This window comes from Saccoglossus kowalevskii, chromosome 5, assembly GCF_978046115.1.
Source record: "Saccoglossus kowalevskii chromosome 5, keSacKowa6.1, whole genome shotgun sequence".
NCBI lineage: Eukaryota > Metazoa > Hemichordata > Enteropneusta > Harrimaniidae > Saccoglossus > Saccoglossus kowalevskii.
This window is the reverse complement of record NC_140645.1, coordinates 36,245,513-36,389,691: the sequence shown is the minus strand read 5'-3', so window position 1 is coordinate 36,389,691 and position 144,179 is coordinate 36,245,513. Positions and strand designations below refer to the sequence as shown.

Genomic DNA, 144,179 nt, shown 5'->3' with positions numbered 1-144,179 from the left:
CATCATTTTTCATTTTTAAGATTTGGTTCTATAAATGACTATAATTATAGTTATGTAATACATGGGATCCATAATTACAACCATAATTACCTACAGGGTTCTTCCCAGTGCATTATAGTGTAGAACTGTTAAATTTTGGATAAAAAACAACCAATTTAACATAACAATGAATACAATGGAAGTAATATTGGATTACCCATGGCTGTTGTTACTGACCAATTGAAAGGTGCTATGGTCATTCTGTATTATTCACTCATGTTAATGACATAAAATAACAGTTGTTGTGATTGGTCAGTTTTAGGTATTTGTGTTTAAATGTTGCGTAAATATTTATAAATCAACTGTAAACCACATCCATGGGCAATTCAGAGAGTGTAGTAGCATTATGAATTAAAAGTATTAAATTGTAACTTTTTTTTAATGTCAATGGATATTATTACAAATCTTTCAGAGTTTACAATGTAGAACCCCCCCCCCCCTGCTTTTGTAGCTTGACGTATTATCTCTCGTGTCTATCAGCATTTTTTATCAAAAGATCTGTTGCCATTTTATCTTATTAGTCATGCACATTCATTGGCCAGTTTGAATAATGCATGTGGGGAAACTTTACATTCATCAATCAATTTAAAATGCTGTTGCAAACAGTGAACTCTCCATCCATTGGTATGTTGAAATGATACAGGGGAGGGAACTCCTCATTCCTTGGCGGGTTGAAATGATGCAAGGGGAAGGGACTCCTCATCCATTGGTCTGTTGAAATGATGCAGGGGGAGGAGACGAGTCATTCCTTTGCCAGTTGAAATGATGTATTTTCCAAATGATTGTCACCGCTTACATCAACAAATCAGATTTACTGTCAATAACTAATTTGGTTTATTGCTGATCGTTGCGTTGGTTATCAGAAATCTCTGAATGATAAGCTTGTTAAGAATGCTTAAATACACCGGTTTATTTGAGTTTTTTCAATACATGTATTTATATTGCCTAATTCAATTTTCATTTACATGAATTACCATTAGTTTTTAGCAAGAATATTTTATCTTTTCTTTGAATTATTATCATCTTTGCTTTATTTGTTTATGTTTATGTTGTGAACATAGACTGGATTGTCATTTGTCTTCACGCTTAGCTTGCATTATCATTTCAATATTGTTGATATCTACAACAATCTGAATTGTTTACTTCTGGAAACAAAAAATTTGAATAAAAATATTTTACTTTCATATGGTGTAAATCTTTTGAATAGTGTGTCCCAATTATGAAAGCAATGTTTGGATACACCATTGTGCTACAGTAGTAAGTTGCAAAAACATTAAATGCACCATATTAGTGTCAATACATGTACATTGAATGACCACCTGCGATTTCCATCTTGCATTATTATACCATGAACATGAAGTGATTCACTGTCAAGTCAGGTAGCTACACGCATGGAGCTCCATGCTGCACACAACCCCCAAAATAACTCAATCAACCAACCAACATCATTCTGTACACATGCAGTAGTTGGGAATATGTTCACTTATTTCTACATTAGAAAATGTTCACATTATAGCGTTCATAATATAGCAAATAGCATAGTAAAAAAATGATCCAAAACTTCATGGATATTCTCTATTTTAGTGTACAAACTCGAAATGAAAATAAAGTCTCATTCTGTTGACCATTCAAAGGCATTGCATACTGTCATTCGCTTTGTAAAATGCTATAGTTATAGTTTGGGTGCTATTTGAAGACTGAATTTTAGTTTTTTGTCACAATGGGAATTTAGTTTATGTTTGAGTTAAAACTCGTGCCCAAAGACAGGCAGAGATGCAACAAAATCCACATTTTGCTATTTTTGGAGTAACTTCCTGTTTGATGTGACTTAATCAGTTTGGCCGTATATGTACATGTCAGTTGAACATTTGGGGGGTGGGGTGCTTTGATCGAAAGCTTAGAAGTGAATGGCTTGTTTGTTCATGGTATTATAAAGCTACACATTGCCCCTAATCTAAACTGTGCAAGGTAAAGCCATGAATCTCCATGGGTAAAACAAACAATTCATTTCTGGTGTTGATGCAACTTGGAAGAAATTTAATGTTCAATCAATGTTTTAGCAAACATATCACGTTGGATAGAATACGCTTATGTTGTCCCAAGCACAAAGTATTATTCATGGTGTCGACCTCCAATTAATTCACTTCTCTGTTCGACGGTTGCCAGTTCTGGCTTGTAGTGTTATTTTTAAAGTGCCCCTTCTATCTCGGACAACTAAAATAATTCTAAAGGTTGTTTGATATTATATTCAGGGTATAATATGACGATGTCCCGGGATATTTGCAATGACCACCAGTTAATACTTCCAATCAAGAGAGCAGCATCCAATATTATTTGATTTGAGAATTTTCCAATATGTTGGACGTGTACCAGGCTCTAATTGTGTTTTATCACTGTGTTAAGAAAACGCTCCAATGTCGATTGAACAAAACAAATAATCGTATTATGGGATGTCCGAATTTCTCAGTCCCTCTAGCACGGGACTGTGATTGAATGTAGGGTTTTTAACGTTGATTTGGCTATTTCGAAATAGAAATATAAGATCGACACACAGAGTAACGGAGTCTCAACAGACATGCGCACACATTGACTTGAAAAAAGGTTTAAAACAATGTGTGCGAAATAAAGAAAGTCAGATGTCTAATGAGGAAATTAGAATAATGTTTAACATTTTAGGCATCGGGTGGCCATTAATTGGGAGACAAGTTGTATTAAAAATGGATTGTTGGAAGAGTGAGGCTTTGGTATTAGTTAACAAACTGCAGAATAGGAATTAAAGCAAGTCTCTAAAATTAAGCTAGGTTTGTTGGACAATAGACACTCAGAAGGTTTTGCTAGTCTTTGGAAATCAGTTACATTGTATGTAGTTAAGTTTGTCTCTGTCGCATACAAATTATTTACCACTTCCGTGTCACTGAGAATGTTCTAGAACCGTACTGTGTCTGGGTGGAATATTCTAGATTTTTTTAGAAACTGGTTGAATAGGTAATAGAACACTGTAGGAGGCAATAGAAGGTAATGGAACATTCTAGAAATTTGTAGTAAGTTCCAGACTCATTATGTATGCTGATGTAATGGTCTATTTATAGACAGTGGGGGTATATATAGGGGAGTTGTTCAGCACTGAGTTCAGATCGGAGATCTTGTTGAATTGTATTGGAGTTTAAGTATCTAGTTATTGGAGTAGTTGAGTTTTACCACGTTATTGTACTTGATGTTTGCAGAGTATAATAATACCAGTACCAGTTGAATCCTCATCTGTTGGCTCCGTGTTCGCATGTTATCATCGCCGCCAGGGAAGTTACTGTTGCCATTTTGGTATTTGAACCATCACACCTGTACTATACCAATTACGGTAATATTACGTTGCGTGTGACATCTGAGGGCTCGTCCGGGAACAGTGAAGACATATAGAAGACAACATGGCCAGCGAGATAAAAGATATGTCGAAACAAGCGTTGATGGAATGGGTGGATGAACTGGAAATGACTGGAGAAGACAAAAGGAAATTTATTTTGGAGCAACTGAGTTCTCATCGGGCTGACAGACAAGTGGCGAGGGAAGAGAGAAAGGCAAAAATGGAAATAGAAGTAGAGGTGAGGTGAGGAAAATGGAGATTGAGGAAAGAAAGGAAAAGTTACGGCTGGAAGCGAAAGCAGAACAGCGGGAAAAGGAAAGGGAAGCAGAGGTAAGGAAAATGGAGATTGAGGAAAGAAAGGAAAAGTTACGTATGGAAGCGGAAGCAGGCGAAAGAGAGAAATTGCAAATGGAAGCAGAACAGCGAGAAAAGGAAAGAGAATTTGAGTTGAGGAAATTAGAGCTGCAAGCTGCAATGCCGGGGCTCCAACAGGCTGTTGGCAGTCAACGAAATGTGGTCAGTGATGCAAAGTCGCCAAAGTTGCCTGCATTTGTTGATGGTAAGGATGAACTTGATAGTTATTTATTGCAGTTTGAGAGGTTTGTAACGAATGCGAGTTGGCATAGAGATGGATGGGCCACAAAATTGAGTGTGCTGTTGACTGGTAGAGCACTGGAAGTATATTCTAGAATGTCCGACACTGATGCAGTTGACTATGATCGTGTGAAGGTGGCGCTGTTGACAAGATGCGATTTCACAGGGGATGGGTACAGGAAGCGATTTCGTGAAATTAAACCTGAAAGTTCTGAGAGTCCTGACCAGTTAATTGTGCGGCTTAAGAATTATTTTGCTAAATGGGTTGAGTTGTCAGGCACTGCAGCAACATATGATGGTGTTACCGACTTGATGGTGAAGGAGCAGTTTATTGGTGCCTGTACAAGAGATCTTGCAGTTTATCTTAGAGAAAGAGCACCCAAAGATTTAGATGAGTTGGCAGTAATAGCAATGCATTACCTAGTGGCACATGGTTGACAGTTATCCACGAAGGACCAGGTGAGGCGTAATGATAATAAGACTGCCATTAGAAATACTGATGTGGGACAGGGCAGTAGTATCCGGTGTTTTGTATGTCAGGGTGTTGGTCATCGAGCAGCACAATGTTCATCCCGCGTTACTGATGTCAACCATGACAAAGGTAAACAGTGCCTTCAGTGTGGTGCCATAGGACATGTGGATAAGTTCTGTCGTAGTGGACAACACAGGGGTCAAGAAAGAAAGAGTGTCAAACCCAACACTACTACTGGTGCAGCTGCAGTGGTTAAAGAGGAGTCTAATATCAGTGCTAGCTGTGCTGTTCAAATTAACAGTGATGTGCCTAAAATGATTGAGAAGGACCATTTGTTGTTAGCATCGGGGGAGCAGTTAAAGGTTGTGAATGGTGCATGTATGGAACGGAGTGGCGTTGTGGAGGACAGGACTTTGCCTGTGGGTCAAGGGAAGGTTGGTGACACAGCTGTGACCATGTTGAGAGACACTGGGTGTAATGGCATTATAGTCAAGAAGAGCTTGGTACCAGATGACCAGTATACAAAAAAGATGGGTCATATATTGATGGTTGATCGTACTGTAAGAAGGGTTCCAGTCGGCATGGTGGAAATTGATACGCCATATTTGAGAGGCACGGTTGAAGCATTATGTGTGCAGGACCCAATCTATGAGTTAATTGTTGGGAATGTGCCCAGAGCAAGACCACCAGATGACCCGGATCCAGTGTGGAATGTGAGTGGAGCAGTAACAACCAGAGCGCAAGCGAAGATATCTGGTAAGGTGAAGCCACTCAAAGTGTGTGATGTAAAGACTGGAGCACAAGTAACAAAAGACAAATTAATCGAGATGCAGCAAGCAGACACATCGTTGAAAAAGTATTATACTAAGAGAGAACCAGAAGTGAGAGGGCACCATACAACCGAGTTCCAGGTATATGGAGGCTTGCTATATCGTGTGTATCGGGATCGTTCAGTTCCAGGAGGCAAGACGGTACGTCAAGTGGTTGTGCCGAAACTGTTGAGGACTCGTGTTATGGAGATTGCCCATGATTCAATATTTGGTGGACACATGGGGATAAAGAAGACAGAAGACCGGATTAGCTTTTATTGGCCTGGGCTATATCAAGATGTTACCAGTTTTTGTAGGTCGTGTGATGTGTGCCAGAAGACTGTTTCAAAGGGATCAGTTGTGAAGGCCCCATTAGGTAAGATGCCTTTAATTGATATGCCATTCAAGCGTGTGGCGATAGATTTGGTTGGACCAATTACGCCAGCCAGTGACGGGGGTCATCGATACATCTTAACTATGGTGGACTATGCTACACGGTATCCAGAGGCGGTTCCACTTAAAAATATAGATACAGAGACTGTAGCCGAGGCGTTGATTGACTTTTATAGCCGATTGGGGGTTTCAGAAGAAGTACTAAGTGACATGGGGACTCAGTTTGTGTCAGAATGCATGCAAGAAGTATCCAGATTGCTCAGCATTAAGAGACTGATGTCTACGCCCTATCACCCCATTTGTAATGGACTGATACTCCTGAGATAGTTAATAGTTACCAGTATGTGTTTGAGTTTAGAGATCGGTTAGAACAGACTTTAGAGATTGTTCGAGAGGAATTACAGAAGGCACAGAACCGATACAAGTGTTACTATGATCGTAAAACGAAGAAGCGAGTGCTTAAGGAAGGAGATAAGGTGTTAATTTTGCTGCCAACTGACAACAACAAGCTGTTGATGCAGTGGAAGGGTCCTTATGTGGTGGAGCAGGTAATAGGCGAAAACGATTATCGAGTGAGGGTAGGTGACAAAGTGAAGACGTATCATGAGAATATGTTAAAGTTGTATGTTGAGCAGGAGATGTCACCTCAACCAGATGTAAGTGAGACAAGTTACTCACCAAACACGGCCATAGACCTGATGAATGCTGTGTGCGCAGCTACAGCGGGGTGCAACAAGTCAGATGAAGAGAATGTTGTAGACGAAGATGATCTTCTAGAGTTAGCAACTTGTAAACCCAAGGAGTCAGGTAAAATGTTCAAATTGGTACAGACCTGACAGAACACCAGAGAAAAGAACTGGTGGGTTTAGTCAATACTTATGATGAGGTGTTTACTGACTTGCCAGGAAAGACCAAGATAATCAGTCATAAGATTGACCTGACAAATGATACACCAATACGATCTAAGCCATACTCACTACCGTATGCAATAAGGGAGAACCTTAGGCAAGATATTGAAGATATGTTAAAAATGGGAGTAATCAGGAAGTCCACATCACCCTATGCGTCACCGGTGGTGATTGTAAAGAAAAAGGATCGATCGAATCGCATATGTGTAGATTATAGGAAATTAAATAAGGTCACTGTAACCGACCCTGAGCCAATGGTAACAACAGGGGACATATTTCAGAGGCTACATAATAGTAAGTTCCTGTCAAAAATTGATTTAAGTAAGGGTTATTGGCAGATACCAGTAGCTGAAGAAGATATACCAAAGACAGCATTTGTTACTCCCGATGGAACTTATGAATTTTTAAGAATACCATTTGGAATGAAGAATTCGGGAGCTACTCTGGTGCGGGGAATCAGGAAATTATTGTCAGGTATGGAGGGGGTTGGAAGCTATATAGATGACCTGATAGTTTATTCAAGCTGCTGGGATGAACATGTTCAAGTATTATCTGAGTTGTTACAAAGACTGAGGGCAGCGGACATAACAGCTAGACCATCCAAGTGTGTTCTGGGTGCAACATCAGTAGAATTCCTGGGTCATGAAATTGGACACAATTGGGTGAGTCCAAGTCATGACAACATAGAGAAAATTCGAGAAGCCCAAAGACCAGCGACCAAGAAAGGTGTCCGATCATTCTTTGGGCTGGTCAATTACTACAGAGACCACATTCCCTTATTCGCAACTATTGCAGCACCCTTGAGTGACCTACTAAGGAAAGGACAACCTAACAAAGTTGTATGGGGAGAGGCCCAGGAGAAAGCATATAACACTTTGCTGGAATACTTATTGGGCAAACCAATTTTGAAATTGCCAGACCCACAGAAACCATTTGTGTTGCGAACGACGGACGTGTCTCAGGTAGGAATTGGAGCAGTACTTATGCAGAATCATGGTGAGAAGCTTCATCCAGTTGCTTATGCAAGTAAGAAGTTATCCGATGCAGAAAAGAAATATTCAACTGTAGAAAGGGAATGTTTGGCCATTGTATGGGGCGTGAATAAATTTCGCCTATATTTAGCCGGTGTGGAGTTCATTTTGCAGACCATTGTTTTACCTGGATAAAGCCAAGTTTGCAAATGACCGGGTGATGAGATGGGCGATGACTCTGCAAGGATATAATTATCGTGTTGAGGATATTCCTGGACGGGACAATGTGGTAGCGGACTACCTGAGTAGATTGATGGACTGAGGAACTTTTGAACAGTATAGTAGAATGTTATTCGTTTATGACTATATTTCATATTTTATTATATTCTACTGTATGTGATTTTCGAATTTATGTACTCAGAGCTTTATTCAGTTCGATTTGATATATTGTATTGTTGTTTTATTTGAAATTGTTATCGTATTCGTATTAGTGACGTCGTTGCTAGTCATGTAATATTATATGTTATAATATTCTTGAGAGGGGAGGCATGTCGCATACGACTTGTTTACCACTTCTGTGTCACTGATAATGTTCTAGAACCGTACTGTGTCTGGGTGGAATATTCTAGATTTTTTTAGAAACTGGTTGAATAGGTAATAGAACACTGTAGGAGGCAATAGAAGGTAATAGAACATTCTAGAAATGTGTAGTAAGTTCCAGACTCATTATGTATGCTGATGTAATGGTCTATTTATAGACAGTGGGGGTATATATAGGGGAGTTGTTCAGCACTGAGTTCAGATCGGAGATCTCGTTGAATTGTATTGGAGTTTAAGTATCTAGTTATTGGAGTAGTGGAGTTTTACCGCGTTATTGTACTGGATGTTTGCAGAGTATAATAATACCAGTACCAGCTGAAACCTCACCTGTTGGATCCGTGTTCGTATGTTATCATCGCCGCCAGGGAACTCTTTCTGTTACTGTTGCCATTTTGGTATTTGAACCATCACACCTGTACTATACCAATTACGGTAATATTACGTTGCGTGTGACAGTCTCGAGGATAGATCATCCGGTATTCTCAAAATTAAATGAGCATAAATGTAAGGCCAGGATAACAAAAAAACAGAACCATTGTAACACATTTTATGTTTTTAGCTTGATCATGGAGTGGTGTTTCACAGATTCGAAAATTGGGGATGCGTTTGTAATTTTAATTCGTCAAATAGAATTGTATGGTCTATGGTATTTAATGTCTTTTGCAGGTCTAAAATGACCTTGCTTTTTGAAGACTAAGATGTAATATTCGTTGCATATATAAGACACGTTTCGGATGAATATCCACCACGGAATAAAAGGTGTTCTGTTGTATTACTATCGATACACATAATATAATTGTTCGTAGCCCTGCGTACAGTGCTGTGTGTACGGGGACGCGTTCGGTTGATGGATGTCCCCACCACAGCCCTGCGTACCTCCATAGACAAAATCCGGGAGCGCACTGTAATTGGTGCGCAAGTTAAAAATAAGTAGTTTCTCAGCCGAAATCGGTTGAAATTACGATAGTTATCCGTAACAACCATTACAGAGTTATCTGAAACTGAAATGTCTTAAAAAAACGACTAGCAAAGACGGACAAATTGTAAACGCGCAAGTACCGGAGGAATTATCCACCAAACGCCGCCATTTCATTCACGCGAGAGAATGCGTTAATTTTAGGGCAAAGGAGCCGATTTCATCCACAATTGGACTCCGAACTGGGAGTTCTGGATTTATCTGGTAATCAATCATCATTTTTGGCACCTAAGCATGTTATTTCATTAAAAAAGTAATATTCTTCAAAGTCCCGGACTTTGTCTATGGAAGTTCACAGGGCTATGGTGGGGACATCTATCAACCGAACGCGTCCCCGTACACACAGTGCTGTACGCAGGGCTAAATTGTTGGTAATTGGTGAAGATTAAACACAAATATTGTTAGTTTATTATCAAAACCTGTTCTGTGGATTCACCTTATTTAAAGCAGGAGGGTTGTCACCTGTGCACATGCGCAGGTGACAACTTTCCCGCTTTAATAATTTTAATATGTCATATGTTGAAATTATCAGTATCCACGGGAGCGGAGCTACGTCACGGACGTTCTACGTTGCTAAGACGCGCACCACTGTACCACGTATTTCTATGGGCTCTGTGCGCGCTGTTGTGGAACGCCGGTGGAGCCGGTGAAAACTCGAGAAAACAACACAAACTCAACTTTGAAGTAATCATGAACAACCAAATTCATATATGTTAAACACGTAGGGCTAATCTTGTTACGCTATTCAGGGGACTCTCAACAACCATCGCAAAGTACCGTTTTCTGCGAGTTTTTGGTCTTTGTTTTCACCCCGAGGATAAAGATATCGGGTCATGTTGTAAAACTAAATAAAACTAAACTAATAAGCTGACTATGTAGGTAAAAATGTTGTGAAACATTATCACTTATTCATCTTCAATTTCTGGAACTATTTTATTTTCAGTTTTCAAAATCTCTCGAAAAGTGTTCTATTGTGAATAATGTATGTATGTATTAATTTTTTTTTAGGAACTAAATTTACACATCGAATTTTGTTAAACTTTACTAGTAATTTGAATTGTCACATTTTGATGATTATTTCAAAAAAATGGAGATTGCAAAATTGGTCAACGAGTACAAACTGAGACGTTACTAAGCTTTAATTAGGTATTTTTAGGTGATTGGAAAGTATCGAAGGAGTCACCGGCGGTAATTAGTGCAAGTCTGGCCCAGGTAATACCTCATACTTGTGATTTCCTTTAGAAGAGCGCATTGTATTGTGGGAAATCAATGTTTAACAACACAAATATCGCACATGCACTGCGTGACGACTACCTCCCTTTACATCATATTTCCTGTAACGTTAATCAATAAAATTTATATTAAATCCCAGACAACCAACTGAGATTAAATACAGTAAACTGCAGGATGCACACAATTGTCAAATTATCTATCCCAGAGTCCTTCGCGCACATGCTGAAACTTCAAGAAGCGCCATCATGCGTGAAAAAAAGAAACGTTGGTGGCGCGTTTTATAACAAAACAAAATGGAGAACATTTGGGATGAAAAGTTATCGTCTTATGAAATCTTAGGTCTTTCGCCCAACGCATCGGAAGGTTGGTTCACAATTTATTAATCATATTATTAGGTTCCGATTCTATGTATGTTGTGGTCGTGATATTTGTGTGTTGACTTACGAAAGCACAAAGCCAACACGACAGCGTGGCCTTTTTCCCGTGTAGAGGGTCGCCGTCTCCTGCGACGTGATACAGTACAATATGTTCGGGGCTGTGATATGGCGCTACTACGTCATTGCCAATAACTGTAGTGTTTCTGTATGTTATAGACTCCTGGTATTTGGAAAATCTCGTTTTAAACCAAATGAGAACGACATTCTTATAGATGGGGTTACACACAACATCCTAAATAGTTTGTGAGAGTGGCTAAATACACGCATGTAAAGAAAATGGAAAGAGAGGTGAATTCGGCTCAGATGAGGGAGTTATATTTTGGGTCAATACGGATTACTACGCTGTGTTACAAGTAATGGGGTGTGTTTATTATGTTCATTTCAATGTACACCCTATTACTAAGCTGATGAATGATACAAAAAAATGTTCTTGAAATTAAAAACTATGTGTCCCACTACCGTCACATCAAAATGAGCCTCTACTAAGGGGAAATTGTTGTCAAAAGTATCCTGATTTCATAGGATATGACGTCAATTTTGAAAGTTCTTTTTAGTAAATACACACTGAGTTAGTGAGCTTACTTTCCAGGAATGGTTATAACGATAGCCATGGTTTCACAGCGTTTTGTGTCCGGGAAGGTATTTTGCTTCAATTGTCAATTATATACACACCATCGGTATACAGTTGAACCCTAACCACGGCTAGTTATAACGACAAATCAGTCAACATGAACAGGGATTATTTACTGAGTACCTCAAGGTTTGCATTGTTATAACCATAACGCATATGTTTTTTAAATCAAGTTATTAAGCATTTTTTTGACATTGCAACCTTCCAAAACATACATACACAAAATGTTCGATTACATAGTGGTTGTTCCCGCTGTTGTGCCTACTCCCTGACTTTGAATCACTTAGTTGCAATATCTCGCAAGATTTCAAGTGACCGTGATTGGAATATTGTTCAGAGGTCAGTTGCATTGCATGACCATCATGTATTATATCATATCTAGTTGGATTTTTAACATCAATAAAGTTCCTGCTTCTTTATATGGGGAGGACTGACCCAGTTCTAAACAGCCTCAAAAGTTGTTGACCAATCATATCAATCATATTGATCCACCTATTTTGTAATTCCTTGTTGGGGCGCATTTTGATATTGTACAATGATGTTAGAAACACATCATCAATAGTAGTGTACATAATGCATAAACTGTATTCACTATACAGATACACTTGTCCGTTATGTCTTCACAACAATAAATTCTTTATGTATTACTGTTTTTAATTGTACTTGGATGCTAAACATAACTGCTAAACATGAATGCTGTAGTTTGCTCTAATACTGTAGCAATATGAGTAGAAGAGACGTACTGTGTCAATTCTGAAAAGTTGTACAAACTGTGTTCCACTAAGCAACCTTTGCACTGAGAAATACTGTGATTTTATTAAAAAACACTTTGAATCAGGTGTATTTAAATATAAAATACTTGAAATTAAAATTAATGTTTTTCAGCTTGTTTAGTTTCACTGAGAAACTCCTGACAGATAATTTGTATAAGGCTTAGAGGGAAAAAGAAACAAATTTGTTGTACAGCGTAGCCACTAGACAGGATATGAACTCTGTAAATACAACACTGGGCAGGATATGAACTCTGTATATACAACACTAGGCAGGATATGAACTGTATACACAACACTGGACAGGATATGAACTCTATATACAACACTGGGCAGGATATGAACTCTGTATATACAACACTGGGCAGGATATGAACTCTATATACAACACTGAACAGGATATGAACTCTGTATATACAACACTGGACAGGATATGAACTGTATATACAACACTGGACAGGATATGAACTCTATATACAACACTGAACAGGATATGAACTCTGTATATACAACACTGGACAGGATATGAACTCTGTATATACAACACTGGGCAGGATATGAACTCTATATACAACACTGGGCAGGATATGAACTGTATATACAACACTGGACAGGATATGAACTCTATATACAACACTGGACAGGATATGAACTCTGTATATGCAACACTGGGCAGGATATGAACTCTATATACAACACTGGGCAGGATATGAACTGTATATACAACACTGGACAGGATATGAACTCTATATACAACACTGAACAGAATATGAACTCTATATACAACACTGGACATGATATGAACTCTATATACAACACTGGACAGGATATGAACTCTATATACAACACTGGACAGGATATGAACTCTATATATACAACACTGAACAGGATATGAACTCTATATACAACACTGGACAGGATATGAACTCTATATATACAACACTGAACGGGATATGAACTCTATATACAACACTGGACAGGATATGAACTCTGTATATGCAACACTGGGCAGGATATGAACTGTATATACAACACTGGGCAGGATATGAACTCTGTATATACAACACTGGGCAGGATATGAACTGTATATACAACACTGGGCAGGATATGAACTCTATATACAACACTGAACAGGATATGAACTCTGTATATACAACACTGGACAGGATATGAACTCTGTATATACAACACTGGGCAGGATATGAACTGTATATACAACACTGGACAGGATATGAACTCTATATACAACACTGGACAGGATATGAACTCTGTATATACAACACTGGGCAGGATATGAACTCTGTATATACAACACTGGGCAGGATATGAACTCTATATACAACACTGGGCAGGATATGAACTCTATATACAACACTGGACAGGATATGAACTGTATATACAACACTGGGCAGGATATGAACTCTGTATATACAACACTGGACAGGATATGAACTCTATATACACAACACTGGATAGAATATGAACTCTATATACAACACTGGACAGGATATGAACTCTGTATATACAACACTGGGCAGGATATGAACTGTATATGCAACACTGGACAGGATATTAACTCTATATACAACACTGGACAGACTATGAACTCTATATACAACACTGGACAGGATATGAACTGTATATGCAACACTGGACAGGATATGAACTGTATATACAACACTGGACAGCATATGAACTCTATATACAACACTGGACAGGATATGAACTGTATATACAACACTGGGCAGGATATGAACTCTGTATATACAACACTGGACAGGATATGAACTCTATATACACAACACTGGACAGGATATGAACTCTATATACAACACTGGACAGGATATGAACTCTGTATACACAACACTGGACAGGATATGAACTCTATATACAACACTGGGCAGGATATGAACTCTATATACAACACTGGGCAGGATATGAACTCTATATACAACACTGGGCAGGATATGAACTCTATATACAACACTGGACAGGATATGAACTCTATATACAACACTGGGCAGGATATGAACTCTATATACAACACTGGGCAGGATATGAACTCTATATACAACACTGGACAGCATATGAACTCTATATACAACACTGGACAGGATATGAACTGTATATACAACACTGGGCAGGATATGAACTCTATACAACACTGGACAGGATATGAACTCTGTATATACAACACTGGGCAGGATATGAACTCTGTATATACAACACTGGACAGGATATGAACTCTATATACACAACACTGGACAGGATATGAACTCTATATACAACACTGGACAGGATATGAACTCTGTATACACAACACTGGACAGGATATGAACTCTATATACAACACTGGGCAGGATATGAACTCTATATACAACACTGGGCAGGATATGAACTCTATATACAACACTGGGCAGGATATGAACTCTATATACAACACTGGACAGGATATGAACTGTATATGCAACACTGGGCAGGATATGAACTCTATATACAACACTGGGCAGGATATGAACTCTATATACAACACTGGGCAGGATATGAACTCTATATACAACACTGGGCAGGATATGAACTCTGTATATACAACACTGGACAGAATATGAACTCTATATACAACACTGGACAGGATATGAACTCTGTATATACAACACTGGACAGGATATGAACTCTGTATACACAACACTGGACAGGATATGAACTCTGTATATACAACACTGGACAGGATATGAACTGTATATGCAACACTGGACAGGATATTAACTCTATATACAACACTGGACAGACTATGAACTCTATATACAACACTGGACAGGATATGAACTGTATATGCAACACTGGACAGGATATGAACTGTATATACAACACTGGACAGCATATGAACTCTATATACAACACTGGACAGGATATGAACTGTATATACAACACTGGACAGGATATGAACTCTATATGCAACACTGGACAGGATATGAACTGTATATACAACACTGGATAGAATATGAACTCTATATACAACACTGGACAGAATATGAACTGTATATACAGCACTGGAAGGATATGAACTGTATATACAACACTGGACAGAATATGAACTCTATATACAACACTGGACAGGATATGAACTGTATATACAACACTGGACAGGATATGAACTCTATATACAACACTGGATAGAATATGAACTCTATATACAACACTGGACAGCATATGAACTCTATATACAACACTGGGCAGGATATGAACTCTATATACAACACTGGACAGGATATGAACTCTATATACAACACTGGGCAGGATATGAACTCTATATACAACACTGGGCAGGATATGAACTCTATATACAACACTGGACAGGACATGAACTCTATATACAACACTGGACAGGATATGAACTCTATATATACAACACTGAACAGGATATGAACTCTATATACAACACTGGACAGGATATGAACTCTATATACAACACTGGACAGGATGTGAACTCTATATACAACACTGGACAGGATATGAACTCTATATACAACACTGGACAGGATGTGAACTCTATATATACAACACTGAACAGGATATGAACTCTATATACAACACTGGACAGGATATGAACTCTATATACAACACTGGACAGGATATGAACTCTATATATACAACACTGAACGGGATATGAACTCTATATACAACACTGAACAAGATATGAACTCTATATACAACACTGGACAGGATATGAACTCTATATACAACACTGGACAGGATATGAACTCTATATACAACACTGAACAAGATATGAACTCTATATACAACACTGGACAGGATATGAACTCTATATACAACACTGGACAGGATATGAACTCTATATATACAACACTGAACGGGATATGAACTCTATATACAACACTGAACAAGATATGAACTCTATATACAACACTGGGCAGGATATGAACTCTATATACAACACTGGACAGGATATGAACTCTATATACAACACTGAACAGGATATGAACTCTATATACAACACTGGACAGGATATGAACTCTATATACAACACTGGACATGATATGAACTCTATATACAACACTGGACAGGATATGAACTCTATATACAACACTGGACAGGATATGAACTCTATATATACAACACTGAACAGGATATGAACTCTATATACAACACTGGACAGGATATGAACTCTATATATACAACACTGAACGGGATATGAACTCTATATACAACACTGAACAAGATATGAACTCTATATACAACACTGGACAGGATATGAACTCTATATACAACACTGGACAGGATATGAACTCTATATATACAACACTGGGCAGGATATGAACTGTATATGCAACACTGAACAGGATATGAACACTGTATATACAACACTGGGCAGGATATGAACTGTATATATACAACACTGGGCAGGATATGAACTGTATATGCAACACTGAACAGGATATGAACACTGTATATACAACACTGGGCAGGATATGAACTGTATATATACAACACTGGGCAGGATATGAACTCTATATATACAACACTGGACAGGATATGAACTCTATATATACAACACTGGGCAGGATATGAACTGTATATGCAACACTGAACAGGATATGAACACTGTATATACAACACTGGGCAGGATATGAACTGTATATACAACACTGGGCAGGATATGAACTCTGTATATACAACACTGAACAGGATATGAACTCTATATACAACACTGAACAAGATATGAACTCTATATACAACACTGGGCAGGATATGAACTCTGTATATACAACACTGAACAGGATATGAACTCTGTATATACAACACTGGACAGAATATGAACTCTATATACAACACTGGGCAGGATATGAACTGTATACACAACACTGAACAGGATATGAACTCTATATACAACACTGGGCAGGATATGAACTGTATATGCAACACTGAACAGGATATGAACTCTATATACAACACTGGACAGAATATGAACTCTATATACAACACTGGGCAGGATATGAACTCTATATACAACACTGGACAGGATATGAACTGTATACACAACACTGAACAGGATATGAACTGTATATACAACACTGGGCAGGATATGAACTCTATATACAACACTGAACAGAATATGAACTCTATATACAACACTGGGCAGGATATGAACTCTATATACAACACTGAACAGAATATGAACTCTGTATATACAACACTGGGCAGGATATGAACTCTGTATATACAACACTGGGCAGGATATGAACTGTATATACAACACTGGGCAGGATATGAACTCTATATACAACACTGGGCAGGATATGAACTCTGTATACAACACTGAACAGGATATGAACTCTGTATATACAACACTGGGCAGGATATGAACTCTGTATATACAACACTGGGCAGGATATGAACTGTATATACAACACTGGGCAGGATATGAACTCTATATACAACACTGAACAGAATATGAACTCTGTATATACAACACTGAACAGAATATGAACTCTGTATATACAACACTGGGCAGGATATGAACTCTGTATACAACACTGGGCAGGATATGAACTGTATATACAACACTGGGCAGGATATGAACTGTATATACAACACTGGACAGAATATGAACTGTATATACAACACTGGGCAGGATATGAACTGTATATACAACACTGGACAGAATATGAACTCTGTATACAACACTGGACAGGATATGAACTCTATATACAACACTGGGCAGGATATGAACTGTATATACAACACTGGACAGGATATGAACTGTATATACAACACTGGGCAGAATATGAACTCTGTATATACAACACTGGGCAGGATATGAACTGTATATACAACACTGGGCAGGATATGAACTCTATATACAACACTGGACAGGATATGAACTCTATATACAACACTGGGCAGGATATGAACTCTATATACAACACTGGGCAGGATATGAACTCTATATACAACACTGGGCAGGATATGAACTCTGTATATACAACACTGGACAGGATATGAACTCTATATACAACACTGAACAGAATATGAACTCTATATACAACACTGGGCAGGATATGAACTCTATATACAACACTGAACAGAATATGAACTCTGTATATACAACACTGGGCAGGATATGAACTCTGTATATACAACACTGGGCAGGATATGAACTCTATATACAACACTGAACAGAATATGAACTCTGTATATACAACACTGAACAGAATATGAACTCTGTATATACAACACTGGGCAGGATATGAACTGTATATGCAACACTGGGCAGGATATGAACTGTATATACAACACTGGACAGAATATGAACTGTATATACAACACTGGGCAGGATATGAACTGTATATACAACACTGGACAGAATATGAACTCTGTATACAACACTGGACAGGATATGAACTCTATATACAACACTGGGCAGGATATGAACTGTATATACAACACTGGACAGGATATGAACTGTATATACAACACTGGGCAGGATATGAACTCTATATACAACACTGGACAGGATATGAACTGTGTATATACAACACTGGGCAGGATATGAACTCTATATACAACACTGGACAGGATATGAACTCTATATACAACACTGGGCAGGATATGAACTCTGTATATACAACACTGGGCAGGATATGAACTGTATATACAACACTGGGCAGGATATGAACTCTATATACAACACTGGACAGGATATGAACTCTATATACAACACTGGGCAGGATATGAACTGTATATACAACACTGGACAGGATATGAACTCTATATATACAACACTGGGCAGGATATGAACTCTATATACAACACTGGACAGGATATGAACTCTGTATATACAACACTGGGCAGGATATGAACTCTGTATATACAACACTGGACAGGATATGAACTGTATATACAACACTGGGCAGGATATGAACTCTATATACAACACTGGACAGGATATGAACTCTGTATATACAACACTGGGCAGGATATGAACTCTGTATATACAACACTGGACAGGATATGAACTCTATATACAACACTGGACAGGATATGAACTGTATATACAACACTGGGCAGGATATGAACTCTATATACAACACTGGACAGGATATGAACTCTATATACAACACTGAACAAGATATGAACTCTATATACAACACTGGACAGAATATGAACTCTATATACAACACTGGGCAGGATATGAACTGTATATACAACACTGGACAGAATATGAACTGTATATACAACACTGGGCAGGATATGAACTGTATATACAACACTGGACAGAATATGAACTGTATATACAACACTGGGCAGGATATGAACTGTATATACAACACTGGACAGAATATGAACTCTATATACAACACTGGGCAGGATATGAACTGTATATACAACACTGGACAGGATATGAACTCTGTATATACAACACTGGGCAGGATATGAACTCTGTATATACAACACTGGACAGAATATGAACTCTATATACAACACTGGGCAGGATATGAACTCTATATACAACACTGGGCAGGATATGAACTGTATATACAACACTGGGCAGGATATGAACTCTATATACAACACTGAACAGAATATGAACTCTGTATATACAACACTGGGCAGGATATGAACTCTATATACAACACTGAACAGGATATGAACTCTGTATATACAACACTGGACAGGATATGAACTCTATATACAACACTGGACAGGATATGAACTGTATACACAACACTGGACAGGATATGAACTCTGTAAATACAACACTGGGCAGGATATGAACTCTATATACAACACTGGGCAGGATATGAACTGTATATACAACACTGGGCAGGATATGAACTCTACAACACGGGACAGAATATGAACTCCATAAATATTTTGTCATTTTATATATGATAGGTACCTTGAAGGCATCTATCTCAGATTTGTTCATTCCTAGTGAAATGTTATTTTGTCCTAATATTTTTGGCATATATGTGATTTAAAAAAATGCAATCAACCTATTTGGTTGCAGCAACTGGAAGTCCTCATTGATGACATTAAATAAAATACACACATGATAGACTGCATTATAGTAAAAAGATTGTGCATATATGACGAGGAAGTCTTACTAGAAAGAACTATGATATATAATTATAAGTGATTTGTGTAGTAGTAATATTTACCGAATAAATAAAGTTTTTTAGCTCTGCTGTCATCAGTGGAGCTGTTCATATTACATTTTCAAATTCTTGAAAACTACAAGCCCTCACCAGATTTGTTCATTTCGTGGCGATATCTTTAATTCTTAGCTGTGCTGTCATCAAAGATGACAGATCCTATACATTTAGCTGTTCGTATAGATGATTGTCAGCGGCTATTATGACTCTTTGGTTGCTGGCAAAATTATTAATTTACTGGATATGCAAAATCATCCTTTCTGGCGTTCATTTCTATTTTGTTTATAGCATTTTATATTATCTTTTATAGATGAAGTAAGAAAAGCCTATAAATTAAAAGCATTAGAAGTACATCCTGATAAAAATCTAGGAGACGATGAAGCAACAAAACGATTCCAGGAACTTAGTTTTGCTTACAACACAATTATTGATGGTAAGTAGATTTCAGGAACTTAGTTTTGCTTACAATACAATTATTGATAGTAAGTAGATTTCAGGAACCGAGTCTTGCTTACAATACAATTAGTAATGGTAAGTAGATTTCAGGAACTTAGTTTTGCTTACAATACAATTATTGATAGTAAGTAGATTTCAGGAACTTAGTCTTGCTTACAATACAATTATTGATGGTAAGTAGATTTCAGGAACTTAGTCTTGCTTACAATACAATTATTGATGGTAAGTAGATTTCAGGAACTTAGTCTTGCTTACAATACAATTATTGATAGTAAGTAGATTTCGGGAACTTAGTAGTGCTTACAATACAATTATTGCTGGTAAGTAGATTTCAGAAACTTAGTCTTGCTTACAATACAATTACTGAAGATAAGTAGATTTCAGGAACTTAGTCTTGCTTACAATACAATTATTGATGGTAAGTAGATTTCAGGAACTTAGTCTTGCTTACAATACAATTATTGATGGTAAGTAGATTTCAGGAACTTAGTTTTGCTTACAATACAATTGTTGATAGTAAGTAGATTTCAGGAACTTAGTCTTGCTTACAATACAATTATTGATGGTAAGTAGATTTCAGGAACTTAGTCTTGCTTACAATACAATTATTGATAGTAAGTAGATTTCAGGAACTTAGTCGTGCTTACAATACAATTACTGAAGATAAGTAGATTTCAGGAACTTAATCTTGCTTACAATACAATTCTTGATGGTAAGTAGATTTCAGGAACTTAGTTTTGCTTACAATACAATTATTGATGGTAAGTAGATTTCAGGAACTTAGTCTTGCTTACAATACAATTATTGATAGTAAGTAGATTTCAGGAACTTAGTCTTGCTTACAATACAATTATTGATGGTAAATAGATTTCAGGAACTTAGTCTTGCTTACAATACGATTATTGATGGTAAGTAGATTTTAGGAACTTAGTTTGCTTACAATACAATTATTGATAGTAAGTAGATTTCAGGAACCGAGTCTTGCTTACAATACAATTAGTAATGGTAAGTAGATTTCAGGAACTTAGTCTTGCTTACAATACAATTATTGATGGTAAGTAGATTCCAGGAACTTAGTTTGCTTACAATACAATTATTGATGGTAAGTAGATTCCAGGAACTTAGTTTGCTTACAATACAATTATTGATGGTAAGTAGATTTCAGGAACTTAGTCGTGCTTACAATACAATTATTGATGGTAAGTAGATTCCAGAAACTTAGTCTTGCTTACAATACAATTATTGATGGTAAGTAGATTCCAGAAACTTAGTTTTGCTTACAATACAATTATTGATGGTAAGTAGATTCCAGAAACTTAGTCTTGCTTACAATACAATTATTGATGGTAAGTAGATTTCAGGAACTTAGTCTTGCTTACAATTCAATTATTGATGGTAAGTAGATTTCAGGAACTTAGTCTTGCTTACAATACAATTATTAATGGTAAGTAGATTCCAGAAACTTAGTCTTGCTTACAATACAATTATTGATGGTAAGTAGATTCCAGAAACTTAGTCTTGCTTACAATACAATTATTGATGGTAAGTAGATTCCAGGAACTTAGTCTTGCTTACAATACAATTATTGATAGTAAGTAGATTTCAGGAACTTAGTCTTGCTTACAATACAATTATTGATGGTAAGGAGATTCCAGAAACTTAATCTTGCTTACATTACAATTATTGATGGTAAGGAGATTTCAGGAACTTAGTCTTGCTTACAATACAATTATTGATGGTAAGTAGATTCCAGGAACTTAGTTTGCTTACAATACAATTATTGATGGTAGATTCCAGGAACTTAGTCTTGCTTACAATTCAATTATTGATGGTAAGTAGATTCCAGAAACTTAGTCTTGCTTACAATACAATTATTGATGGTAAGTAGATTCCAGAAACTTAGTCTTGCTTACAATACAATTATTGATGGTAAGTAGATTCCAGAAGCTTAGTCTTGCTTACAATACAATTATTGATGGTAAGTAGATTCCAGAAACTTAGTCTTGCTTACAATACAATTCTTGATGGTAAGTAGATTCCAGGAACTTAGTCTTGCTTACAATACAGTAATTGATTAAAGGGCAGATGAAATGCAGTGGCTGAAAATTGAATATTTTTCAATAAATATTTTTACAGATTTTAGACAGTCATATGAGGACTGTCAGAACCCTTTAGGTGTATACATGTATATATTTATCACCTTCATACTGTATATGCTTTCCAGGTTTATAGTTAGATGATGCTGTTTACAGTAGTTGTGATTACAAAGGTATAATTTCATTCTCATTTTATTATACAGATGTTGAAGACAATATAGATGAATATTTTGACAATGACATTAATGATTTGACAGACGATGAATTCTGTGAAATCGTAAGTACAATCAAAGAACCATTCCTGATCCATAGAATATAGTTTTTATGATCGCTGATGCAATTAATTATGCTACCTAATACTGTAGAATAATTAATTTTCGCTTAGAATTGATTTTCGGTATTTTCGCTGAAGGAATGATTCAGTAAAAATAAATCCAGCAAATATACCTTTTTTCCTATATATTACATTTAACTCATCAAAAATTGGTGAAAATAAATTCCAAACAAAACGCCCAAAAAATATATTTTAAAGTATTTTACAGTATAGTATTTAAACTACATGTCAAGTAGATAAACATTTCATCTAATTGGTCCTGTATATATTCATCACACGATTACTAAACATCACAAGTTTTTAGTACAAGTTGAACCCCGAAACGAGAATTTATGTGTTTATCTGCTGTCATTGCTCAAACATACCTTGACTGATTTTGTTAGTATAAAGACAAGTCATAATTGTATACACTTTGAATTATTTCTCATTTCTTTGACATTTTAATGAGTGGTGGACATTTTGCCAATATTATTGATTTTTTTAATATTGTAGCTGTTTTATTTCGTGCTTCATGAAGAACTTTTGAGAAATGGTAAGTATAATTATTTAGAGTTCCAACTAGCAATATTTCAATTAAACCTGGTTCATAGTTGCCAGGGACAATGCTCAGAGCTATTTAGTTTTTGGTTTTAAACTGTGCTGAACAATTGTCTAATTAGTCCTCGTTTGTATTTACACATACATCACACATCATATTGTACATAAATAAAGTGGCCGAAAAGTAGCCATTTTAGTATTAAGAATACATCAAAGCTTTCCTGCCATTCTGAAACTAGATCTTTGTCGTGTATGGATATATTTCATTCAAACTTGGTGTGTCTGTTATGGGTCCTTGAGGCACATAATTTTTCCCCCAGATTCGAAACAAAATACCTAACTAATGATGGCCATTTTGTGTTCAACGAATGCTGTTTTTGGAGGCTAACATGGCTGGGCTGATCATGTTCAAACTTCCCAATTACATCATGTAAAATATTTGCACATGCATCTGTTTCAGAATTCGAGACGACTGCTAGTCATTTCTGTGATAGAAATTATGAATGTAATCAGCAGAATAATGGAAAGAATAACACAAATAAACTGGCTCCATTTGTATCATGTCTGTCACATAAGTGTAAATAACTATTTGGCACAAACAGAAAGTGGACTTGTTATTGTCTTGTTTGTATTTACAAATTCGCCTTTATTTATTTGTTCCATAGATATCTCAAAAACAAAAACACTCGTCAGATTTCAATGAAACTTGTTACTCAGATGAATGGGCAGGGCAATACATTAAAAGAGATTGTGAATTGAGTATGAAGTTCATAAAAGTAGACAGTAGCCATTATTATTAAAGGATCATGTCACCTCAATAATTGTAAACATGATTCTGAGCACACAGCATTTAATGGTATGAGAGACACATTCACCATATGAACAAGTGATAATAAGATTCCAAGGTTGTCCCAAATGCACACAAGGGCCTTTTTGTTTTAATTTTTTTTTTACATGAATTCTGGGTATTTTTATATGTTATTGTCAAAAAGAAAGAAGTTTTTAGATCTTGTTTTTGACCTGAATATATTGACCATTGTTTTTGATATAACCGTGGGATATTTCACTTTATAGGTGATGACACATTCATTAATCCAGGTTTTAATATTGATCTAGAGAAAGAAGAATTCTACAGACAACTTTTACAGGTATGTTTGTAATTCTATGACACTAAGTGTTTAGGGTAAGTGATACTGAAAGTGCTGAGGGTAAGTCATGTGACACTTTGTTTAGGGTAAGTGATACTGAAAGTGCTGAGGGTAAGTCATGTGATACTGAGTGTTTAGGGTAAGTGATACTGAGAGTGCTGAGGGTAAGTCGTGATACTGAGTGTTTAGGGTAAGTGATACTGAAAGTGCTGAGGGTAAGTCATGTGATACTGAGGGTAAGTCATGTGATACTGAGTGTTTAGGGTAAGTGATACTGAAAGTGCTGAGGGTAAGTCATGTGATACTGAGTGTTTAGGGTAAGTGATACTGAAAGTGCTGAGGGTAAGTCATGTGATACTGAGTGTTTAGGGTAAGTGATACTGAAAGTGCTGAGGGTAAGTCGTGATACTGAGTGTTTAGGGTAAGTGATACTGAAAGTGCTGAGGGTAAGTCGTGTGATACTGAGTGTTTAGGGTAAGTGATACTGAAAGTGCTGAGGGTAAGTCGTGATACTGAGTGTTTAGGGTAAGTGATACTGAAAGTGCTGAGGGTAAGTCGTGTGATACTGAGTGTTTAGGGTAAGTGATACTGAAAGTGCCGAGGGTAAGTCGTGATACTGAGTGTTTAGGGTAAGTGATACTGAAAGTGCAGAGGGTAAGTCATGTGATACTGAGTGTTTAGGGTAAGTGATACTGAAAGTGCTGAGGGTAAGTCGTGATACTGAGTGTTTAGGGTAAGTGATACTGAAAGTGCTGAGGGTAAGTCGTGATACTGAGTGTTTAGGGTAAGTGATACTGAAAGTGCTGAGGGTAAGTTGTGATACTGAGTGTTTAGGGTAAGTGATACTGAAAGTGCTGAGGGTAAGTCATGTGATACAGTGTTTAGGGTAAGTGATACTGAAAGTGCTGAGGGTAAGTCATGTGATACTGAGTGTTTAGGGTAAGTGATACTGAAAGTGCTGAGGGTAAGTCGTGATACTGAGTGTTTAGGGTAAGTGATACTGAAAGTGCTGAGGTTAAGTCATGTGATACTGAGTGTTTAGGGTAAGTGATACTGAAAGTGCTGAGGGTAAGTCATGTGATACCGAGTGTTTAGGGTAAGTGATACTGAAAGTGCTGAGGGTAAGTCGTGATACTGAGTGTTTAGGGTAAGTGATACTGAAAGTGCTGAGGTTAAGTCATGTGATACTGAGTGTTTAGGGTAAGTGATACTGAAAGTGCTGAGGGTAAGTCGTGTGATACTGAGTGTTTTGGGTAAGTGATACTGAAAGTGCTGAGGGTAAGTCGTGTGATACTGAGTGTTTAGGGTAAGTGATACTGAAAGTGCTGAGGGTAAGTCGTGATACTGAGATGAGATCAGATTATACCATGGTTAATGAAAGAATAAAAAAGGGGGCCAATTAGAAATTTTGAGGAACAGTAATTTTTGGAGGAATGATCAAGATACTACAAGGAACAAATAAATATAAATTGAGCAATAATTCTTATAATAAATATTTTTATAATTCTCATGCTTTCACTTACTGATTTTGCAACCTAGTCTTGGATTAGTAAGTCAATATTCACAGTCTGTTCAGTCACCATAATGTCAAAAAAAGTATGTTATTATTGTTATACAACTTACAGGTTGAGGGCACTCTGTATATGTTGTTCTACTCATGGATTGAGGGCTCCCTGTATCTGTTATTTAACTTGAGCTATTTTTTAATTCTATGGTGTATCATTCTTTATTTTCTTGATTCGAAGTAGAGGAGTTTCACCTGTTCATGCGACAGACATCCATAGTGTTTCATTGTTTTCAAACAAGCTTCTAGCCATGAGCTTTTGTGTTTTTAGCATGCAATGTTACCTTGCTTAAAATTTAATTCCCCCACATGTGCAGGGGACAGCCCCTTCACTTTAAAAGAAAATACATTTCTCTGTGACATCGGCTGCATGGATGAGGTTACTTTCTCAGCTATCAGTCAGTGAGCTCTGCATTTTAACGTATTGTACTTCGAACATAATTTGTTGGTTTTCATACTCAGAAAAGAAAAAAAAATGAAAGACGTGAAGAACCAGATTTCACCGAAGAAGAGGTTAGTAATTGAAAATGCCATTTGATATGTAACACTTGCTTTATCCTTTTAACAACTAACTTTCTTTTTGTAGTAGTAGTTATCACAACTAATCTTTATTGCTATCAACTGATAGGAACATTGTATTTCTAAGGATGCAATAAAGTTATTATTATTATTATTATTATTAAGCTTGTCACAAGGTTCCAAAATACATGTGTAATTTCAGATCATAGTAATGTAATTATTATAAAATTAATTCCATGAAGCATGCAAATTTGCAATGATAAATATAACCTGGGCAGAATAATCCCAGCAACGAATTGTGTTGAGTATGTGGGACGTCGATTCCCCACTCAAGGTGAAATGCACGTACGTCTGCTAATTTTAAGTGGAGTAATAAAGACGCCACCAATGTCAACGAACCAACTAATTGCTTACTGAAGAGGATCTACATGCTAATTGCCCGTTATGCTAATTCATGCATGGTATTTAATGAATGGAAAATCTATTGTCAACGTCTTTGCTGCCACGCAGTTGCTGAGTGTGCACATCATTTGTGCGTCGGAAGGCCCGGCTCATTTATCCTTTGTCAAGAAATCGCCATGGATGCAGTTTTCTAGTGGATGTACTAAGTTTAATGTACTTTTTAGCGACATATTGTGGAAAGTCAACAATAATTTGGGGAATATTGTATCCAAGGAAGTTAGAGTATTTATTACTCAATTGTATAAGTATAGAAAAGAAAGTTTGAATTTAATGTGATTTTTCTTCTTTCCTTTTTCAAATATGTATGATTTGGTTGTTTTCTTCTTTGTTTAAAATATTATTATTATTATTATGGTTTTGCGAGCTGAGTAAATTTCCTCGGAACAATAATCTAAACCACCTTGCCAAGAAGCCTTTGGTTCGTCGAGTGTAACAGGTTCAATGCTCCGTTGCCAGCTGGAATAGGGCATGTCCATCTCCACTTCGACAGCGTGCCCAGCAGGTCTACGCTTCCACATGAACTGTACTGCCGACATGGTATGCATAATTATTTAAGAATTATTTTAGAGTCGTAGTGTGTTATTTTGTTCAATGCTTTGTTGGGTTTCATACTTTTGCCAACTCTGGTATGAACGGTTCACTTAGTTGAAACACCAAATAGTTTTGTTAAATTTTACATATTTTTCTTACTTTTGACTCCACATACTCCAGTCACTTGTCACTTGTGACTGGAGCTTGAAGCCGTGTGTATATATCAGTTGTTCCGTATATGCCCGCTTTGTATTATTCCCCCCTTTATTTATAGTTGTGTTATTAAATATTGAGTTGAAAGTTTATACATCTTTGTGTTGTCATTGCAAGCGTGTGTGTCCAATTCGTGTACATTTCCAAACCTGGTCACCCCAATAATGGGTAAAGAAACCACAACACAAGGCAAGGTCTTTTGGTCCACATTTGGCTACCATTATTAATTAACTGAAAACAAGCCTTGTGACAAAGCTGAACTTAGATACTATGTGATACAACCTAGATACTATGCGATACAGCCTAGATACTATATGATACAACCTAGATACTATGTGATACAAACTAGATACTATGTGATATGACATAGATACCATGTGATACAACCTAGATACTATGATACAACCTAGATACTATGTGATATGACATAGATACCATTTGATACAATCTAGATACTATGTGATATGACATGGATACCATGTGATGCAACCTAGATACTGTGTGATACAAACTAGATACTATGTGATACAAACTAGATACTATGTGATACAACCTAGATACCATGTGATACAACCTAGATACTATGTGATATGACATAGATACCATGTGATACAATCTAGATACTATGTGATATGACATAGATACCATATGATACAACCTAGATACTCTGTGATACAACCTAGATACTATGTGATACAAACTAGATACTATATGATACAAACTAGATACTATATGATACAACATATATACCATGTGATACAACCTAGATACTATATGATACAACCTAGATACTATGTGATACAACCTGGATATTATGTGATACAACCTAGATACTATATGATACAACATAGATACCATGTGATACAACCTAGATATTATGTGATACAACCTAGATATTATGTGATACAAACTAGATACTATATGATACAACATAGATACCATGTGATACAACCTAGATACCATGTGATATGGCATAGATACCATGTGGCACAACCTAGATATTATGTGGCACAACCTAGATATTATGTGGCACAACCTAGATACTATGTGATACAAACTAGATACCGTGTGATACAACATGGATACCATGTGGCACAACCTAGATATTATGTGGTGCAACCTAATTATTATGTGGCACAACCTAGATACTATGTGGCACAACCTAGATACTATGTGATACAAACTAGATACCATGTGATATGACATAGATACCATGTGATACAACCTAGATACTATGTGATATGACATAGATACCATGTGATACAACCTAGATACTATGTGATACAAACTAGATATGATACAACCTAGATATTATGTGATACTATATGATACATAGATACCATGTGATACAACCTAAATACTATGTGATATGGCATAGATACCATGTGGCACAACCTATATATTATGTGGCACAACCTAGATATTATGTGGCACAACCTAGATACTGTGTGATACAATCTTGATACTATGTTGTAAAATCTAGATACTATGTGATGCAACCAAGATACTATATGATACAACCTAGAATGCAATTATATTCATTGTTTTGTAGCTGCTTAAGTTACATGGTCACAGTGTTGGTGATGATAAGAAAAACACCAAGTCAAGGAAACGTGTAAGTAATTACCATGTTTCTCTCATTGTCTCTCTTAAATGCATATGAACAGTTTAGATACACTTCAGTCTGGAATAGTCATACATGTAACAATGAAACAATATAATTTGTTTAAAAGTAGTAGTATCCGTAGATCCATACAACTACTGTGTCTATGGTTTCATACATTCATTTTAATCATTCCCAGTTTGAAAAGAATTAATTACATAGTCATCTGTGTACATGCCATTTAATTTTCTTTCAGAAATCCAAGAAAAAACAACCAGTTCCAGTAACCAAGGTAATTTATATATATATATATATTAAAATATATATTTGTTAATAATATTGTGTGATATACACCTCAGATACAGAGTGCAGCAACTGGATATTCTTTATGTATCCAGACTACAGTTGGATACACTCTCAGTACTTTCATACTTTATAGTTCACCTACCAGTAAAAATGTTGTTTTCATGCAACAAATATCAAATATCATTAATTGTATCTCATATTGTTAAAAATCACCTGACAATATTTATGTTAATGTAACAAAGCATTGTCGTCTTTCATCTTCTTATTGTCCACATAACAATGTATTGTTGTCTTTCATCTTGTTATTGTTCATGTAACAATGTATTGTTGTCTTTCATATTGTTATTGTCGACATAACAATGTATTGTTGTCTTTCATATTGTTATTGTTCGCATAACAATGTATTGTTGTCTTTCATATTGTTATTGTTCGCATAGCAATGTATTGTTGTCTTTCATCTTGTTATTGTTCATGTAACAATGTATTGTAGTCTTTCGTATTGTTATTGTCCACATAACAATGTATTGTTGTCTTTCATCTTGTTATTGTTCGCATAGCAATGTATTGTTGTCTTTCATCTTGTTATTGTTCAAGTAACAATGTATTGTTGTCTCTCATATTGTGATTGTTCGCATAGCAATGTATTGTTGTCTTTCATATTGTTATTGTTCATGTAACAATGCATTGTTGTCTTTCATCTTGTTATTGTCCACATAACAATGTATTGTCTTTCATCTTGTTATTGTTCATGTAACAATGTATTGTTGTCTTTCATATTGTTATTGTTCACATAGCAATGTATTGTTGTCTTTCATATTGTTATTGTTTGCATAGCAATGTATTGTTGTCTTTCATATTGTTATTGTTCATATAGCAATGTATTGTTGTCTTTCATATTGTTATTGTTCACATAGCAATGTATTGTTGTCTTTCATATTGTTATTGCTCACATAGCAATGTATTGTTGTCTTTCATATTGTTATTGCTCACATAGCAATGTATTGTATTCTTTTATATTGTTATTGTTTATGTAACAATCAATGTATTGTTGTCTTTCATATTGTTATTGTTTATGTAACAATCAATGTATTGTTGTCTTTCATACGTCTTCACATTGTTATAGTTCAAGATTTGATCAAATTAGTTTGTTTTTTTCAGCCAAAATCACTTAGTAAAAAGCAACTGTTGAAAGAACAAAGAAGACGTGAAAAAGAAATTAATGAGATTAGCAAGGAGTTGAACACTAGAGATGGTTCAGAACTTGAACCAAAGGAAAACTGCAGGATGCGCATTGATAAGCTTGTATTCAGAAGGTACAGTATAAATATATTAGCTATAGTGACTATAGGAAGACCTATACCACTGGCCGAGATTCATTCACTATCGAATGCAACCTGTACAAACATGGCTGCCACCAGGGTTTGACTCCACACAAAGAAGTTCGCTGATTCTGTTGTAAACCTTTTGAATTTTGGCATTCCCATGATGTATCCTTGGAAGGAAAAGAAGTATAATAATAAGGTTATTACAAGAATACCCCAAAGTATGAACATATGCAGCGTATCGACCTTCACTGCACGTCAGTCGATACTCTAGCTGTACTGTTTTTGTGCATACTTTGAGGTATTCTCCTAATAACCTCATAATATATTACAATTCATTTGATTTCAAATTGAGATTACCACATAGGTCCCATAGCCTTGATGCAGATTATCGTACAACACTTTTTATTGCAACTTTATGTAGTTTGGGACGTACCGATGAAGATGAAATTAAAAGACAAAAGCAGGAAAAAGAAAGAGAAGAAGAACGTTTAAACAAGTTGTTACTGGAAAATGAAAAACGACAAGGAAAAAAACGCAAGAAATCAAAAGAAAAAGTAAGTATATGAAAAGTTTTTACTGAACTGATTGGTTTGAGATGACTGCTTTGAACTGATCGGTTTGAATTAATTGGGCTGATCTGATTGATTTGGACTAACAGGTTTTAATTGACCAGTTTGAACTGACTGGTTTTAATTGACCAGTTTGAACTAACTGGTTTTAATTGACCAGTTTGAGCAGCCACTTTAGTGCAGTCATTCGTAGCAACGTTGACAACAATATCAGTTCTACAGCTCCAAACGATGAGATATCAAGGAATGCAAACTACACGACACTGTCCGTAACGCGACTTCCATACCCGCCTGTGCAAAGAAAGGACCAAGATCAGCAATCCACGCTTCTTAGCCAAACGCAGGTCTTTGAATAATGTTCACAGCGCAGAACCACAGCAGGCTGTCTTGCATCTTTCAGTCCCACATGCCGAATTGGACAGGCATTATCTTGAGACATACGTTGGCTGCCCGGTCGACACTGCACCGGAGCTGAACTGAACTGAACTGAACTGAACTGAACTGAACTGGTCGGGAGCTGGATGACAACTGAGTAACTCGTGTTCACGTTCTTCTTACACAAGCACGAACAAAAGAATATTAATTAGCAATGACAATACATGCTGTCTAATCTAATCCGCAGCTGGCTAACTAGGCATTATCAAAATACATTTATTTTACAGCAAAAATAGAATATCATAACAATATGACTGCTATTTAAAGAATCAGTTATACGCTAAAAACTATAATCAGAGAGGCATTAACTTAGATAAGCAACCATCACTTTGTTCTTTGTTTAAAAACAAACGTATGAATCAAAGCAATGCAATGTAGTCTTGGGAAACAATATTATGTCCGATCCAGTTCTTGCCCTTTTCAGATTATAACATTATTTTTTATTTTCCAGAAAAAACTACCACTATTTGATGATGAAGAGCCAGATACAGTACCTGTTAATTCTTTGTTTAAGCCAATCATTGACCAGGATGAGCAGCCAATCATTAAACATGATAAGCAGACAAGGTTAGTAAGTCAATCATTAAACATGATGAGCAGACAAGCAGCCCTGAAGGTGTTCTTGAAATGTCAATGCTCACCATTTATTTCATGCAGTTTATGCATCAGCTACATATATTGAAACATCTGTTGCCTAGCTACAAATCCCCATATTTTACCATGTTGTTGCCTAGCTACAAACCCCCATATATTACCATGTTTGTTGCCTAGCTACAAACCCCTAAATTTTACCATGTTGTTGTCAAACTACAAACCCACATATATAACATTGTTGTTGCCTAGCTACCAATCCACATATATTACCAGTGATGAATTGAGAAGAAAAGCAAATAAATCTGCTGAAGAATTAAAAGAGTCAAGAGAAACAGATCTTGAGAAGTTTCTATCCAAGGTGAAGTCAGTGAAATCAAAAAAGCACCAGAAACCTGAGAGAGAAACCCAGAAGAATAAGGTATGTTTTGTTGTATTAATACTCCTGTTTAATCAGACAATGCTGCTATACTGGACTTCCCATATTTTTTCAACAAATATAAGGTCTCTGGAAAATACTAAGTATGATCAGAATGACCGACTCAGTTACGATTGAGTTCGGGAACAATTCAGTCCACTTGCAGTGACAAACCCGTTTAGTAATCAAAACTACAGGCACATATTTGAATATATAAACAAGAAATAAGTGATTCCAACTCTCAACTTTGCAAATACTTTCTACCACTGAAAGCATCGTTACGCTATTGATTCACTGTTGATTGAAATAGTGTTTAATTTGTGCATAAATGCCATCACCTGGCTAATTAGTACATTATTAAATGTACATATTGAAAGTAAGTTCAGTTGCATGGAGCATATTAATTTCAGGTGTATGATTTCAGCACTGAGTGTATTGATGTGGTATATTACCAAATCTATGTTCCCATTGCGATGACCAGAATGTCGCATTGTAATCAGTTTGCTGCCACCATTGAACATGTTAAGTTGGTTGCATTTTAGTTGTCACACATACTGAAATGTCACACTAGAGATCAACAAGCACTTCTGTAATCATTAATAATATTCACCAACATATATTATATAACTATGACATAAATGCCTCTGAAATAACATAATTAAAGACTCTGTGACACCTACGCTCAATTGTTAACTCAACATATCACCTGCATGACATTACACAGGTAGACATGTAAAATCCAAATTATTTTAAATTAAAACTTGATTAATTATTATATGACAATATTTAACTTCGTTTTCAGAAGGGAAAAGTTACAGAAAGTGGGAGAGATGCAGCTCTACTACAAAAACATCTGTTTCAATTTGAAGAATTAATGAAAGTTCAACCAAAAAGACACACAGAGAAGCAAATCAAAGAGATGAAAGAAAAGAAAACACTAAATGAGATGAAGAAGTATGATGATGACTTGATGAGAATGAGACATCTGGGGCAGGTGAGAGAAATTAAAAAAGGTCTTTATAACACATTTTGGTCCCAAATGCAAAATAGTTATTTCAACATGACGTTAGACTATCTGAGAGATTTCTAGATGCCATTGGGGCAGGGTAAGTTTGTTGCTCTCAGGGATAACTGAGTAAAACACATTCTGACTTGTTTAGTTTGAGGTTAAATATATTTTGCCCAATAGTCTATTTTTAGCTTTTCTATATATATATATATATCTCAATTCAATAAAAGTTAGTGCATAGATGCATGTGTGATATGCACAGACACGATTAGTTTTGGATGAAATTCATGCATACTAATTACCTAATTTGCATAATATTTAGAAAACTTCACCTTTTGCATTGATATCTGAAGCAACTATATCATTACATATATTTGCTGTGGAAATACATAAATCTGCATAATAAAAGCATTGGATAAGAGATGTGACTAATATATCTGATGATAATTTTATGTTATTAATATGTATAACTATATCCCATGCATTGTTGCTGTATTGAAGGCATCAAATAAGGAGCATGACTAACCTTTCAGATGACCATATATGGTCATGTTACCTTGCCAGCATCTCATATTAACAGAAATCAACTGTATACATGCATGTGAAACAAACCATGTGTACCCATGTAACTCTATCTCAGACATTCATGGACTTCACACCTAAGTAGTAGATCAGACTTGTTTCCAAGATCATCAACTGCTAGCCTTTTTATTTCGTTTATTTTATTTGTAGGTATTTAATGAAGACCTAAGAAATGCTAAAATAAAGGAATTACAGGAGAAAGAAAGGGAGAGAAATCAAAAAGAATGGAATGATATCATACAATTATCAAAACGAGCAAAAAAAGAAACTACATGCTGTGATAATATCGAAAGTATTTGGGACATCCCATCACATATGAAAACACAAGAGTCAAACAAGTCCCAGAAAATGAATCAAGCGCAAAAAACATCCACAAGAAAAAAGAAAGCCAAATCTTCGAGAAAACAATCTGTTATGAATGGACCATCTTTTTTCACTTCATCATGTGATAATACAAAAATTACACCTCCTTGTATATCTAAACCTTATGCAGAGATTGCTAAGCCACCAAAGTACAATGCATGGAATCAAAGGCAAATGATACGTAAACTGCAACCAAGTACAGCAGCTGAAGAACAACACATGTTACAGAAAGCTTTAGAACTGAGTAGACAAGACAATTTTTCTGCCAGTCACATCGAGTAAGTATCATAAGTGGAAATTATTACCACCATTCATGTGAATCACCTTCAGTATTTATCTCGATATACACCTGTTCAACACCATTGATTATATCATAATTCTGTTCATTACCATTAATATGTGTCACATAAAGTCTTTATAGTGATATTTATTTATCTATGTTCGTCATCATGTTTAATTTATTGACCTTTAATTCTAAAATGGGGATTCATAATTTTACCTATTTGTATATATCTTGGTCATTCCTGGAAAGTTCATTTTTTCATGATCTGAATCTCAATAGACAAATTTCAGAGCCAAATATTCATCAAATAAATCAAATTTGTCATTCCAGAACAAGCTCTCTGTCATGTATAGACTGAATTTGTTCAAACATGGTACATACATGCACGTCACTTTCTTTTGCAGAAATATTTCAAAAATTGCGACTGGTGGCCCTTTTTATTTTTAATGGATACTTTTCTGGGGCAATATCACAGTCATGTCTGGACTGATCATCTTCAAACTTCAAACATATATTCATTTCATGATACTATTTAAAAATTGTTGGCATTAAAATGTCCAATATTTGGCCATTTAATGCTAAAAATTCATCAAAATCAAACATTTGTGTCATTCCAGAACCAGTTCTTCATATATATATATGATTGGTGTATGGTTTGATTATATTCAAACTTGGTATATCGAGTGTTTATATTGGACCTTCAGATTAGATTCAAAATGGCTGACCATTTCATTTCATTGTATACATATATCTAACATGCTTTGATCAAACTTTACACATGCATTATATATAATATTGCGAAATTATGAAATTATTTTACGAATCAATTTAAGATGACCATTATGGTGTTAATTTTAAAGCAAAAAAATATTGAAATCAAGCGATTCTGGAACCAGATCTTAGACATGCATTGACAATTTTTTTTACGTTTGGTTACACATGTTGAACATAATAATAATATTTAAATCAGATACAAAATGGCCAACTAATTTCAATGAATACTGTTCCAGAGACATGTATCTTTATATATGTACACACACGTACATATGTACTATTACACTCATATCATGAATTCAATCCATTTGTGGATTGCATATTTGCTGAGTAATGTTCAAAGCATTATTTCAATGGATTTGTTGGTCAAATTATAGCAGAATGTTCACATTCTCTGATTCAGGTTTGTCTATTTCGGAAGCAAAACTAATGTACTTTAGTTTAAATTAATTATGCATTTCAAAAAAAGAAATTTTAACAAACTTTACATAATATCTTCTGGTCAGTGTATAACATTACATGCATTATGTTTTAATTCAGGGATGATAACCTACTTCAAGAAGCCTTAGCTGAAAGTCGCAAGTCTATCTCAAGGAGTGTTAGATGTAACGAACCTTGCAGGTCAAACATTGATCCGATATCTGTCTATGATAACAGTGATGTAAATAAACTATATGGACAAAGTGCAAACGGAATGTTGGATGACAGGAATAATAGCAATATAAATATTGATGATCTGATTTATTGGGATATAGAAAATGAGGAGATAAGCTCTAGGTCTGAAACATTGGTCTTGGATTGCTGTGACAATGCAGAGACATATAACAAACAACGTAATATGGATTTAACATCTGAGCAGCAGATATTGGGTGGTGCAATATCCTCCAAGTGTAGTAGTGATGTACCAGTATCAACACATACCACTTTGGCATCTTCACTTAGCGCTCAAGAGGTGGAAAAACCACTAATAAGTAATATCAACCCTACAAGAAGGCATATACAAGCTGAAGAAGAAACAATGTGCGATGAATCGGTGAAGAAGTTTGTTTCATGTTTCAATAAACTTGATCTGTCATCCAGGAAGTGTAACAGCGAACAGAACAATGACTTAATATCTGGCAGAAATGCCGGTAGTATTAATAATATTCCCATTAAATCAAGTGGTAATGGTAAAATATTTGGCAATAACGACCTATTGAGAAATATTGCCATGACTACGAATGACAGTGAAAAGATGAATGAAACTAAACAAACAAAGATATATGATGATAAAGTTGATAGAGTAAATACAGCTTGTATTTCTTCTGATTTGAGACGCCTTCAACATTTTGGTCTGAAAAATACTATTAATGGAGAAACACTCTACAATGAAACATCTACTTTGGCAGACACCAATGATAGATCTATTGGTATGGCAGTCACAACTAATTCATCATCAAATAATATTGGGAAAAACACTGATGTTTTTGCCTCGCCTGAAATTGAAAATGGTGCAGGATTCTCTGTTAATACTCAGAATGCATTAGTTTCCTCTTCAACAAGAAGAGCTGACCTGAATTTCACAACCGAAAAATCAGATAGTAAAACTTCTAGCAATAACAATTTGATTGGTCTTGCAACAAATGGAATTAATGATTCTATTCGCCAATTTGGAGATGAGTTGCACTTTCCAGTTACTAATGAGTGGGCAAACTCGCATCTACCAAACTGGTGGAATTTGCCAATGTTTCCCCCAATTACTGGAACGGTGCCATTGATTCCATACACGCCTTTCAACTATCCACCAAACCCAACAGTCTTTAGCGACATAGTAGAAACACGTGCTACTGAAGCTGAAAGTAATGGAGTACAGAAGAAGAATGTCAGTGATATCGGTTTTACTGAAGTTCCAAAATCGCATTATGATGAGTCTGGGCAACAAAGGCTGCAAAATAAATCTACACACTCCCTGACAATTGACAAACCTGTGCTTCAGCCTATAAAACAGCCAACTTGCAGCATTTCAATTGACGAATCAGTTTCACCGATGGTAGTTTTGAAAGCGCAACACAATAATCCAGCCATAGATACTGGAAAACATCTAGAAGACAAGTCAAACCAGACAACTTACTCTGTAACAGACCTGCCAACATCCGACACCAGTCCCATAGAAGAAATCAAGTCAGAGGTTGCTACTAAAAATCCTGTTTTTGCATATTCCTTGAAACAAAAGTTGAAAACTGTGCCTGATAAACAGCTTAATAAAGATTTGGGTTCTAATGTGGTTTACAGGCGACTGCCAAAACTTTATAAAGATGCCTGTCACCAAGAACAAATAAATCGTGCTAAGGACATAAAGTCTATAGATGTAACATCTTCAAACAGTCCAAGCAAATCTAGCAATAGTTGTAATGATAATAGAATGAAATATGAATGTCCCAAGAGTGAAGAGACAACATTACATCATCAAATATTCAAAGATAAAAGATTTGAATATGAGAACTTGCACATGCGGGGTGGAGACGGTGATGCTACAGAACAAACTCCACCCAAAATATTTGAGAATTTGAAAAATAGTAGAATAGGATACGAGGAGAGACTTGCCAATGGTCGAGATACCAATGTGCAAAATTCTTTTAATGAATTGAAGAGCAGCAGTGAGGTTTTAGTAGAACATCAGAAGAAGCACAATCCTGGGAGCGATGATGACGACGATGACGACGACTTGTATCATGCACATTATGCCCACAGACCAGTAATAACTAGGACGTATACCAGAAGAGGAAGGGTAAGTATCATTGGCGTGCAATTATTGTATATGACTTTTCCAGACAAGGTCCCACTGTATATGTGTGCGCATAAGTGTGTACATATGTGTGTATATATATATATATATGTGTGTGTGTGCGCGTGTACTTGGATTGCTATATGTTGCGAGGACAAAAATACAGATATATAGCTACTTCCGAAGACATACACACCTTCCGAGGACCTTTTTCATAGTCCTCGGAAAACATAATTTATATTAATAGTTAATTCGATTATTAATACGTTTTGCGTAGCTTAGGTTTAGTATCGGGGGAAGGTATGGTTCACGTTATATTAATATTAATATAATTATACCATACCTTACCCCGATACTAAACCTAAGCTTCGCAAACATTTCTATGTTCAGTCACGGGATATTCAACTCTTGTTTAATTAAACTTAATTAAAATGCAATTCTCCATTGTATTGCATTGTAATTGAGTTTAATTAAACTCCAATTAAAACGCAACCCTATATAGGAACGCGTTTTAATAGAGTTCATATCGCAACTATATTAAAAGTTAATTCAACTATATTAAAAGTTAATCCAATGGAGTCCTCGGAACATATTGCAATACAAGTATGTGTGTGTGCGCGTGCGCGTGTGCCTGTCTGTCTTTTATATCTCAAGAATCATTCAATGAAACTTGGAGCTTAGGTGCTCTGGGGTAATCCACATAATGTGAGCATTCATGCATATTCATTTACATAACTTGGTGGTTTAACAGCTATCAGATTGCGATGATATTTGGTGCAATGATGCTCTGGGGTAATCATCCTCAGACTTGATAAGTGTATGGTTAAACTGCATGTTAATACCATTTACATATTAGTCTGTTTGTACCATAAACAATCTTAATTTGCATAAATTAGGCTGTTTTCGAATATCTCAATAACCGCTTTCATATTTTTTAAATTAAACTTGGTGCACATTTCAAGATTAAACCACAGATTTACAACCGATTTTATTATTTAAGTGTTTTCTGTTTAATAAACTGAAATACTGTGGTTTAAATTTAAACTTCATTGTGCATCTCAACGAGCAGAGTTGTATTAGCCAACATGATTCTTGTTCGAATGTCTAATCTTGTATTTGTTATTCTCTAATTCTACTTATTATGTAATAGAACACATTGATGTGTACTTCATTGTCTGATAACTGATGTTTTAGTTTCGTCTATTTCATCATCACCGGCCAGACAACTCTTGTTTATTACTAATATTCTCTCAGATTCATTAGGTTGAATATCATAATCACATATCAATTATCAATTTATTTATTAATTCCATCATACTATACAGTGTTTGATTATTATTTTTTTTGGAAATGTGTGCAAAATGGGTTTGTTTCGATTATATCTCAAAAATCAGTTATTGAGATTTGTTATGTTTAAGTGTAAATTAAATATTTCATTTCATTCAATGTCTGCTGACTATTTAGCAAGGTATGATTGAACCTAAAACGATATTCCGCAGTGTCCTTTTTTCAATGTTGAATAATTTTAATTATTTTTAAATATGTCCTTTCTTTGATTGACATGTACATTGTTGAATATTATTTACCAAAGCATTGCTCAATGTATCTAATCTTTCAGATTACCTGATCTGTACAATCAGAGTAATACTAATCTCATTTTATTTACAGTACAAACCTACACCTCTTACAAGATTAAGACAGTTGTCATTGGAGAAGAGCAGAGACACACACTGAGATCCCATGTCTAGTGTTTCTTCAGCTTATAGTTTATTCTTGCATTCTTTCAAAGAACTTTTGAAACCTTGTGATATTGTCATGTTATTATTTTGATTTAAATTTCTCTGCAATATTCATACAACTATATACACTTTTTTTAAAGAAGCATCTTCATTGCGCACATATGCAATTTGATATTTAGTTTGGGAAAACAAATCTATTATACTTTTAAATATATTATTCTAATTATAGGTTCTATGATTGTAGTGTCGAAGTTTGAAAATGTAGTTGCATAATGACACTGAACATTCAATCTTTGCGTATAATTACAATTTCTCTGCAATATGCATACAACTATATACACTTTTGTTTAAAGAAACATCTTCATTACGCACATCTTGGCGTATAAATATTATCTTACCTTTATCTTAGCATAACCAGCTCTAAAAATTGATGTATTTCTTTACTCTTTCATATGTTATTCTATCAGTTGTTTATATCTGTATGTAATGTTTCCACATGCACATCCTCCCCCCTTTTATTTCCATGATGCAGAATGAACATTCCCTTGCCAACTGTCAGGATCATATAGTGATTTAATCGTTGATGTGTTTTGTTAAATAAGGTTTACTCATTGCACAAGACAGCATCTTAGTATTATACTGCAAAATTATCGATTTTTAACAGGTTATTGTGTTCAAGAACAAGGTTGTACAATATGTTGACAATGAAACTGAATTCGTATCTATGAGTCAAACTATACTAAACATTGTTCAACAGTTTCCTGCATGGGATTGTTGGTGAAAATGTCTCATCTATGGAAATATCTATTGTTCAAGGCATATTTTACATTAAAATAACTACCAACACCACTCTGTATATTCACCTGGCCTAAAGTTCGCCATGTTTGAAAAATTGTTTGTACAGAGATGTAAAACTTGAACACAAATACATCAACACTCAAGCCTGACATTTCAGTGCCTCGACACTAAATATTTTCGGAAATTTACATAAACTGAATCCAGCCTTATCAAGGTTGGGGGATATCTGTTATTGTCGCATAATCAAAATTACACAGAGTGAACTGCATGTGTTTGGTCTGGTCACACTAAGTTATTTATAGTTATTGCGCTAGGATATCATCTTGATTCGCATACTACAATAAAAGGAAGAGTATGTTGGACCGGTTCAGACCAAACGTCCATTATAAGTCATGTACTCTATCCGAGGAGTGGAAACGCGCACGTCACTTTTTTCTAATGTTTCCTTCATAGATAATGCCGGGTTAGGAGTGTAGAATGATTATAGTGGTCGGACAATAACAATATAATTTTTCATTTAAATGAATGACCTTGTAGCGAGCATACATCATCAAACATAACGTCGACTACTACCTGTTATTTCAAAAATTGGATAGAACTGATAACTCTATTTGGAGTACAAAGTAAAGAGACATTCCTGAACAGTTTATTCACAATATTTGTTATACTCGAATATGGTAAAATATATGATTATAATGGTAATAAAAACTACTTTAAAACAAAACAAAAAACGAGAACGCAATGAGTAAATATCTTGTTAAAGTAAACTGCATTGTCATATTGCAAATCATTTTTATACATGTTCGCATAGTTTGACTCACAACAACGCTAATTTGCTTTAATTATAGACGTCCCATCAAAATCTTAATGACTCTTTACAGGTTGTTAGGTGGTTTAAATCTCATAATAATTCTAGATACTAAGCAATGGTCATTAGCACGTAAAATACGAAACTAATTCAGTTTAACGTGTACTTGCCATACGAGAAACTTCGATAATATATTTGTGTTTCGTGAAAATAATTAACAGAGCTTGTTTTCATATCGTTAGTTGCTTGAATGTTGGCAGTTGACCTTGTACTTTTATCGTATTTTGTTTTTACCTGCAACTTTTGTATACTCTCCTATACTATACGTTTCTATTTTGCTTCAAAAATAGTATTTCCGACATTTTCAAACTTTGTGAATTTGTCAGAATAGCAACACACTGTCTTAGTGATTGAATGTTTCGAATATCACTAGTTTCAAATAAAGTAAATTAAAAACTTGTTACTCGTGTGTTTTCTTTAGACGTGTTATGTATAAACAATAGGGAAATCCTATAGAATTTGTCATGTTACAGGTCCTAGGTTTCAGTAATTATACAAATTATGTTCATCTTTGCAATATTCTATTTGTATGCAACATTTATGGCAACAAATACAGCTGCAAATAAATTCATATAACTTCTTTTGAAAGCCTTTGTTTTTAATACTGTGAAAATCAGATTAGTGTGCTTGACATTTGAGCTGGCTTATTTGACCAAATGTTCCATTTACTTCAGGTTGTTCAAAATAAATCTTTGCATAGTAACACTGCCTAAATATATTAGTGTCTTATGAACAAATTGGATCTATCCGTCGGAGCTACCATTGTTAACGCCGATAGTAAAAAAGTGCCGACAACAGATTCTGTGATGTCAGCCGAGTAGGCAATTAGTTGGCTTATCGCCTGAAACAGAGTTATGAAACGAACTCTGAACCGCCACATAAAATTCAGTTTTAATTTCTCTGAGCTTTATCAGTTTATGCTTACTGGTGTTTCCTAAAGTTGTTACTCGAAGCTAACTTTTGTGTTACTGATTACTGAGAGATTATATTAAGGTAATAACTTTATTCACAGGGCACTACAGGCCTCCAGCCCTTCATGCTAATGGCAATAAATTTACACACATCGGTAGTATCGGTACAACATTAAAACATAATTACACAGTACGTATTCTTATATCTGGAATTGGCAGTATAAAATACCAATTTGCTTACACGCCTTAGCAGATATTAATTGGATAAAAGTTTATTTACATCACGATGTGTCTAATAATATTCTATAATATCATGTTAAAATAACATTGCAAAAGGAAATTAGTTTTTAATGACACCATTGCTACATATTCAGAGTCAGGTTACGGAAGGGAGGTCAATATATAGCCGGGATATATATCAATATATACCCGGTATATACCATTAGTCCTGGAAAAACAAGATCAAGAATGAACTTCAAGCAGTAAGATCAAGATCGAAAGTTATGGATATCATCGAAAAGATTAAGAGCATGAAGGGGCAATGGGCAGGGCATGTTGTAAGAATGAAACGACAAATGGGCCACGAAAACGACAGAATGGCGACCGAGAGAGGGAATCAGAAAGAAAGGAAGACCTAAAAGAAGATGGAGAGATGAAGTTGAAGAGAGGGTTGGTATTTTGTGGCACAGGATCGCCAAGCGTGGAAGCTCTTGTGGAGGCCACCTGCCAGCAGTGACGTGACAGGCTGAGATGATGATGATACCAATATTTAGTGAATGGCTGCAGTTATGCGAAAACTGGCCATAGCCCGTTTGAAGCATAGTTTCATCGCAATATAAGGTTACATAGCGTGTAACTAGATAGACAGCCTCAGGCCATTTGCCAGAAAAATTGGGCCTTTTTTCCTGTCAAAGTTTTCTCTTCGGTTTTTATGCCAGGAAGCATGTTAGAATATATTAAGACCTGAGGCATGTTGAAAATTGTCCAAAAATTCAAGATGGCGATCCAGTTTAAAAATGGCGGACTTTTTAATATATTTTTGCTATAATGGTGGAGATATTATCATTTGAATTATACAATTTTTTTTGTATCAAAGTTTTTTATCAGATTTTATGCCAGGAGGCTTGGGGCATGTTTAAAACTGTCCAAAAATTCAAGATGGCGGACCAGTTTAAAAATGGCGGACTTTTTAATATATTTTCGCTATAATTGTGGAGATATTATCATTTGAATTACACTATTTTTTTTCTATCAAAGTTTTCTTATCAGATTTTATGCCAAGAAGCTTGGGGCATGTTTAAAATTGACCAAAAATTCAAGATGGCGGACCAGTTTTAAAATGGCGGACTTGTTAATATATTTTCGCTATTATTGTGGAGATATTATCATTATAATTATATTATTCTTTTTTCTATCAAAGTTTTCTCTTCGGATTTTATGCCAGGAAACATGTTAGAATATATTGCGACTTGGGGCATGTTGCAAATTGTCAAAAGATCCAAGATGGCGGACCAGTTTCAAAATGGCGGTCTTTTTAATATATTTTCGCTATTCTGTTTTTATATTATCATTATATTTATACTATTCTTTTTTTCTATCAAAGTTTTCTATTTATATTTTAGGCCAGATAGCATGTAAAACTATATTAACACTCGAGGAATGTTGAATTCCCCAAAAATTCAAAATGGCGACCTTTTTAATACATATTCACTATACTGTAGAGATATTGTCATTATAATTGTGCTATTTGGGAGGGGGGGGGTCATAGTTTTCTTTTCAGATTTATGCAAGGAAGCATGTTAGAATATATTGAGACTTGGGGCATGTTGAAAAATTATACCAACAAATCAAGATGGACCAGTTTCAAAATGGCGGACCTTTTTAATATATATTCGCTATACTGTAGAGATATTATCATTATTATTTTTCTATAAAAGTTCTTTCTTCAAGTTACAATATGTTATGACTTGTGGAAATGGCCAAACAATGTAAGATAGTTGAATAATTTAAAGATGATGGACTTTCAACTTTTAAATGCAATTTTGGTATACTAGAAAGATATTACCATCACACCAATGTTATATGAAATACATGTTTTTCAGAATGTTGATGCTCAACATAGAAAATCAAAGTTCTCACAATTACCGGTAGTTCAATAGCAAATCTCCCTGAAAAGAAATTTAAGATTCTCACACACACACGCACACCCACACATACTCACACACACACACCCACACACACATATATATATATATATATATCTAAATAACCAGAATTAAACATTTTCATCAGCGTCATAATCATAATCATAATCATAATCATAGTCAATGATATCTGTGTTATCATCTTCCTCATTATCTTCAATGCTTGAAAATACTTCACCATTATCACTGTTGTCAGGCTGACTGTCACAAGGTGGTAATTGGTTACATGTGTACCATACCGGAACTATGCTGTCTTTTTCTTCTTTCCTTCCTCTTGTTTCATTGGGTGGTGGATAATAATCATCTGCTCTGTGCACTGATGCCAAATATATGCCTGGAAGCAACTTCGCTTTAAATGTTGGATTGCACTATTTTCATCTGGGATTATTCTTGAACTTGACTTTCCTTTTTGTTTTTCATACATCCAAACTCTTGTGTCAACATAATATTCATCTGTTTTGCCTGCGTACATTACAGTTCGAAAGAATTCCTTGGCTTGTGATAATTATTTTACTGAGGCTAAAGTGGAACCAATGTTGTTCAGCAGGCTGTAACAATTCAATTGTTCATCTTTTTCTAGGCTTTAATCTCCCAATTCCAAATGGAAAGAAAGGTGGTATTACAGCCAATGATGCTGAGATATGCTTGTAAAATGACACAAGCCCCAGAGCCGAGCAGAGCAATTTATGTCCACAAATTGACTCAATATCCACGAATCTTTGGTCACCAACATTCATTTGCCATTTCCGATTGAAAAGACGAGTTGGGAATTTATGAACCAGCAACACTAAGACATCAGTGTCTGTTGCATGAACAATCACGGGTGCATCAGACTTATTAGCCTCTAGTATCAAGCGAGTATCAGCTTCACAATGGTTACACTCTTCAAGGTCCGTTATATTTTCATTGGCGATCAGCCAGGTCTTTTCATTTTTTGAAATGCAGAGTGGTATTTTGAACATGTCTTTGTGGTCTTTGGCATAATTTACCAGGAAACTGTTCTGTTTTATTCTCTGAGTTATGAAGGAAAATGTCCCAACCCTTTCGCTGTGGCATACTTTGCTCATGACTTGTAATTAAAACTCTCTTACCAGGGTTCCCTCTGCGACGCTGTGTAAGTTGTTTTGTATAATCTCCTGTGTGTAGTTGCCAAAATATCACAGCAAGTGAGTATGCTCGACCCGCGGGTGCAGGTGTGCAGAATCTGAAGTATGCCTTTGCATACTCTCCCCATGTGGCTTGGTTTTAATTGATCTAACTGCAGCCATGCCATCAATTAACCATGCTGCCTCTGACAAAGGGGTTTGCACCTCAGCATTCGATTCGTCTATCAGGTAATTTCGTAGAGCTGATTTGCAACCTTGTCTGAGATTTCTATCAGGTGAGGCTAATGCGAGTGGAGCACTAGTTAGAGGGTAGGAGTGTGCTTCCCTTGGACTTTACCAACTTTACCAACTTTACCAATTTTACCAACAAGAATACCAAATGCTTGTCTGTCTTCTTTGAGAACACTCACTGCTTTTGGAACTTTTTTTGTTCGCTCCATACCAGTTTTGATTTTAGGGTTCTTTATTGGTGCAAAAATGCTGACCCTGTTGTCTGTGGTTTTGATTCGTTCATCAACAAACTCAATATACATGTCTTCTCCCATCACAGAAGAATTCAATAGACCTTTGACTATAGCTGGCTCTATTTGTGCTCCAGTTTTGAAATGTCTCGCAGAATCCTGAAGAAATGGGTCAAAATATTTGTCCAGCTGCAGTACTAGACTTTCAATCATAATCTTGTGCTTCTTAATTGCTCCAACAGTTGTTTCCTTGTGAAGGCTTAGTTTAAAGCGTAGTTGCTTCCAGGCATATATTTGGCATCAGTGCACAGAGCAGATGATTAATTATCCACCCCCCAATGAAACATGGGGATGGAAAGAAGAAGAAGACAGCATAGTTCCAGTATAGTACACATGTAACCAATTTCCACCTTGTGACAGTCAGCCTGACAACAGTGATAATGATGAAGTATTTTCAAGCAATGACGATAATGAGGAAGAAGATAGCACAGATATCAGTGACTATGATTTTGATTATGACTCCGATGAAAGTTTTTAATTTTGGTTATTCAGAGTTATATATGTATATAAATATATATATGTGTGAGAATCTTAAATTTCTTTTCAGGGAGGTTTGCTATTGAAGTACAGGTAATTGTGAGAACTTTGATTTTCTATATTTCATATAAAATTGGTGTGATGGTAATATCTCTCTAGTATAACAAAATTACATTTAAAAGTTGTCCATCATCTTTAAATTATTCAAGCATCTTAAATTGTTTGGCCATTTCCACAAGTCATAACATATTGTATCTTGAAGAGAGAACTTTGATAGAAAAAAAAATTATAATAATGATAATATCTCTACAGTATAGCGAATATATATTAAAGAGGTCCGCCATTTTGAAACTGGTCCATCTTGATTTTTTGGTATAATTTTTCAACATGCCCCAATTCTCAATATATTCTAACATGCTTCCTTGCATAAATCTGAAAAGAAAACTATGCCCCCCCAATAGCACAATTATAATGACCATATCTCAACAGTATAGTGAATATGTATTAAAAAGGCCGCCATTTGGATTTTTTTTTGGGGGGGGGAATTTTCAACATTCCTCAAGTGTTAATATAGTTTTACATGCTTTCTGGCATAAAATATAAATAGAAAACTTTGATAGAAAAAAAGAATAGTATAATTATAATGATAATATCTCCACAATTATAGCGAAAATATATTAAAAAGTCCGCCATTTTGAAACTGGTCCGCCATCTTGAATTTTTGGACAATTTTGAACATGCCCCAAGCCTCCTGGCATAAAATCTGATAAAAAAACTTTTATACAAAAAAATAGTATAATTCAAATGATAATATCTCCACAATTATAGCGAAAATATATTAAAAAGTCCGCCATTTTGAAACTGGTCCGCCATCTTGAATTTTTGGACAATTTTAAACATGCCTCAAGCTTCCTGGCATAAAATCTGATAAGAAAACTTTGATAGAAAAAAAATAGTATAATTCAAATGATAATATCTCCACAATTATAGCGAAAATATATTAAAAAGTCCGCCATTTTTAAACTGGTCCGCCATCTTGATTTTTTGGACAATTTTAAACATGCCCCAAGCCTCCTGGCATAAAATCTGATAAAAAAACTTTGATACAAAAAAATAGTATAATTCAAATGATAATATCTCCATTATAGCAAATATATATTAAAAAGTCCGCCATTTTTAAACTGGACCGCCATCTTGTATTTTTGGACAATTTTCAACATGCCCCAAGTTTTAATATATTCTAACATGCTTCCTGGCATAAAATCCGAAGCGAAAACTTTGACAGGAAAAAAGGCCCAATTTTTTTGGCAAATGGCCTGTCTATAAGTCAAACTGACAAAAACTGTGATAGCTAATTAAGTTTCAATCTCTCCGACCAACCAGAAAACACGAACGGTGATAAAGCCCGTATTATGAAAGTTTATCGTTCACGTGACTATCGCTTCACGACTACATGCCAAAATCCACCATACACCGACGCTTACTGATGTTCTATCGTCACATAAAAAATAAATTCGAGGTAACAATGGATAACGTAAAATCTCTCTTTGACAGTTTGGCTCACAATTTGCAATAATGCGTGACTTTGTCTGACGATACTTGAGAGTTGAAATTGGCTGTCAGGTTGATTGTGGTGAGAGCGACGCTGTCATGATAATAAACTGATAGGCAGACTGAACAGTGGCAAGTATGTTAATCTGTAGCAGTTAATTAAATAAATGTAATGATTACACTGGAGTACTAAATGTACATTGTGACAAATATTGTACAAGGCAGTTGTTTTAGGCATGGTCAAATCTGAGGCTTTTATTTACGCCACTTTGCGCAATGAAAAATAATCTCTCAAATTGTTAAACCAAATTATAACGAATATTGTGAACTTTTAATTTTTGGTCATAGCCTATTGAAACGTGCTATCAAAACAAATAGTTGCATTAAACGAAAACTGTGAATTCCCCGGAAATGGGTTCTTGAGGCATGGGTTCCAAAATATTCTTGTGTGGTTCCTGGTTACAGTTTGAGCAAACAAATAACACATTTTAAATACATTCATAGGTGACTCACTATGAGAGATTGTCACATAGAACAGTTCATACACAGATACAATGGACGCTAAATCATATTAGTATAAAGTATATTAAGGAGTGCATATTATATGCACGTGAAGTTTTTCCGAATAAATCCGCTTACATTGAATTTTGATATAATAACAGAATTAATCGAGCAACAACAAAAATGAATGTATATATGATATATAATCAGGTATAAATAGGGTATACCCCGGTAACATCGAACAACTTTTTTACTGTTTTGATATGGAGTGCATTCCAGTTTTTATACCATTCTTGGCGATTTGACCAATCCCCTTGGCCGCGTGTTTACCAATGTATTATGTGGTGTGAAAGAACTTAATAATAATAAGGCAACCACGAATAAGTGTGAGAGATGACGACAAATAATGTCGGCACCACTCCTAGAACGATTCCAAGATACTTTACGCTTGTCACTTTGAAATAAAATTGGTGTATTTTCTAAAATCGTAACTGACTATTTCATAGTCTGAAATTCAAAGTAAGGGGTGGTTGGCGTACCGTATATCACATGTATGATTACGCTACGGGTGAGCTTAACTAAGTGTTCCTATATAATAAATACATGTAAACTAAGTGTTCCTATCAAATAAATACAAGTAAACTAAGTGTTCCTATCAAATAAATACAAGTAAACTAAGTCTTCATATCGGATAAATACAAGTAAACTAAGTGTTCCTATCAAATAAATACAGGTAAACTAAGTGTTCATATCAAATAAATACAAGTAAACTAAGTGTTCCTATCAAATAAATACAAGTAAACTAAGTGTTCATATCAGATAAATACAAGTAAACTAAGTGTTCCTATCAAATAAATACAAGTAAACTAAGTGTTCCTCTCAGATAAATACAAGTAAACTAAGTCTTCATATCAGATAAATGAAGTAAACTAAGTGTTCCTATCACATAAATACAATTAAACCAAGTGTTCCTATCAGATAAATGAAGTAAACTAAGTGTTTCTATCAGATAAATACAAGTAAACTAAGTGTTCCTATCAGATAAATGAAATAAACTAAGTGTTCCTATCAGATAAATATCAGATAAACTAAGTGTTTCTATCAGATAAATGAAGTAAACTAAGTGTTCCTATCAGATAAATACAAGTAAACTAAGTGTTCCTATCAGATAAATGAAGTAAACTAAGTGTTCCTATCAGATATTAATACAATTAAACTAAGTGTTCCTATCAGATAAATACAATTAAACTAAGGGAACCTATCAGATAAATATAAGTAAACTAAGTGTTCCTATCAGATAAACACAATTAAACTAAGTGTTCCTATCAGATAAATACAAGTAAACTAAGTGTTCCTATCAGATAAATACAATTAAACTAAATGTTCCTATCAGATAAATGAAGTAAACTAAGTGTTCTTATCAGATAAATACAAGTAAACTATAAGTCTTCCTATCAGATAAATTAAATTAAATAATTGAATATCGGATTAGAATTCCTGTAGTCGACGCCGGGCGTTGCTTTTGTCTTTGAATATTTCTTTGCCTCTTACGAATTTTACAATTATTGGAGTAGGGTGAGTGTCATTTATTTTTCTTGATAATCGTTGTGATGTATCAATATCTTGTAGAGTGATTGTCACGACTTCTGTGACTTTAATGACTATTGTATATGGTCGGTAAACAAGATTTTTTGCTGCAAAAACGATGTGCACCGCGCTATTCCGAAAACTTTCATGTATATGTCAATACCGCAAATATCAATAAGGTACGGTTAATTTACATTATATGTCCGAGAATTGTTAACTGTATAAATAAGTGTAATGTTATAACGTATCTTGCGTATGTAATATTGTCGATGTTTATCATGGAGCCACCGTAGTTATATTATGTTGATAAAATGGCCGACACTTTACCATGGAATGTCAGACCCATCACTGCATTAAATGGCATAAACAATCATGGTTGACTACTTTCGCCTAAAACGTGCAGGATTGTCTAACTTATCAGTCACCCCGTAAAGTTGTTGTAAAATACATAATTGTGAAATTAATTAATACCCAATACCAATCTGAATTGGGGCTTAAAAAAGCGCAGGCCATCAACATTATTCGTTAACGAAACTATTGTCTGCCCTCGGGATGGTGTTCATAACCACAATATTGATGATGCCGAAGTCCTTGGGTAGACAGCAAATCGTGATCTTGCCCTCACAAACATGTGTTATTACTTAATTATCACATCTCACTGCTGTTACGCATGCTGTGATTGGTTGAGACTCGGTCACATGACATGGAATAAAAATGGATATTACATGGTATATTGCCCGCCAAGTGGATATTACATGGGTATATCACATGGATGACGTCACTGAAACTACTGCGCAACGATACTGCGCACAACAAATTGTCGTTCGCTGCACTGGGGGTGCTCTGGCTGCTGTTGCTTTCAGGGTTTTGAAGGAACTTTAGCCATCCGAAATAGACAGTGAACGTGCCAGAATGGATATTAAGTAAGATACTCTGTTTTGATGTATAGGGTATTTTTTATATGGAGCAAAAATGTACGGCAAAGCCGCCACTGAAACGTCGCTGTAGCGCGTTCTACCACAGGGAGCCCAGGAACCACATCGAGGTCACGACTCGGTTAACCTTACTCAACTGTTCGTAACCGGTCTTGTGATTGGTTGTTAACAAATGCTGAACAGGCCACGCCCCCAACTGTGCCGTGCGTTCGGGCAAATCGTTAGGAATTCCTGGAGTCAATTCGCCTTCGGCTCTGGCATCATCAATATCATGGTCATGACCACCATCCCTTGGGCAGGCAACAAATCGTGATATTACCCTCACAAGCATGTGTTATTATTTAAATATGTAATATATTATGTTACCCTGAGCTATAATCCATAATGCCATGAGGTTCTGTGGTACCGTGCGTCGCCACTTCAAAAGAAGCTGTACAAAACATTCCGCAATGGCGGCGTTCCACGCATGGACACGGTAAAACGAAATTACATTAACGGATGTAACTGATAACTTTTCCAATGAAATCCTTAGCACCCCGTTGGCAGGCCAGTCACACTGGTTCTCACTACAAGAGGTTACGATCCCCCCTGCCAAATGCTAAGTACAACTGAAACTAATATTTACATGAACAATTGTCCACCTGTGCGGATCTGTTTGTGCATGAGTTTTACGACCGTATGCCCTTACTGACGTCAACCGAACTTGTTATGTGGGAAGCTGGCACCCAAGGCTCACAGGTGCTCCACCTTGCCCAAGGGTGACCTGGAGGTAGTTGTGGCAAAGGGTAACCTCATTATCCCACGTCCATAGACTCCACAACCGGATGTAGTTTAAAATCTTGCCCAGGACGCATATATACATATTTAAATAAACGTAAACGCCGCCTTTAATAGGTAATACCTCAAACGTGAGGCTGAGTTGGTACAAGGCTTTTATGACCGTATGCCCTTACTGACGTCAACCAAACATTTTATGTGGGAAGTTGGCACCCAAGGCTGACAGGTACTACACCTTGCCCAAGGGTGACCTGGAGGTAGTTGCGGCAAAAGGTACCCTCATTCTCCCGAGTACAAAAACTCCGCAACCGGATGCAATTTTAACATCGTACCCAGGACATAAAAATATGTTTTAAAGCTGAAAACCGACACTACTAAGTCGTGAGGCCAAACCTGTAATAATCCGGGGAGCGCTGAAAAGCACCGCGTTCACCCGCGCGTTCAGTGTGTTGAGGAAAATGACAAGCCAAGAGGGTGGCAATTCAGTGTTTGTGTGTGTAGACTGATATCCACCATGAGAACAAAATCCTCTGACACGACTAATGTCACGAAACCAGAGATTACCACAACAATTACCAAAGCGGATAAAAGAAGACCAGATATGACTCAATAGGGCAAAAGCCCTAAACAGCGAAGTAAAACCTAGGTTTACAGATGAATTTGAAGTGCATCATTCTGAATGTCACATAACACACCGTCCTCTGCCCAAAATGTTTCGAATTTAGGTGGCTGAATTTTAAAACGGTGGTATTCATATTCTGTTTTGATCCTCAAATATAGTCTCGTTTTGAAAATTTCTAGAGAATCACTGACACCTTTTTGTTGCCTCGTGTTTCGACGACTGGTGTGAATTGCAGCTTTCACCATGCTTGTTAATAGGCAAAACATTTATTGTGCCTGTCGGGAAAGAAAACCCTTAGAACGACGCGGTGGCAGAATTAAAAACCACCAGATTGGCATACGAAAGCCTGTTTGAAGCAGACCAGACGTGATTATTTTAAATGTATGTAATAGCTCGTTATTAGATGGGCATTCTATAAAGATGTGTTCAAGTGTATCCACCTCGCCATAGAAGATACACTTATCCGAGCTTGATAGCCGAGCTTTGAAAAGGAAACTACCAGTTGCAAAGGCGCCATGGGGTATGCGCCACTGCCTACAAATGTATCTCCGTCATACGTCGTAATTGGTGTTGCATAAGAATCCTGAAAGTTGGGTTTAGTTGTTTCAGGCAGACTAAGTATGTCACACCATACATTTCTTGGTTGTTGTTGACGACCACTAGTACTGGGAACTTCAATTAAATATTTATATATTGCGCCTTTTTCAAGTTTATATAGCGCTAGATTCAGCTCATCAGAAAAGTGTAGCTGAAAACTGAGATAAGAGAGAGCATAAACACGATTGTTTTTTCGTTTGAAATAATTGTTCACAGTATCCTTCCATTTGGTAGGCATGGAATCATGAATAACCTTGAGACTGAGCTGCAGAATGCGTTCAGAATGTATATTTACTCGATCTGAGATGTTTGAAGCTTCCAACCACGTTTGATTTGTTTCATGGACCAGATCACAGACTTTGGTTATACCCGCGTCCACAAAGTGACGGAGTGCAAAAGGTTCCTTTCTAATAGGATGATTAATAAATGCATTGTGAAAAAATGGTTCATTAAAAATATCAATCGGATTATTGTCATTAAATTTACGCACCTTATCTACAGACTTCCAGCATTGAAGGAGTTCACGATAGAATGGTGGTATGCTCTTCAGTTTTAAAGGAAGGCTATTCGTGGTGCACAACAGCTGCCTAGTATAAGACATTTTGCTTGCTTGGATGAAGAAGTAGTCAGTGAACTTAAAGCAAAAATGATCAGTATTGCCATAAAGATATCTTTGAATATAATTAAGTCGCGTGGCGCTGATACGTGTGGGGGAGATGGGTAACATTTTGTCCTCGCTTTTCCAGAGGAAGATAAAGTGTTTTAGCAGAAACCCAATGGCGACCTTGCCAAAAGAAGTCAAGCAACGACCTTTGTATATTCAAAACAACATCAGTGGGTGGCACTAGGCTAGTAAAGCGGTATAGTAGTTGGGATGACATAATGTTGTTAATTACCATAGAGCGCCCCCTATAAGACATACTGTGAACAAAGTGGTTCCAGAATTCAATTTTTCTATTTATCTTTGAAACCAACTCAGTCCAGTTCTGTTTGGTATACATTTTATCATTTCCGAGAAAAGCGCCCAACAATTTTAACCCGGTGTTGTTCCACTTAATATTGAGAGGAGAAAACGTCTTGTTGCGCCAGCTACCAACCCATAAACCTTCCGACTTTTCGAGGTTGATTTTTGCATTTGACGCGCGTTCATAAATACGCAACCATGCAGCAAGTGATGCGAATCCTTGTTTATGTGTGATAAAAAATTCTATATCATCAGCATAAGCTGTAAGTTTGCAGTGTTCATTATTGAGATGCGGTATTGTTTAACCTTTAATATTTCCATCATTTCTGATTTTATGGCGCAGTGGCTCAATGGCAATAACATAAAGGGCTGTGGACAATGAGCAACCTTGCCTAATACCACGTGACAGCATGACGGGAGGGTTGAGGGCACTATTTATACGGATAAGGGACTGAGCATTTGAATATATAAGATGAATGTAAGAAATAAACTTGTCACCAAACCCAAAAGCATGAAGTGTGTTGAATAGATAAGCATGATTTACTCTGTCAAATGCTTTTTCTTGATCCAGAGCCACGATGCCGAGGGGAGATTTAATCATATTAGCATAGTCAATGCTGTCACGTAATAGACTGATGTTGTCATGGATATGCCTGTTTGGAATACTACAAGTTTGATCTGGGTGAATTATGGAACCAATGATCCCGCGCAGACGTATTGCTAGTGTTTTAGTGAAGATCTTATAATCACTGCAAAAAAGACTCACTGGTCGCCAGTGTTTTAGTTGTGTAATATCACCTTTCTTTGGGAGTAGGGTAACAACTGCTCTAGAGCAAGAAAGTGGAAACACATTTTCTTCAGTGGCTTTACTGAACACGTCACAGAGGTCTTTCCCAATAAGATTCCAAAATGTTTGATAAAACTCGTTCGGAATCCAGTCAATGCCGGGAGTTCGCCCATGCGCAAGTTGCTTTACGGTGTTAGTAAGCTCGTCATACGTAATAGGCTCATCAAGGTCATCAAGGTTGGTATTACTCAGCGTTGGTCGTCCCTCAAGTATGGTATTCTGTGCATCTATATCAGTATTATCTGTTGTATACAACTTAGTGTAAAAGTTGCGTACTATTTTGAGGATTTCAGCTTGATTTTGTGTGAGACTGTTGTCATGACGCCTGAGCTGAAAAATAGCTTTTTTGTTTCCATTCTTTTTCTCTATTTGGAAAAAGAAAGTATTACACACATCATTTTCATTTAGAAAATGGTGCCGCGCTCGTGTGATGAGACCTTTATTGTCATGTTGAACCATGTTTGAGAGAAGTCTCTTTTTTTCGATGTATGATTTTGTGGGCGGCGAATTCTGGGTGATATCGCGCTCAATAGCTCGGATGTCCCTTTCAAATGTTTGTTTTGCTTGTTTGTGTTTATATTGCTTGAATGCGCAATGCTGTTGAGTATTTTTTTTTTATTCTTTCCCACGTCCCACCAAGTTTGTATATGTGAATAGTTCCAGCCAGAAATCCGTAATTTCATTAACATATTCATCATCCTGTAAAATTTGTGTGTTCATACACCATACAGGACTTTTATTTTTACCATTGTTAATTGTTATAGATATACTAACAAGAGAGTGATCAGAAAAAGCCAACACCCCGTTACTAATTTCAACAGACTTGATTTCCCCACGCATACACTTGCTAATGTACATTCTGTCCAGGGGAACAAGTGTACCACTACACCCCCAAGTAAATGTCATGAATTTGTTTTTGCGTATCTGTTAATCGACTTAATTAGTTGATTATTAGCTGAATTGCTGTGTTATGTCTGTCATCGTTTAGGCCTATTTGAAGTTTTGGACGGAACTTGGCTCAGTGATTTGGAACTAATTACCAGATAACCGTCGCGATTCTGACAGTTTATATTCATAGTTATTAATGTAGTGAACGATTAATCAAAAGATATGACGTATTCAGTACTTAGTGTGATTGGCTTTATGATTGAAGGTTACGCCCTAGAGTCTTTTTACTGCTTTGTAATTGGTTAGAGTTTTGAAAATGAATAAAGAGAGTTTTGAGTTGGTCTTGGGGAGCAGAGCACGATAGACGCAGTGGAGAGAGTGCAGTCCTGGAGAGTCGAGTCGAGTCCTGGAGAGACTTTGGGCGAGTGTTGACGCAGTCTAAGAGAGTCTTGGGTCAGCCTTGCGAGATTCTTGGGACTTTTCCCCAGGGCGCTGTGTCTTATAGAGTGCTCCAAACGATCGACTAAGACGAGAGTTGGAACGTATTTCGTTGTGTGTGCCTTATTTGACTGTAAAGTTAAAGTGACTTTCCCGATCCCGTACCTCAAGGGGACACGATATAGAGACGAGACGAGATTCCCCCCTGACAGTGTGGAGAACCCCGAGAGAAAGAGATTTTACCCCTGATATAAAATTAACAGCATTCCCATGGTGGTGACGCCACGTATCAATTAGTTTGTGACGACGAATAACTTAAGTAAGGAGGTTAGCAGTACGCATGTCAGGCTCCCGTTCCCTATTGCGATCCATGTCAGGATCAGTTGTACAATTAAAATCCCCTCCCATAATCAGTGGGTCGTTATTTAAAGTAGGGATATAAATTGTTTTATTTTATTAAAGCATTCCATTCGTTCCGCGCCATTTATGGCATATACATTTATAATGTGAACAGGATTATTGTTTAATTCTACGTGTGTGTGCAGGACATAGCTTGGCATGATTTCACATTGTGATAAAATGTGTACAACTGTTGTTGGAGGAAACAATATAGCCACACCCGCGCGGTTAGCAGTGCAATGAGAAAAAATGTCCGTGCCGCGCCATACTAGCTTCCATATATTTTCGTCAGACGCAAGAGTATGCGTTTCTTGTAATACGTACAAATTGCAGGGGTGATCACGCTTAATATAGTTGAAAACACTGAATCTTTTAAGTGCACCACACAAAAACAAAAGCATGGAAATTTGACTTGTACATGTATTAATAATTCATACCAGCTGAACGACGATAATATTTATGAATAATATATAAATATATAATCATTTAATCTGTTTAAACGTACTTCAGTACGTAACATATTAAGTGTCAATGAAGTACTAATTAATTCAGCTTTATGTTAATGTTGAGGTCAAAGTTTGCAACACATATCAATCAATGAAAATACTCAAACAGTATGTTCCAACATTTGTTATTATGTGTACAGAAATAGACAGTCATCCATTAAGGCTGACAGGTAAATACGACACGCGTCTCATCAATTAGAATTATACATGGATTTAGCACATGCGCAAGTACAATGTTTCTTTTCTGTTTAACATGAATTGGCAAATATAAATGATGAAATAATACATTACTAAATTGTTAAACTCGTATTACTCCTTTGTGAACAATTTAGTTTTATAATAATGATAATATGAGGTTATTACATTAATATGCAACGAATTAAATATATCCAAGTATTGTTCCCATTTGACACACCCATTTGTATATAATGGTTTGTCCCAAACAATGTTATACTTAAGCAAATAAAGTGTCATCCATAACAGGTCGATATGTGACAACCACACGTGTACCACGTTCAATCTATACTTTACCGGTGTACTATTATGCGTGATAATGAAACTTTTAAGGCGTTCTGCGATAACAGTTTTTATTCTGACTATATCTATGACGCTAGTGAAACATACACGGTATGGACCGAATATTAACGTCAAATTGGACGTGCCGGTGACGACGGAATATCCGCAATCAACTCAAGACAGTCAGTATCTACCTGTGAGTAATTGTTTCTGTTAACGTTATTCTAAGCGCGTGCACTGTAAGTGTTTATCGGATTGCTGTAGATCCACACGATAGTCGGTTCGTTCGCTGACAAATATTATATCTGAGTAAAATTACTGCAATAAGATAACACACACAGTATATTAGATATTAGTATTACCCCAGTAATAGCGCAACACTCCCATCTAAATTGTTTGAACGTCTTGTGTATGTATACCGACGGAATTTTCGATACAGATTTCAACCAACGGAACAAGATACTCACTTGAAGGGAGTACTAGTAAACAACTGTATCAAATAATGGAATTATATGACAAACATAGCACTGGACATGCCCTAACATTAAACAACTTCCGTAATTTGCGTCTCAAAATTATTTTTTGCTTTTGATATTTAGTTTATTTATCTTGTGGCTTCACTCTGTTAACATTACGGAGCTCTACCACAAGGGGACACATTTAAACAAAGGATAGAAAATATTCAAACACTATTTTACACATGTATTATTCGATCCATGTGATGTGACTGTATGGGTGGTGGGTTTATCTTATCAAGAATATCCATGTGATTATTTATATAAAAGTTTAATACTTATTTGATGTATCAACGTTTCCCTAAGATTAGGATTTCTACAGGACTGTGGGATGCATAATGGTGCAAAATAGCATGTGATTATTTAGTTTGTTCCTCGATAAGTGTTGAATACAGGAGTAGGCTTAATTATGTGGGAAATACCATATTTAATACATTGTTACAGGAGGAAAAAGACACTAAAGGAAAACGCTCATCTAACGTTTGAATAAGTTGTGAGAATGACTAATTTATATAATAATTCACCCAGCGCAAATGTTACAAACGCGTATAAGTAGCTATAACTCTCACATAAAAACACAGATGTTATGTATTATAGTAAATCATACAGAGATTCCACCATGTTTTTTATACTTTTCTTCATTTATGTATAGCCTTACAAATTATGCTGTACTTACCAGAATTACCCGGTAATTTGTTATGGAGCAAATCGTACATAACAATTCTTCATGGGTGGTAATTCGTATTTTTACCTTTGAGCATATTTAAAGTGTGTTCATTGGTTCATTTATCTAGATAGGAACAATAGAGATGAATTTATCTTAAAATAAAAAAAAAGTCGAATTGACAGCAAGGTAATATTCGTTCGATAAATTAAGGACAAATCCAATGCACGTACGCGTCAAATTACCTGCACGTGCTGGTAATTCCAACTGACTCCGATGTTATTCCATCGGATAAATAATATGTTTGTTGACTAATCATACTTCACTGTTTTTCTCAATAAAGAATAATCTATTCACATTGTATATTAAAGCAGGGGAGTCGTCACCTGCGCATGCCATGAGCTTTTGCGTTCCTAGCGTGTGTTGTTATCATCGCTTGGGACTCAATTCCCGCGCGTGCGCAGATGACGACCCTCTTTCAACGTGTAAAAAAAGTTTTTTTTTGTAAAACATTAAATAATAAACTTGCATTATTTTTTTCCAAACATTGTTGATCAAAATATGTAAACAATAGAGTTCATCTGGTCTAAAATTTTAAGAAAAATCCGAAAAATGTGGCACTAACATTTTGGCAGAGAAAAATTAAATTAAGTAAATAGGATTTTACGTTTCACTGTTATCAAATAACAACTGCAAATACAACTTGTTACTTTAATTCTGTGAAGCCTAATCTGGTAAATATATCAATAAACGATACTGAATAAAAATATTATAAATACCCATTCATAACATAAATGATACATATCCGAACTTAATAGATTGGTGTCCGGTGCATCTGACACAAAGTCATTATGTTTTTTCTCAATTGGTCTACTCCTATATAATATCATGATTTACAACGAGATTAATACAATATCAATGGCTGTTGTTAGGGTAAAATTCCATTCTACAATGAGCACTATGTACTTCGTTGTCGATTTAAAAAAAACACATTATTTCACCCCGTTTCATTTCATATTGTTATTATCCGCTTATAGTGAAGTTATGGAGTCAAATATTATCCCTTTCAAATAAAGTGTCATGACTAATTTCCAAATTGAGCAAATATCGGGTCAAAATGTCATTGTCATGTACCATATGTTACCATTCGTCGTATTTATTGGCTTCCTCTGTGGAGAGAGATGTATTCAATGTTATTTACGGAATCGACAGGTATCTCAGATTCGACATGTGAGCCTTTTCTTCTCTGGCAATAAATAAACATACGCTGGTTATTCAGGTGAACTGTTTTTAGTCGCATTCCGAACATATTCTGAGTAATATGAGGTTATTACGAGGATACCTCAACGTATGTACGAAGACAATACAGCGGGAGTGCACGTCGGTCGATGTGACGGCATACTGTCTGAGTGCATACTTTGAGATATCCTCGTAATCACCTTATTATTATGTATCTTTTCCTTTCAAGGATACATCATGGAAATGCCGAAATCCAAAAAGTTTAGAACAGAATCAGCGAACTTCTTTGTGTGGAGTCCGGTTAAACCCTGGTGGCAGCCATGTTTGTTTTTAATATTAGATTTGTTCATTTCGTGATGATATCTTCAATTCTCGAATTTTGGTGAATATTTTGTCATTTTTGGTAAAAAGTGATATTTTCGAAATCTTCTTGAAAAACTTAAGTCCGTTTGCTTTGATATATATATATATATATATATATAGGTACTGCATGTGAACCTCTCTCATATTTGTTCATTTTGTGATGATATCTTTAATTCTCTGATTTTGGTAAATATTTTTGATAGAAAGTGATATTTTCGATTTCTTGTTGAAAACCGCAAGTCCTATTGCTTTGCTATGATATATATATTATATTATATTATATTATATTATATTATATTATATATATTATATATATATATATATATATATATATATATATATATATATATATATATATATATATATTACATATGGATCTCTCTCAGATTTGTTCATTTTGTGATGATATCTTTAATTCTTTAATTTTGGTGAAATTTTTTTTTGTAATTTTTGGTAAAAAGTATTATTTTCGACTTCTGTTAAAAACCGTAAGTCTGATTGCTTTGATATTATACATATAGGTACCTCGGATAAACCTTTCTCAGATTTGTTCATTTCGTGATGTTATCTTCGATTGCTTTGATACTATACATATTGTTCATTTTCTAATGATATCTTCAGTTCTTTATTGAAATGTGCCTTGCTAACAGCGGAGCTATCTCAGCCGATGAGGCTGCTTGTTATTATTAGAGGACACTTATTAGAGGCGCGTAATCATTCCATATTTGGAATTCGCATTTCCTTATATGGTAGGATGAAAATACCTGTTAAATACCACAAAATCACGCTGTAACTTATGACGTTACGGTGACAGATGTATAATAATGTTCATTATATTGACCCGAAATATAATCCAGGGCATATGTTTAATAAGAATGCTCTAACCATGCATATATGTTTTGCCAACAGACATTCATTCCAAACATCACTGATTCATCACGTCGTCTTTATTTATTTCCTGTTACATTCTGGGAAGGAGGACCTAACTGGAATTATAAAAGTTTCCGTTTATTGTTAATTTATGCTATACATCACAACAGAACTATAGTGACCATCCCATTCCATAACCACCATATTCAAGGTTGGTATCTGGGATGGAGATCATTTCAAGAAACATTTGATCTGGGATCATTGAGGAAAATCGTCTCAATTGTCACACCTGAAGAATATGGACGTCAATGTAATAATACCATTGATTTATTATTACAATTTCCATTTTCAACAATGAAACAAAAATATAATTTTTATAGATCGCAGTATGAGAGAACGAGAAACGATTTCATGGACTTATGGAATATAAGTCTCCCTAGTTTGAGGAATAATCCACACACTGTAGAAGAAAGCACAAGTAGGATCCAATCAGCGAATGATACAGTGTGCCTGGGAATACATGACCCCTTAGAGATACCGCAAATAAGAAGTATAGAAGACGTAACCAATGAGGCTTCATTGTCTGTAGACAAGCATTTAAAAAGAGCTCCCGATATCAGAAACCTAGGAACACAAATTAAGAACGTTCTGTTTGGAAATAAAACCTACGCAGCTTTACATTGGAGAAACAAAACAGGGGAGATGTGAGTGGTCTAATAATATTTTGGCATATATCTATAATTTATTTATCAGTTCATTCAATAAAAGTGAAGTAAGTTTCTTTACGTTGTTCATTCATTCATGCATTCATTCATTCATTCATTCACATGTTCCTTACTGGTTTTCCCTACTAGATGTGAATTTAATATGTCATTGCCTCATATAACTGACTGTTCAGAAAGACTGTTTCTGTTATCCAAATTATCAGATAAAATAGATAACAATATAAAGAAATACATGATGAAACACAGAATAGAATGTATATATATAGCAACACCTCCACGTGATCAGGTAAGATTTATTGATATTTTTGTTTTCAATATTACCGCAAACGTTAATTTGAGGATTACAGTTATGTTAATTCTTTTTAGGCTATTTGCATATGACATTATAATGATCGTCAATGATTGGTGGAAGCATTATTGTAGCGTCTTCTCTTGCAGTATGCAAACTATCAATACGAGAACTACTTTTATTTTATTGAAACGGGATAATACATATAGTATAGTCAGGTGATATTTTTGATATATTTTTCATATAACTGTAGTCAGGTCATAATGTATTTATTCTGAAAGTGGGCATTATCTGTTGCTGAGATGAATTTACATCATATTCATATTTATTGTCTTTCGATAGTTGACTCATGTGCATGTATTGCTCCGCCGAATTTCTGTGATGTAAAAACACGTGTATAGTGTCGGTATATCTTTGTTCTAAGATGTGTTGTGTGATGTAAAAACACGTGTATAGTGTCGGTATATCTTTGTTCTAAGATGTGTTGTGTGATGTAAAAACACATGTATAGTGTCGGTATATCTTTGTTCTAAGATGTGTTGTGTGGTGTAAAAACACGTGTATAGTGTCGGTATATCTTTGTTTTAAGATGTGTTGTGTGATGTAAAAACACGTGTATAGTGTCGGTATATCTTTGTTCTAAGATGTGTTGTGTGATGTAAAAACACGTGTATAGTGTCGGTATATCTTTGTTCTAAGATGTGTTGTGTGATGTAAAAACACGTGTATAGTGTCGGTATATCTTTGTTCTAAGATGTGTTGTGTGATGTAAAAACAGTGTATAGTGTCGGTATATCTTTGTTCTAAGATGTGTTGTGTGATGTAAAAACACGTGTATAGTGTCGGTATATCTTTGTTCTAAGATGTGTTGTGTGATGTAAAAACACATGTATAGTGTCGGTATATCTTTGTTCTAAGATGTGTTGTGTGATGTAAAAACACGTGTATAGTGTCGGTATATCTTTGTTCTAAGATGTGTTGTGTGATGTAAAAACACGTGTATAGTGTCGGTATATCTTTGTTCTAAGATGTGTTGTGTGATGTAAAAACACATGTATAGTGTCGGTATATCTTTGTTTTAAGATGTGTTGTGTGATGTAAAAACACGTGTATAGTGTCGGTATATCTTTGTTCTAAGATGTGTTGTGTGATGTAAAAACACATGTATAGTGTCGGTATATCTTTGTTCTAAGATGTGTTGTGTGATGTAAAAACACGTGTATAGTGTCGGTATATCTTTGTTCTAAGATGTGTTGTGTGATGTAAAAACACGTGTATAGTGTCGGTATATCTTTGTTCTAAGATGTGTTGTGTGATGTAAAAACACGTGTATAGTGTCGGTATATTTTTGTTCTAAGATGTGTTGTGTGATGTAATATCCTAGGAGTATTACTATCTGATTGATATTGTTTTACAACAAAATAGTGCTGTGTTTGTAGCTAGGGTGCAACTTGGCGACCAATTCTTTTTACATAATATCAACTTTCTAGCGATAAAAACAGTTTCCGTTTTGCAGGTTTTGATACACAAGTTGAAAAAACGGATTTCATGTCTTGCTACTGCAAAGGATATATATAGAATCAATAATGGTGAATATGAAAAAATGGAAACTGATAACTATAGGTTATCATTGGTTGAGCAGGAAATATGTGAAGGTGGGTAATATGTCATGTGACTTAATTATAGGTTATCATTGGTTGAGCAGGAAATATGTGAAGGTGGGTAATATGTCATGTGACTTAATTATAGGTTATCATTGGTTGAGCAGGAAATATGTGAAGGTGAGTAATACGTCATGTGACTTAATTATAGGTTATCATTGGTTGAGCAGGAAATATGTGAAGGTGGGTAATATGTCATGTGACATAAGTATAGGTTATCATTGGTTGAGCAGGAAATATGTGAAGGTGAGTAATTTGTAGATTAAGTAAGGAGAGTCATTGTTTATGTTTGTATGCGAGTTATCGATTACTTAAAATAATACCTAAATTACTGTCAACATTTCATTTAATTTTGCAGGTTCCGATTTATTTCTTGCTTGTAGTAGATCTAATTGGTCTGATATGGTGAGATACAGTCGAGATGTTCTCCATAAATTGACTATTGAACTACGGCAATTGGTGCCAGATTTACCTAAAACAATATATGGAGTTATATAATTATTAGTGTGGAATAATGCGATATGACAAATCTCAGTAGCTGGAATTAAAAGCACCACAGCCATTGGATGATTGGTCAACTGGACGATTTGAGAAATAAATGAATTATATATGAGACAGAATGACAATTAAATTTCGTCATTATTGATTTCCAAAACGAGATGGTTGGGTGTGGGTAGAATTTGTAAAAGCAAACCAAAAGTACGAATTAGGCCCTTACATTGGGAAACTTCATTGGGCTGACTGGTACAATCATTTCACCAATCAGAGGACGCTGTCACAAGACTTCGATAACACTTCACATTGTGAAATTCTTTCGTTTTCTAGAAGGAAAAAAACACGAAAAACTGATTTTGAAAAGATAATTCAGAAATATATTAAGAATAATTCATAACAAAATGTATTCCCTATGCACCCATAAATAATTGTCATAATTACTGATTACACAAGAATATTACAGACGAAAATTGCTATATTCTCTATATTTTTCCTTGAATTATGACTGAATGAAATTATAAATTATGTAGTGTGTTCAACAACTCATGTATGAACAATATGTTTAATAAATATGATTTTACTTGCTAAAATACTGTATTTGTCTGTATAAAAACGAAAGAATTTCACAATGTCGAAAACGCAATGTCTTTATCGCAGTGTTCCATGTCTTTCTGTTCCCCAAAATGCTGAATCTGTGTATTTTTTATGTGATTGATAAAGGTGTAATTTTATATACAAGTGATTGCAACGCACAACTGTCATTATTTGCTTGCACATGTAATCCTCTAAACTGTTATTTCTACTTAAAACGTAAATGTGAAACTTTAACTGATATGGCAATAAACACCAGTCGAACGTGTTGAGAGTATTACTACGCGTGTGGACATTAAATTTGTAGGAATAGTTATCATATGAATGTACTGACACCTTGCAATATGGTCTGAAGCATGTATAAAAAAGCAATTTAATTAGCCGCCCAACATATAATAAATAATAAACGTAAAAGGACAACACAACAGCAGCACTAAAAGACAATAAATGTGAATATTTTAATGATTAATGACAACCAATCAAACACAATCGTAAGAATTGCTTCTAATACATATTCATTGTTGGCATTATTGGAATTCCTTTATATCAACTGATGGGTAAGCAGTGAAGCGGAGAAAACAGATGGAGGCAGCTGGGGTAACGAAAACCTCTGAAAAGCCTTGCTGGAGTATAATTGCCTGATTAACATGTTTACTCAGAGATGGTCAAACTAATGTGTCGAATAAATCAAGGTAGAAATTATCTTCTGTTTTTTGATATTTCATATTTGAACGCTTTGTTTATTTTAACTGGCGTCCTCTACGACCAATATTGCAAACTAACAACTCACCCTTCATTAACTTATATGTTATGAAAATATTGAACTCGGGTAACTAATTAACACACTGTTTATTCATTCATTCATTCATCATTATTATACATCTGTCATCGTAACGCCATAAGTTACAGTTAGCCGTAATTTTCCGGTAGTTTACGGGGTATTTTCATCCGACCATATTAGGAAATGCGAATTCCAAATATGGAATGATTACGCGCGTAAGCGTCCTCTAATAATAAAAACAAACATGGTTGCAACCAGAGTTTGACCGGACTCTATACAAAGAAGTTCGCTGATTCTGTTCTGCGCGTCGGCTGATACTTCAGCTGTACTGTCTTCGTTTGAGGTATTCTCGTAATAACCACATATTATTGCAATGTTAATACAATATTAATATATTGAAATATATTATTTTGATTTCACAATCATTGTTTTATGTTGGTAGTAAATCCAAATGGGATACATCGATGTAAACTTTTCCCCAAGCAATATGATGGATTTATTTTTATTGACAACATATTTCTTGATTTTGGATGAATAGTTTTCAACAAATTATCGGTATCCCCATGGCAACAAAATGTGCCCCTTGCTAATCGATTTATTTATTAATTGAAATACAGGGCACTAAAAGGTACATTGTTTAATTTCACTTTCATAAAATAATGATATACTATCAATATCAATCAACAATCGTAAAATTAGTGATTAATAGTATATTCAATAATATCTAGCTGAAGTAGCAATTTAATTACTTACTTAATTAATTAATTTATTTATCAAATAGTAATGTCTATATAATATCTGTCACAAATGTTAAAACTGTTTTCCATTTTAAAAGAAAATTAACAAATTGACGTTTAACAAATTACAGTGACTTATTCTCTAGAAATTGAAATGAAATTAATGAGACTGCAGAACCTGCTTGTAATGCATTATACCTAGATGGTGCCGATGTCACATTGTGATGCAAATACCAGGTTTTATATGAAGTAGGTTGTGTTCACTTTTCTCGAACCTCCTGTCATCACCTCGTGTATACCATGTATCTTTTCTTACTGATTTGATTTTGCAGTGAGGAGTTAGTTGTTTTGTCTTTGGGTTTTGTTTTTTGTCAGTTGTTAAGAAGTTTGTTATATTGGGCTAGAAAATATCCCTATGCAACTTTTATGCAACACTATAGTTATTTCTACTTCTATATAATTAATATTTAAAGCCCGGCAGTCGTCGCGCTGCGCATGTGCGACATTTGTGTTGATAAACATTGAGTTTACCACAATCCAATGCGCTCTTTTTAATGGAAATCACAAGTATGAGATTTACCTGGGCGCAACTTGCAATAATTACTGCCGGTGACTTCTTCGATACCTTCCAACCACCTACAAATACCTAATTAAACGTCTCAATTTGTACTCGTTGATCTGCGCAACAGTCAAAGTCGCCATCTTTGTTTATATGAGACCCATATATCTCGCGCAATCGTGGCGCGACGACTACCGCCCTTCAAGCAGTAACCCATTGCCTGACAGGGTACACCGCATGAGTTTACACGGCGTTAGCGTTTCGGTACTGTGTAAAGAGAATAATAATTCAAACGGCCAAATTCGAGAGACAATATCAAACTGTAATGAATTAACATAAAAAACCCGAAATATTGATGACATGTGTCCAAATCGATAATTACGTGACATTTAATTTATTCAGACCTGAAATGAGAGTGCTATGTCACGAATATATAGTTAACATAACATAATTACAACGAATATTTTCATATAAAATGTTGATATGCTAGTATAATATAATGAAAACGAACTTGAAATAAAAAAATTGGTTTACTTGATATGAAAGAACCTAAGACCAATGTATGTATGTACGGTAAGATAGCAAGATAAGTCTGCGATCTTTTTAACAGTTACAGTTTTGACACAATGCAGGACGAAAATGCATGCATTGTCTCACGTTCGCTACAATGGTGTGTTTTTGTAATTGTGTATTTCAAAATGGGTAATTATTCAACCATTTGCATTGAGTTATGCGCATGTCCCTTGTGTGTTTTTGTATTGCATTGTGCGCATGTGTCAGTTTTGTTAATTGCCTCCTTTGTTTCTAGCAAGTCAGTCGTGTAAATTTGTTTTGAATTTTCCCCATCCTCCCGCCCAATTTAGTTCATGTATTTTGTCATTTCGCGTATTCTTTGTGTGAAATCGCTTTGCTCGTTTTTTTTTCGAATTTATCACTTGAGTCTGTTCATTGTAAATGTATCGTACTTGGCAACTAAGTTTTATTCATGATGATAGTGTTTGTGTTTGTGCTTGTACTTGGCTTCATTCGTGTTCTTGCGTTTGAACGTTTATTTTACTGTAGTTTTGCCTTGATATTATTGTCTCTCTAGTCTGCATTTTGCAGGTTTTTTAATTTACCTTGATACAACTAATATTTTTTTACGCCAAAACTCTGGTTTCGGCTGTTGTTGTAGGAGGAATAATTTACAGGATTAAATCAAATCTCGGTAAATAGCTGGTAAAAATGAATTCTTCCAATTTATAAACTACAACAGTGTTAGACCGCGGATAACATGCAGAAGTATAAGGTGAATATATAAACCTGGGGGCGCTGTATGGAAATTGACAATATCTGTTCACATAGGGAGTCATTTCAACTTTGGTTCAAAGAAAGAATTAGTTGGCGAATATGGCATATGATGTTACACGTGACTGTGGACGTCCACAACACACATTACTTTGTATAATTTGCTATTAAGTTATTTGATATTGATCGTACAACATGACAATACCATCAATTGTCTACTTTATTACAGCTACTCACAACAAGCTGTGACATGGCCAGGATTTGCATATTTAATCTTAGACAAAAGTCGCATGTGCGTCAGCTTGCGTTGGTACAGTAGTCAAATATAACAACACCTCAATACAATGACGGGTGTTTGCTTTATTTTCTCGTCTGTTTTACTCCTCATATCTGTATGTATTATGCAGCATAGCGATCGCTGTTAGCTTCGGCATCGCCATATAACCAATAGTAGCTGACAATGCACGTATTAATGCGAATAGTACACGTTGTGGGTGTCGTTTCAGCCAGTGTCACATTTTTCATCGCTTATTATGCTTTAGTTGAATTGCCTGCTAAAGAACCGCGATATGGTCCACCGGATGAACTACTCATGGAGCAATTGGAGCCGATATCAAACGAAGTTAACATAGCAGATACCATGTTTAAAAAGATACAAACCACGGTGAGTACAATACGTGTTATATTCAGTTGGATGTCCATTAGATGTCTGGGGTTGGATGTCCATTAGATGTCTGGGGTTGGATGTCCATTAGATGTCTGAGGTTGGATGTCCATTAGATGTCTGAGGTTGGATGTCCATTAGATGTCTGAGGTTGGATGTCCATTAGATGTCTGAGGTTGGATGTCCATTAGTAGCAACCATAATGATCGTGGCGGCAGAATGAAAGCTATAATACCACTGAATCAGCCCATCATAATCATGTAAATATTAAGGTCACCTACAAATCTGACTCCACAATCATACATACATAATGCTGATTTATTGTGTTCAGCCATCTGCGACACCGATCAAAACTAATTAGATTTCATAGTATCGACTTGAAAAGATATTTATGTGTGTGTTTTTTTCGAAGAGTTGGTGCATTCGTGTACGTACTTTTGTCATACCGAGTAATGGACTGTTTATTTGTTGCGTTAGGTTACCAACCGTGGGTTACCCCTCCCCCTCATAACCGGCACCACCCACAAATCACTGGTGGTATGACAAATACAGCTGTAATTGATTCGTTCGTGTACTTTCAGGATTTCATGAGTCTCATTTGGTTTGATCACTAAGTACTTCTCATACCAAAAACGATATGCAATGAAATTATTACGGACTAAAATTAAAAGTTATTATATTCTTTTGTATGTAGCTTGTTTGGAATTATTTTTCTTGTATTATCTTTATTATGTAAAACTAATTTAATTCTTTCCGAGTAAAGTTGGCGTTTTGCAATAAACTAAACTAGGATTTTTTTGATTATAATACATGGTGTTTTTATAATTAAATATTGCTGAACCGCTGTGCTCAGTGTTTTTTTTATTCGTAAATGTCCGATCAACCGACGTCGAAACATAGAATGTTCTGTAATAGTGTAAAGATCTAAAGGTGGTACGCTGGTATCAGATTTCTATTCGGGTGATGTCGAATTTCACTTATGACAGTTGGACATTCTCATTGACTAATGGTCAATTCCGAAATTCTCTCTCGATTGCGATGAATCATAAAGTATGCGAGCTTCATGAATTTATGTTTATGTGCCACATGTAATTACGAGTGTGACGCCTGTGTCAATACCTTCCCTGTAGGAGCACATATTAAAGACAAGTGTTATTATGGCTTGAAATATCATAAATGTTATTAAGATAAGAGCCTACTCATATTTTTGAGAAAGTCGGTCCTAAATTGCGTGACAATTTTACTATCTTTTCCCGTCATTCTTTGAACGATAATGTTTATGTAAATATATTGCTACACTACAGTATGTTATTATCAGCATGGCTAGTAAATGTACAGCGATTACTTAATTAAGTACAGTCAGGGAATAAACACTTTTCTTTTATTACAGTACCTTTTGAGAAATCGACCAAATATTCCTAAAAATCGTTGTCCATAAAACACAGTCTAAAAGCCAGGTAGCTTTTTTTCTCCTTTTGAAAGCCAGATTTTTTAAAGAAAAGGGTAAGAAAAACTGACTTTGTCGTTACCATTGGTAAAAGTGTTCTATCAGTGACAATATTTACAATATATGCAACGATCATATTTTCAACAAATAATCTGGTGACGACAAACGTTTTAAAGCGAGAGGGCCGTCACCTGCGCACGCACGGGAATTGAGTCCCAAGCAACGATCACAACACATGCTGAAAATGCAAAGGCTCGTGGGCAGACGCTTGTTTGTAAACAATGACACGCTATGGCCATATGACGCATGCGTAGGTGACGACTCCCCCGCTTTAAGTCAATATTCTTAGATTGAGTGAAATTATAATTTACACCAATCCTGGGTATTTTCATTCATGAATCAACTTTCTCAATCTGTTTAAATTTTAGAAGCAGTCGGAAGATTTTCCCAATCAAGATGTCACCCACACTTTACCACCATACGATGTAGCCATTACAAATAAACAAATCGTACACAACCCTGGATATGTTACTAAGACAACAGTTAAAACGTTGTCACAGAAACAATATTTATTTCCGGTACAAATGTGGGAAGGAGGACCGAATTGGAATTATAAGAATTACCGTATTGCCATGTTAATTGCATTGTATGGTAAACGTTCTGTGGTTACAATACCGTTTCATATCCACCACACACAACCAGATGGCTGGCTTACACATGGCTGGAGACAGTTTAACTTCACCTATGATGAAAATAAGTTAAAACAAATCATTACGCTTGTTACTCCAGAAGACTTCAAACGTGAATGTGATGGGAAAATTGATTTTATTTTACACAATCCTTTTGCTACAAAACGAGACATAAACGAATTCGTCGCCGATTATAAAAGAACAAAGGCGAGTTTCAGTGAATTGTGGGATATTCAACTTCCGGGAGAAGAAACCATACCACGTGATATTGCTGAGGTGAATCGGAGTTTCAAGGCGTTTGAAGGAGCTAGGTGCGCAGGAGTGTATCGAGCAATGGATTTCTTAGATATACTTCAAATTCCAGATAAAAGTGATATTTTAACTTTGATAGACACCTACACAGACAGAGTGCCATATATTCAACAGTTAGCTGGCCACGTGATGCCACACATTTGTGACAGAAAAGCTTTTATGGTTTTACAGTGGAGGAACAAAACTGGGGAAATGTAAGTCACGTGTTCTTGAATGACATCATAGCAAAACTATTGTGGGAGAGGGGGTACTGTTCAGTATACCGACAGTGGGTCCAGAATGAAGCTTTAGACGAGAAACTTCAAACTACCACATTTGCTTTAGGAGTGTTGAATTACCACTTGGCCCACAGGAATGTCGAGCTGCCAGACTAATCCTAGCTACTATTATAGGTAATTTTTAGACAATGGCAGATGCATTCAACAAATTCTAGATATAGCAAAATGCGAAAGTGTACGTTCACATTCAACAGTGAACCGACAGGACGTACCTATGACAGAACAGAATTGTACCACTGACAGGACATAACCGTACCATCGATAGGACATGTGCAGGCGACAGAACAGAACTATGTCATAGGCAGGACAGAACTATGTCATTGGCAGGACAGAACTATGCCATTGGCAGGACAGAACTATGCCATTGGCAGGACAGAACTATACCATTGGCAGAACAGAACTATGCCATTGGCAGGACAGAACTATGCCATTGGCAGGACAGAACTATGCCATTGGCAGGACAGAACTATACCATTGGCAGAACAGAACTATGCCATTGGCAGGACAGAACTATGCCATTGGCAGGACAGAACTATGCCATTGGCAGGACAGAACTATGCCATTGGCAGGACGGAACTATACCATTGGCAGGACAGAACTATGCCATTGGCAGGACAGAACTATGCCATTGGCAAGACAGAACTATACCATTGGCAGGACAGAACTATGCCATTGGCAGGACAGAACTATGCCATTGGTAGGACAGAACTATGCCATTGGTAGGACAGAACTATGCCATTGGCATGACAGAAATATGCCATTGGCAGAACAAAACTATGCCATTGACAGAACAGAACTATACAATTGGCAGGACAGAACTATGCCATTGACAGGACAGAACTATGCCATTGGCAGGACAGAACTATGTCATTGGCAGGACAGAACTATGCCATTGGCAGGACAGAACTATGCCATTGGCAGGACAGAACTATGCCATTGGCAGGACAGAACTATGTCATTGGCAGGACAGAACTATGCCATTGGTAGGACAGAACTATGCCATTGGCATGACAGAAATATGCCATTGGCAGAACAAAACTATGCCATTGACAGAACAGAACTATACAATTGGCAGGACAGAACTATGCCATTGACAGGACAGAACTATGCCATTGGCAGGACAGAACTATGTCATTGGCAGGACAGAACTATGCCATTGGCAGGACAGAACTATGCCATTGGCAGGACAGAACTATGCCATTGGCAGGACAGAACTATGTCATTGGCAGGACAGAACTATGCCATTGGCAGGACAGAACTATGCCATTGGCAGGACAGAACTATGCCATTGGCAGGACAGAACTATGTCATTGGCAGGACAGAACTATGCCATTGGCAGGACAGAACTATGCCATTGGCAGGACAGAACTATGCAATTGGCAGGACAGAACTATGCAATTGGCAGGACAGAACTATGCCATTGGCAGGACAGAACTATACCATTGACGGAACAGAACTATGCCATTGGCAGGACAGAACCATTTCATTGACAGGGCAGAACTATGCAATTGGAAGGACAGAACTATGCCATTGACAGGACAGAACTATGTCATTGGCATGACAGAACTATGTCATTGGCAGGACAGATCCATGTCATTGGCAGGGCAGAACTATGCCATTGGCAGGACAGAACTATGCCATTGGCAGGACAGAACCATTTCATTGACAGGGCAGAACTGTGCCATTAACAGAACAGAACTATGTCATTGGCATGACAGAACTATGCCATTGGCAGGACAGAACTATGCCATTGGCAGGACAGAACTATGTCATTGGCAGGACAGATCCATGTCATTGGCAGGGCAGAACTATACCATTGACGGAACAGAACTATGCCATTGGCAGGACAGAACCATTTCATTGATAGGGCAGAACTGTGCCATTAACAGAACAGAACTATGTCATTGGCAGAACAGAACTATGCCATTAGCAGGAAAGAACTATGCCAATAACAGAACAGAACTGTGCCATTAGCAGGACAGAACTATGCCATTGACAGGGCAGAACTATGCCATTGACAGGACAGAACTATGCCATTGGCAGGACAGAACTATGCCATTGGCAGGACAGAACTATGCAATTGGCAGGACAGAACTATGCAATTGGCAGGACAGAACTATGCCATTGGCAGGACAGAACTATACCATTGACGGAACAGAACTATGCCATTGGCAGGACAGAACCATTTCATTGACAGGGCAGAACTATGCAATTGGAAGGACAGAACTATGCCATTGACAGGACAGAACTATGTCATTGGCAGGACAGAACTATGCCATTGGCAGGACAGAACTATGCCATTGGCAGGACAGAACTATGCCATTGGCAGGACAGAACTATGCCATTGGCAGGACAGAACTATGCCATTGGCAGGACAGAACTATGCCATTGGCAGGACAGAACTATGCCATTGGCAGGACAGAACTATGCCATTGGCAGGACAGAACTATACCATTGACGGAACAGAACTATGCCATTGGCAGGACAGAACCATTTCATTGACAGGGCAGAACTATGCAATTGGAAGGACAGAACTATGCCATTGACAGGACAGAACTATGTCATTGGAAGGACAGAACTATGCCATTGGCAGGACAGAACTATGCCATTGGCAGGACAGAACTATGCCATTGGCAGGACAGAACTATGCCATTGGCAGGACGGAACTATACCATTGGCAGGACAGAACTATGCCATTGGCAGGACAGATCCATGTCATTGGCAGGGCAGAACTATGCCATTGGCAGGACAGAACTATGCCATTGGCAGGACAGAACCATTTCATTGACAGGGCAGAACTGTGCCATTAACAGAACAGAACTATGTCATTGGCATGACAGAACTATGCCATTGGCAGGACAGAACTATGCCATTGGCAGGACAGAACTATGCCATTGGCAGGACAGAACTATGTCATTGGCAGGACAGATCCATGTCATTGGCAGGGCAGAACTATACCATTGACGGAACAGAACTATGCCATTGGCAGGACAGAACCATTTCATTGACAGGGCAGAACTGTGCCATTAACAGAACAGAACTATGTCATTGGCAGAACAGAACTATGCCATTAGCAGGAAAGAACTATGCCAATAACAGAACAGAACTGTGCCATTAGCAGGACAGAACTATGCCATTGACAGGGCAGAACTATGTCATTGGCATGACAGAACTATGCCATTGGCAGGACAGAACTATGCCATTGGCAGGACAGAACTATGCCATTGACAGGGCAGAACTATGTCATTGGCAGGACAGAACCATTTCATTGACAGGGCAGAACTGTGCCATTAACAGAACAGAACTATGTCATTGGCAGAACAGAACTATGCCATTAGCAGGAAAGAACTATGCCAATAACAGAACAGAACTGTGCCATTAGCAGGACAGAACTATGCCATTGACAGGGCAGAACTATGTCATTGGCATGACAGAACTATGCCATTGGCAGGACAGAACTATGCCATTGGCAGGACAGAACTATACCTTTGGCAGGACAGAACTATGCCATTGGCAGAACAGAACTATGCCATTGGCAGGACAGAACTGTACCATTGACGGAACAGAACTATGCCATTGACAGAATAGATGTATGCCATTGATAGGACAGAACTATGCCATTGGCAGGACAGAACTATGCCATTGGCAGAACAGAACTATACAATTGGCAGAACAGAACTATGCCATTGGCAGGACAGAACTATACCATTGGCAGGACAGAACTATGCCATTGACAGGACAGAACTATACCATTGACAGAACAGAACTATGCCATTGACAGGACAGAACTATGCCATTGGCAGGACAGATCTATGTCATTGACGGAACAGAACTATGCCATTGGCAGGACAGAACCATTTCATTGATAGGGCAGAACTATGCCATTAACAGAACAGAACTATGTCATTGGCAGGACAGAACTATGCCATTGGCAGGACAGAACTATGCCATTGGCAGAACAGAACTATACAATTGGCAGGACAGAACTATGCCATTGGCAGGACAGAACTATACCATTGGCAGGACAGAACTATGTCATTGGCAGAACAGAACTATACAATTGGCAGGACAGAACTATGCCATTGGCAGGACAGAACTATACCATTGACGGAACAGAACTATGCCATTGGCAGGACAGAACCATTTCATTGATAGGGCAGAACTATGCCATTAACAGAACAGAACTATGTCATTGGCAGGACAGAACTATGCAATTGGAAGGACAGAACTATGCAATTGGAAGGACAGAACTATGCCATTGACAGGACAGAACTATGCCATTGACAGGACAGAACTATGCCATTGGCAGGACAGAACTATGCCATTGACAGAATAGAACTATGCCACTGATGCGACAGAACTATGCAATTGGCAGGACAGAACTATGCCATTGACAGGACAGAACTATGCCATTGACAGAACAGAACTATGCAATTGGCAGGACAGAACTATGCAATTGGAAGGACAGAACTGTGCCATTAGCAGGACAGAACTATGCCATTGACAGGGCAGAACTATGTCATTGGCATGAAAGAACTATGCCATTGGCAGGACAGAACTATGCCATTGGCAGGACAGAACTATGCCATTGGCAGGACAGAACTATGTCATTGGCAGGACAGATCCATGTCATTGACAGCACAGAACTATTCCATTGGCAGGACAGAACTATGCCATTGGCAGGACAGAGCTATGCCATTGACAGAATAGATGTATGCCATTGATAGGACAGAACTATGCAATTGGCAGGACAGAACTATGCCATTGACAGGACAGAACTATGCAATTGGCAGGACAGAACTATGCCATTGACAGGACAGAACTATGCCATTGACAGGACAGAACTATGCAATTGGAAGGACAGAACTATGCAATTGGAAGGACAGAACTATGCCATTGACAGGACAGAACTATGCCATTGACAGGACAGAACTATGCCATTGGCAGGACAGAACTATGCCATTGACAGAATAGAACTATGCCATTGGTAGGACAGAACTATGCCATTGGCAGAACAGAACTATGCCATTGACAGGACAGAACTATGCCATTGGAAGGACAGAACTATGCCATTGTCAGGACAGAACTATGCAATTGGTAGGACAGAACTATGCCATTGACAGGACAGAACTATGCCATTGGAAGGACAGAACTATGCAATTGTCAGGACAGAACTATGCAATTGGTAGGACAGAACTATGCAATTGGTAGGACAGAACTATGCCATTGACAGGACAGAACTATGCAATTGGTAGGACAGAACTATGCCATTGACAGGACAGAACTATGCCATTGGAAGGACAGAACTATGCCATTGTCAGGACAGAACTATGCCATTGACAGGACAGAACTATGCAATTGGCAGGACAGAACTATGCAATTGGAAGGACAGAACTATGCCATTGACAGGACAGAACTATGCCATTGGCAGGACAGAACTATGTCATTGGCAGGACAGATCCATGTCATTGGCAGGGCAGAACTATGCCATTGGCAGGACAGAACTATACCATTGACGGAACAGAACTATGCCATTGGCAGGACAGAACCATTTCATTGACAGGGCAGAACTGTGCCATTAACAGAACAGAACTATGTCATTGGCAGAACAGAACTATGCCATTAGCAGGAAAGAACTATGCCAATAACAGAACAGAACTGTGCCATTAGCAGGACAGAACTATGCCATTGACAGGGCAGAACTATGTCATTGGCATGACAGAACTATGCCATTGGCAGGACAGAACTATGCCATTGGCAGGACAGAACTATACCATTGGCAGGACAGAACTATGTCATTGGCAGGACAGAACTATGCCATTGGCAGGACAGAACTATGCCATTGGCAGGACAGAACTATACCATTGATAGGACAGAACTATGCCATTGGCAGGACAGAACTATGCCATTGGCAGAACAGAACTATACAATTGGCAGAACAGAACTATGCCATTGGCAGGACAGAACTATACCATTGACGGAACAGAACTATGCCATTGGCAGGACAGAACCATTTCATTGATAGGGCAGAACTATGCCATTAACAGAACAGAACTATGTCATTGGCAGGACAGAACTATGCCATTGGCAGGACAGAACTATGCCATTGGCAGAACAGAACTATACAATTGGCAGGACAGAACTATGCCATTGGCAGGACAGAACTATACCATTGGCAGGACAGAACTATGTCATTGGCAGAACAGAACTATACAATTGGCAGGACAGAACTATGCCATTGGCAGGACAGAACTATACCATTGACGGAACAGAACTATGCCATTGGCAGGACAGAACCATTTCATTGATAGGGCAGAACTATGCCATTAACAGAACAGAACTATGTCATTGGCAGGACAGAACTATGCAATTGGAAGGACAGAACTATGCAATTGGAAGGACAGAACTATGCCATTGACAGGACAGAACTATGCCATTGACAGGACAGAACTATGCCATTGGCAGGACAGAACTATGCCATTGACAGAATAGAACTATGCCACTGATGCGACAGAACTATGCAATTGGCAGGACAGAACTATGCCATTGACAGGACAGAACTATGCAATTGGAAGGACAGAACTGTGCCATTAGCAGGACAGAACTATGCCATTGACAGGGCAGAACTATGTCATTGGCATGAAAGAACTATGCCATTGGCAGGACAGAACTATGCCATTGGCAGGACAGAACTATGCAATTGGCAGGACAGAACTATGCAATTGGAAGGACAGAACTGTGCCATTAGCAGGACAGAACTATGCCATTGACAGGGCAGAACTATGTCATTGGCATGAAAGAACTATGCCATTGGCAGGACAGAACTATGCCATTGGCAGGACAGAACTATGCCATTGGCAGGACAGAACTATGTCATTGGCAGGACAGATCCATGTCATTGACAGCACAGAACTATTCCATTGGCAGGACAGAACTATGCCATTGGCAGGACAGAGCTATGCCATTGACAGAATAGATGTATGCCATTGATAGGACAGAACTATGCAATTGGCAGGACAGAACTATGCAATTGGCAGGACAGAACTATGCCATTGACAGGACAGAACTATGCCATTGACAGAATAGAACTATGCCATTGATGCGACAGAACTATGCAATTGGCAGGACAGAACTATGCCATTGACAGGACAGAACTATGCCATTGACAGGACAGAACTATGCAATTGGAAGGACAGAACTATGCAATTGGAAGGACAGAACTATGCCATTGACAGGACAGAACTATGCCATTGACAGGACAGAACTATGCCATTGGCAGGACAGAACTATGCCATTGACAGAATAGAACTATGCCATTGGTAGGACAGAACTATGCCATTGACAGGACAGAACTATGCAATTGGCAGGACAGAACTATGCAATTGGTAGGACAGAACTATGCCATTGACAGGACAGAACTATGCAATTGGAAGGACAGAACTATGCCATTGTCAGGACAGAACTATGCCATTGACAGGACAGAACTATGCAATTGGCAGGACAGAACTATGCAATTGGAAGGACAGAACTATGCCATTGACAGGACAGAACTATGCCATTGGCAGGACAGAACTATGCCATTGACAGAATAGAACTATGCCATTGATGCGACAGAACTATGCAATTGGCAGGACAGAACTATGCCATTGACAGGACAGAACTATGCCATTGACAGAACAGAACTATGCAATTGGCAGGACAGAACTATGCAATTGGAAGGACAGAACTGTGCCATTAGCAGGACAGAACTATGCCATTGACAGGGCAGAACTATGTCATTGGCATGAAAGAACTATGCCATTGGCAGGACAGAACTATGCCATTGACAGGACAGAACTATGCCATTGACAGGACAGAACTATGCCATTGGCAGGACAGAACTATGCCATTGACAGGACAGAACTATGCCATTGACAGGACAGAACTATGCCATTGGCAGGACAGAACTATGCCATTGACAGAATAGAACTATGCCATTGATGCGACAGAACTATGCAATTGGCAGGACAGAACTATGCCATTGACAGGAAAGAACTATGCCATTGACAGAACAGAACTATGCAATTGGCAGGACAGAACTATGCAATTGGAAGGACAGAACTGTGCCATTAGCAGGACAGAACTATGCCATTGACAGGGCAGAACTATGTCATTGGCATGAAAGAACTATGCCATTGGCAGGACAGAACTATGCCATTGGCAGGACAGAACTATGCCATTGGCAGGACAGAACTATGTCATTGGCAGGACAGATCCATGTCATTGACAGCACAGAACTATTCCATTGGCAGGACAGAACTATGCCATTGGCAGGACAGAGCTATGCCATTGACAGAATAGAAGTATGCCATTGATAGGACAGAACTATGCAATTGGCAGGACAGAACTATGCAATTGGCAGGACAGAACTATGCCATTGACAGGACAGAACTATGCCATTGACAGAATAGAACTATGCCATTGGCAGGACAGAACTATGCAATTGACAGGACAGAACTATGCCATTGACAGGACAGAACTATGCAATTGGAAGGACAGAACTATGCCATTGACAGGACAGAACTATGCAATTGGAAGGACAGAACTATGCAATTGGAAGGACAGAACTATGCCATTGACAGGACAGAACTATGCCATTGACAGGACAGAACTATGCAATTGGCAGGACAGAACTATGCCATTGGCAGGACAGAACTATGCCATTGACAGAATAGAACTATGCCATTGGCAGGACAGAACTATGCAATTGACAGGACAGAACTATGCCATTGACAGGACAGAACTATGCAATTGGAAGGACAGAACTATGCCATTGACAGGACAGAACTATGCAATTGGAAGGACAGAACTATGCAATTGGAAGGACAGAACTATGCCATTGACAGGACAGAACTATGCCATTGACAGGACAGAACTATGCAATTGGCAGGACAGAACTATGCCATTGACAGGACAGAACTATGCCATTGACAGGACAGAACTATGCAATTGGAAGGACAGAACTATGCAATTGGAAGGACAGAACTATGCCATTGACAGGACAGAACTATGCCATTGACAGGACAGAACTATGCAATTGACAGAATAGAACTATGCCATTGATGCGACAGAACTATGCAATTGGCAGGACAGAACTATGCCATTGACAGGACAGAACTATGCCATTGACAGGACAGAACTATGCAATTGGAAGGACAGAACTATGCAATTGGAAGGACAGAACTATGCCATTGACAGGACAGAACTATGCCATTGACAGGACAGAACTATGCCATTGGCAGGACAGAACTATGCCATTGGCAGGACAGAACTATGCCATTGATGCGACAGAACTATGCAATTGGCAGGACAGAACTATGCCATTGACAGGACAGAACTATGCCATTGACAGGACAGAACTATGCAATTGGAAGGACAGAACTATGCAATTGGAAGGACAGAACTATGCCATTGACAGGACAGAACTATGCCATTGACAGGACAGAACTATGCCATTGGCAGGACAGAACTATGCCATTGACAGAATAGAACTATGCCATTGATGCGACAGAACTATGCAATTGGCAGGACAGAACTATGCCATTGACAGGACAGAACTATGCCATTGACAGAACAGGACTATGCAATTGGCAGGACAGAACTATGCCATTGACAGTACAGAACTATGCCATTGACAGAACAGAACTATGCAATTGGCAGGACAGAACTATGCAATTGGAAGGACAGAACTATGCCATTGACAGGACAGAACTATGCCATTGGCAGGACAGAACCATTTCATTGACAGGGCAGAACTATACCATTAACAGAACAGAACTATGTCATTGGCAGAACAGAACTATGCCATTGGCAGGTCGGAAATATGCCATTGGCAGGTCGGAAATATGCCATTGGCAGGAAAGAACTATGCCATTAACAGAACAGAACTATGCCATTGACAGAACAGAACTATGCCATTGACAGAACAGAACTGTGCCATTAGCAGGAAAGAACTATGCCATTGACAGGACTGAACTATGTCATTGGCATGACAGAACTATGCCATTGTCAGGACAGAACTATGCCATTGGCAGGACAGAACTATGCCATTGGCAGGACAGAACTATGCCATTGGCAGGACAGAACTATGTCATTGGCAGGACAGATCTATGTCATTGACAGGGCAGAACTATGCCATTGGCAGGACAGAACCATTTCATTGGTAGGGCAGAACTATGCCATTAACAGAACAGAACTATGTCATTGGCAGAACAGAACTATGCCATTGGCAGGACAGAAATATGGCATTGGCAGGAAAGAACTATGCCATTAACAGAACAGAGCTGTGCCATTAGCAGGAACGAACTATGCCGTTGACAGGACAGAACTATGCCATTGACAGAACAGAACTATGCCATTGGCAGGACAGAACTATGCCATTGGCAGGACAGAACTATGCAATTGGCAGGACAGAACTATGCCATTGGTAGGACAGAACTATGCCATTGACAGAATAGAACTATGCCATTGATAGGACAGAACTATACAATTGGCAGAACAGAACTATACCATTGGCAGGACAGAACTATGCCATTGGCAGGACAGAACTATGCCATTGGCAGGACAGAACTATGCCATTGGCAGGACAGAACTATGCAATTGGCAGGACAGAACTATGCCATTGATAGGACAGAACTATGCAATTGGCAGGACGGAACAAAACTATGCCATTGACAGGACAGAACTATGCAATTGGCAGGACAGAACTATGCCATTGGCAGGACAGAACTATGCAATTGGCAGGACAGAACTATAATTAACTATGATAATTACTGTCCCATTATTTGATCTTCACATCCATGGTAACAGCTTGTTACATTCGTTAAAATGTGTCATTTGATTTATGTTGCAATCTGCGACAATATAACGAAAGACATTTAAGTGAACATTGGGCATACTAGATTTGCAAACTACTCTTAATAATTGTTTCATGTACACCATGTGACAACGTCTTTTGACTATAAGGAGCGTAATAACTAAGGATGTATTCGAATTCAGCGACGTGTCATCACATCACTGAACGTAGACTAATCTCACTGGCGGCTTCAGAAATTCGGCAAGGGGCGCGCTCCTATTGACGTGGCCTCCGGTGGACAAATGATTTGTCTTTTTTTGCAAGTGAGAAGGGGGCGCCTCCCCCTAAATCCACGCGTGAATCTCGTGATACTGAGCTTACACGACATTTGTTGTGCACAGTGTTACCACATATGGTACTAGTAGTATGTCACGCGATAATTACGTCCAAATAGAAATAAAATTAATCTGTCAACTGTGTAGGTACTGTAAATCGGATGTGACTTAGTATAGAAGTTTAATTCACGGACCCGGCAGACATTGGTGAATGTAATTAGGCGCCGTGGACAGCCAACTACCCCATAATCGTGAACCAATATAAGTGAGTGTACAAATTTATAATTAAAATAGCGCCACTATCACGGTGTAGTCGTCAAGGTAGACAATCAGAGCCAAATGTACATTATTTATGTAATTTTCACCCATTGTGTCTTGTATGTGTGCATTTGCTATGTGGATGGCATTATAAGGATGCCTTGGTTGACAATGAGTTCTTCAGGTCGTAAAAGTGTATGTCCACCTCTGTTGGGGTGAATATATGTATTATAATTATACATCTGTCACCGTAACGCTATAAGTTACAGCGTGCCGTAATTTTGTGGTATTTTACGAGGTATTTTCATCCTACCATATTAGGAAAAGCGAATTACAAATATGGAATGATTACGCGCGTAAACCTCCTCTGATAATAAAAACAAACATGGCTGCCACTAGACTTTGACCGGGCTCCACACAAACAAAGAAATCCGCTGATTCTGTTCTAAACATTTTGGATTTCGGCATTCTCATGGAAGGAAAAAATGTATAATAAAAAAGGTTATTACGAGAATATGTCAAGTATGCGTCGGTCGATACCACAGTCAGCTGGCACACACGTGATAATAAAATAAATACGATATTTACTATATGGGGGCCGCCATCTTGAATGATGCATAAAACTAAATGAGAGACAAGTTGTGAAACGCGTTTTTCAGATTCCTACAAATCAGGACAAAAATACCAATCTTTCACAAAAATACGGTCCGTTGGGGTTATATTAAGCCAACCGATAACAAAATTCGGCCTAATTCGTCGTTTTTGCGTGCAAAAATCCCTTGCATACGAACACCTAATTACGCGAAGAACCTAGAACACTAAGCCGGGGTATTTGAAACCAAAATTGTCATCTAAGCGTTAGGCCGTCGCTGATTGGCTGCTGAGCTGGAATGCCAATTTTTAGTTTTAAATACCCCGGCTTAGTGTTCTAGGTTCTTCGCGTAATTAGGTGTTCGTATGCGAAATTGCTACAAAATCCTAGTTTACTCTCCAATAAGATAGTCAAATAGTTAAAGGGAGGTGGTCGTCGTGCAGCGCGTGTTCAAATTTCATGTAAACAAACAATGTATTTTACATGCGTTGTATACGTCGCTATGAGTCCCATATCAAACAGGACGCGGCACGACGACCACCGCCCTTTAACGCAAACCTGGTAAACTAATCATTTCATGAATATTACCGAGTATGGTGTTATTGGCGTAAATTCGGGAGGAAGGTATGTGGAGGTGGACATACGAATATGTCAATGAATGTGTCTACCTGTAATGCGAGAATCTGATTGGCTGTCATGATCACGAAGTATAATAAGAGGAATCACCACGATGAACTGATAGACGTTGAAATTCTCATCCCTATTTCTTACAGGTGTGAATTTGATATGTGGGTACCATGGGGGAATCTCAATTGCTCCCAGCATCACGATGAATTGACAGACGTCGCCAAAAATGTTGCCATGGCAGTAAACAACTTCATGAAAGAATCCAAAATAAAATGTGTTTTTCTGACTTACCCGCCCGGGTCAGAGGTAAGTATGTTGAAAGTGGCAATGCATTATATTTGGATTTATTAGAATGATTAGTAGATATTTCAGGGATAAATGTTAAATAATATATACATAACTCGGAATAGAATGTTACGTTCGTTTACATGGGGTTGTTGAGGGTTTTATCTCGTGAACAGTGTTTACATTGGGAATGGTATGGGTTCATCTCGTTAACAGTGTTTACATTGGGAATGGTATGGGTTCATCTCGTGAACAGTGTTTACACTGGGAATGGTATGGGTTCATCTCGTGAACAGTGTTTACATTGGGAATGATATGGGTTCATCTCGTGAACAGTGTTTACATTGGGAATGGTATGGGTTCATCTCGTAAACAGTGTTTACATTGGGAATGGTATGGATTCATCTCGTGAACAGTGTTTACATTGGGAATGGTATAGGTTCATCTCGTGAACAGTGTTTACATTGGGAATGGTTATGGGTTCATCTCGTGAACAATATTTACATTGGGAATGGTATGGGTTCATCTCGTGAACAGTGTTTACATTGGGAATGGTATGGGTTCATCTTGTGAAAAGTGTTTACATTGGGAATGGTATGGGTTCATCTCGTAAACAGTGTTTACATTGGGAATGGTATGGATTCATCTCGTGAACAGTGTTTACATTGGGAATGGTATAGGTTCATCTCGTGAACAGTGTTTACATTGGGAATGGTATGGGTTCATCTCGTGAACAATATTTACATTGGGAATGGTATGGGTTCATCTCGTGAACAGTGTTTACATTGGGAATGGTATGGGTTCATCTTGTGAAAAGTGTTTACATTGGGAATGGTATGGGTTCATCTCGTGAACAGTGCTTACATTGGGAATGGTATGGATTCATCTCGTGATCAGTGTTTACATTGGTAATAGTATGGGTTTATCTCGTGAACAGTGTTTACATTGGGAATGGTATGGGTTCATCTTGTGAACAGTGTTTACATTGGGAATGGTATGGGTTCATCTCGTGATCAGTGTTTACATTGGGAATGGTATGGATTCATCTCGTGAACAGTGTTTACATTGGGAATGGTATGGATTCATCTCGTGAACAGTGTTTACATTGGGAATGGTATAGGTTCATCTCGTGAACAGTGTTTACATTGGGAATGGTATGGGTTCATCTCGTGAACAGTGTTTACATTGGGAATGGTTTGGGTTCATCTCGTGATCAGTGTTTACATTGGGAATGGTATGGATTCATTTCGTGAACAGTGTTTACATTGGGAATGGTATGGATTCATTTCGTGAACAGTGTTTACATTGGGAATGGTATGGATTCATCTCGTGAACAGTGTTTACATTTGGAATGGTATGGATTCATCTCGTGAACAGTGTTTACATTGGGAATGGTATAGGCAGGGTTCTCCACGAGGGGTTTTTACAGGGCGCCGCGCCCTGTTATCTGAAATTGGCGCCCTGTTTAAATTGTCAGCGCCCTGTTATATTTCCTGTGCGCCCTGCATGGTCCCATACAAAGATTTGTTTACAAAACAGGCCAACACTCATTGTCTTCCGATGATGATTCATCGTGCTCAGGGTAACTGGTTCATTGTTTTAGGGTGCAACTGTGAAAATTCCGGTTTGTTACCGTAGCAGGTCACCGTGATGTGATAACACCACCAAACAAAAAGTTACAAGTTTTTTCAACACGATTAAAAATGAACATGTGGCCCAGAAAAGTGCATTACCGTACCCATATTTTTACTGCCAGGGTGACGTCAAATATATAAAATCGTTATCGGTAAAACCATTCGTTAAACATAAGGTCTATGGTTAAAACCAAGTTCACGCCGTGACTAGGTAGCGGCAACATCGTCATCGCCGAGTGGAACAAAGGCAGCAACCGGGCAGCTATGCACTTGCATGATCGGTAAACGACCAGCGCAGCCGACGTACCATCACAGACATTGCTGATCACCAAGAAGTCCACACGAATGCTTGCTTGAACATGTAAATGTTTACATTTAAATGTCACTATTTAAAGTTGAATTTTCTTTAAATCACGATTTAAAAACCCCGGTGAAACGGCCATGCTTTCAACTCGCATCATAAGTGGAAGAAATAAATTTACTTGTGTTCTTTTGGAACAAATATTTTGATTGGTTGTTTTTCGCGTCAATGCGTGGCTTTGGCCAATCAAAAGCATCGTTACATAGTATCAGGGTGCACACAGTAAAATAAACTGTTTCCGGGTCATAGCTGTTTTCAACGAAGCAGACATCAACAAACTTTCGATTCGAATGAAAATTATTCTTTTAAATATGTATTTTGTTTTTTTATACCTAATACTATTATTTTTGATAGTAACTGTTAACTGCAGATCGAAAATCTTCTATTGTGTACATTTTATTTCGTTTGATCACCTTGGTTTTTGGTGCCATTCATGCAAGTTTTTTAATGAACCAATTACGAACGTTTGTGCGACATATATTTTATTTTGCTTCGTCCAAATAAATATAAATCATAAATATAAATTTTTGCTAATAATTAAATAAAGCATGTATGTATCTATTTGGGAAAATAAATTAACAAACTTGTTACGTTTTTTTCTGGACGCGATCATTACTTGTAAACAACTGATGTCGCCGCTTGAGGAATCGTGCAGCTAAAATCAGCTGATTGTACGTGCTGACGTTTACTTAATAATAGCTCTTCAAAATTCCTATTCATTTTGTAATAATAAATATATATTATGCATATGTAATACTATGTAGATTAATAGATTTTTTGGTTTCCATTTTTCAACATCCTTGCCAATGATGCACGTTACAAATGTGCCACGCCCACTTCACGTTGGCGCGCCCTGTTTAATTTTCAAACCGTGGAGAACCCTGGGTATAGGTTCATCTCGTGAACAGTGTTTACATTGGGAATGGTATGGGTTCATCTCGTGAACAGTGTTTGCATTGGGAATGGTATAGGTTCATCTCGTGAACAGTGTTTACATTGGGAATGGTATGGGTTCATCTCGTGAACAGTGTTTACATTGGGAATGGTATGGGTTCATCTCGTGAACAGTGTTTGCATTGGGAACGGCATGGATTCATCTCGTGAACAGTGTTTACATTGGGAATGGTATGGGTTCATCTCGTGAACAGTGTTTGCATTGGGAACGGCATGGATTCATCTTGTGAACAGTGTTTACATTGGGAATGGTGTGGGTTCATCTCGTGAACAGTGTTTACATTGGGAATGGTATGGGTTCATTTCGTGAACAGTGTTTACATTGGGAATGGTATAGGTTCATCTCGTGATCAGTGTTTACATTGGGAATGGTACAGGTTCATCTCGTGAACAGTGTTTACATTGGGAATGGTATGGATTCATCTCGTGATCAGTGTTTACATTGGGAATGGTATGGATTCATTTCGTGAACAGTGTTTACATTGGGAATGGTATGGATTCATCTCGTGAACAGTGTTTACATTTGGAATGGTATGGATTCATCTCGTGAACAGTGTTTACATTGGGAATGGTATGGATTCATCTCGTGAACAGTGTTTACATTGGGAATGGTATAGGTTCATCTCGTGAACAGTGTTTACATTGGGAATGGTATAGGTTCATCTCGTGAACAGTGTTTACATTGGGAATGGTATGGGTTCATCTCGTGAACAGTGTTTACATTGGGAATGGTATGGGTTCATCTCGTGAACAGTGTTTACATTGGGAATGGTATGGATTCATCTCGTGAACAGTGTTTACATTGGGAATGGTATGGGTTCATCTCGTGAACAGTGTTTACATTGGGAATGGTATAGGTTCATCTCGTGAACAGTGTTTACATTGGGAATGGTGTGGATTAATCTCGTGATCAGTGTTTACATTGGGAATGGTATGGGTTCATCTCGTGATCAGTGTTTGCATTGAGAATGGCATGGATTCATCTTGTGAACGGTGTTTTCATTTGGGAATGATATGGGTTCATCTCGTGAACAGTGTTTACATTGGGAATGGTATGGGTTCATCTCGTGAACAGTGTTTGCATTGGGAACGGCATGGATTCATCTTGTGAACAGTGTTTACATTGGGAATGGTGTGGGTTCATCTCGTGAACAGTGTTTACATTGGGAATGGTATGGGTTCATCTCGTGAACAGTGTTTGCATTGGGAATGATATGGGTTCATCTCGTGAACAGTGTTTACATTGGGAATGGTATGGGTTCATCTCGTGATCAGTGTTTGCATTGGGAATGGCATGGATTCATCTTGTGAACGGTGTTTTCATTGGGAAGGGTGTGGGTTCATCTCGTGAACAGTGTTTACATTGGGAATGGTATAGGTTCATCTCGTGAACAGTGTTTACATTGGGAATGGTATGGGTTCATCTCGTGAACAGTGTTTGCATTGGGAATGATATGGGTTCATCTCGTGAACAGTGTTTACATTGGGAATGGTATGGGTTCATCTCGTGAACAGTGTTTGCATTGGGAATGGCATGGATTCATCTTGTGAACGGTGTTTTCATTGGGAAGGGTGTGGGTTCATCTCGTGAACAGTGTTTACATTGGGAATGGTATGGGTTCATTTCGTGAATAGTGTTTACATTGGGAATGGTATGGGTTCATCTCGTGAACAGTGTTTTCATTGGGAATGGTATGGATTCATCTCGTGATCAGTGTTTACATTGGTAATGGTATGGGTTCATCTCGTGAACAGTGTTTGCATTGAGAATGGCATGGATTCATCTTGTGAACGGTGTTTTCATTTGGGAATGGTATGGGTTCATCTCGTGAACAGTGTTTACATTGGGAATGGTATGGGTTCATCTCGTGAACAGTGTTTGCATTGGGAACGGCATGGATTCATTTTGTGAACAGTGTTTACATTGGGAATGGTGTGGGTTCATCTCGTGAACAGTGTTTACATTGGGAATGGTATGGGTTCATCTCGTGAACAGTGTTTGCATTGGGAATGGCATGGATTCCTCTTGTGAACAGTGTTTGCATTGGGAATGGTATGGGTTCATCTCGTGAACGGTGTTTACATTGGGAATGGTATGGGTTCATCTCGTGAACAGTGTTTGCATTGGGAATGATATGGGTTCATCTCGTGAACAGTGTTTGCATTGGGAATGATATGGGTTCATCTCGTGAACAGTGTTTTCATTGGGAATGGTATGGGTTCATCTCGTGAACAGTGTTTGCATTGGGAATGATATGGGTTCATCTCGTGAACAGTGTTTACATTGGGAATGGTATGGGTTCATCTCGTGAACAGTGTTTTCATTGGGAATGGTATGGGTTCATCTCGTGAACAGTGTTTGCATTGGGAATGATATGGGTTCATCTCGTGAACAGTGTTTACATTGGGAATGGTATGGGTTCATCTCGTGAACTGTGTTTGCATTGGGAATGGTATGGGTTCATCTCGTGAACAGTGTTTGCATTGGGAATGGCAGGGATTCATCTTGTGAACGGTGTTTTCATTGGGAATGGTATGGGTTCATCTCGTGAACAGTGTTTACATTGGGAATGGTATGGGTTTATCTCGTTAACAGTGTTTGCATTGGGAATGGTATAGGTTCATCTCGTGAACAGTGTTTACATTGGGAATGGTATGGGTTCATCTCGTGAACAGTGTTTGCATTGGGAATGGCATGGATTCATCTTGTGAACAGTGTTTGCATTGGGAATGGCATGGATTCATCTTGTGAACAGTGTTTGCATTGGGAATGGCATGGATTCATCTTGTGAACAGTGTTTGCATTGGGAATGGCATGGATTCATCTTGTGAACAGTGTTTTCATTGGGAATGGTATTGTGTTTTATTGAGTACTTAATTGACACATTGTGTTTTTTTAAAGGAAATCTCCACAATAATGAGATCGCAAATAGAACATGTGGTGACGTCACATGACCTTGTTCAGATGAATATACCTGGATTTGATGAAATACGCAAAGATAATTACTTTGTTTCATTATTGGAACAGGAAATAGCTACAAGTAAGTTAGAATGTAAATTGATGTTATTGTATATTCCGCGTAAGTTAAGCCTACCGACGTATGTCACGGGGAATCGTGTTCGCTCAACATGGATTTGGATTTACTGCTATCTTGATTTCATGTCCACATTTGTGAACCAAATTTTTTAATCCTGTACCTAAATATCGCTATCGCTGTAAGGGCAGAAGTCAGTAAGGTTGTCCCTTCGCGATCATTCGTTTATAGCAATGTATTACAATGACCATTATAGTCAGTAAGCATACTACTCAGGACATTAGTTTGTGCCTGAATTACAATGACCACTGAGGGCAATAGTCTGTAAAGCCACCCTGACACTCGCACGACTTTTGGCCACGATGTTGTTGTGGCAAGTCGTGCCATTTTGGGGCACGAACTGGGAGGCTCCCGCACTGTTCACGAACAGTTCGCGAAATGTTGTCGTGACCAAAATTTTTTGAACATTTCAAAATTCTCGTCCCGACATGGCAAGCAGTCACGACGGGTTTACGCACACTTCACGCCAGTTTACGACTAGTTTGTGCACTGGTACGACTCGAGTCGTGCCAATGCGTGCCACAGAATCGTGCAAATGTCAGGGTGGCTTAAAGGGTGGCAGTCGTCTTGCCGCGTCCTGTTCGATATGGGACTCATAGCGACGTATACAACGCGTGTAAAATACATTGTTCATTTACATGAAATTCGAACACGCGCTGCGCGACGACCACCGCTCTTTAAGAATGCAACTGATATTGAACCAAACGTATTCACTTGAATTCATCATCATATAGATATGTATTCATTATGCAATCGTAGCTGACCTATGACCCTTGCATTTCAAAAAAAAACAATTTCATGTAATAATGTCTTTCCTTATGTTCACAGAAGCGGAATTATTTGTTGGCTGTGCGAAATCGTCATGGACGCAAGTAGTGACGTACAGTCGGAATGTTAACAACAAAAAAACAGTGTTTTTACGTGATTTACCTGGAATACCCAAATCCGACTATAAATTTATATAACTTAAACTTCATCGAGTTTCTCATCATGTATATTTGTTTTTTCGGGAAGAAAATCCAAATTGAGTTGCGACATTGTATTCATATAAACAAATATGAAGTCAAATTCTTGTCTGAATTTCAACAGTGATGTAGAAATGTGGAGATTAGTATTTACAACAAATTGGAAACTTTTGCAGTGTTTAAATTATTTAGAAACTTATCTGTGTTTAACTTCAGACAACTATTAGTTGTCTGAGGTCTAACAATGAATTCTATTTTCAAACGCCCTCTCACATCCTTCCGTACGTCAAGCCATTGTGTGAACATTCAGCACGGGATGATTAAAGACTATAGATTTGTAATTCTCGTAGTCTAGTAACAGAAAAAAGCGATGAGCACGTTAAATGATTTAGTTGTTTTAGTATTCTTTTTTTTTCACAGCACTGTACGTACAGATGTATTTATAAAATATATTTTTTTTCTTATCTTTTTGCACAAAGTGTCAGAGGACTACAGTGCTTGTATAAATAAACTGTATATAATAATACTAGTCTCAACGGTAGTACGTTGTTTCAGGGTTGGCAAAGTTTGAGGGAGCAATAGAACTAGCACGCCCGTGAACAATCGTTGCACTGATAAGGTCGAATGAATTACGCCCTCTACCGGCGTATATAATTGTGTTTGCATAACGGGATACCAAGGGATTAGCATGTGACAATATTGGAGATATGTAATTTAACGGTGCAATCGCTATTATTATTGCGCGCATCGCATCGCATAATATAATAGTCTGTCCAAAAAAATCACATCTATAAAAAGAGAACACGCAAGTAAAACCTAATAAAATTGACAGTTATATGTTTTGTTCCTGTAAGACTAGATGGTGGATTGAGAAAGGTATGCAATTCCTAATGCTTTGACAGGAATATTGGAATACACGTTTACCGTATGATTTATTCTTGGCTCGTGCTTTCGTCAATGTACGATTGTCTAATAGTGACCATAATTGTCTAGCAGAATGGTATTTATGTGAAAGATCTGACAGATACCGTATATTCGATGATAAGCTATCGCAATAATCAACTTGAAAACGAGATAGTATGAGAACAAAGGTTTATTTTAATGAAAGTGCAATTAACGGAGTGATTAAAGTTCAATTAACTTACTCAATGAATATGTACACTTATCGTATTGTCGGTTATTCATTGGAATCTTCAAAAAAAAAATACCAAAAATGACAATCTATTGCGAGCTTGGACTGTTACATTCAAAATCAAATAGTCAAATATTTTAATCGATTTTTTTTAAATCAAAGCACTTTCTTCTCAATAAAGCATTTCAGGCAAAACTCTTAATATCAACTGGTTTGTAAAAACTACAAATTTTGAAAAAAGTTGACCAAACTAACATTATAATTTGTGAACAAATTATAACATCAAGTACAAATTACATTTATAATAAATTTAAACAATGATTCAGGATACAGTAACAAAGGGAGTTAAATGATGACTACGGCCAAATAATATTAAAAATAAACTCAGGATATACAGAGAATTCAAAACTAGCATCAAATTAGAAAGTTGTCTTATGACTATCAATACTACGTGGAGGCTTAACAAAATTTAAGAGTAGCAATCAAATTGAAATTGGTCGTCACTGTAAAATTTCTCAGGCTGTTGACGATAAATAAACAAATAGAAGACAAAAAAATATTTTATGATGTTCTGTATAGAGGGGAGAGGGCTAGTACAGTTTTACGGGAAATAAAAAGGGCTTTTTACAATTTACAAGGTAAAAAAACGTTTTTACAGTTTACAGTGAAAATTGAATGTTTACAGTTTACAGAGAAAATAAAGGTTATTTCACATTTTACGGAAGATTAAAAAAGAAAACCTAGAAAATTCTTGTACGTACTGAGCAAAATGACACATTTTTACAGTGTACGAACAAAATATTTGATTGATTACGTTGTACGTTTAGCCTGATTACACAATTACCGAATTTATTTTTTCAATTTACGTTGTACGAACAAAAAAATATTGCAATTACGTTGAACGAAATTAACCCTTGCCCCCTCTGTATACAGTTCTACCAAGTGAACAAGGAAATGAGTCTTACTCATTGAAACAGAGAAGCATGTTTTATATAATTTTTTAGTGACTGAAGGATAAAAATGACAAATTTATTGTTATTGTGCAAAATAAGAATGTGTCCATCCCTCTTGCCAAGTATTTATTAATAAATACTTGTTTTGAAATAAGACAACAACACCTACCTATCTAATATTTTCATTCTGTTAAAATCTGGAATTTAGAATTGTTGAGTTTTTTGTTTGTTTGTATTCTCCTATTTATAATTCTTGTCAACCCCCCCCCCCGAGGATTGTTATGGGTTATTAACGACTACCGCAATCAATAAACTGTTTATAATTGCGTTTTCTCTTTCATCCGATGGTGACCAGATACTTCAGCCGATATGGGGCCCGGTCTTCGACGTTATCCGAGATACCAGGGTACAGTATTACCGCTGCTTACCCGTCCACTGACATGCTTATAGTGCGCGCCGGCATTCAACTAGTTAAAGCACATTGAATAAAGGTAAAAAGGCGGAAAGGGGGTATTTTTGTAACACTTAGGATGTCCGCAAAACCCGCAAATATTTTTTTTTCAATAGACAGATTTCGGGTAAATGCAAAAAAAAAAAAAAAATGGTTTGTTAGGTCCGTCTGGAAAAATGGTATCGTACGCATATCATCTGTGAATTACTGGGCGGTGTATCCAACGCTGGCCTGGTGCAAATAAGGGAAATTATTGTTTACGTATCAATGAAACTAATGATTGGCGAACACAATGAAACAACATATCTATATTTACCTGAGCTGATCACGTGATGGTTAGTTGCGTTTCATTTCTTTCTCTTTTCACGTAACTTATAAAAGGTTGGATAATTGAATAACATTCCGATTATTTCACAAAGATTAAAGACATCATTAATTGCCCGCAATAAACATCACGTGCAACAAGAAGAGAAAAACAATCTGGTTAAAATAGATTGAAAATATTTATTACATTAATATTATTTGATATCAAAAAGACTGTTAACCTGACAGGATCTTTTACGTACACCATGTGGATGTGGCACATCCGGGGTACTATTCTCATTAACAGCTACCAAGTCAAACATTACTGCGACAACAGCTGCAATGACGTCATCGTATGAAAGGAATCGGAATTTAATTGATGTATTACACACTCGCACTTGTTTGATATTAATATTCAGTTTCCCGTCTATAGAACGTGGTCGATGTTTTAGAGCAATGTACACAGTCAGGCTCGTATAAATAACTATTAAAAACTATTACGTGTAACAAATTAATTGCTTTCATACAATTCGACAATATAGGTTCGCATACTAACGTAAAATTGTTTAGGTGAACTCTTTTACGTATTTTGAGACAGGTAATTGTTCTTTCACTACGTTTTTGACTGACGTGATTTGACTGGGCATGCGCAGAAAACTTTCTGGGTTGTGTTTCTCCTGTTCCAAGATGGCGATGTGTCATCTTCTTCAACTTCTCAGTATATCATTGTTGTTGTCCGTTAAGGTAGGTATCTCTGTTCAGAATTGCATCTGTTCATATATTCAGTAGACATGCTGCTTCTAACGTCAGAGATTTCACAGGATAGCGATCTCAACTGACTCTTAACCGTGTATGATCGCGTCAGAAAACGTGTTAACACTGGTATCTCCAGTGAGATTAAAAACGTAAACAAATAGACAACTGTTTGGACAGTGTGACATAACGTATATGACATTGGTGTTAAGGTATGTACAACGAGTATGTATCGATCTGCAATCCGTGTTCGTTGACCCGGAGTTACAAATACTGAGTTGGGAATGTTAGTTGACTAACAGGTTAGTCGAGAGTCACGGCAGTTGTTCGCTTCTTTTCTGTTCTGTTCAGATCAGTTATGACATTAGATATCCGTAAACAATAAGTATCCTTCTAGTTCATCTGTCCAAAATAATATGTAATTTTGGATACCAGTTTTGGTAAATGTATTTACATTTTCTTCCAGAAAAGTACTCTTTACACTTTTCAAATGGCAATATTAAATTTAATTTTTCATTGATTAGTCTATTCATAAAGATTTACATATTTTGTATTTGGATTATATTATATTTCTAAAAATTATAGGAGTTTGAAAATTGAAGGCAGACCTCAAATGAGTGAAAGGGGCCTAACAATGCTGTAAGCCATTTCATTTTCACTGCTAGAAATATTTGTACTACCCTGATCAACTATGTAGGTTTCATATATTGAGAGAGTGACAGTGTGTAGTCAACTTGAAAATAAGATGTGGGTTTGGGGCTTGTTTTTGTTTTATAAAAAATGCGAAAAATAATTTGAGTATACATGTTTTTGTTTATATTACTATTACAGTAGTCTATATAATTATGTTAAACACCATTTATTATAGTTATTAAACATTAATAGTTTAATAACAATAGGTTCTTTGTTTACACTAGTGAGAAGATAAGAAAGTTGTCCATGCTTTTGACTAAATGTTGGAAATTTGTTAGTCCAAAAAAGGTTTATGCTTCTCATCATCGCATGTTATTTTGAAACCTGTGTCGCACAATTTGCAATTTTGCGTACCGGTGAAGTGCACCACATATGGTAGGATAGGGAAATGTGACGATGTTTTGTTGCTTCAAATCGACCTGTAATGCAATATTCAAAAACATTATTTAATAAATGTAAAAGTATTTAACTTGTATCTTGTTATTGTAGTTGTTGTTTTCTATACACACCCGTAATCTGTGCTAGGTTTATTTTCATGGCATTGAAATGATAATTGTTCAAAGTGTTTCCAAGTAACTGTTAAAAGGATTTCATCATGAGTTTTAGACTATGAGCAATGCCAGAAATAACGTTCATGCAAATTGCTCATTTTTGTCTTTGGTCCTGTCGGCACCATTTTAGTAGAGGTATTTTAAGTACCATAGCAACCACTAAATCCAATTCTTCTCGCGTATCACAGAAATAACATAGCCTCTCTGATTTGGGGGAAAAATGGACAAAACAGAAGTAGTCCTGTCGAGAGTAAAAACTAGTAATTTATCCGTACATTCTAATGTCATCGCTTTAAACATTAATAATTGCAAGAGAACAAAACCACACAAGATAAAAACTGTTATTTATAACAATAGACAAGAAGTTTGCAACTATTTTCTGGTTTGTTTATTTCTCTAATTTAAATAGAAAAATTAAAAATCACATATTTTCAATAAAAATAAGAATACACTCACAGGTAATGAGAAGCAGTAACAAGTTTCGTAATATTTACTGTCATAACTACCAGTAAATGTGAAATAAAAGTTTGAAAAAAAAGTGGGTCTCATCATTAGATACCTGGTTATATTTAAGAATTACTAAGAACTTTGATTACCAACTGCCTATTTGTTATATTTATGGCTTGTTGCAGTGTTCACCAATATTTACACTATATAGGTGTCTAATTCAATTTATTGAAAGCTCACACACTTACCAAATGATCACTGTATCGCTTTATTGATAGTTCAGCAATCTATGTCACAGACATTCTTGTAAAGATCACTGACCACATCATGTTACCTACATGTGTACTTATGCACAGAACTACCCTAAAAATCCAAAATTCCCCTCCTACAAATATTTCATCATTTAATTATTGGCTTCAAAATTACAAGTGATCATAGAAATATGCTTTTTTTGGCTCTCGAAAATGTTATGCTTATGTGATAAAAATGTAATTACTACCGTCACCCACAAAATAATTATCATTTACTACGTGTACAGGCAATAACTAATAAATACATAATAGACACAGATAATTGTAATGACCACATGCTTTGTTATTATATTCTTGTAGATATGAATAGAATATAAATATTACTGTATTGGATGTCATTAATTATTTTGTCATTTTTGTTATTACTTTGCCTATCTCATCTAGATGAAGGGGAATGTATATGAGGGGAAAATGTTGGTCCTCGTTGGTGTTGCTGTGCTTAATCATGGCATTTGTCAGCACTGGGATGTGTCAATAAATTCAGAAAATGTTTCAAAATATATTTCAAGATCATATGGTTATGATTACTTATTGTACCATTGATTATTTTGAAAACATCATTTTGCACTATTTTTTTTATAATAAATTGATCTGGGAGCTGTATGTAAGTATGGTTACAGAGAAACTGATGTCACAGAGTGTAGTGTAATTAATTGAAAATAAATGCATGGTTAAAGTCGTATTCATTTAGTGTCTATGTTGTATCCTTCACACTTCATGTAACCTTCAATTCTACCTGTAGTGTATATATATCATATACCTATGATATAACCCATCTATCTAGTAGCTGGTGGTAGTCAATGGGCAAGGTTTTAATAGTTACGCTATGTTTATTTCTAACCTGCACATAGAATGATTTATGTCATGTGATTCTACAGTAATTGAAGCTTACATAGCCTAGTTTTCACCATACTGTGTGTACCATAGTCAAACATTTATAGTAACATTACATTACCACAGTAGTTACTCCGTTGTCTGATAAATACAACTGTAGATAATAGATTCACTTAACGAATCAAATTATTTCTATGAACCTTCAATGGCTGGAATTCATTAATATTAGATAATTAAAAAGTGTAACATTTTGATGAGTAAATTAGAAAATAGTGAACGCTACTTCCCAGCAGACACTAGTGTTCAGTATTTTATTGTATCATATAGGCTTTGTTTAATACATTAACAATAATGTTTATTCGGATACAATATTTCACCAACTCAAATGTATACAAATGTAAGTAAACTATATCTAAGAGCACTGCAAAAAAAAATATGATACTAAATAAAACTATCAATAACTGTCACTCTACTGTAACCATGCGTTCATGGCAAACAAAATATAGTTGACTAAATTGCTCACAATTGACATGTGCAATCGTAACAAATGTATAACTTAAAAAGTTGGAATAGTGTGGTAATATTTGGAGAGATGTTTTGGTTTTAACTCATTGTACAGTTGACAAATCAACAGAATTGCTACTCATTATCAGTATAATTATTGTCAGAAAATTGATACGATCAATAATCTATTTCTATCTGAATAAATCTTTAAAAAATTAGCTACAAAATGGAATGTTGTCAATCTGTTTCCAAAACACTCCTTTTTGAACAACTGAGAAATGATATTCTGTGGCAAAAATTCAATTTTAGTTGATGATGTGTATCTAACTTAGGATAAAGTTGAATACACGGCAGTAACTCCTGAATATAAAATAATGTTCTGACTCGGTTTTTTGATGAAAGATATAAAAATGTCAGTTTCATTCAGTGCCTTGATTAAACAGAGTGGAATCTCAGTCTCCTCTACCACATGATACATTGTATACCATACTTGTTTCCCCAAATATGCTCAAAATTTGTTTTAATAAATCTTTTGTTGTTTGCATTGCTAATTGGTTTTGTGCTACACTTCGCAAACCTGAACTAAAGAAGTGTATGCCAAGGTATTACAAATGTAATCCTCATTACATAGGGCAGTTAAAAACTTGAAACATAAACAACAACCACGTATTTATTTTCTCTTAAGGATGCTGTGTAGGTTTTTTTGCTTTGAAACCCAAAATTCTACTTTTTTGTATTTTTCAATGCTTAACTACAAGGAGCAAACACTCAGTAGGAAAAAAAGTGATTTGGATGTTTTTATAGGGTGTAAAAATCAATTTTTGTTAATTAAAAACAAAAGCACATGTCATTGTTTTGAAAGCTATGTTTTAATTAATCAGCCAAAGACATAATAGACAGATAATTTGCATAATAGTCACCACCCATAGCAAATATAAACAGTCTCTTGCATTCAGTACAAGCTCAGACTAGTAATACAAGTATTAATTTCGTTGAATTTCTCGCTCTTCAAACAGCCGATTATGAAACCGTCTTGGGGTCGACTATGACAGTGACGAAAGAAAACGAATCCAAAGAAATTTGGAGAAGAACGTTGACAGTATGTAAAGCGATTATTATTAAAATTTAATCATGAAAGGTACTAACGTTAGTACCTTCCACGATTTTATCGACTAGACCATGGAGGTATAAACAGAATGTAGAAAATTTGAGCACATGACAGACTTAGTTTTCGTGACCAAATTACGTGTCATGGACTCCGACCACAATGAGTCGAAAGTGAAACACTTGGCCACACCACCGTCCCTCAACACGTGGCCACACGTAAAGCCTGAGACAATCAGCTGTAAAAGAAAACGTACACGTCTGTGTGTGTGAGCATCCTTGTTTTACCTGTTTTATTTTTCTTAATCTTCACATTCTCAATAAATAACTTGACGGATTCAATTAAGTTAGATTTGTTGTACATGATATAGAAAGTGAACTGAATGTAAGATACCGGGAGTGGTCCCCGCCAGCGGTTGTTCCGGTACTATGCATTACGCGTTGAAGATGGAAGAAGAATCTTCACACTAATTTTGTCACAACAGTTTTGGGAACTAAAAAACTGAAAACTCGATTTATGGCGAACAGGTTATTTCACAAATCTACAAAATAATAACGCAAAAGCAAACAAACTGAAAATTCATCGCCCGGTGGACAGACAATTTTAAACCCAAGCGATCGCAACTCCCGATTCAGTTCAGTACTCGCTGTGACTTCTCTCACCCCCATTGCCATTCAAATCAGATAATACAGATCTTAGTCGAGACATCTCGCGTTGTAAAAACAAAACTTTGAAAGAAAACTACATGTAGTTGACTCTGGTGGTGCGTTCAGCCACGGTTACTGGTTCAGCAGCGGAGCAAGAGAATGACCTTCCATAGAAGGCAATGTATGGTAATGAGTCTTCCAGAAAAGGAGTGTCTCCTGAATATGTAAATCATGACGTCATTTTGGCGCGACTTTGTCACGCCGTGAAACAGTGTTTCCTATTGGATTCGGAAGCATAATTTCGTACTTTATAACCAATTGCAACCACGCATATCCACACATCTGCGTGACTATGACAGACAGATACCATGACTAGTCGTTATGAGTTTGTTTTGATCCAAGGGACAAACGGATTTTGAGTTAGCCAACGATACGTTGCTGCTAAGTTGTTTTTGCCGTTTTCTCGGTTAAACAAAACAGCGATTCACGGCAACTGCAGACCTTTGATCTTGAGTTCTAGTGGACGAATTATACTAATTTTTCGCACAGACACTCTTCGATATGTTGCCTCTCAAGCGGCGCTGGGATTTTTCTATTTTCCTATTTGTTTCGAAATTACGTTCTAATTTCTGAATACCGAAAAGAACAAGATCGCATTGTTTTTTCAAGATAGCTAAATTATTATTTCTTCTCCAACTATCATGTAGATATATATCTCAATCAACGCAGAATGGTGGTGAGCATCGTCTGAAAAACTGTTTTGTTGCCAATGTTCCACTAAATTCGTTTATTCATTGGTTCAATTATTTTTTTACCGAAAATGGCTTCTGTGTTTACACAGAGATCATGTGACTTTACACGTCCATACACACACTATCTTGTCGATTTCACATTCAGTGTGAAATAAGCTTTCCATCAATATATAGCTTTGTATGGTTCAGTAAATATTTTATATGGAAACACCCGTTTAGAAAATCAATACCAAAAACCTATACAGCATCCTTAAATGATCAGAGTGAGTTTTAAAGGCACCATTCCTGCAGTGGCAGATCCAGGGGGGGCATCCCCCCCCCCAACGCATGACGATTCATATCATCTGGATTACGCATAGCTTCTCTGCGATTTACGCTCTGTATATCTTAAGCGAAGCTTGGACCCCCCAATACATTTTGCTGGATCCGCCACTGCATTTCTACACATACACTCTTGATTTGCCAAATCAGTTTTAAAGGCACAGTCCCTACACATACACTCTTGATTTGCAAAGTAGGTTTTAAAGGCACCATCCCTACACATACACTTTTGATTTGCCAAATCGGTTTTAAAAGGCACAATCCCTACACATACTTTTGATTTGCCAAATCAGTTTTAAAGGCACAATCCCTACACATACACTCTTGATTTGCAAAGTAGGTTTTAAAGGCACCATCCCTACACATACACTTTTGATTTGCCAAATCGGTTTTAAAGGCACAATCCCTACACATACTCTTGATTTGCCAAATCAGTTTTAAAGGTACAATCCCTATGCATACACTCTTGATTTGCCAAGTGGATTTTAAAGGCACAATCCCTACGCATACACTCTTGATTTGCCAAGTGGGTTATAAAGGCCCAATCCCTATGCATACACTCTTGATTTGTCAAGTGGGTTTTAAAGGCACAATCCCTACACATACTCTTGATTTTCCAAGTGGGTTTTAAAGGCACATTCCCTACACATACACTCTTGATTTGTCAAGTGGGTTTTAAAGGCACAATCCCTACGCATACACTCTTGATTTGCCAAATCGGTTTTAAAGGCACAATCCCTACGCATACACTCTTGATTTGCCAAGTGGGTTTTAAAGGCCCAATCCCTATGCATACACTCTTGATTTGCCAAGTGGGTTTTAAAGGCCCAATCCCTATGCATACACTCTTGATTTGCCAAGTGGGTTTTAAAGGCACAATCCCTACACATACTCTTGATTTTCCAAGTGGGTTTTAAAGGCACAATCCCTACACATACACTCTTGATTTGTCAAGTGGGTTTTAAAGGCACAATCCCTATGCATACACTCTTGATTTGCCAAATCGGTTTTAAAGGCACAATCCCTACGCATACACTCTTGATTTGCCAAGTGGGTTTTAAAGGCCCAATCCCTTTGCATACACTCTTGATTTTCCAAGTGGGTTTTAAAGGCACAATCCCAGGGTTCTCCGCAGGGCTTTTTAGCGCCGAGGTCCGCGGCGCTATACTTGTGAAGCTCGGCGCTTTACTTGAGACCTCGGCGCTAAGTGTTCCGACCTCGGCGCTTGATTTCATATTTGAAATGCCAATATCAGATGTGCAAAAGCTTTGTTCGCCACACTGGTCAGTCCCGACCGTCACTCAAAATTAGTGACCACAACAGAAACGTTTCCGACCAGGACTATTGTCCGATTGTTATTATAATTACGTACCGACCGACACGCATCCTGCCAGTCGTGGATTATAATTTGTAAACAATAGACCTAGTCGCACGATACGTAGCGGCTAGTCAAATTTGTGAAATTAGCACCTCTTTGTTTGTAAGTAAATACTTTCTGCGATAGACACAGTCTTTAGATTGAAAGCTAAAATTCTTTTAAAATCAATTCCACCTCGATATAACATGGTCAAAGCGGAGTTTACGATCAGTTTACGCTACTCAAGAAAAAACAACGTGTTTATTGCGTGATTTGGTAAAAGACATTTGAACTGTTATCATCACGAATCATGTAAAAACTCTTCTTTCAAGACCTATTTTACCTTTTAAAAATTGCTAATCACCTCTTTCGAAAACCATCATGCAGTTTTCAATTGAAATCGATGCCAACACATCGTGCTACGACATCGCTTAACTTCCGCAATGTAAATTTTTATGATCACTACCATTCGGAAAACTTCGGATTCTACCGGCATTACCATGCGGCATTTTGATTGGTTAATGACATTCTTGACCCATCGGGTCAAGACACATGCTAATGTTCACAAATATCATGGCGGGTCTGATTTTTTTACCGAAGCGATCAAGTGATCAAAAATAATCGCTCCCGATAAAAATAAGTCAGATTTTACTTTAATTTCATATAAGAAAAAAGAAGTAACATTTAGTGAGGAATTATTGGTATAACCGGTGTATAACATCGCCAAGTAAGTTGTGTCACGTCGTAACTTTGATGATCGTTTTGAAGTTTAATTTGTTCGCTCATTACTGTAAATGTAAACGTTTTAGAAGTTGATGGTACGAATAATAAATTACAACAATACGCCAATTAATTACGTTGTCGATTTTTTGAAGGTGAATGTTTTTGGAGTAAATAAAATCATGAAATTCGTGAACATATTTCTGGCTTAACGTTTCGAATGCGTTTTATTCAACGTTTTACAATAGACAATTAAATTGCAACAAAAATTTATTTGTGTTTGTTTTTAGTCTGCAGCATCAGTATTTCGAGAATGTTTCAAACTCTTCTAAATTGTGAAACATAATGTGTTGATTCCATTAAAAAAAAATTTGCACTGTGACTGAGCTCATTAATATTCATAATTGTAAATGAGTTCTGTTAATTAATGAAGGAAATGTATGTAAATGATATGCAAATTATTATGCAAATTAATATGCAAATTAGTTGCAGCGCTATGCATTTTTTCTGGGGAGAACCCTGCACAATCCCTACGCATACACTCTTGATTTGCCAAGTGGGTTTTAAAGGCCCAATCCCTATGCATACACTCTTGATTTGCCAAGTGGGTTTTAAAGGCACAATCCCTACACATACTCTTGATTTGCCAAGTGGGTTTTAATGGCACAATCCCTACACATACACTCTTGATTTGCCAAGTGGGTTTTAAAGGCACAATCCCTACACATACACACTTGATTTGCCAAGTGGATTTTAAAGGCACAATTCGTACGCATACACACTTGATTTGCAAAATCGGTTTTAATTTGTGCTGTATTTAATCCAGGAAATGACATGGTCTTTACAACTATATGTCTAATCACTCTCTGAATATGTCAGTGGTGGTGATGAAAGATTCTCTGATTATGCTAATTACCATCTTTCTTAGATTTTCCATTTCACCTACTATGAGAAGCGGGAATGATAAGATGCTGGGTAATTCTTAGCATTCATTAAAATAGGTTCAGAAGGCATTTAAACAATTTGTTATTTTTTTTTCAGGCTGAAAATAATCCTGAGCCAGATACTATCTCCATGACAATAAATACGCAATTGAATCACCAAAAAGATTTTATAATTTTACAAAATGTGCCGAGTTTATTGACACCAAAATATGTACTTCGAGTGGAGTATCACTGCAGTAAGAATAGCGTTGCGGGTGTTCAGATCTATGCAAGCTCCGAACTACGTCAACACGTGAAGGTGTTTGAACGATTCTGGAAATGTGTAACTATGCAACAGGGGTCAAAGGTCAAACATATACTTTTGTTACTACCTGATATTATGGGATATCGAGAAGATTACATCATCAAAAACAGTATTAATGTGAAGGACGTTAACATCAGAGCATGGCTGATTAGCGAGGAAATGTTCGACAATAATCATAATACAGTATATAGCAAGTCACATGCTAAAGTCAAGTACCAAGTGTCTGTTTTGCCACCGTACTCAAGGCCTTATAAGGAACATGATGTTTGCCCTCAGTGGTATATTAAATATAGACAGATATATGTGAATATGGTAATTCCTGTGTGTCCTATACAGCCAGGTGAGTACAGGATTGGAAATGAGTCAAATTAATAGATCAAATTGCTAATTAACCAATCAAAATGCTGGATGATGCCAACGTGTTCAAATTACCATAGCTCATTTAAATATTGTAATATTATTTAATGCAACACGGAAGAGATTTGCCGATGTTGTAGTACGATCTTGTGGCTTAGATTTTGATAGGAAAACAGCATGTTTTTTTTTTTTGAAATAAAATATAGCTGTTTTCAAAAGATAAGCATTTGAATAATTTAACATTGTTTACAGTGATAACAGCTCATTGTCGAAACGAAGCTTACCCATTCACGCTAGTCACAATAAACATCATACTACGTCAGGAAAGATTGAAATGTCTAAAAAATGAACCGAAATATTTAAAAAACAACTTTAAAAACTGCCAACTGGGTGGAATTATAAATACATGTACATGTGTCCTTCATCACTTCTTTCAAGTTTATTTTTGATCAATGCTTCTCTCATGAAATTGTAAAGTGTGTTTAATTTCCTGGCATCAAAGCACTGGTAGAAATAATGTTATTAGGTAACCCATTGACAAATAAATGACACACACTTTTGAGTCTGGACAAATGAAATTCAGTTTAGATACAAATAATGCATGAATAGCATAGCCTGTTTAATTTCTGACAATATATTTCGCTTTTGAAAAAATCATTTAATACATTTCTGTTGGTACTAGACCAGCCAATTATTCACTTTCAATTACTAACTATGCTTTTAGTCCATATTTTTGGTATGAATAACATTTTCTCTAATTTCAACGGGGATTGTCATTAAAACAGTGACTTGTTTAATCCAGGTTCTCAATGGACAACGTTGTAATAGTTACGCTATGTTTTAATATGCTAATAAGCCAGACATTTTCTTTCTACGTACAAATAGTGCATAATGTTTGCTAATCTATAAATGTAGATATTTTACTTTAAGTTTAAAAAACCTTCTTAAGATACAAGTCCCCAATTAGTCTGAATATTTGCTGTCTTTTAGTACAACTCAAACTATTTCACTTCAGATGATAGAGGGCGCTGTTTAAGTGCAGTAGATATTATGACAGGTATTCAAATTCAGATTGTCAAGTAGTTCTTGTCATTTTTGATAACATAATTATTTTAGGAAGTTCACAATATATTGAGGGTGGTTCACTAGAAAAGGTGCATATCTTTTAAGTTTGACATACTGTGATAACTCGCAGGGGTTTGATAATAATAACTTTATTACACTACTAAAAAACCTTCAGAGGGTTTTTGTATGGTAAGGAACATAAATACATACAATACATAAGAGATAAAAAATAAAATGTTAGTAAAATAAAATAAATTAATTACTTTCTGTGGTTTTAAAAATTGTGCTCTTTAAGTATTTTGCTAAAGCTATATTATTCTCCATAATCTTTTTAAATATGGAATTCACATCCATTGTGTAAATATTTATTGAACACTCATCAAACAGTTTTTTTCTTTGTTCTATATAGCCAGTACAAAATAGCAGGAAATGTTTTTCATCTCCTAATGCTTTAGTGTTACATTTATTACAGTGTCTATTTTCTAATTCTATTTTGGGCTTTGTTCTTCTACCTAATTCTATTTCTAAGTTGTGGTCACTCAGACGGAATTTTGAAAGCATTTTCCTGAGACTGAAATTTGAAATGTTTTGCAAATAATTTTCCATATTATAGCTTACTTTGAATAGTTTGTATGTTCTCAGTTTTGTTCCCCTATTTTCATTGGTTTCACTGAAATTTAGTTTTTCTCTCCATCTTTGAATATAAAACTCAGATAGTCTGAGTTTTACTTTTTTTAGTATTTGATTCCAATTTTCCATATTGTGATCATTTTTTATTTTAATTAGATCATGTCCCAGTGTAGCATTAATAGTCCTTACCCAGTTTGAATTAATTTTTATCATTTCATCCAGGGCTAATTTTAAAATGTGATTATCTGGCAGACTATATAGTCTATGGCAGTATTTAATTTGAGCCAAATTAATTTTTAATTTTACTGGTAACCTACCAAGTTCTGCTTTCAAACCACTAATTGGCGTCATTTTACTCACTCCTAGGATAAACCTGTAAAAATGACTGCAAACTTGCTCTAAACTGTTACTGTCAGTTGTGATTTCATTGGCCCAGATTTCTGCACCATACATGAGTATAGGTGAAATTAATTGGTCGAAAATTTTCAAACTAAGTGCTGGTGAAATTATTTTGTGGTTTAAGACTGTTTGTCTGATGCTGAAAAGAGCCTTCATTGATTTATTTTTTAACATAGATAAGTTTGTTTTAAATTTCCCATTTGGAGTAAATATTGCCCCTAAACAGCAAAACTCGCTAACAGCTGTTATGTCTTGGTTGTTGATTTTAAAATTCATGTTTTTAATCAGTCTGTTGCTGCAATTAAATACCATGACTTTAGTTTTCTTTACGTTTACTTCTAAATTCCAATTTATACAATAGTCATTTAATTTGTTCAGACAGCTTTGTAGGCCGTCTTCCGTTTCTGAAATAAGTGCAAGGTCATCTGCATATTGGATGCAATTTATAGGTTTCTCGCCCATTAGAACTGGTTTATCAATTTGATCCCCAAATAATTCTGGCAGATCGTTCAGAAAAATGTTAAATAAAGTTGGTGATAAATTGCAGCCTTGCTTAACTCCACAGGTAGACTGAAATCCATCAGTTATACCCTCTGACAATTTAATTTTATATTTAATATCCTTATACATAGATTTTATTATTTCATAAAAGTTCCCCGTGATACCACTGTTTTGTAACTTCAGAAAGAGTGCATCCCTCCAGATGCTGTCGAAAGCCATTCTAAAGTCAACAAAACATGTGTATAACCGTCTTCCAGAACTGCTGCTTTTATTTTTATTATAAATTGTTTTTTCAACTGCTGTTTTTAACAGGAAAATTGCGTCTGTCGTTCTCCTGTCTTTCCTAAAGCCAAACTGCATGTCGGTAAATAAATTATTTTCTTCCAAGTATGTGGTCAATCTTTGATTCATTATGCCAGTAAATAGTTTTGAGAGACAACTTGTTAATGCAATAGCTCTATAATTACCAAGATTTAATTTGTCGCCTGATTTGTGTAGTGGAACAAGAATCGTAGATTTCCAGGTTGCAGGAAATTTTCCACTATCTAGAATACAGTTGAAAAGTTTCTGTAAACATCTTATCATTAACTTATTTTTGGTTTTCAACATTTCATTGGCAATGCTGTCATCAGCAGCTGATTTATTGTTTTTTAGTTTGCTAACAGCGCTAAGAATTTCTTTGTATGTGATATTTGAGTTTAGATATTGGTTGGGAATTCACAGGGGTTTTTGTTTTATTTCCAGAGATTGTGGACCTTCTGACTTTCCCAGTGTCATTCTCTGCTTCAAATACTGGTGTGAGTCGACAGTTAAATCAATTCACTGATAAAGTTTTGTTAAAAGAAATGAAAGAAAAACATTCTTATCCAATGTAAGTGAAATTGCATCAAGCCACGCTAGTTACTGTATTGCACAGACATGATTTGAATAATATTGTCTAAATGTGTCTATTATCAGTATGCATGTCTGTTTTTTTTTTGTATTTGAATGTGGTTAAGTACATCAAATGACACACGCCATTTTCCCATACATTCCTTAACTGTTTAAGGTTACATGTACTAACGTTTGTTTTTTTTGTTAATTTGTTTCAAAATGATGCACATAAATTATACCGACTAGTTAATAACTAGTAACTATGATAAATGCAAGTTAGTACTACACATGAGTGACTAGTTAACTAGTATGACTAGTAAATAACTAGCAACTATGATGAATGCAATTTGGTACTTATGTATATTTATTTTAATATGACTAGTAAATAACCAGTAGCAATAATGAATACAAGTTTGTACTACACTTAACTAGTTATACTGGTTCGATTAGTAAATAACTAGTTATACTAGTATGATTAGTAAATAACTAGTTATACTGGTATGATTAGTAAATATCTAGTTATACTGGTATGATTAGTAAATAACTAGTTATGCTGGTAGGATTAGTAAATAACTAGTTATGCTGGTATGATTAGTAAATAACTAGTTATACTGGTATGATTAGTAAATAACTAGTTATACTGGTAGGATTAGTAAATAACTGGTTATACTGGTATGATTAGTAAATAACTGGTTATGCTGGTATGATTAGTAAATAACTAGTTATACAGGCAGGATTAGTAAATAACTATTAATACTGGTATGATTAGTAAATAACTAGTTATACTGGTAGGATTAGTAAATAACTAGTTATACTGGTAGGATTAGTAAATAACTAGTTATACTGGTAGGATTAGTAAATAACTAGTAATTAGGATCAGTGCACAATATACTTAGTAACACTGGTATATATTTGATTTTCAATAATTCTTTAGTTATCTGATTTATTGTATTTGCTATTTCTGTAATTTTATTATATGCTTCTGTAAATCATGGTAAACCATCAACATCATAACTTTTACTCATATTCATGACATGTTTTATTGTTTTTATCGCTTTACATACAAATATTTTATTTTATTCTAGGTTCACTTTTACTACATGGATTTATTTAATTGATTATTGTCATTCCTCATTGTGCAGTATTATCCACCATAAATCACTCTATGACAATCAGTATTTAACTCCTTTATTGCTGATCACTAAGGATGGTAAGTTGAAAATATTAACCATCTTGACCAGTATTTAACTCTTTATTGCTGATCACTAAGGATGGTAAGTTGAAAATATTAACCATCTTGACCAGTATTCAACTCTTTATTGCTGATCACTAGAGATGGTAAGTTGAAAATATTAACCATCTTGACCAGTATTCAACTCTTTATTGCTGATCACTAAGGATGGTAAGTTGAAAATATTAACCATCTTGACCAGTATTCAACTCTTTATTGCTGATCACTAAGGATGGTAAGTTGAAAATATTAACCATCTTGACCAGTATTCAACTCTTTATTGCTGATCACTAGAGATGGTAAGTTGAAAATATTAACCATCTTGACCAGTATTCAACTCTTTATTGCTGATCACTAGAGATGGTAAGTTGAAAATATTAACCATCTTGACCAGTATTCAACTCTTTATTGCTGATCACTAGAGATGGTAAGTTGAAAATATTAACCATCTTGACCAGTATTCAACTCTTTATTGCTGATCACTAGAGATGGTAAGTTGATAATATTAACCATCTTGACCAGTATTCAACTCTTTATTGCTGATCACTAAGGATGGTAAGTTGAAAATATTAACCATCTTGACCAGTATTCAACTCTTTATTGCTGATCACTAGAGATGGTAAGTTGAAAATATTAACCATCTTGACCAGTATTCAACTCTTTCTTGCTGATCACTAGAGATGGTAAGTTGAAAATATTAACCATCTTGACCAGTATTCAACTTTTTATTGCTGATCACTAGAGATGGTAAGTTGAAAATATTAACCATCTTGACCAGTATTCAACTCTTTATTGCTGATCACTAGAGATGGTAAGTTGAAAATATTAACCATCTTGACCAGTATTCAACTCTTTATTGCTGATCACTAAGGATGGTAAGTTGAAAATATTAACCATCTTGACCAGTATTTGACCCTTTAAAAATAAGAGTTAAAATCAACAAATGTGCATGTACAAATTTAGTTGCTGCTAAAAATGTTAACCTATGAACTGTGTTGTTGTGAGTTGGGTGAAATCACTACCACACCCTTCACTCTGTTATTGTTGTAGTGAAATACAACAGACATGTAGAATTGCTTTGTTACCAAGCTATACGCCTATAGTGAAGAAAACTAAATAGTTGTACTTTGATATGTAAATAATATTATATTTTTTTTTGAACACTGTGGTATTGTTTACTTCAGACATAAAACTGAATAACAGCTTCTACTACATACGATGAAAATGCCATTCATAGAATTACAGTAAAGTCCCGAATTTTTCTTCACTCCCAGTTTGAAGCAACAGGACGATGACCCTGTGTTGTTCTGTCATGTGTGAATAGTAATCACGATGTTTTTTAATGTCAGTCATTGCACATTTGCACTGTTTTTCAAAAACAAATATTGATTGCAAAATTATTTACATTGGTTCTGAGAATTATTCGGACAGTCAGTTAACAAGATCGCTTAAAACTTTGCAAAACATTTGGGTTTTTTTGTCCAATCTAGAATTTACAACGCTGTTCCATTGACATGTGCACAGTTCAGATCATTCCATTATCATCATACTAGATGAGAGTAAAGTGAAGTTTTTCACAAAGAAATGTAGAATATATGAACCTGTTATTTTGATTTGTTTTAATATTTCTTGAATCAATACAATGTATATCCTCAAGAAACGCAGGATACTTATTGAATACATACATTGGATTGGCAAATCACTATGTTGACAATAAATAATAATAAGAAGAATCACACATAGCACGCAGATGCCGTCAAGTTTAGAACAAAGCAAAAGCTCAAGTTTCACAAAAATGCAAGACATCTGACCATTTTTCTCTGATATAATTTGGAAATCATATTATACCTTTATATTTATTCCATCCAAACATAACAAGGCTTGTATCTAAGAAAAAGAGCAAGGTTGTAATTGTTTTGCTATGTTTTTTTTATTTAGGTAACCTTCACCTTCAAGTCAATCAAGTTAATCGCGTACCATATAGTTACTTGCCACACATGTTGTTGCCACGACAACAGTGGTTTAGATTGGTTTACACACAGTATGGTAAGAAGGTAAGGATAACAAATTGTATCAGACAGCTCAGAATTTTTGGTATGTGAGGGGGTCAAGGCAACTTTAGGGTCAAGGTCAATCCTGCATTTTGATAGAGTTGCTTCAGGGTCAAGTTGTAATGATCCATTAAACAAATACAGATCATACTGTGGTAATGACTTGACACAATGTAATCATTATTAATGTTTATCACAATCTTTATTAATATACTTTAATCATTAAACAACAATGCAATCAACAACCAGTACTGTGGCTCTGACCAATAGCATGACAGAACACTGTGGCTCTGACCAATAGCATGACAGAACACTGTGGCTCTGACCAATAGCATGACAGAACACTGTGGCTCTGACCAATAGCATGACGTAACACTGTGGATCTGACCAATAGCATGACAGAACACTGTGGATCTGACCAATAGCATGATAGAACACTGGGTCTGACCAATGGCATCACAGAACACTGTGGATCTGACCAATATCATGACAGAACACTGTAGATCTGACCAATATCAAGACAGAACACTGTGGATCTGACCAATAGCATGACAGAGCACTGTGGATCTGACCAATATCATGACAGAACACTGTAGATCTGACCAATATCATGACAGAACACTGTGGATCTGACCAATAGCATGATAGAACACTGGGTCTGACCAATGGCATCACAGAACACTGTGGATCTGACCAATAGCATCACAGAACACTGTGGATCTGACCAATAGCATCACAGAACACTGTGGATCTGACCAATAGCATCACAGAACACTGTAGATCTGACCAATAGCATCACAGAACACTGTGGATCTGACCAATAGCATGACAGAACACTGTGGATCTGACCAATAGCATGACAGAGCACTGTGGATCTGACCAATATCATGACAGAACACTGTAGATCTGACCAATATCAAGACAGAACACTGTGGATCTGACCAATAGCATGACAGAACACTGTGGATCTGACCAATATCAAGACAGAACACTGTGGATCTGACCAATATCAAGACAGAACACTGTGGATCTGACCAATAGCATGACAGAGCACTGTGGATCTGACCAATATCATGACAGAACACTGTGGCTCTGACCAATAGCATGACGTAACACTGTGGATCTGACCAATAGCATGACAGAACACTGTGGATCTGACCAATAGCATGATAGAACACTGGGTCTGACCAATGGCATCACAGAACACTGTGGATCTGACCAATAGCATCACAGAACACTGTGGATCTGACCAATAGCATCACAGAACACTGTGGATCTGACCAATAGCATCACAGAACACTGTAGATCTGACCAATAGCATCACAGAACACTGTGGATCTGACCAATAGCATGACAGAACACTGTGGATCTGACCAATAGCATGACAGAGCACTGTGGATCTGACCAATATCATGACAGAACACTGTAGATCTGACCAATATCAAGACAGAACACTGTGGATCTGACCAATAGCATGATAGAACACTGGGTCTGACCAATGGCATCACAGAACACTGTGGATCTGACCAATAGCATCACAGAACACTGTGGATCTGACCAATAGCATCACAGAACACTGTGGATCTGACCAATAGCATCACAGAACACTGTAGATCTGACCAATAGCATCACAGAACACTGTGGATCTGACCAATAGCATGACAGAACACTGTGGATCTGACCAATAGCATGACAGAGCACTGTGGATCTGACCAATATCATGACAGAACACTGTAGATCTGACCAATATCAAGACAGAACACTGTGGATCTGACCAATAGCATGACAGAACACTGTGGATCTGACCAATATCAAGACAGAACACTGTGGATCTGACCAATATCAAGACAGAACACTGTGGATCTGACCAATAGCATGACAGAACACTGTGGATCTGACCAATAGCATGACAGAGCACTGTGGATCTGACCAATATCATGACAGAACACTGTAGATCTGACCAATATCAAGACAGAACACTGTGGATCTGACCAATAGCATGATAGAACACTGGGTCTGACCAATGGCATCACAGAACACTGTGGATCTGACCAATAGCATCACAGAACACTGTGGATCTGACCAATAGCATCACAGAACACTGTGGATCTGACCAATAGCATCACAGAACACTGTAGATCTGACCAATAGCATCACAGAACACTGTGGATCTGACCAATAGCATGACAGAACACTGTGGATCTGGCCAATAGCATGACAGAGCACTGTGGATCTGACCAATATCATGACAGAACACTGTAGATCTGACCAATATCAAGACAGAACACTGTGGATCTGACCAATAGCATGACAGAACACTGTGGATCTGACCAATATCAAGACAGAACACTGTGGATCTGACCAATATCAAGACAGAACACTGTGGATCTGACCAATAGCATGACAGAACACTGTGGATCTGACCAATAGCATGACAGAGCACTGTGGATCTGACCAATATCATGACAGAACACTGTAGATCTGACCAATAGCATCACAGAACACTGTGGATCTGACCAATAGCATCACAGAACACTGTGGATCTGACCAATAGCATCACAGACCACTGTAGATCTGACCAATAGAATCACAGAACACTGTGGATCTGACCAATAGCATGACAGAACACTGGATCTGACCAATAGCATCACAGAACACTGTATATCTGACCAATAGCATCACAGAACACTGTAGATCTGACCAATAGCATCACAGAACACTGTAGATCTGACCAATAGCATGACAGAATACTGTGGATCTGACCAATATCATGACAGAACACTGTGGATCTGACCAATAGCATCACAGAACACTGTGGATCTGACCAATAGCATGACAGAATACTGTGGATCTGACCAATATCATGACAGAACACTGTGGATCTGACCAATAGCACAACAAAACACTGTAGATCTGACCAATAACATCACAGAACACATTAGGTCTGACCATTAGCATCACAGAACACTGTGAATCTGACCAATAGCATCATAAAAAAAACACTGTGGGTCTGACCAGTAACATCACAGAACACTGGATCTGACCAATAGCATGACAAAACATTGTGGATCTGGCCATTAACATGACAGAACACTGTGGATCTGGCCAATAACATCACAGAACACATTAGGTCTGACCATTAGCATCACAGAACACTGTGAATCTGACCAATAGCATCACAGAACACTGTGGATCTGACCAATAGCATCACAGAACACTGTGGATCTGACCAATAGCATCACGGAACACTACAGATCTGACGAATAGCATCACGGAACACTATAGATCTGACCAATAGCATCACGGAACACTATAGATCTGACCAATAGCATGACAGAACACTGGAAGTCCATTGATATACATGCAAAGGTGTTGGTTGTGTAGTTATTACCCAGTGTATGGTGGGCAAAACCATCATGTAAAGTGTGTGAATATGCAGTGGAACTGGCAAAACAGTCTTGGATGAACACTAACCCATTAACAGACTCATTTAGTATTTTTCATCACATGTTATTTGTAGTGGGATATCTACATGAATTATGGTGAAGGCTTGAGTGAGGAGAAACATGCAACTCATTCCTTTCCACACAATGTGTATTTCAATGACATAGATGGGTTAATACATATGGGAGGTAGTCCAGCAATAACGTCATTCAACGGATACATGGCTCATACAAGACTGTATAGAAAACAAGTACTCAACCCATCACAGGTACTGTATTTCTCATTTCTTTCATTGAGGGCAGTCTTCATAATTGGGTATCAGTGTAATGCTGTGAAAACTGTGATTCCTAATAGATAACTATATAATTCTGTTAATTTAATAATTAAATTGTGATACAAGTTTTCAGAAAGCTGTGAACAAATAAACATATTTAAATGTTTAATGAATTTAATGATTTAATTTAAAATGATGATCTTGTCAGTGTCTTCCAAAACTGTAATTTGCATGTAATGTGAGGGTCTTTCAAAGTAAATATTATTTGAATGTAATGTAAGGGTCTTCCAAAACTGTGATTTGAATGTAATGTGAGGGTCTTTCAAAGTAAATATTATTTGAATGTACTATGAGGGTCTTCCAAAACTGATTTGAATGTGATGTGAGAGTATTCCAAAACTGTAATTTGAATGTAATGTGGGAGTCTTTCAAAGTAAATGTAATTTGAATGTAATGTAAGGGTCTTCCAAAACTGATTTGAATGTGATGTGAGAGTATTCGAAAACTGTAATTTGAATGTAATGTGGAGTCTTTCAAAGTAAATGTAATTTGAATGTAATATGAGAATCTTTCAAAACTGTAATTTGAATGTAATGTAAGGGTCTTCCAAAACTGTGATTTGAATGTAATGTGGAGTCTTTCAAAGTAAATGTAATTTGAATGTAATATGAGAATCTTTCAAAACTGTGATTTGAATGTAATGTAAGGGTTTTCCACAAATGTGATTTGAATGTAATGTGAGGATCTTTCAAAATATAATGTTATTTGAATGTAACATTAGGGCCTTTCTGGTATCAGGGGTAAATGTTTTAGAAATGATGTACACATTTCCATCTTCTTGAGAAAGATTATAACAATGGTTCTAAATTTGAATTATAATAACACTTTACTATCACTGACATGTACATTTATTGTTTACATGTAACAGATTCCATTTCCTGAGCGCTCGGATCCAATATTCACTATTGGGTTATCTCAGTACTACAAACAATGTGAGAAATACTTGCATAAAATGGATTACAGAATTAAGGTATATCAAATGATGCTAGAAACATACAATCAAAAAAGTAAGTAGCAAATCCAAATAATATGGCGTTATCACAGGAGTACCACTAAGTATGCACCAAGGCATTATGGGAGGCAAAAGGTTAGGTCAAACAAAAGCATAATCCCAATCTACCAAAGAGGGCGCTCTACCGCAAACCAGCATAAAGAAATTTGATCTCAACAGATACTGTATTGATTGGCTTGTAAGAGAGATCATTGTAATTTTGAACTGCTTAGTGCATATGTGATAATCTTATCATTTTACATCTTTTTCTTGCTTTTACTAATAATTTATTGAGAGATTATTTTACATTTTTTTGCACTATGTAACAAAGGAATGTGTTTAAATGTGATGTTAATACAATTTGAACATTCAAAGTACAGATACATTTTGGAATGAGTGCTGATACTTTTTTTTATGGAATAGCAACTTTTCGTGGTAAATAATTAATTACTTGTGTGAATAAAAAATCCAGAAATAATTTATTCTTTGAGAAGCCTAAACTATGGAAATAGGATTGTAGCTGTCATGTACTGCATTGTATTAGCCAATCATAGTATAGCTGATTATTTTGTAGCCAATCACTTTCTTTGATGAGCCTTATGTACTGCATTGTATCAGCCAATCAGAGTACAGCTGATTATTTTGTAGCCAATCACTTTCTTTGATGAGCCTTATGTACTGCATTGTATCAGCCAATCAGAGTACAGCTGATTATTTTGTAGCCAATCACCTTCCTTGATGAGCCTTATGTACTGCATTGTATTAGCCAATCAGAGTTCAGCTGATTATTTTGTAGCCAATCACTTTCCTTGATGAGCCTTATGTACTGCATTGTATTAGCCAATCAGAGTACAGCTGATTATATTGTAGCCAATCACCTTCCTTGATGAGCCTCATGTACTGCACGGCAAATGTGATATCCCAGAGTTCAATGCGTTTTGTACCATCCAATATACACTTTATCTCCGCACGAGGGCGCAATTTCAAATTGAAAGAAAAACTAGCATACACGCTATTTCGCTGGTTCCCGGCGTCCTTTGCGAATGGTAGGTAGGACGCAGGTAACTAGTAATCGCCATATTGTTCCATTTGGGCCGGTTTTCCGGCCGGAAGGAACGCGACTGGGTGACGTAATTTGAAAACATTCCAAGTTTCGTTTTGCGTAAACGTTTCTGTAATGCTACAATAAAGCCATGCTCATACATACTGCCTGCTTAGATTTACAGATTTGATATGTTCTGTGCAAATTTATAACAAAAGAAACAATTCTTTTTATTCGCCCAACTTTCGAAAGCAAAAGGAAACCCCTGAACGGCCACGAGCGTAAGCGCTGACGTCAGGTAACTAAGGGAAATGGAACAAGCAACGAGAAAGTGGTGTACCAATCAGAATGCCGGAACCTTTACTAGTTACCGGCCTCTTGTGGCTTGGTACACCATGACACTTGAGGTGGGAACCAGCCAAACACGCTATTACCATTCTATGACCTCAATTGACCCACCAGCCTCATTCCCAACTTGATACTGGAATTCTCATTTTTTTGATGTATTTAAAGTTTTTTACCCGGATCGTTTTAACCATTTCAATAAATAGTTATAGACTATAATTGATTATGCGAAATTACTGCATTTTTGGTGGTTTTTGGCCTACTCCTCTCACTGTTATGTTAGAATTACCGCGAGAGTGCCTCCTATGGATTGTCAACATGGCGGCTCACAAAGTTACGTTCGGTAAGTCCTTTTTTTTTACGTTTTACACAAGAAAAAAGCAATTTTTAGAAAATAACGTTCGATTTCTTCAATTGTTGGCGCCTTTTTTGTTGCAAAAATGCTGGTCGTGAAAATGAAAAACGTAATTTTGTTGGGGATTTCGAGAGCTTTACAACGATATGTAGATCGACCATATACACGTTATGTCCCTCATAGGAGTAGTGAATAAAGTGTCATAATGTATTTTGTCATTAATTTGCATACCATATATTCACTATTGAGATAATATATACACTATTGAGATACTATGGGTATAGGGATAAAATGAACATTTTCCATGTATCTGTTTTTGATACCAATGCATTTCATTCGTTTCTCTCAATATTATTTTCTGACATATTATTCATAATAAATTATGTAATATTAAAGTGAGAATATACTAAATATAGTTAATAACAAATGATTTTCAAAAAAAATGTGCCACGCCCCCTCCACTTGCCCCATTTCTCCAGTAAACGTGACACACATTGATGTGTTTGAAGTTGAAGAATTAATACCTAGAAAATAGTTTCATTACAAATTTGACAATTTAGGCTGACTTTAGAATAGTTTTACCAAGTGTAAATAATAATTTATTATTATGACAGATTTTTTATATTAAATATTGAGATTAGTATAATAACAAATGATTTTCAAAGAAAATGTGCCAGGCCCCCTCCACATGCCCCATTTTTTACAGTCAAAGACTTCATAGAAAATAGTGTCATTACAAATTTGACAATTTAGGCTGACTTTGGAATAGTTTTACCAAGTGTAAATAATAATTTATTATTATGACAGATTTTTGATATTAAATATTGAGATTAGTAATGCATCTTGTGTTTTGTTTCAGATCTTTTGTGCTGAACTTACCATGGACAGTTTGCATGTGACAAGTGATACCTGGCTTGATTTTGTATACAACATGGAGATGTGATGCACATAGCGTGCATTTGTATTCCTTGTGTGTGCCAAATAAAATTTCAAAATGTGATTCAGCAGAATCCAACAAATTCACTTCAATGTGTTCAGTGTATTTAATTTCAAATGCTAGTGAAGCTGCTTCAAGTTTCTTATCAAGTTTGTTAAGATCATCCTTTTTAGTAACTTGAAGTAACTTGCTGAATGATTTGCTTCATTAATTTCAACCTTGGTATCAAATTGGTCGACCAGTTTTGTTTCATATTGCTTCACATCATGTTTTTGATCTTCAGATAACTTTGCAAACTTTTGTATAAATTCCAGTTGTTGGTCGATCTTTTGAGCCTCGTTGAAGAGTTTGTCAATTAGTTTACCCACGTTTCTCAATTTAGCATGAAAGTGATCCATAGTGTATTCATTTATGGGGTCATACTTTATAAGAGGATGATTACTCTGACCATTACTTTTTCCTTCTGCCCATGAATTCATATCCGCAAGAGTGATAGACATATCCCATTCATGATTTGGATTGTGACATTTATGAACTGTAGCCAAACATAAATTGCAGAAAAAACTGGTATTCTTTCCCTGCAAGACCAAACTTTTATACTTTTCATCTCGTTCCAGTTTTCTACAGTATTTCACCCCCTTTATACCATGTTGGGCAAATTTTTCAGTGCATGCCAGAACAGGAAGAATATCAACTTCTATCAGTGCATCACTCTCTGGGGCATTTATAATGGCAAATGGAATGCGGCTTGCATCAGAAGACTGGATTTGGATTTCTCCATACTTCATTACCATTATATTTTATCAGATGTATAGCACCACTGATGGCAAAGAGTTTGAAATTTTGGGACACTCCCTTGAAATCTTGGAAAGTGTGGCCACCCTCACCTACAACTATTTCTAACTTCTGTCTCTCATTTTCATAATCCAATTTGTTTTCAGTCAATATGTTGAGGACACTTCTCCAAACCAGACCTTCAAAATCATGAACAAACCAGCCCTTTTTATTTTGAGAGGCAGTTTCTGACACCATATTGTGGAACCGTTTCAAATTATTTCACAAAGTGGTTAATTTGAGAATTCTTGAAACATTTTCTTGTGTTCTCAGAGATTTCTCTAAACCATCATTGTCAGATTCAGATAGACCGCCCCCTAGATGGATAAATATGTGTTCTGCTTCAGAATCATTCCATAATTTAGCGTCATTTGTAGTCTGATCTAATTTCTGGGAAGATGGTGCTGCTAATAAAGCCAATTTAACAGAAGGAGGCAGAATATCTGATGTAATGGCTTCCTTGAAAAATGATACAGATAATACTGATTTGGCAAATGTTTTATCTTTATTTAATCGTAATTGCCAAAGGGCACTCTCATCAAATCCAGACAACTTTTCACCTACTGCCTGGTGCTGATTTAAGATTTTACTGATGTAGGCTCGACTCCCAGTGGCTTTCTTGGAAATTGCTGATCTTTTCGTGCTAAATAGAACTGCAAGAGAGACTTCCAAATATTTCTTTGAATCATCCCATTCGTGACCCTTTAAATTTTCCAGCAAATTTCTCACCACTTGTCTTACTTGAGATGGCCCTTTTTGAATGATCAAATCGGAAAGTTGCCCTATTTCATTAGCAACGAGCGATCTCGCCTTCATCAGCTTAAATCTGTGAAAAGCACGGCTGGCAATAGAGCTTGCCGTCATTCCCATAATGAACAAATCATTCGACGCGATAGCATAAAATCGCCTACAAACCATTCGAAGTGAGCACATCGTTTTAACTTTCTCGAACTGTGAACTATAGTCATCACTGTCATTAAAAAAGCAACAAAACCCGAATATTCGAGTCAAAATCTCGGAAGAAAGATCAGAAAGCGAACGACCTTGTGTGCCGACGGACAACATCGGCGATCGAGTGAGCAGTTGAAGCCAATTTCCCACGTAATTTTGCGGCTAAACTTGCCTGCTTGACTCTTTTGGACACTCTTAGCATGATTGTGTAGGAATACGTCCAGAAAATGTGATATTGGTACAATAAATTGCACGATAAGCACATGGAAGGCTAACCCGGAAACAACTCAAGCGCTAAAAACGATTTTTGCGCAGAACGATGCCAGAATTTCAGTTCTGCGCATAGCAATATGCGTTAATACAGTACGTGTTGAATTCTGGGTAAAACCTCGTACCGTGTACTGCATTGTATCAGCCAATCAGAGTACAGCTGATTATTTTGTAGCCAATCACTTTCTTTGATGAGCCTTATGTACTGCATTGTATTAGCCAATCAAAGTATAGCTGATTATTTTGTGGCCAATCACCTTCCTTGATGAGCCTCATGTACTGCATTGTATTAGCCAATCAGAGAGAGCTGATTATTTTGTAGCCAATCACCTTCCTTGATGAGCCTCATGTACTGCATTGTATCAGCCAATCAGAGTACAGCTGATTATTTTGTAGCCAATCACTTTCTTTGATGAGCCTTATGTACTGCATTGTATTAGCCAATCAGAATATAGCTGATTATTTTGTGGCCAATCACTTTCCTTGATAAGCCTCACGTTTGAAACAATGTGATAAGATGTAATAAGATGAATTGTAGCTGATTCGTCATAAACTGTATTGTAATGTATTTCAGGGTCTTGTTCTAATGATCTGATACAATTTGTGAATAATGAATATTCAAAAGAAAATAAGAGCAACCAATTACAAAGCTACATTTGGAAAGAACCGATAGCCGCCAAACATCAGACGGTTTATAAGATATTAAAACACAGGGTTCTGAATAACAACCATGACATGTCTTCTATTGGACAACAATTATATGAAACAGCTTCATCTAAGTTGGTAAGAATATAAGGTTATTACGAGAATACCTCAAAGTATGCACAAAGATAGTACAGCGGGAGTATCGACTGACACGCAGCGGAGGTCGATGCGATGGTGTACTGTCTGAGTGCATACTTTGAGGTACCTTCGTAATAACCTTATTATTATACATCTTTTCCTTCTAAGGATACATTATTGAAATGCAAAAATTAAAAAAGTTTAGAATAGAATCAGCGAACTTCTTTGTGTGGAGTACGGTCAAACCCTGGTTACGCTTATGCGCATAATCATTCCATATTTGGAATTCACATTTCCTTATATGGTAGGATGAAAATACCCCGTAAAATACCGCAAAATTATGGCGTTATGGTGACAGATGTATAATAATATTCAATAATATCACATATAAATATATCGACTTGTACATCTGTTTACAGAGCTGAGAGTTGCACTGTATACTGAATATAAGGGTGTTGTGTCTATCTAAGTTGCAATGTGTATACTGACTGTAGTGCAGGGCATAGTTATCTTCATCTTACTATTTCCTTTATAATGAAGAGAAACTTTAACGAGAAACTTCCAATCTTTATGGAATTAAATTATCATGTGCAGTAACTGTTTTGTGGGTGTAAATAGTTCTATGATTGGTGTGGACTCACTGTATGGCAGTCAATGGGTATTCCCTGGAAGATCACAACAGTTAGCTACACAGTTAAACATACTATGTCTAACTTTGGTTATTCTAGACATTCGGAATAAATCAACTAAAAAACATGGTGGCCGTATTAAAACAAGCCAGCTGCTATGGTTACCACAAAGCTTCATACATGTTGTCAGTTTTGTACAATAACGGTGTAGGACAGAAAATTGACAAAAATAAGGTGAGTGATGTGTCTGTTTGTTATTTAGTTATTCCACATGAATATGCTCACATGTGCAATAATCACTTTAGCATTAACCGACTCAGGACTAACCCTTAGCACTAGAGAACCTACAGTCATATCAATTGGAGTTAATATTGTATTGTCTTGTCCTGATTTTCTAGGTTTTTTTTTATTTTTCAGAGTGGTTTATACTTGTTGATTTCATCACATGGTGAATATAGAGTTTCATTGATGGCTGCAGGCAACAAGCATTTCTATGGATTAGATGGATGCAACCAAGATAACGATTATTCATTTTGTAAGTACTTTATTGACTTTGACGCTGCAAGTACTGAGTGTGTGTTTGTCAGTTCCATTGAGTGAATACTTTTTTTTAAATCAGATCTATGTTATTTTCATAATTATGGTGACATTCATCATTGTTTGTTCTTTTATAAAACTGGTTATTTTAGAAAAAATTCATGAAAATTAATTTGCATAATAATAACAACAAGCTCATTCGGTCATATTTAACTGGTTCCAAGTTTTTTTAAGATTTTTGAATTGTTATAATGATCTTTATTTACTAATGAAAGGTCACTAACCCATAATGTATCACGTAAAGTAAATATTAAAGATAATTACGGTCATTGGTAGCATAGTGGTTGTCGCACCAGACTCATGATCGGTAGACCAAAGTTTAAATTCTACCTTTGGCTGAACATCAAAGGGTTGACCCCTCCCCTGGGTGAGTGTGCCACAGACTCAATGGAGGCCAATTCCACTGATTGCGATTCATTCACGAATGAGACTTTGGGTCCGCAGGTGCTTGTGTTTCGACCGAGTCTGGTTGACGCCAGGATAGTGCATTAAACTGCTATTTGATAGGGAGATGGCTGCACAGCCCTGTAATGTAGTCCCAAACATGATTATGCCCCATGTGTCAGCACTAGCACTTGCAATTTGCACATACTAAAAAAGAGTCAGGAGAGACAACAGTGACACTCAATGTCCAGAACTGTCGCCTGGCACAAAAACATTAAAAAACAAAACAAAAAAAATGATAATTTATTTTATTTATTTTAGTGTATAATAGACATGAGCAGCCGGTCAATGAAAATCTCAAAGTTTTGAAAACATAGTAATTCTATTTTGTCAAAAAATAGTGGGACATAATACAAATCTGGAAAGTACATAGTGGAAAAATTATGGGATAAAAGGACACAAAAAAAAATGAACTTCAATTTCAATTTTTTCTCTGGTTAAATTCACTGATCTTTTTTCCATAGTGTCCCTGTTGCTCTCAATGCAAAGCCAATATAATGAATAGTAATACTATACAAAGGATGTGACATGAATTATGTCTGATATTATGTTACGATGGTCCATGAAGTATCAAGTATAAATATTTCTTTTGTATGTCCCCAAGGGATGCATTATTCTTTACGATTTCTGCTGTTTGATATTGTAGATATGTATTTAAACAATTTATTTAGGATAAATGATTTATATATATTCAGTAGCATAACTTATTCTTCATCTTCTTCTTCGTTCTTGTTGCTCCCACCAGAACATAAGGTTAACACAAGATCCCTCCATTCGCACGGTTTTTAGCCTTGGTTTCTGCCTCTACCCATGTTAAACCCATTTGCCTGAGTTCTTGCTCAATGGTCTGAGTCTTCTAAGCCTTATTTGTGAAATGATGCAGGTGGCTCCAGTTCTTTTGAGTAGGTCCGAGGTGGATATTCGGCAGGGCCAGAAAACTTTGCAGCTTAACTTATTGATTATTATGAAATTATCCCCAAAAGGGTGCGGATTGAGTAACAATGGAAGTAATTTGCATATTTCCCATGAGACTTAGCACTGAGAAGACAGTTTTGGTCAGAGAAGCATCTCTTCTCTTCACCCCTCTGAATCATTCAGTCCAGGATTGGTTTAAATTTGTGGATGTTCCTGTTCTATTTAATTGATTTTGAGTTTTTTCAATATCTGCTATGTGACCTGTTCTTATTGTAACATTATTTTTTGATTATGGCAATACAATAATTTTGATTTGAGTTTAAAGCAGTGACTCTCTTGTATTACTAAAAATGACAAAATATTTATTGTTTGTTGTAGTGTACTATAAAAATATAGCAGATAAAACTATGCAAGACAGAGAAAGACATGACCCAACAGGGGTAAGTACTAATACCAGTGTTATCATCAACTTCTGCATGTTTTTGGTCAGTTTATAATGAGCCACTTTTATAGTGAGAATTACACAATGGAATATACACAGTGGAAGTAATTTTAGCATTGTTACAATGACTTTTATGATGTTATAACACTTGTATTTGTGTACAGACTTTTACAGAACATGTTCGACTTACAGACAGTAAGGTATTAGAAACACAGCGAGGAGAGACAGGTGATTATTTCCTATGGTTGAAACACCAAGCTAAGAAAGGTGTCAGTGATGCGCAGGTGACTACAATTCCTCTTAAATTCATTAATGCTGTGAATAAAGTGACTGTTTTCACTGATATATCTCATGATTTTTTAAAATAAGTATTCTGAATCTAAACATGTACTCTTCTAAATCTTAATGAAGGAAGGAATGATTCAGTGAAAATAAAATCCAGCAAACATACCTTTTTTCTTATATTTCACATTCAACTTGTCAAAAATCAGTGAAAATAAATTCCATACAAAACACCAAAGAAATACTAGTATTATCTTGGTAATTGCATGTTTTTATCCTTGCATGTTAGATAAATATTGCTAGAATGTTATTTTGGGGACAACAAGGTGTAGATAGAAATATGGAGGCTGCTGTACACTTCTATCAGATATCGGCCGAAGCCGAAGATGCCACGGCTGTGTCTCTTTATGATTATGGTGTTATTTTAATAAGGGTAAGTTTATTAATGCATGTAATAATGACCTTACATTAATTGGACCAGGAACAAATAATTATTTTTTTTTAAATGCCTGACTTGTTAAAAGATTAATTGAAATTAGTGAATGAATTGTTGGAGTAAGTTTTTGTCGTGGAGGTAATTTTGAATGAAAACTTGTGAAACATGGAAACAAAACACAAAAACTAGTTTTACTTGTTGTCAATAGCATCTGAAGGTGAGTATTTTCTGTCAGTTGGTTGAAATCCTGGTGAAATGATTGTCTTGGTCCAACTAATGAAAGGAAAACAAAATTATATTTTTTAAATGGTGATACTAATTGCTGATTGGTTGTCTTAAAGAGTGCCGTAGCACGTCATTTATTCTGGGGTTCACATGGTATCGAGCGTAATATGAAGCAAGCAGCCAAGTATTACAAAACTACAGTAGAAATGCACCCTGTGAGTAAGGTAGCATTGTATGACTATGGAGTCATATTAATGAGGGTATGTAAATAAAAAAATTTCACATTTCATAAATTTGATGTCAAAAGTGCATTGACCAATCAAATTGCAGGGATTAGTATTATATACTATATAGGGATATTGAATATTGTCATTTGAGCAACTGTGGTATCTGTTTTTGTTTAAACTGCACCAATGACAGCACTCTGTCTCAGAATACAACAGACTGGCAACGCCTATCGTTTAAGGTGTTAATTGGCTTAGTTGTATATGCTATGTGTGCCACACTCAGTAGTATTGACATATACACCGTTGAAGTTTACCGAACACCGAATATTCTGCACACTTCACGCTTCTTCGGAAATTGTGTATTTCTTCATAAACGGATCCGGACATTTTAAAAAAAAAATGGGAGATGTGTTCTGGACATTTTGACCTTTGCTGCTGTGTAAGAATTTCAAGAATCGACCAAAATTTAGGCGAGTTACAAGGAACTGAATGTCTTAGTACATGCCTCAAATAGTTTTTTTAATATATAATGAGCAACTTTGAAACGATATTTCTCGCTGTTGCAGATTTTGTGGAAGATTTCCGACATTTTTTGGGAAGGGCATATTGCTGTGTTTCGAGCAATCATACCACTTTGTACGTGTGTTAACAGTTTTGTTTTTATGTTCAGGGGTGCCGAAACATGGGATAGCTTGTGTTATATACATGATATCTCTCAGCGTATCAGTGTAAGCCGGTTATCGGTAAAAACTGGGGGGGGGGGTGTTATTTTTGTCATGTTCGACTTCATAGCTATAGAAATGTGACAGCTTGCACTTACAATAGGCTAGGGTAGTGTTTAGGCAGGTGTTCTTTGAAGAGTAGTGTTTGGGTAGGTTTTCTGGTAGCTATCTTCTGTTTAGTATGTGTTTAGCAAAAGTTAATGTTTGGGTTGGTGTTCATTGACTAGTGTTCAGCATATGTTTAGTGAGGCTTAGTAAATGTAATTATAAGTAAATGTTCATTATTAGTATGTGTTTAGTAACTGTGTAGGTGTTCATTGACTTGTATTAGGTATGTGTTTAGCAAAAGTATGGGTAGGTGTTTATTGACTATTATTAAGTATATGTTTAATAAAGATTAGTGTTTGGTTAGGTGTTTATTGACTAGTGTTTAGTATGTGTTCTGCAAAGATCAGTGTTTAGGTAGATGTGCAATAACATGTTAACATTCTTGATTTGCTTTGAAATTATTGTCTGATTTCTCTCACATTTCAAATTCACTGAGGTTGATCAAGAAACAAAATTCCATTATTAATAAAATGAAATAAATCTTTCAAATATTAATTTATATTTGCAGGGTCAAGGAATAGAAAAGAACATTCATAAAGGTTTAGAAAACCTGAACAAATCAGCAGAACTGGTGAGTATTGGTCTATTCCGTTCTCAAAAGTATAGTATTTTGGTTAAAACACTGTCTGCTGAATATTACTGACCAAATCATCATCTTAATACATATTATTATTATACATGTGTCACCGTAACGCCATAAGTTCCAGCATACCATAATTTTGTATTTCCCATCCTACCATATAAGGAAATGTGAACTCCAAATATGGAATGATTGCATGTGTAAGCGTCCTCTAATGATAAAAACAAACATGGCTGCCACCAGGGTTTGACCGGACTCCACACAAAGAAGTTCGCTGATTCTGTTCTAAACTTTTTAGATTTCGGCATTCCCATGATGTATTCTTGGAAGGAAAAGATGTATAATAATAAGGTTATTACGAGGATACCTCAAAGTATGCACTCAGACAGTACACCGTCGCATCAACCTCTGCTGCACGTTGATCGATACTCCTGCTATACTGTCGTCATGCATACTTTGAGGTATCCTCGTAATAACCTCATATTATTTTTTAAATTTTGTTATGCATGTGATATGTGTCAATCAATCTTTAAAATAAAAAAAGATACTATTTATTTGGTTTGCTGTTGTATTTATTCATCTGTACCCAATACTTGTGATGGGAGGTGTCAATTTCAAATCAGTGTATTGAAAGGTTATACTTTTATTTAAAGGGACACGCACCAGCAATCACAGCACTTGGATGGTATGCAGCCAATTTTGAAAACAATGTTGTTAAAGCAGTAGAGTACTGGGAGAAAGCAGATAAGCTACAGAACAGAGATGCTGCATTCAACTTAGGACATTTGTATAACAGTGGGAAATACCCTGGACAACAAGTCAATCAGGTGACAGATCATGTGATATTGGAGGTCATGTGATTTTACCATGTGTGATATATTGTCATGTGACATCCCATGATGCATTGCATTAGTGGCATTTATGTGATTGAATAAAGCAAATATCAACAAGAAAATTGAATAATATAACTGTTCTCAGACAGGTTTAAATTCCTCTAGACAAGTAGTCATTCGTGTTATATTGTTCTAGGTTAAGTATTTTCATTGGGATTTCAAAGATTTGTCAATTTAGTAGGTTTCATATATCTACAAAACAATATTTGGGTGTTATTTTTCATTCATCTTGAAAGTGTTTATAATATTCCCCTGATCATTACAGCTGTGAACAGCAGTTGAAATGGTACATTGTGAACCTCTCAGTTGACATTCATGTGTTTTTGTAATAATACTATTTGCATTTTTAGAAAAGAGCTTTTGATTATTTCTACAAAGCTGCACGTCTTGGCCATATTGATTCCGGTGTGACCTTATCCCAGTACTATAATCAAGGAGTGGAGAATTATGTAGATAGAAGTACCCTCTATGCTGCACTGTAAGTAACATGTGTTAGGATCATTGGATTGGCTCAAAGGATTTGGATTATTGGATTAGTATCAGAGGTTTAGGATCATTGGATTAGTATCAGAGGTTTGGGATCATTGAATTAGTATCAGGTTTAGGATCAGTGGATTAGTATCAGAGGTTTAGGATCAGTGGATTAGTATCAGAAGTTTAGGATCAGTGGATTAGTATCAGAGGTTTAGGATCATTGAATTAGTATCAGAGGTTTAGGATCATTGGATTAGTATCAGGTTTAGGATCATTGAATTAGTATCAGAGGTTTAGAATCAGTGGATTAGTATCAAGTTAGGATCAGTGGATTAGTATCGGGTTCAGGATCAGTGGATTAGTATCAGGTTTAGAATCAGTGGATTAGTATCAGTGGATTAGTATCAGGTTTAGAATCAGTGGATTAGTATCAGTGGATTAGTATCGAGTTCAGGATCAGTGGATTAGTGTCAGAGGTTTAGGATCAGTGGATTTGTATCAGAGGTTTAGGATCAGTGGATTAGTATCAGGTTAGGATCAGTGGATTAGTATCAGAGGTTTAGGATCAGTGGATTAGTATCAGGTTTAGGATCAGTGGATTAGTATCAGAGGTTTAGGATAAGTGGATTAGTATCAGGTTAGGATCAGTGGATTAGTATCGGGTTCAGGATCATTGGATTAGTATCAGAGGTTTAGGATCAGTGGATTAGTATCAGGTTTAGGATCAGTGGATTAGTATCAGAGGTTTAGGATCAGTGGATCAGTATCAGAGGTTTAGGATCAGTGGATTAGAATCAGAAGATTGGGATCAGTGGATTAGTATCAGAAGATTTAAATCATTGGATTAGGTGAGGTTGATTGCAATCAGATGTTTTAGGATAAGTAGAATAAGATTAGTGGTTGTGATCAGTTGTTTAGAATTAGGATCAGATTGGAATAATAGGAATAGTGGACTATCTGTTCGATGTTTTATGTTTGAATTGTCAGTGAATTGACTTGTATGTGATTTGTTTTATTGCTTTTCTTGTTTTACTGATTTTATTCATTATTCCTGTAAGCAATGACAGTAACTAACAACTTTTTTTTATTTCATTAGGTGGGCTAAATATATTGCTGAGCACCACAGTCCAGAAATTGGTAGCTTATTAAAGCAAGGTGTGAAAGCATATCTTGAGCAATCATGGTGAGTCATCTAGATACAAAATCTTGATCTTGTAATTCTGCCCCACCAAAATGCCCCAAATTTGACCTGGTCTCTCATTATTGGTTGACCTTTCCGAATACTGGTACAATGTAATCATAATTATATAATACAGCATGGATATCAACCACCGTGAATATGTTGTGAATGCGTAACCGTGCGTACACTACGCCTTGACAATGACCTGTTACAAATGTTAAAGACAGTAAAATACTTTATTCCATATTACCTTTCAAAAAATGCTAATTACTAGATTGAAAAACAATCATGCCATTTTTTCACCGAAATCAGTTCGTACTTTGACATTGGTAATTCCCTTCCACATTGCGTTACCAAGAATGCCTACAGAAATTCTCAGAGAAAAGCATCGGTACAATACAGTATTCTGGTTGGTTTATGACATCAATGGATATAATGATGAATATTTTGATGGTGTTTCATCCTTGTGAATTTGGGTGGTACATAATTTATATTGTAATAATATGTGCACATTTTTGTGACCACTTCACTTCTGTTTCTTCATTGTAAAAATGCAACTAATTTTGTAGTTTTATTTTCCCTCAAAAGACACAATATTCACCTCAATCTGTCATATGGTGAACTAAAATTGTCAGTTGCTCACTTTTTCGAGGGGGGTTTTTCGGGTTTAAATTTAAATATGTCAAAATGAATTGAAATGGTATGTTGTTGTCCACAATATCATTGACGCATGGTTTTATTCAAAATCACAATACTTACAGCTACACTGTAATACATTATTATGCTAGGTCTGAAGCTTATGTATATTACCTGATGGCAGCGGAATCTGGGCTGGAAGTAGCACAGTTTAATATTGCATATTTGTGTGAAGAAAACCATGTAAGTAATCACCTAGTCACATAAGAGGCAACTATGTTACTCCCATGATGCACCATTCTTCACCAGCTGCTCTATTGTTCACATATGCAATGAGAATAACCATCATAATAATAACATTCTGCAGGGCTTTAGAAACGGAACAAGTTATAGACCCATATTTTGGCATGCCTGGACCGATCAATTGGTTTGATGATCTGATTCAAAATGACTGACATGTCGGCAATTTTTGTACTAAAAAATCATCAAAATCAAGCATTTCTGGTATTTCTGAACCAGATCTTTGATGTTTACAGATGGATTCACTTAATACATGAATTGGACATTATGGGACCTTGATGCGCAACATTTTGTTTTTCAGATCAGATTTAAAATGGCTGTGTGGTGGCCATTTTGTTTTAATGAATGCAGTTCTAGTGCCATATCTCAGACATGCTTTGACTGATTATGTTCAAATTTTATAGATTCATTATACATCATGTCATAGATATACAGATGTATTTAAAATAGCCAACCAGTGGCCATTTTGCTTTCATTAATGCTTTTCCAGAGCAAGTACTCATTTGAAGATCAGATACAAGGTGACTGAATGTCAAACATTTTAAAATGAAAAAAAAATCATCATAAATAAGCATCAGCTTCTGGATCTTTATTGGTGACATGTTTATTGCTGCAAGTTACTATCATTATAATTACTATGTTTGTTTTTCTCTTCAGGATGGCATTGCTACAAGTTACATTGAACGAGAATGTATATGGAGATATTATAATTTATCCAGTATGGCTGAGCAGCCACACCCACATGGTATGTATATGGAGATATTATAATTTATCCAGTATGGCTGAGCAGCCACACCCACATGGTATGTATATGGACATATTATAATTTATCCAGTATGGCTGAGAAGCCACACCCACATGGTATGTACATGGAGATATTATAATTTATCCAGTATGGCTGAGCAGCCACACCCACATGGTATGTATATGGACATATTATAATTTATCCAGTATGGCTGGGTAGCCACACCCTCATGGTATGTATATGGAGATATTATAATTTATCCAGTATGGCTGAGCAGCCACACCCACATGGTATGTATATGGACATATTATAATTTATCCAGTATGGCTGAGAAGCCACACCCACATGGTATGTACATGGAGATATTATAATTTATCCAGTATGGCTGAGCAGCCACACCCACATGGTATGTATATGGACATATTATAATTTATCCAGTATGGCTGAGTGACCACACCCACATGGTATGTATATGGAGATATTATAATTTATCCAGTATGGCTGAGAAGCCACACCCACATGGTATGTATATGGGGATATTATAATTTATCCAGTATGGCTGAGAAGCCACACCCACATGGTATGTATATGGGGATATTATAATTTATCCAGTATGGCTGAGAAGCCACACCCACATGGTATGTATATGGAGATATTATACTTTATCCAGTATGGCTGAGAAGCCACACCCACATGGTATGTATATGGAGGTATTATAATTTATCCAATACGGCTGAGAAACCACACCCACATGGTATGTATATGGAGATATAATTTATCCAGTATGGCTGAGAAGCCACACCCACATGGTATGTATATGGAGATATTATACTTTATCCAGTATGGCTGAGAAGCCACACCCACATGGTATGTATATGGAGGTATTATAATTTATCCAATACGGCTGAGAAACCACACCCACATGGTATGTATATGGAGATATAATTTATCCAGTATGGCTGAGAAGCCACACCCACATGGTATGTATATGGAGATATTATACTTTATCCAGTATGGCTGAGAAGCCACACCCACATGGTATGTATATGGAGATATTATAATTTATCCAGTATGGCTGAGTGACCACACCCACATGGTATGTATATGGAGATATTATAATTTATCCAGTATGGCTGAGAAGCCACATCCACATGGTATGTATATGGAGTTATTATAATTTATCCAGTATGGCTGAGAAGCCACACCCTCATGGTATGTATATGGAGATATTATATTTTATCCAGTATGGCTGAGAAGCCACACCCACATGGTATGTATATGGGGATATTATAATTTATCCAGTATGGCTGAGAAGCCACACCCACATGGTATGTATATGGAGGTATTATAATTTATCCAATACGGCTGAGAAACCACACCCACATGGTATGTATATGGAGATATAATTTATCCAGTATGGCTGAGAAGCCACACCCACATGGTATGTATATGGAGATATTATACTTTATCCAGTATGGCTGAGAAGCCACACCCACATGGTATGTATATGGAGGTATTATAATTTATCCAATACGGCTGAGAAACCACACCCACATGGTATGTATATGGAGATATAATTTATCCAGTATGGCTGAGAAGCCACACCCACATGGTATGTATATGGAGGTATTATAATTTATCCAATACGGCTGAGAAACCACACCCACATGGTATGTATATGGAGATATAATTTATCCAGTATGGCTGAGAAGCCACACCCACATGGTATGTATATGGAGATATACTTTATCCAGTATGGCTGAGAAGCCACACCCACATGGTATGTATATGGAGATATTATAATTTATCCAGTATGGCTGAGTGACCACACCCACATGGTATGTATATGGAGATATTATAATTTATCCAGTATGGCTGAGAAGCCACACCCACATGGTATGTATATGGAGTTATTATAATTTATCCAGTATGGCTGAGAAGCCACACCCTCATGGTATGTATATGGAGATATTATATTTTATCCAGTATGGCTGAGAAGCCACACCCACATGGTATGTATATGGAGATATTATAATTTATCCAGTATGGCTGAGTGACCACACCCACATGGTATGTATATGGAGTTCTTATAATTTATCCAGTATGGCTGAGAAGCCACACCCACATGGTATGTATATGGAGATATTATATTTTATCCAGTATGGCTGAGAAGCCACACCCACATGGTATGTATATGGAGTTATTATAATTTATCCAGTATGGCTGAGAAGCCACACCCTCATGGTATGTATATGGAGATATTATAATTTATCCAGTATGGCTGAGAAGCCACACCCACATGGTATGTATATGGAGTTATTATAATTTATCCAGTATGGCTGAGAAGCCACACCCTCATGGTATGTATATGGAGATATTATAATTTATCCAGTATGGCTGAGAAGCCACACCCACATGGTATGTATATGGAGATATTATAATTTATCCAGTATGGCTGAGAAGCCACACCCTCATGGTATGTATATGGAGATATTATAATTCATCCAGTATGGCTGAGAAGCCACACCCACATGGTATGTATATGGAGATATTATATTTTATCCAGTATGGCTGAGAAGCCACACCCACATGGTATGTATATGGAGATATTATATTTTATCCAGTATGGCTGAGAAGCCACACCCAATATATGGAGATATTATAATTTATCCAGTATGGCTGAGAAGCCACACCCACATGGTATGTATATGGAGTTATTATAATTTATCCAGTATGGCTGAGAAGCCACACCCACATGGTATGTATATGGAGATATTATAATTTATCCAGTATGGCTGAGAAGCCACACCCTCATGGTATGTATATGGAGATATTATAATTTATCCAGTATGGCTGGGTAGCCACACCCTCATGGTATGTGTATGGACATATTATAATTTATCCAGTATGGCTGGGTAGCCACACCCTCATGGTATGTATATGGAGATATTATAATTTATCCAGTATGGCTGAGAAGCCACACCCACATGGTATGTATATGCAGATATTATAATTTATCCAGTATGGCTGAGAAGCCACACCCTCATGGTATGTATATGGACATATTATAATTTATCCAGTATGGCTGGGTAGCCACACCCTCATGGTATGTATATGGAGATATTATAATTTATCCAGTATGGCTGAGAAGCCACACCCTCATGGTATGTATATGGAGATATTATAATTCATCCAGTATGGCTGAGAAGCCACACCCACATGGTATGTATATGGAGATATTATATTTTATCCAGTATGGCTGAGAAGCCACACCCACATGGTATGTATATGGAGTTATTATAATTTATCCAGTATGGCTGAGAAGCCACACCCTCATGGTATGTATATGGAGATATTATAATTTATCCAGTATGGCTGAGAAGCAACACCCACATGGTATGTATATGGAGATATTATAATTTATCCAGTATGGCTGAGAAGCCACACCCTCATGGTATGTATATGGAGATATTATAATTTATCCAGTATGGCTGGGTAGCCACACCCTCATGGTATGTATATGGACATATTATAATTTATCCAGTATGGCTGAGAAGCCACACCCACATGGTATGTATATGGAGTTATTATAATTTATCCAGTATGGCTGAGAAGCCACACCCACATGGTATGTATATGGAGATATTATAATTTATCCAGTATGGCTGAGAAGCCACACCCACATGGTATGTATATGGAGTTATTATAATTTATCCAGTATGGCTGAGAAGCCACACCCACATTGTATGTATATGGAGATATTATAATTTATCCAGTATGGCTGAGAAGCCACACCCACATGGTATGTATATGGAGTTATTATAATTTATCCAGTATGGCTGAGAAGCCACACCCACATGGTATGTATATGGAGATATTATAATTTATCCAGTATGGCTGAGAAGCCACACCCACATGGTATGTATATGCAGATATTATAATTTATCCAGTGTGGCTGAGAAGCCACACCCTCATGGTATGTATATGGAGATATTATAATTTATCCAGTATGGCTGAGAAGCCACACCCACATGGTATGTATATGGAGATATTATAATTCATCCAGTATGGCTGAGAAGCCACACCCTCATGGTATGTATATGGAGATATTATAATTTATCCAGTATGGCTGGGTAGCCACACCCTCATGGTATGTATATGGACATATTATAATTTATCCAGTATGGCTGGGTAGCCACACCCTCATGGTATGTATATGGAGATATTATAATTCATCCAGTATGGCTGAGAAGCCACACCCACATGGTATGTATATGCAGATATTATAATTTATCCAGTATGGCTGGGTAGCCACACCCTCATGGTATGTATATGGAGATATTATAATTTATCCAGTATGGCTGAGAAGCCACACCCACATGGTATGTATATGGAGATATTATAATTTATCCAGTATGGCTGAGAAGCCACACCCACATGGTATGTATATGCAGATATTATAATTTATCCAGTATGGCTGGGTAGCCACACCCTCATGTTATGTATATGGAGATATTATAATTTATCCAGTATGGCTGAGAAGCCACACCCTCATGGTATGTATATGGAGATATTATAATTTATCCAGTATGGCTGGGTAGCCACACCCTCATGGTATGTATATGGACATATTATAATTTATCCAGTATGGCTGGGTAGCCACACCCTCATGGTATGTATATGCAGATATTATAATTTATCCAGTATGGCTGAGAAGCCACACCCTCATGGTATGTATATGGACATATTATAATTTATCCAGTATGGCTGGGTAGCCACACCCTCATGGTATGTATATGGAGATATTATAATTTATCCAGTATGGCTGAGAAGCCACACCCTCATGGTATGTATATGGAGATATTATAATTCATCCAGTATGGCTGAGAAGCCACACCCACATGGTATGTATATGGAGATATTATATTTTATCCAGTATGGCTGAGAAGCCACACCCAATATATGGAGATATTATAATTTATCCAGTATGGCTGAGAAGCCACACCCTCATGGTATGTATATGGAGATATTATATTTTATCCAGTATGGCTGAGAAGCCACACCCACATGGTATGTATATGGAGATATTATAATTTATCCAGTATGGCTGGGTAGCCACACCCTCATGGTATGTATATGGAGATAATATATAATTTATTCACCTGGGTATGGCTGAGCAACCACACCCTAATCAAATTTTATTAAATAAATAAATAAAAGTTTTCATAAATACTGGTAAGATGATTTTCGAAAATTGTTTCTCAATTTTAATTTTTTTCAGCACAAATCAAAATGGGTGACTACTATTGGTATGGTTGTCATGGTGAGAGAGATGTTACCATGGCAATTAATATGTATACGAAAGCAGCTAAAGCAAATGATCCACATGTAAGTATATTTATTTATTCTAGCAAAGATGTTTTGAAAAATATCTGCTTAGGCACCCAGGCCATGTTCAGTTACCACATGTTTAGCTACCACATGCTTGGATACCACATGCTTAGATACCACTTAGTTAGCTACCACATGCCTAGATACCACATAGTTCGCCACTGCATGCTTGGATACGACATAGTTGGCCACTGCATGCTTGGATACCACATAGTTAGCCACTGCATGCTTAGATACCACATAGTTGGCCACTGCATGCTTGGATACCACATAGTTGGCCACTGCATGCTTGGATACCACATAGTTGGCCACCGCATGCTTGGATACTACATAGTTAGCCACCACATAGTTAGCTACCACATGCCTAGATACCACATAGTTAGCCACTGCATGCTTTGATACTACATAGTTGGCCACTGCATGCTTGGATACCACATAGTTGGCCACCGCATGCTTGGATACTACATAGTTAGCCACCACATAGTTAGCTACCACATGCCTAGATATCACATAGTTAGCCACTGCATGCTCGGATACTACATGGTTGGCCACCACATGCTTGGATACCACTTAGTTGACCACTGCATGCTTTGATACCACATAGTTAGCCACTGCATGCTTGGATACCACTTAGTTGGCCACTGCATGCTTGGATACCGCATGCTTGAATACTACATAGTTAGCCACCACATAGTTAGCTACCACATGCCTAGATACCACATAGTTAGCCACTGCATGCTTTGATACTACATAGTTGGCCACTGCATGCTTGGATACCACATAGTTAGCCACCACATAGTTAGCTACCACATGCCTAGATACTACATAGTTAGCCACTGCATGCTTTGATACTACATTGTTGGCCACTGCATACTTGGATACCATATAGTTGGCCACTGCATGCTTGGATACTACATGGTTGGCCACCGCATGCTTGGATACCACATAGTTGGCCACCACATGCTTGGATACCATATAGTTGGCCACCACATGCTTGGATACCACATAGTTGGCTACCACATGCCTGGGTATCAGATAGTTTGCCACCACATTCTTGGATACCACATCGTTGGCCACTGCATGATTGGATGCTTGGCCACCACATGCTTTGGATACCACATAGTTGGCCACCACATGCTTGGATACCATATAGTTGGCCACCACATGCTTGGATACCACATAGTTGGCCACCACATGCCTGGGTATCAGATAGTTTGCCACCACATTCTTGGATACCACATCGTTGGCCACTGCATGATTGGATGCTTGGCCACCACATGCTTTGGATACCACATAGTTGGCCACCACATGCTTGGATACCACATAGTTGGCCACCACATGCTTGGATACCGTATAGTTGGCCACCACATGCTTGGATACCATGTAGTTGGCCACCACATGCTTGGATACCACATAGTTGGCCACCACATGCTTGGGTACCAGATAGTTTGCCACCACATTCTTGGATACCACATAGTTGGCCACTGTATGATTGGATGCTTGGCCACCACATGCTTGGATACCACATAGTTGGCCACCACATGCTTGGGTACCAGATAGTTTGCCACCACATTCTTGGATACCACATCATTGGCCACTGCATGATTGGATGCTTGGCCACCACATGCTTGGATACTTGGCCACCACTTGCCTTAATACCACATGGTTAGCTGTCTATAAACATCACTACTATTTGTCTTGCAGGGTTTATTTAATCTTGCTTACCTTATGGAAGAGGGAGTCAACATACCAGAATATACATGGAAGTTACTGGATTTCACTGAAGAGCTATACAATAGTACAGATAAAATGATTATCATGACAGAATTATACCAAAGGTAAATAAAAGCCTAGCTATGTATGATGCCTTCTATGGTAAGAGTAAGGAATTAATGTCAAGTAAGCAACTCTTGAATATAGTGGTAGGAATAAGAAATCATTTGCAGGCAACCAGGGTCCGCTGGTTCCCAGCATACTTTGCAATTGGCAAGTAGCATGCAGGTAACTAGTAATTGCCATATTGTTCCACTGGGCCGGTTTTCCGGCCAGAAGGTGCATGACTGAGTGACAAAATTGAAACATTCCAAGTTCCATTCTGCGTAAAGGTGTCTGTAATACTACAACAAAGCCATGCTCATACATTCTGCCTGCTTAGACTTACATATTTGAGATGTTTCTGACATTCCTCGCTGTTTCTGTGCAAATTTATAACAAAAGAAACAGTTTTTCATTTGCCCAACTTTCGAAAGTAAAAAGAAACCCTCAAACGGCCACAAGCGTAAGAGCTGACGTCAGGTAACCAAGGGAAATAGAACAAGCAACAAGAAAGTGATGGATCTATCAGAATGCCGGATTCGTTACTAGTTACCGGCCTCTTGTGACTTGGTACGCCACGATACTTGAGGTGGGAACCAGCCAAGCAACCAGGTCTCATGTAGGATGCCCTCTATAGTACGAGTGAAGAATCAATGTCAAGCAACAATCCCTTGTATATAGTGCCCTCTTTTGTAGGAATAAGAAATCATTTGCAGGCACCCAGGTCTCATGTAGGTTGCCCTCTATGGTAAAAGTAGGTAAAACAATTAATATTATGACAGAATTATAAAACAAATACATCGTTTATTATTTTGTATGTAAACTTATTTTCAGATGTCGTAATCATAACAGTGAAGAATCTTTTGTGCCATGTAGTTTAGCGTTACTACGGTTACAGTTCACTCAAATATGGATAAAATATGGTATTCTTATGAAGGTAGGTATTATTAAAACATGTGAAAAATAGGAAATGTGTGAAATGTGATTTTAGGTATTATGAAAATATGAATTATATAAGTATTGTATATTGTAAAGATCAAAATTTAAGTAACCTAGCCTTGTTATTTTATGCATATTAATATTGTTTTTTGTTATTTTTGCAGTTGTCTGGGGGTATTGTGCTTGCAGTGGTGTTTTATATTACGTTGAATGTTATATTTTCACACCTTGGACATCAGCATATGACACAATCCGTATAAGATGTATAAGGATTTGCAAATAAAATAAATAGAAACTCGTGACAAAAAATATGAATGTAACCACTCGCCTTCGACCAAATCTTTTTCTTGTGAGAAAATAAAATACTTAATATTCCATTGATGAATAAAAGAAAGAGAAGAGGAAAACAAAATCTTATTCAAAGAAATTAAATTTTAATATTGCAAAAATACTATATGCAAAATCAAAAAAAGAATAAAGGGGTTTTATTTCTGGTATAGATATTTTACTTGTTACACATGATGTATTACTTGCTTTTGTCTGTAAATGTATTTACTAAACAGTACTCTCAGGTTCTTGTAGAGTAATAAAGTTATTATTATTATTATTATTATTATAGAATGTAAACCAAGTTCAATTTTGATGTAACTTGCAAGTGTAATTTTCAAGATAAAAGGGTACTAAAAATATGTGTTACATTGTATCTGTAATATGTTTACAGCCATAATAATTGAGTGGTGGTAACAAAAACACTGGTACAATTTGTTACACATAGAAATAAGTGGACAAAATAAGAACAATTTACACTGCTGATATTGAGAACCAAGATCCATAAATCAGATGAGTGTTTTCATTATTTTGTATATTAAAAAAAAGTGTACTTTTCCTGTCAAATCTGGCTAGTATTTCTGTTGCCAGATTTCGCTTATATGTTGCTGGACATGTACTATTATTTTTTTTAGGGACTTTTATAAACAAAATTATATTATTCTATAAGAGATTGAGATTAATGTAGTATTAATTAAAAAAAATGAATTTTAATTAATTTTTATGTAATTATAATTACTTCATTTTTCTTGTTCATTTTTGCCTAAATTGTAGTATTTTTCATGCAAAATATTTAGATATATATTGTTACATAGTTTCAAAACTTTTATATTCACTTTTACCATTCAGTACATACATTATTATTTTGTATCCATTTGTATCATTTGTTATTTCATCTTGATTCTCAATGGGTGATGTTGTAATAGTTGCGTTATGATTCTCAATGGGTGAGGTTGTAAATAGTTTGTAAATAATTTGTTTTTGGACAAGCTATTGTACTGCCATTAGTTTATTTATTTATTACTAAACCTTGAAATAATCTGGTATAATATGGGGAAGTATTTATGAGTAATATTATTATACGCTGAGTGCAAAAACCAGTGGCATACTTTACACTAACTGATTTAGACTTGGTGTCTTGGCATATATCGTGATTATTACATAGTAAACAAGGTGATAGTGTTTAACTTAATCTCTTCTGGATGTTATAATGACATTCTTTTTCAACTAATAATCACTAATATGAGGTTATTACGAGGATACCTCAAAGTATGCACAGAGACAGTACAGCTGTAGTATTGACCGACGTGCAGCAGAGGTCGATGCGTGGCATACTGTCTGAGTGCATACTTTTGAGGTATTCTCGTAATAACCTTATTATTATACATCTTTTCCTTCCAAGGATACACAATGGGTAGCATGAAAATACCTCGTAAAATACCCCAAAATTACGGCGCGCTGTAACTTAGGGCGTTATGATAATAATGTCTTTTACCAGTAAATTTTGTTAGCATATGTTGCATTATTTTGTTCTGTAACATGTTTTTGATTAAGGAGATTTATCCTTCACAGCCCCCACACACTCACCCCAGGATATGCAGGTATATGGATACAGTCAAACTGACAAATTCCAAATCCATAATATATCATATGTTCAAGATGCATATTTGTAAAATATTAAGATTATGTAATAATAATACTATTTATTGAAACCTTTTCTATGTTTTAGATTTTTGTTATATTTAAATAATGTATAATATTACTGATTACAGTGCAAATAAATTATTTTGGGATTGTAGATTATCATGGTTACCATAGTAATGGCATATTTCTGTTATCATTTAAGTTTCATTCAATTGCTAGCAAATTATGTTATGGTATTTCACAATAGTGTGTTATGTCAGATTTCTGTATGTCTTAGTGTCACGTAGCCTGGCAAGTTGGCATGGTGGTGCCCTGGACTGCTGCAAACCCCAACAGCAGTCCAGGACGCCAACTTGTCAGGTGTCACATTGATGATATGAATCTAAGATTCTACAATATTGTCATTGTTTAAGAATAAACATGCTTGTAAACTCATCATTTCTCATGTCTAGTTTTTTACCTTGCCCGTAACATCAAAGATGGAAGGGAAAGGTATGTTAAGGGAAAAATTTCTGTCTGGTGTTGTCGTCGACGGCGGCATCATCATTGTTGTCGTTAATTGTTATTGTGTGCACAATAACTTTACTAATTCTATTCTAAACTTTGTCAAACTTGGTTACCTTATTCATCAGTCTTCCCTGGATA

The 144,179-nt window shown here is 36.5% G+C and overlaps 4 protein-coding genes and 1 long non-coding RNA gene across 6 annotated transcripts in view; all 5 read left to right on the top strand.

The window, feature by feature from the left end:
• LOC100370728 (cystathionine beta-synthase-like) overlaps nucleotides 1–1,223 on the top strand; it is a 22,292-nt gene extending 21,069 nt beyond the window's left edge. Inside the window, exon 14 of the mRNA XM_085499379.1 lies at nucleotides 1–1,223. This exon is cut by the window's left edge and continues 202 nt beyond it. The gene's annotated coding sequence lies outside the window, so the exon portion shown is untranslated.
• Nucleotides 1,224–10,587: 9,364 nt separating this feature from the next.
• LOC102800672 (uncharacterized) lies at nucleotides 10,588–39,126 on the top strand. Its single transcript, XM_085498978.1, has 16 exons — nucleotides 10,588–10,716; nucleotides 20,679–20,801; nucleotides 23,124–23,197; nucleotides 23,747–23,786; nucleotides 24,866–24,939; nucleotides 26,966–27,016; nucleotides 29,781–29,843; nucleotides 30,088–30,123; nucleotides 31,296–31,450; nucleotides 31,884–32,016; nucleotides 32,918–33,033; nucleotides 33,310–33,478; nucleotides 34,278–34,469; nucleotides 35,217–35,707; nucleotides 37,027–39,074; nucleotides 39,116–39,126. Exons 1-16 carry the CDS (start codon nucleotides 10,647–10,649, stop codon nucleotides 39,124–39,126), a joined length of 3,846 nt encoding a protein of 1,281 aa, XP_085355104.1. The 5' UTR covers nucleotides 10,588–10,646.
• Nucleotides 39,127–70,085: 30,959 nt separating this feature from the next.
• Nucleotides 70,086–93,937, top strand: LOC100370574 (uncharacterized). The gene is made up of 5 exons (XM_085499693.1): nucleotides 70,086–70,442; nucleotides 72,318–73,084; nucleotides 85,961–86,120; nucleotides 91,951–92,089; nucleotides 92,972–93,937. The coding sequence occupies exons 1-5, from the start codon at nucleotides 70,239–70,241 to the stop codon at nucleotides 93,106–93,108; spliced, it is 1,407 nt and encodes a 468-aa protein (XP_085355819.1). The 5' UTR covers nucleotides 70,086–70,238; the 3' UTR covers nucleotides 93,109–93,937.
• Nucleotides 93,938–96,612: 2,675 nt separating this feature from the next.
• LOC102803642 (protein sel-1 homolog 3-like) lies at nucleotides 96,613–143,969 on the top strand. 2 transcript variants are annotated; one of them, XM_085499378.1, is made up of 23 exons: nucleotides 96,613–96,691; nucleotides 105,984–106,530; nucleotides 109,887–110,013; nucleotides 111,101–111,225; nucleotides 113,185–113,300; nucleotides 116,818–117,009; nucleotides 117,944–118,082; nucleotides 123,375–123,583; nucleotides 124,312–124,446; nucleotides 124,630–124,747; nucleotides 126,547–126,608; nucleotides 126,775–126,894; nucleotides 127,670–127,813; nucleotides 129,119–129,181; nucleotides 129,844–130,017; nucleotides 130,434–130,561; nucleotides 131,654–131,740; nucleotides 132,526–132,616; nucleotides 133,331–133,418; nucleotides 138,700–138,806; nucleotides 140,514–140,647; nucleotides 141,459–141,561; nucleotides 141,728–143,969. In XM_085499378.1, the coding sequence occupies exons 1-23, from the start codon at nucleotides 96,635–96,637 to the stop codon at nucleotides 141,821–141,823; spliced, it is 3,162 nt and encodes a 1,053-aa protein (XP_085355504.1). In that variant the 5' UTR covers nucleotides 96,613–96,634; the 3' UTR covers nucleotides 141,824–143,969. The 2 variants fall into 2 exon arrangements, with proteins under 2 accessions (XP_085355504.1, XP_085355503.1); XM_085499377.1 differs by lacking the exon at nucleotides 127,670–127,813 and adding an exon at nucleotides 127,182–127,325.
• LOC146746108 (uncharacterized) lies at nucleotides 119,540–120,831 on the top strand. Its single transcript, XR_014929443.1, has 2 exons — nucleotides 119,540–119,796; nucleotides 120,668–120,831. It is a non-coding gene; the product is annotated as an uncharacterized LOC146746108 (long non-coding RNA).
• Nucleotides 143,970–144,179: the final 210 nt, after the last annotated feature.

What these genes read in the sequence shown, in the direction of transcription:
- LOC102800672 (XM_085498978.1), top strand. Translation starts at nt 10,647, where the DNA reads ATGGAGAACATTTGGGATGAAAAGTTATCGTCTTATGAAATCTTAGGT. An exon ending in TTCGCCCAACGCATCGGAAG is followed by an intron (nt 10,717 to 20,678) that starts GTTGGTTCACAA and finishes TATCTTTTATAG; the next exon opens with ATGAAGTAAGAAAAGCCTAT. An exon ending in TTACAACACAATTATTGATG is followed by an intron (nt 20,802 to 23,123) that starts GTAAGTAGATTT and finishes TTTATTATACAG; the next exon opens with ATGTTGAAGACAATATAGAT.
- LOC100370574 (XM_085499693.1), top strand. Translation starts at nt 70,239, where the DNA reads ATGCACGTATTAATGCGAATAGTACACGTTGTGGGTGTCGTTTCAGCC. An exon ending in TTAAAAAGATACAAACCACG is followed by an intron (nt 70,443 to 72,317) that starts GTGAGTACAATA and finishes TTTAAATTTTAG; the next exon opens with AAGCAGTCGGAAGATTTTCC. An exon ending in CTTACCCGCCCGGGTCAGAG is followed by an intron (nt 86,121 to 91,950) that starts GTAAGTATGTTG and finishes GTTTTTTTAAAG; the next exon opens with GAAATCTCCACAATAATGAG.
- LOC102803642 (XM_085499378.1), top strand. Translation starts at nt 96,635, where the DNA reads ATGGCGATGTGTCATCTTCTTCAACTTCTCAGTATATCATTGTTGTTG. An exon ending in TGTGTGTCCTATACAGCCAG is followed by an intron (nt 106,531 to 109,886) that starts GTGAGTACAGGA and finishes TTTTATTTCCAG; the next exon opens with AGATTGTGGACCTTCTGACT. An exon ending in TGAGCAGCCACACCCACATG is followed by an intron (nt 133,419 to 138,699) that starts GTATGTATATGG and finishes AATTTTTTTCAG; the next exon opens with CACAAATCAAAATGGGTGAC.